Source organism: Rhinolophus sinicus, chromosome 4 (genome assembly GCF_057876585.1).
Source record: "Rhinolophus sinicus isolate RSI-liver-muscle chromosome 4, RSI-T2T, whole genome shotgun sequence".
Taxonomy (NCBI): domain Eukaryota; kingdom Metazoa; phylum Chordata; class Mammalia; order Chiroptera; family Rhinolophidae; genus Rhinolophus; species Rhinolophus sinicus.
Genome location: NC_142504.1, coordinates 2,198,750 through 2,320,645, shown reverse-complemented (window position 1 = coordinate 2,320,645; position 121,896 = coordinate 2,198,750). Strand labels below are relative to the sequence as shown.

Here is a 121,896-nt window from a genome sequence, read left to right as displayed (position 1 = left end):
ACCTTGTTGTTGAGAGGACGCGCTCTAATCAACTGAGCCATCCAGCCGCCCCTTATTTATTTTTCAAGAAGGCTTTTTCCATGCCCCCGCAGAGGAAAAACTCTAGTGAGGGCCCATAAAAATAATTTGAATTTAAGATTTTTACTTACTGCCAGTCCGTATTTCTAGTTATGCAGTTTAATGAGCGTTACATTTACTTTTAGAAATGACAAGGTAAAAATGTGCTATTATCAGCCTATACCAGGGGACACGAGTATATTGTAGATACTTCAGTGTTGTAGGGACAGGTCCCAGAGAGCAGTTTCCAGGCTCTTGGCCTCACATGGAAAGGTGCTGGCTCGGGTAGTAGATGGCCATCGGCTGTGACTGGCTGGCCATCAGCTGTAACCGGTTAGCCATTGGCCACTGATATAGCTGCCGTGGCTGCGTTGGTTGGTTGGTTGGCAGAGAAGCGGATGGCAGATTGTGGATCGTGTGGGTCCTACTTCTTGTGTCTGCCCCGGCTGCCAGCGAGACTAGGGTGCAGGAAGACCCCCTCTTGGGGTACTGGCGGATGTTTGCTTTTGTGTCTCCAACCCAGCTGCCAGCAAGAATATAGTGGTATGAATCCCCTAGCCATGGCTCCGTGGGTGTTCCTTTTTGGCCTCACCATATCCTGCGTTCTTGTGTGGGGAGCGGGAGCTGAGTCCCTGCGTGACAAGTGTGAAGTAGTGTCTGTCCTTCGTTTAAATAACAGAAGTGAAAGTCATAACGTATATTTGGACAAGTCTCAAGGATTGTGTTTAAATAATTCAAAATATTTTAAGCATTTTGAATATTATTTAATGACATGCATTTTATTTTTCTTGTTTAACCGACTTCAAAAGGGGGAAATAGCTTGAAAGTATTCTCTTAAGTGTGATTTTATGTGGATGTGCAAAACCCAATTTAATATAATAAATGGTTTATTTTCTAAATCAGTTCAACACACATGCCCACGTAACAGCATGTACAAATGGGCCTAATTATAGAAATTCAGCTCCACATCAAATTAAGGTATTACAAAAACATTTTCCTGGCAGATACTACTGTGTTTCCCCGAAAATAAGACCTAGCCAGACAATTAGCTCTAATGCGTCTTTTGGAGCAAAGATTAATATAAGACCAGCTCTTATAGTAAAATAATATAGTAAAATAAGAGCAGGTCTTATATTAATTTTTGCTCCAAAAGATGCATTAGAGCTGATTGTCTGGCTAGGTCTTATTTTTCGGGGAAACACAGTATATATAAATGGGATAAAAACAAAGATGTTATATAAATTATGTTTTAAACTTAAACATATGATAAGCATAGAATGGGGGGGAAATGAGTCCTAAATTAAGACATTTGTGGGGCAGACGGGTGGCTCAGTTGGTTAGCGTGCGAGCTCTTGGCAACTGGGCTGCCGGTTCGATTCCCACACAGGCCAGCGAGCTGCACCCTCCGCAACTAGAATGAAGTCAATGAGCTGCCGCTCAGCTCCTGGGTGACCAGATGGCTCAGTAGGTTGGAGCGCATCCTCTCAACCACAAGGTTGTGGGTTCGACTCCTCGACTCCCACAAGGGATGGTGGGCTGCGCCCCCTGCAACTAACAATGGCAAATGGACCTGGAGCTGAGCTGCGCCCTCCACAACTAAGATTGAAAGGACAGCGTGACTTGGAAAAGTCCCAGAAGTACACACTCTTCCCCAATAAAGTCCTGTTCCTCTTCCCCAACAAAATCTTTAGGAAAAAAAAAAAGACATTCGCTTTTACTTAATCAGAATCTTTGAAATGTTTTAATTTCTCTATTCTCATATTTTCAATGAATCAAGTAATAGACAGTTTCATATGGACCTTGTGCTTTGTAAATATTATCTCTTCTAGTCTGTGTTACAAACATTAATTGAATTGCCGTGGTTGGTACCACAACTCCTGTTTTACCTGTGAGGGATCTGAGTCAGAGGCCAACATTCAGTAAGTCCAGGACTGGATTAACCAGACGCCCCCCTTGCCAGCGTCTTCACGGCTCCGTTCCATAAAGCGAAGGGGCCACACCCGTCTGGTACGGTATTTAGGCTCCGTGGGTGTTCCTTTTTGGCCTCACCATGTCCTGCCTTCTTATGTGGGGAGTGGGAGCTGAGACCCTGCATGAGACCCTGCATGAGACCCGTGTTGTTCTAAACTTCACCCATTCCATTTAGTTCCAAATCCAAATCACTCGGTCCCTTTACATTGCCCCGTTATGTAACAGCACGTGTCCTCTTGCATGTGGGCGTGCTGTTTATTATACCAAAAAAGTTTCTTGTAAAGACATTTCATTTGGGGCTCAAATGGAGGGCATGTTTTGTTTCTCACTCAGTGTTGCTATTTGTAGGATCTATATTTTTATGGTATTAATTTTCCAGAATTAATTGACAGCCTACAAGAAGGTAGATAGGAAGTAAAGCTTTTATATGTATGAAACCACTTTATTGCAATGATGCCTCTTTTTAAATGGGAATGCTTTCTTCTAGAGAAACAGTGAGGGGGGTAGGAGCAGTTGGCGTGACCTGGCCTCTGGTCTGCCAGCTGGTTTCTGGAGGGACCTCCCCAGGCCTCCCCCCCACCCCCACCATGGCTGGGGTTGTCGGTTGTCTGGATTGGGGACAGTCTTTGGCTTTGTTTTGAAAAATCACAGATTTAACATTATGTAACATGGACATACTACTTTATAATTACTTTATATTAAATTTAACTGACGTTTGTGAGGATTAAATGAAAAAATGTGTGCAGAGTGTATTGCAGACTATAACTAACCCAGGAAGGCACTTAGTACTTTTTTTAAATCATCAGCTCCATAGGGATATGAATTCTCGTTGAACCAGTAATGACTGCCGATCAGGATGTGGCAAAACTTTGCTTAAAATTATAAATGGTGATACTGATGCAAGGTAATGAATTTAACACAACAGATACATCCTGTGCCGGAAAGAATGAATCTAACTTGAAAATCTGAAATGTCAGATTAATTTCAGAATCACTCTATTGCTTAATATAAGTCGCTTCATATTTTTGGATATAAACATAGGTTGAATAATTTGAAATAAATTCATGCAATACATTTGTAAGAATGCGTTGGATAATCATTTCACAACAATTGGCAGGTAATTATGAAACAGACCTATTTGAATTTGGAGATTTATGGCCCTCGAGAACTTCTGAACTTGAAAAATGAGGCTCCCTTTTTCGCACAATGCCCAAACTATAATATTTTAGAATCAGGTAATTTGGTTCACACTTTCCTCTCTTTATAGTGAAGTTATTGAGGGTATCACACTTGTTGAATAGAACAGTTTCATTGTTAATAATCTCAGCAAAGCATTCTATGGGAAAAGAGGAGAATAAAATATCATCCTGATACAGCTTTACAGATGAGAAAGTCTAAATTAAGGGTGAGAAACAGTAACCTAAGAATAGCTGGTCTCTCACGGACAAAAGTGCACACGGCCTCCTCGTATTTCTGGATGTGCAGGGTCTGTCGAGTGTTTGCTCACGTCCTGCTCTGTGGGAAGAGGGACGAGGTTTACAGCAGACGGGAGGGAGGAGAGTTACTTCAGTGCAGTCACAGCCACCGAGCTCCAGCTGTCAGCGGTGTGCCTGGGACACGGGCGGGTCACGCTACTCCGGACCAGGAACCATCCATTTCCCAAGATGATATTGTGTTCTCGCTCCATATGCAACAAAACGCCAGTGTCCTGAAATTCTCTGGGTGTTCAGGCGCCAATGCCATCATCACATCTGAGCTCACCGCCCACCCCGGTGGCATTACATCGCCAAGGGAGGCAGCGAGGCTGCGGGGAGAGAATCGCTGCCGTGTCGTTACGGGTATCATGACCCACCGCCCATGGAGGCCAGGGCCATTTGGGGGCAAAATCATAATGATACAACCTGGTCTAAAGTATCCCCCTTGGTGATGGTGAGATGGCTGGCGTCTGGTTAACTTTCGGGAGGCTGATCACACCTGAACCACTAGCTGATACTTCTCCTGAGTATTTGCATAAACATCACGCGCCCGGGGCTCCTCTGGCCCAAGACGTCCTTGAGAAAGAAGATGAAGATGCAACAAGCCCATTTCTGGAGGACTCAGTGGTGGTTTTCTGTGTATCAGCGTCCACAGCGGTCCCCCTTGTCAGGGATGACAGTGTGTCAGTATTTCTTCACAGTTACTCAGCCGTTAATGATGGAAGCTTCCTGACAGAGTGCATGCTTTTTTCCTGTACCCTCTGCTCTTCCCAGGAAGCCTTTCTAATCTCCCTTTGCTCAGCTCTAGTCCAGCTCCCAGCACAGCACACTGTTGTTTCTTATGTATTGTTATGTCAGAGGCCAAAAGTCCATGAAAGCAAGAAGCCATGCTTTACTCTCTTTTGTGTTGTGACAATGCTGTGGCCTTAACAGGTGCTAATTTAAAAGTGGGCGATGAGTCAACGTATTTTTACTTCAAGGCTTTGCACACTGACCATCATCCTTTTTCACCCTACACCAGTTAAGACTTGACGGCCGCTTCTGTCAGCGTGCCCCACGTTGGTGTGACTGATAAGGCAGAGATACCCTCTAATATGCATTGTCACACTGGCAGGAGTCATGATGGCTTCTTTTATTCCCTGTCCAAATGGAGAGAAATGGAGTCGGTTTGGAATTATCCGTAAGTACAGGACCATTGTGGGGGCAGGTAGCCTCCTGCTTGCTTGTTAACAACCTGCGTGGAAGAACCGCCTTCTCGCACTGGGCTTGAGGGAAGGCTGAGACAGGCTGTCTCTCACAGGGCGTGGCTGTGCCTGCCACGCTGGACAGCTGGCCGTCCCATAACAGCCTGGGTCCACTGACAGGAGAGCTGGGCTGTCTGTGCCACATTCAGCTTGCGGGTATCGACGTGGTCAGAAGTTTGGCTTTCCTTAAGCCTCCTCCAGAGCGTTCAGGGACTGCCCCACTTTACCGCCTACTTAAGTAACACAAATCGTGCAGCCCACCCCGTTCCTCAGTTTAGGGGATGATTTAAAGTCATGTTCAGAAGAGAAAGTAATGTTAGTAGAAATGAAACACGTATGCATCCATCCAACATGGGAGCTTTGGAGGGACAGAAAAAAGTGTGTGTCAGTTATCTTAGACCTGCATCTCCCAAGTGACAGAGACCCGAGGGGATAAAAGCAGTAAATTGTGTGAAGGAGACATTATATTTGTGTGAATTGGACTGGATCTGCTGAGGACAGACACCAAGCGTATCTTTGTAATGAAATAGAATTGGGGCAGGATTTCCGGAGAAACCAGTCCCATTATCCCACAGTCCATGAATGGGTATAGGTTCCTCGATGTAAGCAGAAGCAGCCATAAGCAGCTAATGTGATGGGATCAGCACTGAAAAAAATTCAGGGCCATAAGGAGGAAGGTGACAACACAGCATGTTTAATTTGTATCTATAGAAAACATTTATAGAAGCTCTCTAATGTGCAGATTATAGAAATACATTTAATATATAATAGTGCACTTTAGTGTACTTACTGTGAAAATAGCACATTTATTTAGAGAGGGATTTTATGTCCAAAGTTCTTGTTGATGATTGGAAATATACCCATTCCCTTCTCTTGCAGTAACTGTTACCAAGAAAAGCCAAAGTGTCTGTAGTGTTCCATTATTCCTCATCAAAAGTCTTCTCCCTTTGCATGGTATTTCCCAGAGTCACCTAGAACGTTCACATCAGTAAAAGATTCTAGAAAAAGTCAGAGTGTCCGCAGGGCTCAGCGCCTACATTTGCCGGCACTCGTGCCTCGTGCACATGGCCTGCCGCTCGATCCTCCACGTGCCCTCCTCGTAGGTGCAGTGGCATATTGTGCACTCGTCCGTCTGTACTTCTCTTCCAGCCGGGATGACAGCAGTTTCTGCAAAGCAGTTGGGACCTAAAATGCAGAAGCAGGTTCTATATTACGTGTGTGCATAAATATATATTGTATTTAATTAGGCAGTTAGCTTTACAATGTATGTTTTATTCATTCTCTTTTCTGAAGGACAGTGGAAAAGTTATAATTTCAGTAACATGCATTTTTATCTGATACATAACCAGGTTTTAATATTTTAATGAGTGACAGCGCTGTGCTTTTCACTAACAGATTCTTCCACTCAGATTCTCTCTTAAACACAGGCCAAATCTGCGATCACTTGATTTAATGAATTCTAAATAAGCATAGAAAAAAAACAACATAATGAATCGTGACTTTCAAAGAACCAGTCTCATTCTTCATGGCACTTTTAGGAGAGAGACCTTAAGCAGGCAAGCTGCTTGAAGTAACCCCACGCCAGTGTGACTTCCACACACACCTGTTGGAGCAGCTTCTCACAGGTCACCTGGACGGCTCCTGAGACAGGGCTGCTGGTCCCGCCCCCAGAGCTTCTGACTCCCAGCTTTGAGATGAGGCCAGAGAACTGGCTTTGGTAACAAGTTCCCAGGGGACGCTGATGCTGCTGGCTGGGGACCACACTTAGAGAAGGCCCGTCTCAGCACGTTCCAGCGTCACACCCGGGACAGTCGTCCCTGAGAACCGAGGGCCCCTGTGATTCTGCCAAGGTGCCACACCCGCATTTTACAGAAGGTCGAGGACACGAAGATGTGAGTGTCAGAAAGGTTTCAGTATGAGTTGGAACAAACGGTTTTCATGTTGTGGCTGACACACCTGATTCAGCCAGAATTGCCTCCTAACTTCCCTCTAACGTCACAGCATCTGCAGCCTAAGGGCCCAACTCTGAGCCTGAGCGATGGGCTCGAAGTCTCCTTCTCCCTTCCCTCGCTTCTAAAGTCTGAGAACATGCTCACTACCGACACACATTTAATTATAATGCGTGAAATCATAAAAGAGATGAAAAACGTTCACCTACAAAATTGTAAAAAGCTGAATGCACCCATCAGAGCCCCAGGATAAAAGCTGGCCTTTGTGTAACTAGTGAAGGTGAGTGTGTGCGGTGCTGCCTACACGTCAGCCAAGTGTCACACCCAGGAAACAGCCGGGGTGTATGTGCCCGGCCCCTCCTGGAACTTTCCCATTGTCCCCCACTCTACAGGGCCCCGGGCTCTTCCCTGGACCTCTGCCGTTCTCCCTCGGACACCTCACAGCGTGACCGATGCTTTCTCTGGGAATAGCCCCGAATCACAGTCTCACTGTACTTTCTCTCCTGACCACTGGTCCTGTGTTTCCAGAGGGCAGCTGTCCACACGGACTGCTGACCCCCAGCCCCAGCCCCAGCCTGGGCCCAGCATGCTTTTGTGTGGCCTGACGGGCTTTGGTGGTGGAAAAGTCACTCTCCTTCATCGCTTTGGTGAATTGTGACACAGTACCACACCAGATAACCACATTTGGGTCACTTGCAGACCGAATATATGACAGTGGTCCCATAAGACCAAAAGGCAGCTGAAAACTTCCTGTCACATAGTGACGCCCTAGCAGGGGCAACACGACACATTGCTCACGTTTGTGGTGACGCCACTGTAAACAAGCCCACTGCCCACTTGTATAAAAGGACAGGACACACAGCATGTACCATACGTGACACTTGGTAATGACAATAAACTTCGTGTCACTGGTATGTGCTTTTATACTATACTTTAGAGTGCACTCTATCTACTTATAAATAAAGGTTTGCTACAAAACACCAGCCATGTTACGCCAGCAGCCGCCTCATACATCTCGTGTTTGCCGCATCTCCTGATGGCATCATTTTCTCTTCTGCTTGATTTCATCTCGTGTCGTTCTATAAACTTAGTGTCACCTAAGTGCACAGTGTTATAAGAAGTCTCCAGTCATGCGCAGTCGTGCCCCAGGCCATCACGTCCACTCACACTCACTCACTTTCACTCACACTCACACTCCCTGACTCACTGGTCCTGCGGGCTCCACTCGTGCTACGTGCCCTGTACAGGTGTGCCGTTTTTTATCTTTTATGCCCTATTTTCACTGTCCCTTTTCTATGCCTAGATACATTTCCACACACATGCACTTCCCACTGGGTGACAACTGCCTGCAGAGTTCAGTACAGTGACATGCTGCCCGGGCTGTCGCCCAGGAAACAGACTGCCCCACCCAGCCCAGAGCGTGGGAGGCTGTACCATCCGGGTGTGTGGACGCCCTCAGGGATGCTTATACCACCTGCTCCCCCTCACTGCTGCCGATGCTCAGTGTCAGACCCAGTGCAGCGAAGTCAGGGTGGAGGACGGGTGTCAGCTGGAGGGAGTGCCTCCCATCCCAGCTGACGCTCCGCCATCAAGATCGTGGAATGCAGGGTCTGTGTCCAGCCCCCATTCTGCCCTGGTCAGCAGCACACACGAGGCCACAACAGGTGTGTTCACTTAGCCGGTGCCGAGCACATGCCACCTGGAGCCTGAACCTGCGGGGACGGCTGTCATTTGCCTACGGCTGCACTCCTGTCTTCCAGAACTGCCATCACAGTGACAGCCCTTGGTGCCCAGTGAGCCTCTCCCTTGCCTGGGGGACCCTGGGGCGGGGGACGTGGCTCCATTGCAATTTCATCCCAGGGTCTAGTCTGCATGGAGCTCAGGATACAGACCAGCGAGTTCCAGGTCTACAATTAAATCGGGAATTGACACGAGCAGAATGCTACACTGATACAGCTGTGCTGATGAGTAAGTGGCCAGCGTGTGTGAGACTCAAGGGATGTGAGCCCCTCAAAGACATGCTGCTGAGGAACAGGGACCCACACAGGTGCCTGGGGCACATGTCCTCCTCTTCCACGGAAGACTGAACACAGGGACAGTGGGGCACACAGGACAACAGGGCGACAGAGAGAAACCCAGGCAGCCTCGGGCCGGCCTGTCTGGGGCACAGAAACTCAGAGCGGGTACCGAGCAGCAGCACGCTTCCCTTGGGAACCTCGAAGCAGGTGAGCGTAATTCCCGGGTGTGCCCAGGTGCCTGTCCTGAAGCAGCAGCCGTTTCTCCACCTCATTGTGGGTCCCGTCCCCGCCCCGAGCCCTGACTCCTGAGCACGAAGCCCCCACGTTGTTTACACTGAGGAAGCAGCCCCTGCTGCACTTCCTCACACACCTGGCTGTGAAATCCACGGGCTCTGGCCGCCAGGGGGCAGCTAACTGGTTTTTCTCACCTGCATTTCGGTTCACTGCCAAGTAAAACTAAACAACTGAAACTGTGTTCGGGGGTGTGTTCTTGAGCACATGCGTGGTTTTCTGTTGAGGTAGAAAGTCATTTTCTTAAGCAAAAAGTTGAAAAGACAATTAAAATAAGGAAAAATGAAAAAGACAGTCAAATATGCACGAAACAGAGTTCTGTTTCCTCTCATCAAAACTCTGTTTCCTCTCATTTCTTTGAAAGGAAACAATGCTGCCATATGAACACCCGACGCCCGGGTGGCTGGGTGTGGGGACAGAGCCAGAAGTGCAGTTTCCAGGCTCTCGGCCTCACATAGAAAGCTGCTGGCTCAGGTAGTAAATGACCATCAACTGTGATTGGATGGCCATCAGCTGTGGCTAGTTGGCCGTCAGCTGTAACCAGTGAGCCATTGGCCACTAATATAACTGCCGTGGCTACACTAGCAGCAAACGGGGGCTAACAAGAAGATGGTGGCTGGGCTGGCAAGCGAGAATTGCTGTTGGGACGGCGGGTTGCAGATTGTGTGGGTTGCAGATTGTGTGGCTCCTGCTTCCTGTGTCTCCGGCCCAGCCACCAGTGAGAATATAGTGGTGTGACTCCCCTACCTATGGCTCTGTGGGTGTTCCTTTTGGGCCTGGCCACATCCTGCGTTCTTATGTGGGGAGCGGGAGCAGAGACCCCGCCTGACTCCCTGCAGGACACTGGGGCAACGCGATGGGTCACCTGGACTGTGCTTCCTCTCCACTCTCTGGGCACACGCCCTGGTTGTAGATTCCTGGGACTAGGAGGTTACTCCCGGTCATCATATTCCAACCCTTTCAAGTCGGTAACATTTACCATATACCACCCAGTCTCCACCAAAAGTTAAAAAATAAAATACACCTTCATGTTTAAGTGCTGAAAGTCCACACGCTCTAAGTTCTCCAGAAGCGTTTTAGCAAATAATCAGGACCACTCAAAGGAAGGAGGCAGGAAAGAAGTATTTTCCAACGTTCTGACATATGGTAAAAGTTTTCCCAATTTACAGAAAAGGTCCCCGCCGTCAAACGGGGTGGGTTCATTAAACCTGTGTGCCGATATGACTGAGAAGCTCGGAGACAGGACTAGTGTTTCAGCATCTTCCAAATTCACTTGACCATGGAGGCCTTTATTCACAAACGGTATTATCTCGTGGACATTTATATCCTACAGCGTTTGAAAAATGAAGCGATACAACGGGAGAAAACAGTGCTGCGACCTCTTCGCACAGCGCATGCAGAGCCCAGCGACGGACGCTAGGGGGCAGTGCAGGCCAGCTCCCCGCAAGTGTCTGGGGTCCCCGCTCCCCATCACCTGCCGCCCCACGTTTCCTCAGGAAAGGGCACTGCTCACCTTGTGACGGTGCCTCAGCCACAGCTGTACATTTGTACTGGCCTCGATTACAGAAGTATCAAATATATTAGTAAGTTACACCTGACCTACAACTATTAGGATGAGAATCTCCTTATATCCGTGTGGTTCTTCTGCCCAGAACTCACGTTCATCCTTTGTTCCCACGGGAGCGGCTGCAAGGTGGGGACGTTGAGGCTAGAATGTTCACACCACAAAGTATTACACCTTGGGCAGATCTTTTGTTCTGACTCCCTCAACATACAGATAGGAAAATTGAAACAGAACTATGTGCAGAGCAGAATTGAGGTTAGATATCAGACTTTTGTGAAATGTATATTTGTCTCTCAAACTCTTTGGACGCAATCCGCCGAGCCAGATGGCCTCCCCAGTTCCACGTCGCAAGTGTGACTGACAACACGTGGGGCCGCTCGTTCCTGTTGCTAGGGACCAACTAAGGCTTCCGGATGCAAACAGGCTATTTTAGAAACATGTGAATCAAGTTTGTCATGTATTTCCAACACACACTTTTCCTTCCAATAAAGTTTTAGCGGTCACTGTCGGAAGCCAAGTGCAGAAGCCTCGAGGAGCTTGTGGAGCGAAGGGCCCACCCAGGGCAGCAAGAAGGGTCGCCCAGGGTTCTGTCCCGGCCACAGCACTGCGGCCACCACCTTGCGTCCTCACATGTCACGGCTCTGGGTCGCAGCTCCGGAACCTCCCCCTTCTGTGGCCATTTTCTGCCCGAATGTCCAGGTTTTGCCACCCTCCTCTGCCTCTGTTCCCACGCACGAGGCACAGACATTTCAAACACCTGGGACAACACTGGCATTGTCACGAGTCTGTCTAAATGGTGTCGTCTTACTATTTCAGTCAGACCCAGCTTTATCCAACACTCTGGCATGTCATCAAGTTTAACAAGTAGCATCCTGAAACACTCCTGAAAACGGGGCAACTCCTACAAATGGCCCTTTGCCAAATTCCACTAATTTTCTAAAAAGTTACAAACACAACATCAGCAATGATGACGAAGTGAACGTGGAGTGAGTCAGACATGAGGGGACAAAGCTCCGTGACGTACCACGCAGGGACAAAAGATTAACTTGCCATCCATGTCTGGTCTCACTGGCAATTCCATCTCCACACCACAACCTGCAGATGTGCGCATGCTCCAAGGGGCCCTGCCACCTGCCTGAGGGCGTCCCCCAGCCCCGCCCCTGGGCCCTGGGATGCGCTTCTGAGCAGGGATGTGGGGGGACGCCCGCCACTGGCTCCGAGAGTTCCCTGAGGGTCCCAGATTCCAGCCCCTGAAGCACCCCTCCTTCTGAAGGGCCCCCTTCACACTGAGCTCCTGCAAAGGCTAAGTGGCCTTCACGAAACCTGACCGGCGAGTGGGGGATGAATGGCAATGTCGTGAATTAGGAAGGAAAAATCACCTGTATTCCTAACAGAGTGAAACGTGTCAGCCTGAAGTTCATGGCCCCCCTCACACCTAACCCCGCACATGAGCAACCACCAAGGAGATTGAGCGAGCGGCTGCACCACAGCTACAGGGCTGACAAAGACAGGCCACCAAGTCGCTGAGTACAGATGACGACAGGTCATCCCAGGAGTGCCTCTGTGTCACGTCACCAAGGATTTCACCCACAGGGTGCGGAAGAGGGAAGTGAATCTCGTGGGCCCCATAAGTGGTTAACAACTGAGTCTGAGAAAGAAAAATAAATAAATACAAATAAAAAGGAAAGAAGCCGCAGACTTGGAAGGATATGTGTGCCCATGAGCCCATCCAAGTGAGAAAGGTAAGTAGAACGTGCCGTGAACAGGAATGGCTACTCGATAATTCTAACTAATATCGCTTTATGGAAAAATAAAACCTACGGCACACAAAAAGGAAAATCATGGGAGAATTAACTATAAAAATCACACATTTCACACCCTTCATAAAAGCAATTAGAAGTGTACTAAGAAGATACTAAAGACACGAAGACGGATCTCGCTTTGTGGGCTTAGCAAGCAGGGGGGACACACAGAGGTGCCTGGGGAGGGCTGCCGCCGCCAAACACTGGAACATTCACTCTCAGAATGCCCCTGAAATCATCAGGGCCGCACCACCACAGAAACCTAAATAAAATACTTTAACAAATGTATTAAAAAGGCAAAACCAACACAAAAACAACAACAATAAAAAAAAAAAAAGTCAAAAGCAAAGTAAAAAAATAACTCAGTAACTGAAAAAAGACCTATGAAATACAAAGCAGGATACTAGAAGTCTTACCGGGTACAACAATTGTAAGATATGTATTTTCCTATGTACTAAAAGTTAAATGTTTTTGATTAAAAGCAAAGAAGCATGAAAATGTGGCTAGCAAGGAACATAAATACAAATAAAAACGCAGAAAATCTAAATAGAAAGATTAATTTTAAATAATGCATCATTTCTTTTAGAAAACAGTTCATCACATTATGCAATTTTATTATCATTTCCATTATAAAATGTTATAATGTATCATTTTATAATGAAAAATCAAATTAAAAATACAATGAAGAAATACCATTTTGAAATATGCGCATACCAAAGGGCAGACCAATGAAATACTGAAGAAAGCCCATTTGAAATAAAAATCAAAACGTGCCATCACACCAATTCTAATCACCTCTATTTAGCATAAGGCATATTGGATGATGGTTTATGGCTCAGGAGACATCATCACACTAGAGGTCAGGCTAATGGTAAAAGAAGTTTGCACCTTCAAATAGGAATGTGTTTGTATCTGAATAACACAGAGCTTTTGCTAAAAGTGACCCAAAGTTACAAAGATGATTTCAATAAACAGAAGAGAAACGCCATTTACCAGGGACCCCTCACGTCCCTCACTGGGCTAGGTGGTACCCAGGCCTCACTTTGTCTGCATTCACCCGGCTGGCGGCCTCAGACACTCCCAGCTCTTGCACGGTGCCTCCAACCCCACTGCTCCCCAGCCTCTGGAGCCCCCTTCCCACTACCTGACTGCCCCACCTGCATGTCCCAGAAGCATTTCAAATGTATGTCAAAGGTTAACTCCCAGCTCCCCCCAAACTCCTCATTCGGCCAGTCTTCCTGTGGCAGGCAGCCTCTTGTGCATGGTCTCTGTGACTCCTCTCTCTCTCATAGGCCACCTCCTGGGCCAGCACGTCCAAAGCATAGAGCTTTTGAGCTAATGGAAAGAGGAATAAACTGTCCTCAGTCATCTGGAAGAAACCAAGAAAGGTGGGAAAAACCCAACCTAAATGACACAGACACTGAACCCTACAATTAGAATACACGTTCTTTAACTGCACCCACAGAAAGCCCAGACTCAAGGGGAGGGAGCCAGATGGGGGAGCGGCAAGTACTGACGAGTGGGGGGGGGGAAATGATGGTGGCACTTTTGGAAACCACTGCTTCTTTCAAAATAATAGTAATAATAACAATAACAATGATGTAAATAAAAGCAGCTGATGCTGAAAACGTGATGATAACTCTCCAGGTGTAAGTGAGGACGAGACAGGGGGCTTGTAACCCCTAGTTCATGGAGCTCTGTGACCTGCACACTAGCAGATAAATCACAACAGTTCCAAGACCAGAATTGGTCCATCCCTGACTCTGAGCTTCGGTCATGAAAAAGGTCCTACAGGAGGACGGCCCAGGATGAGTGGGGGAGCAAGGGACTCAGTGAATATGTCTGCACACCCACTGCGCACCAGGGAAGCCATGAGTCTTCCAGTGTGTTTCGCAACACCACAGTGATAGGCACTGGTGGCAATGTCCTTCCTTCTGGTTACTTCAGGCATCACCCCTCCCTCCAGAGGAGGCTGACATGCAAAGCTCTGCCACCCCAGAGCATCCTAAGGAGTAAATGGTTAACTGTGTTTGAGCCCTGCAAACCTGTCAGAAAGAATTGGGCCAAGACCCTCAAAGGAGCCCATCAGAAGCATCACACGGGTAAATTTAGACTTCGTGTTTTAAGTTGACTTGGCAGGTTGTGTCATATTCCTTAGATGTGAAGACTGAGCAAATAAAGCAACTCTACAACTGTAATTAAGAGAATCGTTTGCAAGCTAATTATGCCATATTTATTCATCCCAAATAAAACTGTGTTGACAGGTAATGATTGAACATAGATACAGGCTGTCAGAAAGAAGTGAGGAGGAAGAGGGTCTTATAATAGGCTGCGATGTCAAGGCTTATAAAAAGGGAGCTTCTTCCCCTAACTCCCGTCCTGGCACTGCTCTGAGCTAACACTCATATCATTCTCCAAAGAGGTGTTTCGTTGAGACACTGAATGAAATATGAATGATCTGAAAGAATATCCTTCCGAATTATTCCCATATGAGTGTGTGGTCTCAAGAGCTTTTACATCCATTTCATTAGTTTTAGAACTCTGGGAGACAGGTGTTATTTTCCCATTTTACAGATGTGGAAACGGAGGCTCATGGATGTAAAGTGACTTGCCCAAACTTGTCAAACACAACATGGCAGACAGAGATGTTAAAGTCTGGTCTTTTAAATAAAAGGCCGGTGTGTTTCCCACTGAGCCAAACACAACAGCTCCCCATGAGAACAATTTCCCTGCATTTTCCAATTTTCTTGGACAATCCATTTCGTGTCCTGTCACGTGGGCATGACCTAGTCAGTGCCTCTGGAGTCCAGATCCTCCCCACGTCTCTTACCTGAGACAGCCTTCCCCGTGAGCCACCACCCACAGAGTGGCCCGTTTCCTTAGGATGAGCTTCTGCAAAGACTATCTTGGTCACAGGTTCTGAATTTTTTCAATACTTGATACACATGGTCAACTGGTTAAAGAACTATTGTGTGAGTCCTTGGTTTTTGAAAATCTTCCCTCTCTCTGGACTTTTCCTTCCCACTTCCCACCTGGATGGTGGACACACACTGTTAGACCCTTCTCGGAATCACTTCCTCTACCGTCCTTCCTGGGGCCCTGGATGGAATGAGTCCTCCATTCACTGTGTCCTTCCCAAATGCTTAATCTACAGCCATTATCACAGAGAATTCTGGTCCATGTCCGCCTCTTCTCCCAAATGGTGGGATGGCACATGTCACTCGTGCTGATGTCCACAGTGTCGCTGAGGGTTTAAGCACTCAGCTCGTGCTCCATGAATAGTTATAGGAAAGTAAGAGGAAGTGTAACTGTTCCCTCACGGGAAGGGTTTTCCAAAATGCCTGACAATTCAGACAGATAAACAATGACTGCTATTTTCTTGAATTGTAGCTTATCCCTCTGGAAATTATATTCTAGAAAATCCTACATGTATTTTAGACAGGAAAACTTCATTCCACATCACCTTCTCAGGTGGTGACCACGTGACTAGCTCTGGCCAGGAGACCATTAGCAAACGTAAGGTGAGCTGGCACGCTGGGATCTCTAACGACACTGGCACCCCTGAGAGCGTCATGGCATGGTGCCGAGCTGGCATGTGGCATGAGCTGTAGGAATGGGCAATGCACAGAGGACACAGAGGGGGTGGAGGACCTGGTAGTCAGGACAGCAAAGGGACAACCAGCGTTAGATTGTGGTGAAGCAACTGACATCTGAACTAACTCGAGAACTTAAAGATGTGCCCCATTTGCCTCTGGGTCTAGTTAAGAGTCAGTCTCCCAGCTGGTGGGAGAGAGATGAGCCTGACATTCTCCAGACATTCAAGGAAAGCTCGACCAAAACACCAGCCAAACACTCGCTAAGGAACAGAGACTGCAGTGACACAAATGGCAAAAAACACTGTCTCTGCAAAAACAGTCGAGAAAAGTCACCAACCAAACCTGTGAGAACAACTTCCAACAGCAAGAAAACCAGCAAGCTGGTGGAAGACGCTGAGACTGATTTCAAAGTTTATCACATTAATAATCAAATGCCAGTTTTTCACACACACACACACACACACACACACACACACACACACACAAACACACATACCAAAATGTATAGGATGCAGTGAAAGCAGTGCTAAGAAGGAAGTTTCCAGCTGCAAATACTTACATTATGAAACAAGAAAAACCTCAAATCAATAACCAAATTTTACAAATAAAAGAACTAGAAAAAAAAAGTACACAAAACCCAAAGTTAGCAGGAAGAAAGAAATAATAAAGATTAGAGCAGAGGTAAACAACAGAATAAAAAAACAATAGTAGAGAATAAACAAAACCGAGAGTTGGTTCTTTGTAAAGACCAACCGTATTGACAAATTGTAGCCAGAATGACAAAGAGAAACTGAGAGAAGACAAATAACTAAAATCAGAAATGAAAGTGGGAACTTACAGACATAAGAACTGTCAGACTTACTATGAACAAGTGTACCCCACAAGTTAGATAACCCAGATGAAGTAGACAAATTCCTAGGTAAACAAATTAAAATTAACTAATCTTGACTCAAAATAAGTAGAAAATCTCAAAATGCCTATAACCAGTAAAGTTATAAAATCCCACGAAAGTAAAGTTCAGGACTGACTGGATGACTTCACCTGTGAGTTCTATCAAACATTTAACGACGAATTAGCACAAATGCTTCTCTAACTCTTCCATATAATATAAAAGGAGGGAACACTTCCAAACTCATTCCAAGAGGCCAGCATTACTCTGATACCAAAGCCAGGGAGACGTCACAAGAAAATAAAATGTAGGCAAATATCCCTAAGGCACATTGTGTCCCACTGTACCCTGGGAACTTGGAGACGCCTGAGGGCCGACAGGGTTCTGGCTCATAGTATTCGTCCAACGCCCCGTAGAGCACGCGACTACAAGCAGACAGGCATCTGCCGATGCCAAGGAGATGTCAAGCATGTCCCTATGTGCCCTAGGGACAGCAAGAAGCCTCCGCTGTGGGCAGATGCTGGCGACAAGCCAGGCGCCCACGCCGTGCAGCCTGCAGTTACCTCAGGAGAGCTTCTCTGCACAGCCTGTGCCCCCTTACCCTGCCCCAGGGCTCCCCCTCTCTGGGCCGCCCTCCCTGCTTCAAATAGGGGTCCACACCACCCAAGTCATTGGCAGGTCATGATTTGCAGGCTTCGGTTTCCGCCTGAGCCTGCAGTTCAAGGATGCTGCCACCAGATGGCGCTTCCGTCTAGGTCACAACCAAACCTGTTCCATTTGGGAATTAGAGCAAAGGGAGGGTGAAGTTCGGACGCTGGGAGGGGAAGCCCAGGTCCCAAGGGCCTGTGCTGGACCAGCTCCGGAGGAAGTTAATTAAACCAGGGGCACTTACCCCCAGACACAGGCGACGGGGCTCCGAGGGAGGCTAGGAGACCAGACAGTTCTCCCTCGAACAGTCCCCATCATTTCCTGGCAAAGGAAAGCGACAAGCCAGGAGCAGCCACGACAGACCATTTCCCCGGGACGCTCGTCAGTCCTTCTGCCCCTGGTCTGAGGCCATTATAAAGGTTGGGTTTAAAGGTGGAATGAGGTCATCTCCCTAAAGCGCTGGGCCAAGCGACGTCCAACACAAGCATCCCTCTTTCAGTCTGTCAGCAAACACGTCGCCCACAGCCAAGGGCTGCGCGGTGGGCGAGGCCTGACGGGTCTGGGAGAGTCACCTGACCTCGCAGAACACAGCACAGGCTGCTGTGACGCTCTGGCCAAGGAGGCAGCACCTGGGTGGGGCCCAGGCCACTCAGCTGCGGACACACAGTCACAGGCTGCTGCATCCATCTTTCTGTTACTCTGTTTCTGAGGTGTTGACACCCAGGGCCCTGCTGTAGGAATGGCTCCTCCCAGGGTCAGAGAGCTCCTAGAGTTGGGGACAACTCCTAGGGGGTGAGGAAGTGCTTGTCTTACGTAAAACGACCACTCCAGGTCCCAGCCCCCAGCTCCTCTGGGGGGCCCTCACACCCAGGGCCACTCTCCCTCTGCCCTGGTCACCCCAGGACCAGACGACGAGGGCAGGCCCTGTGCCCACAGCCCACGGAAAGAATTCAAACTCTCCAATCCTAGGCCCGCTCGGCTGCCGCGCCCGATCCTTCTGGCGGAAACCACAGTAAAGACTCTCACCCCCGTTTCCCCATCCCCCTGCCCCCTGACCGACCCTGGTGCTTCCCCGTGTGGCCTGCGTGGCGTGGGTGCCCCTTGTCCTGGGAACTGGGAGTATAACAGGCTAGCTCTTCAATGGCAGTCGTCTCCTGATCTGTTGGCCTCACCATCCTAAAATCATGAAACCTACACAAAGGCACGTACTCTACAGGAGGGTGGCAGTGATGGCACGTGGCTGACACTCACAGGTCACTGCCAGCTCTGCACTCAGGGCCACACATGCACTCATGATGTGACCCTCACCACAGCCCTACAACAGAAGGGACAATATGATGCCACCGGGGAGAGATGATGCCACAGGGGACAGGATGGTGCCACAGGGGACAAGACGATGCCACGTTAAAGATGAAAGACTGCGGATTACGGACAACGTGTAACTTAAAGGGTCAATAGCTGACATCAGTCACATCCGGAATTTATAGCCTCATCCGTCAGATTATCAAATGCTTTCACCTTTCATTTCTTACTGTTACGTTCCACAGAAAATTCTTATGCTCAGGCAGTGACCCTGCTAACATTTATTATTATCATTTTTATGACAAGGCCACCTCTATGGCTTGTTGCTCTTATACAACACTTTGCAAATAACAAGCCAGCATTTTCATAGGCATCTAGGGCCTGTAACGTAGGCCTCCCGCTCGGTGCAAGCTGGAGTGCCATCGCGCACGCAGGCGCTCCCCAGCCTCTCGCCGAGGGACTCACGTGTGCCATCTGTCAAACCACTAAGGAGTGCTTCAAAAAACACAATCGTGTTTGCATCATAATATTTCACCCTATCCAGGCAAAGCTGCCAAGTGTCAAGTGTCAGAGGGATGAGGAAAGCCCGTTCTGCCTGTCACCTGATGCTGGGGACACATATATGTGTCAGCACACGCGGGGAACTCTGTGCATCTCTGTGCCTGGGAGTCAGATGTGTGGTGGGGACTCACGTGTCAGTAAACTTTTAGGCATCGTGGGTACCGAGATGAAGAGTCTATATCGTGCCACAGTTCAGTGCTGAGAAGACCGCGGAGATAATACCAGTGTCATTAGGATAAAGGGACAGGGTCCGTGGTCTTAGCCACCGAGCTTCCGGGAGACAGTGCCCAAGTACTGCAGGGCCACGGCCAGCCGGGGCTGGGAGGACGTGCCAAGCATGGGGCAGGGCAGAGGCAGAGAGCCAAGCGAGGCAGGACGGGGGTGCTCTGCTGGCATCGAGTGTCCCACAGGCCTGCCGCCCAGTGTGTCCCTTGGGCAGCAGCGAGGCTGAGGTCCCTTAGAGGCCAGACCACAGAAGTGCTTGAGAGGATAGAGAATTGATATGAAAGTCACACTTCTGATGCTACAGGATATTGGCAAGGACTTCAGCTGGCAGCGATGTGATCATGTTTTCATCTTCGTTAATATTTCATCAGTGGGCAAAGGAAAAAGGGGATGGGAGGTCTCAGTATAAGGGCCTGATGGATGGAGGAGAAAGGGGAGGGTCAGGGCCATTAGGATGTGGGAAGGTGCCTCTCAGGAGCAACCTGATGAGGGGTGGCTGTGTGTAAGGGAAGGACAGAGGGAATAGTCAGTGAAGATTCCACGGTCTGGCTGTGAGACTGGATGGACGATGGACCTGAAGGCAGGGCTGGGCGGGCGTCTGCGGTCATTTTGTTGGGGGAGGGGCCAGAGGAGGAAGAGTTGCTGGTGTTTCATCTAAGGTGTGTGCGTGACTGCGGCTTGGAGAGGCCTCCTCAGACAGAGTGGGAGTCACAGTGTGGGCGTGGGGTGTCCCCATCAATCTGGGTGACGACTGAGAGAGAGTGCGTGAAGGCATTAATTCTAACCTCTGCACCTTTAAAGCAATTTAAACACTGACGCCTTGCATTTGGGAACTCTCGTGAGGTTACTAAGCTCCCCATTTTCACCGAGCCGGGTAAGCGACGCCAAGTCTGTCAGGGACGACTGGCCCTGCTCCAGGGACCTGGCGAGCGCCAGACCATTTCCTAAACCTTTTCCTATTAATGCTTTCCTGGGCAATATTTATACTGTGTTATCCAATTAATTGTATGCCCATTAATGACTATATATTTATAATTATCATTAGGCCATGAAAGAACAGCAAAATAGTCGCCACATAGATAGAGACAGAGAGAGAATGGAGGAGCCTGGCCTTGGAATAAGACTGTCCGGTTGGGTCACTGGATCAGACACGCAGCAGCCGTGTCACTTTGGCCTGTCACCCCCTCCATCTCCCAGCCTCAGTTTCCTCTTTTGTAAAGGGAGGTGATTAAAGTTCATGATATCTAGAACTCTATCCACCTGTTGGTCATCTAAATTTCTATGGATGCTTACATTTTCATACACCATCAATAATTTTAACGATGACACTTGTGTTTATAACACAGTTCCCAGGAAGTCCTGGAGACTTGTGTGTTGAAAAATGAATTATAGTCATTATTAGGACTATTGCGACTTTACAAGGATGCTGGTTAATTGTTCCATCAGAACTCGGCTGGCAGGCTGCTGCTGTCTTCTCCAAGAGCACTATGAAACCACCGCAATCCCCAGGACAGAATGCCCTGGAGCCCGCCCCACTGATGTGACCCCTCCTCCTGCAGCCACTGGGAGGCCCCCAGCTGTGATCACCCCATCTCAGCCCCAGGGGACTCCTCTTCCCCGTGACAAGATCCCAAGAGGCAAGAGTCTGCTTAAATTCTGCTCTGGCTTGTCATGGCTCTGCCAACAACCAGACATCCCTCAAAAGTCCAACCTGTTATCCTAGGAAATGAAAGAGGACCGATCTGCTAAAAAAACGTTATTTAAATAAGGGATTATCCTTAAAAAAAAAAAAAAATAAGGGATTATCGATAAATGTCATTCTAAGTCTTTGATGCAACCATGTTCAAGAGTCTCAGACGAGAAATGTCCCTCACTCACATAGCATTTCGCCTTTACTGAGTCTGTCCTCCTGGCACTTACTGGCCAGAGATAACAACCTGACTCTGCCCCCCAGTTTTATCACAAGGCTCCCATGTGAGCAAGAGGATTGGAAGAGCATCTGCAGGAGACGCCCCCATCGTCGTAGCTACTGTAAGTGTCATCCTCGCATGAACTCGGGCCATTTGAGACTTGCGTACCGACTGGAGACTCTGGCCTCACCCTGAATTCCTTCCACTGAGCTGAGCACAGCACTAGCCCATCAATGTACATAGAAGGTTATAAGCAGAGTTTTGAACTTTATGGATGCATTTTCTATAAGGATTTCAAAGATTTTTTTAATGATGTTATACCATAGGATGAAAGGGAGTATTTCACTTAGGTCTCAGAAAAAGAAATAAATATGCTCCCTTAAGGAACATATTTTATTTCTATTATTAGCACCTTGGGTCATGGAAGGGATTAGAGTTATCCCCCTGACTACTAAAAAATGCAAAACAAGATGAATATTCCATCTCTAATAAGTGCATACGACCTTTGGAAAGCATTCGGGGTCATAACCTTGCTATTGGATTTATCTTTTCTTCTTCCTCTCAAATTGCATCACACTTAAATTTTAAATCTCTTCATTCATATCTTGTGTGAGCCTTGTCAAGTCCTTTTTGAAATGAAGTGTGATACAATGGATAAAACTGATTTTCCATGTTCACTTTTCAACACTGACCTACAAAGAACCCCCAGGACACCAGTGATTCCCCCGAGCAAGCGTTCAGTTCTGGTCAGGTGCTCTGGACCCAGAACTCCATCCACCCCCGCACCCAACCTTCGAGATTCTAAGGCAGAACTTCATGTGAAGGACCACTCTTCATTTTTAGCGAATCAATGGGGACCCAAAGTCTTTCACATGCCCTGGGGACATGTGTGCTTTTGCCTGGCTTGGCAAGCATGGAACCATGGTTACTCATTATTGGTTTCTTTGCATTTAACACCGTGTTTCCCTAAAAAGAAGACCTACCTGGGTCATCAGCTCTAATGCATCTTTTGGAGCAAAAATTAATATAAGACCTGGTATTATATTAAATCATATCATATCATATCATATCATATCATATCATATCATATCATATCATATCATATTATTATATAAGACCCAGTCTTATATTATAATAAAATAAGACCGGGTTTTATATTAATTTTTTCTCCAAAAGACCCATTAGATCTGATGGTCTGGCTAGGTATTATTTTCGGGGAAACACTGTACCAGTTTTTGCAAAATATAGTCACAGTTTTCAACAATTAATCGAAGAATGTCCACAATTAAGTAAGTTCAATCACACAACTCAGGATGGGAAACGTTTGCCTGGGCCACTGAGTTTCACAGGGCTCTGCTTATTTAAATATTCCCTCATTGATATCACCATTGCGATTCTTAATTTAAAGTCCTTGCATCTCTATAGAATACATTTAATAAAAATGTTTTTTAAAAATGGGTCATGTCTGTTAAAGTTCTTAACTCACTTCAATAGTTGCCACATGTCATCTGTAAAGCCAGTTCTTAATGTCGGACAAAGCAAATAGTTTCGATTTCAAAGACTAACATTTCAAGTAATTATTGACTATATTCTTCAGCAATAAATTGTGCACATGTTCTCATGACTTTGGAAATCTTCTTCAAGGGCAGAGCGAAGGGAGGGTGACCTGACTTATCTCTAAGAATACACAGTACAGATATATCCAAAACTAAACAGCGGCTTGGTTGCTTCTGCAGACTGCATATATACATCAATCTTTTGCATATCGAAATTCTGAACTATTTTGCCTGACCCCACGAAAGGTTTTTATAAATTCTGTGCATGTCTAAGAATAGTTTTTAATACATGTTGAATAAAAGCCATAGACGAAACATTACTTTAAGTATAACATATTAGTGAAAGCCATCAACCAACACATTTATCTCTTAATTTAATTCAGAAGTGTTTTATCAGTGTTGTTTTATACATATAAATACAATTTTTTGAGTTATCTGGATAAAGTATTCCATCCAGCTTAAATTTGATGGCTTGATGCCATGTTGGATTAATCTGGGAACAGCATCCCAGACTGTGGCTGAACTGAGAAGGAAGACACACGACCTCACAAAGACCTATCTGCCGGCTCCTGCTCACTGTCATCTACAACTTAGCACGTGGCATCCGGGAATGGATGGCCGAGGATTCTTCCAAGGCAACTGAAATGATCTCTGATTGTCGTACACAAGAAATTTAGTCATAATGCCACTTTAGAGGCTTCAATATTTTTGTCACTTATTTAAAAAATAATGGTCATTACAACAAATTGGAAGAAATATGTGAAAAAGGAAAAATATTGATAACTTTCTAAGACAGATAGCCAACACCAATAGTTTGTGTATGTCCTTCCAGTGACAATCAATCGCCACTTTTTAAAAACATTCACTGATTAGTTGTTCCTGGTGTGTGAGAATACTGCTGATATTTTTGTGTGTGGTGAATTCTCTTTTTAGTTCTCATGGCTTATCTATGGAGTCTTTGAATTTTCTGCATCCTGTCTTCTGTGAATAAAACTTCCTTCCTTCCTCTGCAAAGTTTTATTCCTTTTCTGTTTACCACTTGTCTCCCTGTATTTATTCGGATTTCCAAAAAAGTGTTGACTTTTAAAATGGTGAGAAGAGTTATTTTCTTTTTCTTGAGGAGAATACTTACCATGTTTCACCTTTAAATATATTTGCTTTAGGTTTTTGTTCATTTTCATATCACATTCAGATCTTTAAACTTTGCTGTTATTCTTAAGACAATTTTTATTTCTTAGTCATGAATGGGGACTGAATTTTGTCTTATATTTCTTTTGAACTTTAGAAACAATCACACATTTTCTCATTTAATCTGTTTACATGATCGATGACCTTAACTGATTTGTTTGTCTTGCCCGCCTCTGAATTGATGGGTAAATGCTCGTTGATCAAAAGGGGTTTTGTGTTTCATACTGATGGGTTTGCTTAATGTATTTTATGTACTAACAGTTTTATTTATGTTTCTAAGTGAGATTGAGTTAAGGACACTGTCTTTTTTCATGTTTACTTGGCCTTATAAAGAGTTGGGAGAGTTATATCCTGTATTCAAAAAAAATGCTAGAGACACCGGCTTCTTGAAGTTTGAGGAGTCCTACTTGTAAAACAATCTGGACATGTTCTTTTGTGAGCCGATTTTAAAAAACCAAATCTATTTATTTAATGTTTACATAGCTATTTAGATTTTTATTTTTTCCTTGAGCCAATTTTGGAAATTTATATTTCTCAAAAAATTGTTTATTTCACTTAGGTTTCAATATTTTTTTGCATAAAATTATTCATTTTAATCTTTTCCTAATTATGCAGAATTTCAATTATAGTTGCAGCTCTCTGCCCAGACTCATGCTCCATATAATGGATTCCCACAGAGTTCCTCCTGGGAGTGAATTAGCCCCAGGGGATAAAGGATAGAGGACGTAGGAACATAGTAAAGAACTGCACGAATCCACCTTGGAGGTCGCCTCACGGCCCACAGAGCCCAGGAAATGCCACTCACCAAGTCAGAACACCCTGCTCAGGGATCAGAGAGGAGTGTTCTGGAAAATAACAAGCCTACCTCACTCCCAAATCCCACCCACCAACCAAGGCCCCGGGAGAGCCACTGCTTGTTCTGGCCACCCAGGACATTTCCCCAAGACACAAGGTCAGCGTGTGTCTCCTGGGCACGACAATCCAAAGACTGCTTCCACCTTTACCTCTCTGGCCGGACCCCTCCTCTGAACTCCAGACTTTACAAAGCCCTTCGGATCTCTAATAGGCTTATCAAACTTAATACATCCAAACTGAACTCCTAAGTCATCCCTCCCCACCATCCTGCTGCACCCACATTCTTCTCAACAAATGCCAGGCCCATTATCCAGCTGCTCTGGCTGAACTCTCTTTCCCTCAGGCCCAAAGCCGATCCATCAACAAACCTTACTGCCTGACCTTCACAGCGTCCTTTCATCTCCAGTCCTGACCCTGGGCATCTAACTTCCTGGATTTTGCACAATTTCCAACTCCTGGGGGCCGGGCCAATTTTCAGTCTGCACTTTTAACTCTGGGGCCTAATGGAACTGCGGGTGGGGACTTGGTAAACAACTGAGGACAGCTATGTGGCTACTGGCCGCAGCCCATCGTCCAGAAGCTAATGAGACCTTAGAGAGTCGTGACAATGGTGATTTTATCTGAAGGTCAAGGACTCCCACACACACCTGTTTGTGTTCTGGAAAACGGCTAACTGCAAAGAATCACTGTTCCCTGTATGAGGCAGATGAGACACACAGATGCCCCCTTGTTTGTCCGTGATGGGCCACACACAGAACCTTCAAACTCCCATTCTTTTCCTCATAAAGAAATGAGCTGAACTGTTTGTCCTCACTGATCGATCAGAATAAAGTGTGTGTTAACTTCTCCCCAGGCCCCTCAGCATTGGGACGCCATCGGCCTGAGCAGCAGACGGCAGACCCTATCCCCGGGACAGGCTGGCCCCAGGTAAAGTGTTCTCTGATTTGCTGCCTTTCCCGTTTCATCCTGTCCCTGCACCCAATTCTCTCTGCCTTGTCTACACCTCTCTGTCCAAGACAACCTGTTTGGCCTAACCGATGCTCTCAGGCCTTCTGTTCGCAGCATTTCCCCTGTTGCAAAAATCCCTTATCCCCCTGTGACAATCCTTTTGAATAAAAGTCTCTCCTCACTAAGTTTGGACTTTAAAAAATAGTGTATCATCTGGTTGATGGAATAGATGTTAGTCAGGATTTCTTTTCACTGTCACAAAAGCATGGCCACCCCACCCACCTCCAGTAGCTGGAGGTCATTGCCTCTTCAGTGTCCATTTCAGTGGGGAACAGTTCTCATTATTAAGAGTTTCTCCTTAAACTGAGCCCAAATCAGTCACCTGTGTATTCTACCCTGAGGGTCCTATGCAGAATAAATCCTATCCCTTTCCCATGAAATAAGTACCCAATTATTACATTTCTTCCTTGAAACGTCAACATCGCTTCTCCCACTTAAATGATTATGATATAGATACACGTTTTCGTGTCATCCTAAAATCCTGGGATCCAGCCAGCATGGAATGGTCCTCTTTAGGACTGCTGCTGAAAAAATTAAATATTTAAAATATCAACAATCTAAAAGCAAAGGGTAGCATTTCACAAAAAGAAAATCCACACCAGAAATAAATTAGAACAATAAGGATTAAAAAATCAAAACCACCCAAAACAGACAAGTTTGTTGGAGGAACAGGGAAAGGCACCCCCTACTCGGGAGCCAGGAGCAGCTTCTGAAGGAAAAGAAGAAAGCTCAGTCCCGAGGAAGCAGACAAACGTGTGCCATTCCCTCAGGTGTGCTAAAACAGCGAGGTCCTGGGTACATGGATTCATAAATTTCCTGAAGGTGAAAATAACTGAACAGACAGAAGTACTGAAAGAGTAATGTAAGATGAACGACAGCCCAGAAAAACTAGCTTCAGCCAAATGCACAGGAATCACAGAGATATACAAGGTGAATGCACAGAATTTGAAATCACATCCAGTAAATTCCGTAGGTGATGAATTCAACATTCCAGAGGAACCAGAGAATTCTCACAGCACCCAGCACCTCACGGAGGAGCAATTCTTAAGGAAAGGGCTTCCCTTCTGTTCTGGAAATCCTACTTGTTACAGATAGTTTTACCTGTAAAGAAAAAAAGATCCTGCAAGTTGCCAGAACAGAAAAGGAGACTGCCTCAGAGCTCTTCCTGCAGACTCTGAAGAAGGGGAGAGCAGCAGGGACAGCCGAGCTCTGTCACAAGAGAGGGTGTCACCACTGCTAATGCCACATTCCTTATGCTGACTATTCTTTTGAAGTCAAAACAACAACGTTTCAGTAGCTGGAGGACATGATGAAAATCTGTAAACAGCCTCATGGCTGCAAACAATGATTAGAAGCAGCCATAGAGATCTGAGAACAGACTAAGTAGAAAAAACAACCATAATCCAAAAGACAGCTGATGCTATCCCAGTGAATCAGGGTGAAGTTCTGCCTGCAGTTAGCACGGAAAGTCTCAAGAGGTGGTCATCCCTCCAGAAGGAAAAGGGGCCGGATCAGCTAAGAAGCAGAGCTGGGTGCGTGGTTTTGTTCTTTGATGTGCTCAGTGTTAGACAGCTGAGGCTGCAGAGGACCCAGGTGGACTAAATCCAGAAAGTGAGGCACCTTCTGCAAGAAACGAGATGCGTCCACGGCCAGCAGAGTGTCTGGCAAGTGGAGGTGACCACAAAGCTCCCCAACGTCCATGGCTTCAAGTGCACCAGCCTGATGAGTTACACAGCAGAGAGCACCAGGCGGGGGGCCAGTCTGCACCCTGACATCCATCCTTTCTCTTGGGTTCACCAAGTGCACAGGGGGAATTTGGGGCAGGGCAGGTGACAGAGAAACTGCCAGAGAGCAGCAATGCAGGAGCACAGAGGGAGAGCAGGGGGAACCCCCAGAGACCCAAAGAGCCAGCCATCAGGCTGTAAATGGAGAGAGACTCTAATAGTTTAGAAAGCTGGCTGCTGGAATATAACCCTCAAAACTAAGAGCTCTCAGGACAGACTGTTGTTCAGATCCCCAGCACTGCCAGAAGGGAAACCCTGATCAAGCTGTGAGAACATCTGCAGCCACCTGAGCAGAAGCAAGGTGCAGACGCACAGATGCACACCTCACACCCACCAGAATGGCCGTGACGGGGTTCAGGGCAGGCAACCCTCAAACATGCCACTCTGGCATACTGATGATTTTGCATTAAAGTTTCTTGAGAAACAGCTGGTGCAAGCAGGACACTCCTTTGTCCCCACAACAGCAGGAAGCAAATCTCCCATGTGAAGGTGCCCTCCCTATACCAAGAGGGTAGATGCATCCTCATCGCGAGGACCAGGGTCAGGAAGTCCATATAAACAAACCTTGTTACTTGTTCCTTAATTCGCTAACCCAAACAAAAACTCCATCGTTATGCCAAATCTTCACAAATAATTGCTTCTTTGCCTAAAAAGGAATATAAACAGCCTGCCTTGGCCACTTTTTAAATTCCATACCTATGGGTCCTCCTTAGAACAAAATTAAATTTGTTTGTTTTTTCTCCTGTTAATCTGTCCCATGTCAATTTCACTCTTAGACCAGCCAGAAGAACTCAGAAGAGTAGAAGAAATCTGTTTCCTCCCCTTCAGCTGAATTTACAAACACTGACAATACCAAGTGCTGGTGAGGATGATGTAGAACTGGGACTCTCATAAATTGTTGGCAGGATTGTAAAACAGTATAAAATAGGGTTTCCTTTGGCAATTGTCAATTTCTTATGACTTTGAACACTGACCTAACCCATGACCCATTCCCCGTTACTTACCTAAGAGCCATAAAACTATATGTTCACAAAAAGACTGGCACAAAAATATTCCTGGCACTGTATTCATTATAGACTTTATAGCCCATCAGCAGGGGAAGAGATTTACACATTGTGGTATATTTGTACAACAGAGCACTATCTGGCAAAAAAAGAACCAAAATACAAATAAGCACAAAACCAAGGATAAGTCTCAGAAATATTGTGTTGAATAAAAGAAGCCAGACACAAAATATCTCATGCGTGACTCCACTTATATGAAGTTTGGAAACACACAAAAATTATCTAGAGATACAAACCAGAAAGTAGGTTCCTCCAGCTGGTGGGGTGGGGTGGGAATTAATGGTAATGTATCTAAAGGACTTTTCTGGGGTGATGGTTAGGTAAATGGGCATAATTATCAAAATGTAAACTGGAAAATTAAGAGCTGCATATTTTATTGTGTGTAAATCATTCCTCAATAAAGGTCGATCAGAATTCTGCAAACAAAATTCATTCTGAAAACATATTTAGAGAACAGCCTAGGGAAAGTATTACATTTTTATAGTGGAAAACTCAACGACTAATGTGTGATGAGATGTTTCGAGGGGCTGTCCCAATGCTCCATCACACAGTCTCTTAGAAGGAAGGTGAGGCTGGAGGGCAAGGGCCATTACACAGAGAGAGCTTAGAATTGTTCATTGTACCAAGCGGACCTCCTAAGTGGTGATTACTGTTAATAATAGAATGTCACGGTAAGCATGGCAGAAAATGAAATAAACTTTGTTTTGAACATAATAATAAAATCTGAGAAAATAAATTTAATCACATGCAATTACCTCTTGTCTCATACAAAGAAAAAGAGGGTAACTGCTCCACAGAGCAATAAATACAAAAATGAAAAGTGACAACAAATGCTAGCAACAATGTTGAACATATGGGAAAATGGGGGCTCAGCATTAATAAAATACTAAAATGGGCTGGACTCTTCTATAAAAAGAAGATGCTACTACATTGAATATGAACAAAAAAAATTAAAAAACAGGTCAAACAACCTCGCTAACTATTAAAAAACACTTAAAATTGATATGGGAGAGCCCCCCCACTATAAAAGTTTTCAGCCTCCCTCACTACAGAAATTGTTTAAGTCTCCTTTCCCCTAGTTTCTTAGCTCCTTAGCCCCGGGCTTTGATTACTCCTCTAATCAGTTTCTGAATCCTAGACTAAAGATTGCTCCCAGCCTGAGTCACAGAATGTCTCTCAGGTAACTACTTAAAAGCCTGTGACTTCCCAACACCCCCCAAGCCATTCCGACCCCGCAGGCCAGTATACGTGTTGATTGTAATCAGTGAAGCCTAATGTTCTTTCCAACCCATTCTGGGCCCAGCTCCTGGACAATGGACGTCACCTAAGTGACGAGTTGAATGGCCACAGGCTCTGTAGAACTAATGGATTAATTAATTAAGATCTATTTTTCCTCATTCAGGGGCCTTGGGGATACAGAGGAAACCCCAGCAAGACTGCCAGTCCAACACGGTCTTCCAGGCGGATCTTGAGACCCCTTCCTCTCGTCTGAGATCTGATGGGGTGAGAGTTCCGTGAATCCTCCAATAGGGAGCTACAGCTCTACGCCCCTGCCCAGCAGGAAGCAGAAACAGAAGAAAAGACCTCCAACTGTCCCTCAACTTCCCATAGAGAGTTTATGCGGATCACGTCTCTCAAGGGGTCTCTGCATTCCTGCCCAAAGACCTCCCCTCTCTGCCCAAAACTTCCCCTTTCCATTGTAATTACCTACCCCTATGAGGAAACAAATGGGTACAAAATACCCAACCAGAGTGAACCAGCCACTCACACCTGCACGGTAAAGGCCACAACGACCTTCATTGCACCTGGACATTAATATCATAACAGACTGAATTCTGGGAAGGAACATGCACATTCTAAAAAGATGAGGTAATAGCCTCTTGTCAATCATGGGTGTCAATCCAGTGGGCCCACGCCCAGAAAGGAACAGCCCATTCTAGAGAAAAAAGGATAAAAACTCCAAGTCCTTGCCATTCAAGGCCTCTTGAGCCCCTTCTTTTGCTCGGCCTGCTCCAAACTCTTTGGAATGTACTTTTTCTTCTAATAATGCCACCTTAGGCCCTTGAACCAATCTCTACTGCTCAGGTCCGCTTCTATTTCTTTCAAGTGTACTATCTCTCCTAATAAACTGCTCTTTCACCACTTCATTTCTCTGTCTTGTTCACTTCTTTGCTTGAGACGCAAGAACCTGGACACCGCGCCGAGAAGGGCCTGTTCTCTGGTAACAAACTCAATCTACATAGGCTAAAGTTCTAGAACGGACAAAGCTTCACTCTACTTGCATGAGTATAAAAGTGTAAGAATGGACTGTATAAACCCAAGAATTTTGAAAACTACGTAAAATCTAAACATGCAAAAACGCAATCCTTAACTCAAAAACACAATTCAATCTGTAATATCTAATTGTGTTTGTGTTATCAGAATATGAAACACCAAGTTCACCAAGAAATAACAAAGATATTTGAAAATATAATAAATGTTATATCAAAATCTGGGACGGTTACAACGATAAGATGTGTACACTATGTACAGTGTAAATAAGATGAAGAAAAGCAATTGTAGATAAACTATATTTTCCTGACTTGCTAAAGATAGAAAGTTTTACCTAAGAAAATATAGATAATTATTGTAATATTAACTTTACTATAAGGAAAATAACATGTAGCACTTGCTGACAAAAATACGTATTATGCTTATATTGTAAACGTATTAGGTGCTAGGTTCTGTCAAATAACTTAAGTCAGCTTTTGCGATAATGTTTTTCACACTTTCAAATAAGTACTCAGATCAATCTAGATGCATAAGAAATCTAAAAACTTTTTAAATGTAACTGATAAAAATTTCCTACCAGATTTGTAGTTTATAAAAAATTAATAATAAAAATTATTACTCGTTTTCACATGTAATATATACTTCATTCATTTCTAAATAGTATATAATTTCAGTATAATTTCTTCTTTAGTTGAAAATAATTGAGAGGATTTTCCTTTTTTTCACTGGAATTTTCTGAAGCACACGTTTGTTCTCTCAGACACAGACCCTGACTTGTTCATCTGTACATCCTACACTTAGGGTCACACCGGCTACCTCATAGGTGCTTGGCTGAAAAATCACTGAATCACTGATTGTGAGCTTCACCTTTGTGAACCCACCAGGTGGGTTTGGGGCTGGCATGTCCAATTTTTGGGCACAGCCAAGGCATTTCCATGGTTTTTTTTTTTTGTATAAACCGCCTGCCTTAGCTCGTGCTGCAGACTTTTCTAGGGTCTCTCAAAGGTTCTCAGAACCCAAACAAGCAGCATCTGGCTTGAGCATGTCTCTCACCTCTGGCTGAGCAGCCCTAAGTCTGGCACTAGTGGCAGCTGGCCTGGATCATGGCTTGGCCTCTAGAAGCACTTCCAAGCATGGCACTGGTGGTGCCTATCTGTGGCTTGCTCTGTGGCTCCTGCCATGTGGCCCCAGGTGGGACACAGGCTAAGGCTGAACTTGACCTGCAGCGGGTCCCCTTCCAGGTGGGTTTGGGGCTGGCATGTCCAGTGGCCAGCTTCAAAAGGAGCTGGAGTTTCACTCAGCCACCTCCACACCCAGGGCAGACTGGGCAGGCACCAGAGTCCTGCTGAGGCAGATCCTGCTCTGTAGGCTCAGCCCCTGCACCACAGCTCCTCCACTGTAGTCAAGGCCAGTCCTCACAACCAATGGGCACAAGGGCCAATCCCTCCCACTGGTGTACAAACAGCAACCAAGGCTCAGCTACAAGGCGGGCACACACAACCCACACAAGGCTCACATCTGGAGTGCATGGCTCAGGTGAGCAGAAACACGGTGGCCATCCAGGGACACTAAGAGGGTCAAGGCAAATGTTTTCTCCCCTATACCAGGAAAAAATATTTTTGGTACTGTTCATAAACTCTTCAGTTTCTTAACTACATAATCTCATTTTTGAGAGATGTTGTTTTTCAACTCTTCTCATTTTAAATGTTTCCATAAAGTTACCTGGAATTTTTTTCCAAATGACATTTTAGGGCTTATGAATTTGGAATTGTTGGTACATTAAATTGACTCCTTGGAAGAATATATTTTTAATTGAGAAAATTATCTCTCCAGATGCTGAGGTACCTGGTGAACTCAAGTACATCTGTTACAGGGAAGACATTGTTGTTTCGTATCACTGTTTTTGTGGATATGCCGAATATCTCCATAGGTACCCTCTTCATAGCACTGTATAGTAACTTTCCTTAATACATTTTAAGACAAAGTTCACCATTTATGATTTTTTGAGTGTTCACTGAATTCAGATGTTGGAAAAATCACAGGCCTTCTCCACTTTATCATTTCAGTAGAGAATTCCTAGAGATCCAATTTAAACATATAAGCTCAATCAAAACATTCTACACCAAATCTGATGTATTCCAAAACACAATAATAAAATTTGGGAATTAAATCTTAAACATGAGAAGGTCCAGTCACGTAATTTGCTCAGTCTTTCCAAAGACATCTCAGAGCTGTCTGTCTGGTTTGAAGGTTTTCTTTCAATAATAATAACTTTCTAAAACTTCAAAATCTGAAGAGTTGGGGTTTTTCCCCCCTTCTTTGTTGAATACTGTGATTAAAGGTTTCTGATTGATTTTGAAGTAGGCAGCCAAAATACAGAGAATCCATTTACAAAAAATAAGTCAAAAAACCTTGTTAGGAACATAGGTTGACCTCAAAGCACTTCTTCCAAGGGTCAAACATTTCTACAGAAAATCCAGGTGCAGAAAGAGGCACTACTGCCAAGCTGCAATTTTTTTTTTTTTTAAATTCACAAAAAGATGTGTTTAGAGAATATTTTAAAGTTTTTGACAATTATAGCTTTGATATCTATTTCTAGGATACCACAGTTTGTTTGGACAGAGTTATGAATAATAATAGGTGTCACAATCAACTTCAAAGGCATTTCTACTCCTGGTTCCTTAAGTTAGTAAGATTCTGATTTTGTAAGTGTGCTTTGCTCGGCCAAAAATGTATTCACAGTAGCAGTCAAAAAATAATTTTACTTCTAACATTGAACTTTAAAAGAAAAATGCATCTAAAGAAATAATTAGCAATAGCAATAGATGTTCTACCTTTGATGATTAATTTCTAAAACTTTACTTTGATTCCAGGAATTGAATTTAAAACAAACAAACAAACAAACAAACAAACAAACAAAACAACCTGAGTTTGTTGTTCAAACTAACTGAATTGATTTCCTCTCTGAAACATAGGAGAAACTGACATAAAACTGGTGTTATTTAATTTTTTTCACTACATTTTTCTTCTGCTTTTGAAGCCAACATATTAATGACTGTTGTCTTACTTTTTTGTACGAATATAAAAAACCTGCGATTGAAAATGACACAATAGAATATATAGATGATGTATTGTAGAAATGTACACTTGAAACCTACACAATTTTACCAACCAATGTCTCTCCAATAAATGTAATAAATAAATAAAAAATTTAAAAAGAAAGTGAGAGAAGTTCATTAGGAGGAAGTAGCTCTCAATGAGAAAACCTGTCCAGAGAATGACAGGTAAGTGAGTCTTCTACTGCCACATGTGTGAAATCATTGTCTTTAGAAAATCTTCTTAAAATTACTACTAACTTTTGAACTAGAAGCCAATACTTCTTAAGCAGATTAATGTTTTCTAGTTTATTTGTATCTTTCAGCCAGTTCACTGCACCCCTCTCTCCATCAATGACTAGAAAAGTCTGTGCACATTACAAGTTCATCAGCAGTAGCCTTGTGAAACAGAAAATCAATACTAAAGGTTGGCTAAATGTTCACTTTCTTCCTAATTGTATTATTTTTTTTTTTTTTAGTTCACTGCTAATGAAATGATTAGTTGCCAAACAGAAAAGCATTGTTTCGACTCCACTTCTGGAAGGGCCACCGTGGAGCTCAGCTCCAGGCTGCTGCAGGAGGGCTCAGCCCTGTCCACACCCATGACCTTCTCAGGGTTCCTATCCTGCTGACTTCCCAGCCTCGCTGCTTCTTTGGGGTATGCTTGTCAATTTTCATCTTTTCAGTCATTTCCAATGACCCCTTTCTGCTGGTTTAGTTGGGAACAGCAAAGGCACCGTAGGTTTAAACGATGGAAGAGCCAACTCCAGTGAGATGAGCTTTCCTTTGTATCCCCGGTATATGCATTTAAACATATTTACGCTGCTTCAGAACACAAGACAAAAATCAAATTCTTGTCAGTTCCATTTGAATTTGTGAACAAAATGTCACTAGTGGAACATTTCATAAGGAGGTGAAAGACCCATTTGCAGGCATTGGATTTCATTTTAATTATATTTTTCAAAAAATTTACATTCCCTACAAAATTCCTCTAAAGTAAGAATAGACTGGATGAAATTGATTTCTTGAAGACCCATATCCTTTTATTCTCCCCTGCTTATAAAATCTTAATGAATGAGCCCTTCCTTCAGGCTTTTCATTACTCCTGGGGCCTGGCGGGAGAGTCTGAGTGCCTTCATTATTCTCACGCTGGATTTCAGATAATGAACGCCAAGCTGCCCCGGTGACAATCGTTTCCTGGAGCCTGGGGTTGGACGCAGTAGCACGTGAGATGTTTCTGGCACTCAAACGGGTCAGGGCCCATGGAAGCCATGGGGAGAGGGTCAGTAAGGTATTTACAAGAGCTGAAAAGAAACATTTCCTTCCAGGGAGCTTGGTATGGTCTCTCTCTCTCAAAGAAAGGACAGGAAGCTTGGTCTCTCTGCTTCCTTTATTTAAAAGGGATCAGATCTTGGAAATACATAAATGCTTTATTTTACATTTTAGTCTGCACAGTGGTCCCCCCGTGTGGGCATGGCAGGGGAGGATGGGGTATGAAATGAGTAAGTTCCGTCCCCAGCCTTGGGGACTCCGGGGGGAACAGGAACGGGTCCTCAGGGTGGCATGCCTCAGCAGGGGTGTCCTGTGAATAGGAAAGTGGGGAGCATGTGCACAGCAGGAGACGGCTGCTGGCACTGGCTCTGGAACAGGCAGTTTTGTTTGTTACGCAGAGTTGTAACGCGCACCAGGTGAAGTGAGCCACTGAGGAAAAGCAGGTGAAGGGATGTGTCTGCAGCTCGGTAGATCCTACACGGAAGGCTGTCCTGGGGGGGGGGGGGCAGAGGGCACAGGGGGACAGGCAGGGGCTCTGTGACTGTGCCCTGCTTTTCCAGGGGCGGGAGAGAGGGATTCGAGTATCTAATTACTAGGAGATATGTGAATTTCGGGTTTTTAGGGGGAAATGTGAGACGCTTTTGTAAGTATTAATCACAGTTACTCGATTTGCTAAGACCCTCCCCCTCCTTAAATAATATATGATACATGAAGTTTTAAAGGCAAGTTCATATGCGTTCTCTCCTCTTTTACCTATTTCCTATCACAGATGAGGAAAGTGAGCCCCAGCTGTGGCCAGGGACTCCCTTGGTGGCACAGGAGGAGACAGCAGTGGCGCAAGCACAGCCAGCAGCCCTTCCGGAGCTTATATGTCTCCCCGTCCACTAGGGAGGATGATATGGACCATTTTTCTCTCTGTGGGTCTTCACAGAATAAGTGTTTGTCTTGGCTGAAATGCTTATCTTGTTCATTTACAGAATGACTTGCTGATATAACTAAGATAGAGAAAAACAAGAAAATGTGTGAATTAACCTGAGAAGAGAACGTTGTGCTTTCTGCGCACCCAAAATGGGTTGCTGAGTAACGCTGTCGGAGATATTTATGTGCTCCAGTCAAAGTGTAATAGATTGTTATCACTGATGGGCCCCTCATCTGGCCCATTTGGAAAATGTTTGTCTCTGAATCTGGCTCCCCAGCCTCTGAACGCTGAGCAATGGCTCTAAGGGTCAGAAGAAAAGCCAGCTTTGAAGGCATCCTGTGTCCTTTCAGTGTCCTCATGTCAGCCTCACCCTCCTGAGGTGGCCTGATGCAGAGGCGCCAGCATGTACCTTTGTGCCTGCTGTGGGCGGCTCCTCACGTGACTACAGCGTTGTTCAAACAACTGCTAGTATTTTTACCCAATGTTACGAGAATCAGCCTCTAACACAGGTTAAAATAGACATTCTTTCCAGAGGCTTACAAATCTTTCATCTGAAAATCTGCGTGCTCCTAATTAAAGAATCGGGGATTTTTTTCTCCCATGTCACAATGCTTTACTCAGTGACGGTTGATGGGCTTTCAATAGACACTCAGCGAATCCGTGATTAACGGCAGGTTCAATGCACAGCTGTCAGGGTTGCCCAATGGGAACCGCTCCTCGGCGAATGCATTCGTTTTAAAAAAGATGAGATGCAATTTTCAGAACTGGCAGTGTAGAGACGTCTCCTGGGGCAAGGGCTGTTTTATACCTGAAGTTTATCGTCCTGAAAGACAAATACAAGGTGTGGGGTTTGCTGTTCCCATAAGTGCAGAACATCTTCTGATCAGCAGCGAGGAAGTCCACGCTAAGCATATTCACCGGCTTATTCTCCGGGGGAGACAGACTGGGTGAGCTGCGCGGGCACTGTCTTCACACCATCTATGCTGACAGCTCATTTCTCCCGAGTGCATCCCATCTCAGCAGTCTGGATGCAACTCACGTCACCTCGGGTAATGGCACCAAAGCTCACTCTGTGGACGTGGTGGGGATGCCTGCCCGTCTCGGGATGAATCGGTTTATTGCATATTGTGGCAACTGTTTTCCATGCCTGAGGACACCAGCTGGAGAGATTTGAGACCACTGCTTTACTGACCAAGAGTCTCTGAACAGATGGGTGATGGCAAAGGAGGATGGATGGATGGATGGATGGATGGATGGATGGATGGATAATTGTCCAGAGAACAAATACGGCTGGAAGTGGAACCTGGTCTGCTGCCTTGGTCCACCATGGTGTAAATTTAGGGCGTCCTGGAAAGAATCTGGTGGTGGGCCTCACATTGAAGTACAGCTTCTTTGGCCAAAGCAGTCCTGAGTCCCCACCCAGCAGCAGGCGTGACGTGGCTCATCGCGCGGTGAGTGTGCAAGCTCCTACACAACATGGTCCCATCTGCAGGTGAGGAAACTGAAGAGAAAAAACTAAAGGAGGTGACAGGGATCCCACTGGAAAGTCACTGCTGCCGAGCTCCAAAGCCAGGGTGTCTCTCACTACTTCAAGGAATGGAGTCTAACTCGACAGCTCAAAATGTTGAACAAAGGGCATCTAAAAGCCTTGTCTTCCATTCAAGCCCACAGCCTGCTCTCCCAAGGGCTCTGAGCACCACAACCAGAGAGACCACAGAGTTCGAGCAGAACTATGCTGCTTCCATCCCAAAGCCCCTTCTCTGTGCCTCGTTGCCTCAGGATTTCATCTGACCCACACCATGGCGTATAGGTCATCAGTGAGCTCATGCAGGCGCTTCCTCAGCTGTCCTTCCAGCCCCAGGCTTGGGGAACTATTCCAGCCACAGCAGGATGCCTCCACCCCTGCACAGGCCCTGCCCAGAAGCACACCGCCCCTCTCCCTCTCTGTCCACAACCCGGCCTGCACCCCTCCTCCCCTCACAATGCTCCTCGACCTTCCCCTCACCTCCTCCATGTTTCTGGAGATTCTCCTGTTTGCATTTTATCTCCTGTGGCATCAGTGAAGGGCCACTCACTATCTGTGGACTAAGTTAATGTAGCTCTAAACCCATCATGTTACTTAATTGTCACAAAACGTCCACACATGTAGCCATATTCGTGTGTCTATTTTACAGGCACAAAAAGGACATGGAGAAATCAAGTGGCTTGATCGAACTCTTACTTTGAAGACCTCTTACGCACAGCACAGTCCAACAACTGGTTGTCACCCCAGTGACTTTCAGACATCAAGAACCATTTCAGTTCTGCTCAAAGTGACTCTGGGAGGAAGGTAGACAAGTATAACACCTTGTAGAAAAAAATGCCGTTGAAATATTTTGAAGTGTAGGGGCTTAATATTGAAACAATGAGCACCACTTTCCATAAACTATTGAAAGGTTAACAAGTTTATCATAAAACCAGAGGCTTTATAAACGTGGGAAAGCTTTTGTCAAACAACATGGTGATATGTGTCAGAACCATAAAAATGTTCCGAGCCTTTGACCTAACCACCTCACTCCCAGGCATTTATCCTCATGAAATCATTCAAAAACAAATAAAGGCTATACACACCATGACGTGTCCTGCAGTATTACTCAGGGTTTTCAACACCTCCCTCACCACTTTCATCATAGTTCAAGTAAAGCAGCAGACACAAGTCATTTATAGGGCCACGTCCCCTCCAGTCTATGAGCTCATTAAGGGCAGGCACATCTTGGCATCTGCAGTGAAATCAATAATGAGTGCCTCAATGTTTTATAAAAGCAATACAGATGTGCAAATGTGCACACACACACACACACACACACACACACACACACTCCTCTCCAAAAACCTACAGGGAACCCAATGTTCAGGAAGAGAGCATGTTTAATTACGGTGTCTCCACAGGTCTTGCACCAGAGTACAGTGTGATTTGTATGTTACGTCCCCTTTGACTTTCTTAGTGATTATTCTAAGAATTAAAATATGCATCTGAATTGATCACAATCTAATTTCATCAGAACAGGAAACTCATTGCTTTTCCTCTCATGTCTTTGTACCAAGAACAGGCCCAGTCCCAGAACTGCAGTGTTCCAGACACGGTGGTGAGTGGTGGCCACCCAGCACCTAACATGTGTCCCTCTGACAGCAGAACCGGGAGAAGGCCCCTGAGGTTCAGAGAGTCGGGAATCCCCGTCATATTTTTCCTCTCTCTTTTCATCTCTTCATTTTGTTTTGATGTGTTAGAATCGTTTAGCCATTTGCCAGATATTTTTGCAGATATGAGTATTGCATATATTTTTTTTCAAATATGTGGGCGGTTTTACTCCAGCTAAATAGTGTTTGATGAACAGAGGTTCTTAATTTTGTTAAGATTTAATAGTGAGGCCATAGGGGAGTCGACTTTTCCTTGTAAGAAGGATCTTTTTTTTTTTTTTTTTTTTTTTTAAGATTTTATTGGGGAAGGGGAACAGGCCTTTATTGGGGAACAGCGTGTACTTCCATGACTTTTTCCAAGTCAAGTTGTCCCTTCAATCTTAGTTGTGGAGGGCGCTGTTCAGCTTCAAGTTGTTGTCCTTTCAGTCTTAGTTGTGGAGGGCACAGCTCAGCTCCAGGTCCAGTTGCCATTTCTAGTTGCAGGGGCCGCAGCCCACCATCCCTTGCAGGAGTCGGTCGAACCGGCAACCTTGTGGTTGAGAGGACGTGCTCCAACCAACTGAGCCATCCGGGAGCTCAGTGGTCGCTCAGCTCAAGGTGCCGTGTTCAATCTTAGTTGCAGGGGGCACAGCCCACCATCCCTTGTGGGACTCGAGGAGTTGAACCGGCAACCTTGTGGTTGAGAGCCCAATGGCCCATGTGGGAATCGAACCGGCAGCCTTCGGAGTTAGGAGCATGGAGCTCCAACCGCCTGAGCCACCGGGCCGGCCCGTAAGAAGGATCTTGATATGAATCTCTCTCTCTCTCTCTCTCTCTCTCTCTCTCTCTCTCTCTCTCTCTCTCTCTCTCTCTCTCTCTCTCTCTCTCTCTCTCTCACAGCCCATTCAGTTCTGTCCAACTCACTACATGTGATTTAATTACGATCTTATCCTATTCTCTGAAATAAACAGGAAAAAACAACAACAACAAAATATGTCTAATTCTTAGTGCTTTTCACATATTTTCCATGAAATTGTTTCTAATAATTTGAAGTCTCAGTATTTATCTTAGCATTTTCCTAAGTTTTCATCTCCTCCAAAAACAGCCATACTTATTTCCTTGTGGAAATAAAGCTGCGAATTACTGTTAAGCAACACTGATGCTTGAGGGAGATACACAACCCCTGCCCCCAGTGCCTGCGTGCTCTTGGTAACATCGTACCCCGTGGGCGTGGTGTCTCCCCTTAGAGACCAAGAGCTGATCCTAGCGATGCCCTCGTATTTCAGCAGCAATGTCCCACCTCAGCAATTCTCTTTGTCTACATACATCACGTAAGACGTGTGTCACGTAAGATGTGTGTCATATAAGACGTGTGCCACATAAGATGCGTGCATCATGTAGGATGCGTGCACACGTGCAGGATGAAGGGACTGGAATGTAACGGGTGCCATGGACCTCACCCCTGAAGTGCACCTGTCACCACAGAAAACCTGAAATCTTGCAAGTCAATATAACACTCACTGTTCGTATCACTGGGGAAAAACAAAAACAGTGCCACACTGACAGCCATTTTATCAAAAGAGAATCCTCAGGAGATTGAGTTCTACAAGTCAATAAAATGAATAGATTAAGTTATGTTTGATTTGTGATCATTTATTTATAGTCCAGGCATTCTTGGTTTCAAATTTTCACTCCTTTGATGCAAATGACTTTGGCAGCTTGCAACTGAACTGCAATTTTCCTTCTGTCAGGAGAAAGAGCTATTTAATGCTGCAGGTCAAGACATGAGCGTGTGAGGGTAAAGTCCAGTTTACTGAGATCACCGGTTAAGCCTTCATATTCCATCCTAGCTAAGTCTATCCAAGCATTTAATTTCATCGAAGGTACCATTTTCGATGTCCTGCAATCTGTGATCTATCAGAAATGCATTTTTTTTAATAAAAACATTATGTTTTTCTGTGTAAGTGTCATGGATGGACTGCCATAAATTATTCACTAATCTCAGTCATTTATACAGAGCATTCATTTCTGATAGAAACTGTTTTCATCTTTCAAGCAAATACTTTACTAAGAATTCCAAACACCATGTACCCTTTCAAGGTCAGAAAACCCTACAACCAGAGACAGCTGAATGCCAAATTCTACCTGTTGACTATGTTACAACAAAATTTAATAGCACACCTGTGATTAGATGCACTGAAGTTTATTCTAGTTACAGTCCTGAAAGTAAGTCGTTGATGTTTTGATATAATTGGCTCACACCTTTTAATACAAATCCTTCTGTGATCTGTAATCCTCCTTAGCCTAGTTTTTAAAAACCATATTCATCCTCCTAAGACGCTCTAAGACGCCACCCAAAATAATGCTGCTTTACTTCATCCCACGGCGTCTCTCAAAGCACAGAGGCGATGGGAGAGCATCTGGGAGTTTGCCACCATAGCAACAACCACCTCCTCTCTGCAGACACTGTCACTGCCGTATTAAACACCCTGTGAGTTTCAGAGTAGACCTTCTTTATGTGGATTTTACTTTCGAACATTCTTTGCTATTAAAAAATAAAATTATACCTTAATGACAAAAATTGAGTATAAATAGAATGACTTTAAATCCTTATAAAATGTTAACATACCCACACATGATAAAGAATAATTTTTATCAAGAATTCAAATAATTTCTAAATATAACTCTCTGACTCTGTTTCCTAAGTGGGATATATCCAAAGGGCAAAAATAAAAGCAAAGAAATACTGAACTTTACTCAGTAGGTTTCATGCTGGTGGTGGTATAAATAGAAGGTATATCCTATGTGTATTGTGGGAAAGAACAAATAAGTGAAAAGGTGGTGCTGGGTTATGCACTGGGATGGGGAGAGAGCGGGAGAAAGACAGAGATCAAAAGAGATAAAGCAAATATGGCAAAATGTTAATAATACGTAAATACAGTGAAGGGTATGCGACTGTTCAAAACCATTGCAAGTTTTCTGTAGGTTTGAAACTTTCGTATTTTCAGGGATTGAAAAAATCCTCAGGGACTGAAACCTTGATTCCCCATCTTTGATAAACATCCAAACGAAGATGACCGAATGTGTAAAGCCCCACCTTTGTTTCCTGCCCTAAAGGCCGAGACAAGCATGCAGTCTCTGGGACCCTGGAGGTGCCAGATACCTGGCGGCTGTACGTAAGCCATCAGGACATTCCCTGAGATTCAGTGAGAGGTCAGGGCTCTGCATCTGGACATCAGCCACCGTCATCTCCTAAGAGACCACAGGCAACACCTGTTCGCCTCACCAGGCTGAATTCACTCCACGCCCCAGCAAAGCGCCACCAGCCTCTCTACCGGCTTCTCCTTCCAAACCTCAAGACTCTGCCCTCTTGTCAGTCCTAACTAACCCTAGCAAAGTAAACCTTGCTGATTCCCTCCACCCCGCGGCTAGTGTTGGGCTTTATTTTTCAAAGATAGTCCATGCTCAAAGGCCTGATCATTTTCGGGGACTCATAGCTCATGGTCTCCATTTGTCATAATTAATACACGCGGAAGAACGGCCTACTCCATATCAAGTCACACTAGGACATCTTTTGACGCTGTCCACTGACGTTCAGAGGACTGCACAAAGCACTTCTGCGCAATTATTTCACCAGACCTTACACCCCTAACACAGTGACTTTCTTCTTTCAGGGCTCTCCTTCTTCCCTGGATACTTCTTCCTCTATTTATTTGTTTCAAGGGTTTTACAATTTGCTGGTGAATCTGGGTACCTGCGTGTATCTAGTGAAAAGTATCTGTGCTACGTCACGGCCCACACCATCTGGCTGGCATGACCGCAGAATCTCAGAGTTGTCTCCGACACTAATAGCAGCCTGTGTAACCACCTGCCAGTTACACCACCCACATCACGGGGCTGCCAAGCTTGGTCCAGCCACCCTGCCGCTGACGAGCTGACGACCTCACAGGTTCGCCCGTTCTGTCTCAGGCCATGGAATTGCTCTCATCTTTGTGAGCCAACCTGTGGCTTCTGCATGAGTCCTACCACCAGGCCTTGGGGCCACGCAGGGACAGGCCCATCCCTCTAGCGAGGGAAGACGTCCGTACACTTGAAGACTTGGTCATGTCTCCAATGTCAGTTCTCTTTGAAGTTACACTCAACTGTTTTAACAAACTGTCCTCTGCAGCCATAATGTCAAGACCATTCTGCCTGGGAACGCACTCTTGTCAAACATCCTCTTAGAGTGTGAGGCCCAGAGTGGCACTCAGTGCTTCAGGTAAGAGGTAATTCTCACTGTTCGGGAGGAGGAAACACTCTGCCTTTATAAACTATGATCGAGGACGCCATGCCATTTCTAATGCACACAGCAGACAAGGCTTTTGATCCTCCACGGGCTCTCACTGGACACAAGACGAGCGTCTCTTCCTGCCTAATTTGCTTATGAAAAATATTCAATTATGTGTCAAGTTTTAATTCACTTAGTAATGAAAAGTAAATGGGCCGCACCAGCATGTTTGATTTGTCTTGGAAAGGGGAACTGCTTTGCAAGAACAAACAAAGTTAAATTAAAATAAGTGACTCTCCTCGATAGTGGAAATTGAATGTCTCCCAAAGAACCTCACGTCCGTAAACATGGGGCTGACACCAACAAAAGAGCACCCGCCTTACTACAGAGCCGCTTCCAACTGTCCCCTGGGGCCTCGAGGTTGCAGAGACATGCAGGTGCCTTTGTGTGGAGAGACGTGTGCGAGCTCACACGTCTGTGCCTCTTTCATCAGCCAGGAAGTAAGAGACGGGTCGCGTGTGGACCTCTGGCTGGTCACGTACCGTTTTTGCAGATGGGGCAGCACTGGTCGGGTTCGTACACCGGGTCCACACACTCCGTCTGGGGACACGCGGACACTGTGCACAGCACCTCCCCGTTGGCCTCACAGCGGCACCGCTCGCATGGAGACACCTGGAACAGAAGCCCACGGTCAGGTGGTACATGCCGCCGACCTTACCTTTCAAATTCACGTTTTCCTTCCCCAAACATTCTGTGAAGACATCTAAGTATTTTAGGAATGTAAACAAACACACAAAATGATCCCGCCCAGGGGTTTTCAAAGCGTGGACACAGTGGTCCCGGGCGTGGGTAGGTCCTGCGGGGGCGGCAGCAGGGCTGGGCGCAGGGCTTCTCCTCCCGTCAGGGGCTCGCGCAGCAGCTGTGTTACCGCCATCCCCGGGCTGAGCTACTTGAAGGAAGACTACTGTTTAAGTACTAAACAAATAGTATGTCGTATTGAATTCTTGCCCAACCCCTCCTCACGCAGGGGAATCCCCTTTTTCATAGCCCTGCCAAGGGCCACCCGACCTCACCCGGAACACCCATGACCTTTGAGTTAGGAAGCGGTGAGGGAAGGACACACTTTCCAGGTGACAGCCAGGAGCTGTCTGAACGTGACCCCATCTAACCCTCACGGCAACACTAAAACACGCCAACTACAGTTCCTGATGAGGAAACAGACTCAGGTGTCCAGCAACCTGCCCAGAGCAGGCCCTTCAGAGGGGGCTCCAGATGCCACAGTGCATAGGGTCTCCTTCCCAGGCCTCGTGGGTGTCCCCTTGCACCACCCCGTGTGACCGGCTCCTTCCACACAATGTGCTTCACCTGCCTCACTGTGCTTTCCAGCGACGGGCCTCAGTTCTACATGTGGGGTCACTGCAGTCAAGCGTGACGGCAGTTCCTGGGGAGGCCGTGCCCTGCCAGCAGTGTCCTCCCACAGGAACTTGCGTGGGCCATCGTGTGGGTCATTCCTGCCCTGACAACCACCAGGGAAATGACTTTTCATCTGGGCTGACTCAGGACAAAGCAGAAAGAGCATATGGGGACCCAGCAATAAGAAGCAGAAGCTGTGACATGGGAACATAGGCTTTAAGAGACAGTGGACATGGGTGGACAATGTCAAGCTGAGTTTCCTGGGCTGGGAAGCCCCGATGACTTTTGTGTACGACACAATGACACCACCAGCAGTTGTCAGGTAAAGGACACACATGGTATTCTCGATGCTTGCACTGTCTACGCAATGCAGAAAATAAAACCTGAGGTCTCCACCGAATGGCTTGTTATTCCATGAAGCAAACTTGTGTTTGAAGGCATGTTTCTCAGGCACCAGACCACAGCCAATATGGCTGGGAGTCAGGACTCAGGCCGCTTGTTCTAAGTCAGAGCTCCCTACCTGATACTAAGGGGTTCCTGGGACCCAAGTCACATGACCGAGCTCTGAATCCTGCTCTTGACTCTGTCCCGAGTCTCTGCCCCCTTCAGACACTTCCTCCTGCCTTGCCTGCCCACCAGTGACTTGGGAAGGCCAGCCTGTTTTTCTCCACCCAACCTTAAACACACCTTCCTGCCTTCTGCTGCCAGAAAAGGCCACTGGCCTGGGGAAGAAATCCCTTGACTCCTGTTGCGACCGCCATTAAATTTCCAATCTGGAACATTTTAGTGTGACAGCTGGAGTGGGTGCCATGAAACCCCATTGCTGCCAAATGCGTTGCTCCCGGTGGCCACAGAGCAATTCCAGGCTGAGTGCAGATGCTTCCCCAGGAACAGACACGTGGGAGGCAAGACCACCCAGAGCAACCTGCCAAGTAACTGTAATGTTCTCATAGATGAGATTAGTTTAATCACAGAAAAGAAAGAGAAGTATGAGCTAGTGGACCTCAGCATGGACTTTTCTCAATTAAACTATTCAACATCAAATAAACTTTTCTCACCATTTCTCTTTTTCTTCTGTCAGCAGAGATGCTCCACTTACTTTTCTAACCCCTACTGTTGGATTCTACAATGACATAAATAAGATGGACATGAAAACAAAGAGAAACACTGAAATCTGGGCTTTCCCTCTTCCTTCCTCTCTCCCAAGCCTTCTCAACTCTTTAAGTCCCAGGAGCCCTTGAATTCTTCTGGGAGCTCTGGGCTGGAGCACAGGGTCTTTGTCACTGAGTTCCCAGGCCCCGTCTGCAGGTGTGAGGCCAGCCAGACTCACAAGTGCCAAAGCCGTGTGTCCACCACATCTGGGGCTGTTACAGTGACCGAGCCAGTGGGAGATGCTGAATGGGCTGTAAACACTGACCGAGTTGAGAAAGACATGGTTGCAAAGATACAACAGCTAAAATCAACTTACACAGCACATTATGAAAAACATAAAACATAAAATCTGTTTCTGGAAGGGTCACTGAACACCTCATAAAGAGCCATTCAAGGATTCGATGCCACGTGTAAGGGAAAGGAAGAGAGTGAAATCTTTCTAGTGAGAGAGGTCAAGGTTACGGTTACACATGTAGCCCATGAAGGGGAGAGAAGACATAGACACTGGGATGACACCAACACCACGGCGGTGACGTCACAGGAGGGGCCTGGCGGTGTGTGAAGGGATGTGCGGACACTGAGCGGCTAAAGCCACAGCCTGAGACCAGAAAGCCGAACGTCAAGGTTCTGACGCCACCCAGCCCTGACCTCCGGGGACAGGGTCACACCACGCTCTGCTTATTCTGTATTTTCTAACCGTCCGACCCTGTTAGTCAGGATCTGCTTTAAATAGCTAAAGCTTATATTGAGTAGCTGAGGACTCGTGCTCCCTTACTCACTCAGTCAAACTTCTTTCCGAATCCAAATATGGGAGACACGAGGCACGCACACATCCATCTTGCAGCCTGGGGAGGACACACGCGGAGGTCATGGGACTGACACCTGGGACGGCTTCTCTAGGTCCCACCAGCAGCCCCTCCATCCCCCACTGACCAACCCCAGGGGCTCGCCACTTTGCAGAGTCCTGTGTTCTCCAGGAGAGACATGGAGACACGACCAGTGCTCAGTCAGGGTCGGGAGCTGAGATATGAGTACGGAAGAGGAACTAGCAGGATGGTGGGAAATGGCAGGCGCCAGCTGGGCTGGGCACATGTTAACAACTCTGAAGGCACAATGTCACTTGTGTTTGGAGCGACGGGGAAGAGTTTAAACTAGAATGTGGTCACGTTAGTGGGGAGGACTGGGGCGGGTAAGGAGGGGACGGCCGTCGAGACAAGCAGGGGCCTCACGGACAGGTCTCTCCCGGGCAGAGAACCCAGTGGGGATCCCTGGGCCCGTATGGCTCCAGGACCAGTGGTCCTGAGAGGCTGAGCAGGGCAGCTGCAGAGAGCAGGGGCCCTGACACCAGGACTGCCAAGAAGTATACAATGGCAGCCCCCGAAGGCAGCACAATGTCCCCATGGCCACGAGACCTGCCACAGCTTGGTACAGGGGACCTGGCTCTACCACAGGGGACAAGGCAAGAAGCAGGAGATGTCACGGGGACAAGGTGCCTTTCCCAATGCTGTGAGACTGTGTGAGTTCTTCCTGGCAGACGTCTTGGGAGGAGAACCCCCAACCCGCTTAGTAATCACCCCGAAGTGATGAGACTCCTGAGACTTCAAAAGACAGATTTGCCAGAGAGACCTCGAAACTTTAAACTGACAAGAACAAACGCTCTCCACCATCACTGGCTATGGGCAATTCCACAACTGACAGAACTGTTCTAAAGTGAAAGAACGTTGTCTCAGTGTTTGCACATCTGAGTTTTGTTTACACATTTTACCCCATTATGTGATTATTTCCACGACCTCAAATTAAGAAACAACTCACCAGAGGCACAAGCTGCCAACAGCCGTCACTAAAAGCAGTCTGAGTGGCCCTGGATGACAAGCAGCCTCCCAAAATCATTGTCCCAGTTTCGTCACCAGATGGCGAAAGTGGCCTTTCCAGTTGCTGAGTCTGTCTTTCTGAAAGTGCCCAGCGTCACCCTTAGCAGGACTCACCTAGAAGGAAACCACCAAGTCCCCTTGTATTTAAACCACGGGGTCGTAGTAGCTTCTGATAACCCGGAAGGAACTGTGTTATTTTGGAACTGGAGGAAAAAGCAGGAGTGATGTCCTGCAATCCCGCTTTTTCTGGAGTGAAAACCTATCCACAGGTCTGGTGACTGCCGGGAATGTCACAGCAAGTCAGGCCCCAGCCTGAACTCGGAGTCTGGCCAGGCCCCCAGACCACTCACACACTGCCTTCACGAGGACGTCCTGGGTCATCCCTCCTGATTTCGCCAGCCCCTCCTGACTCCTGCACGATGCCACGCAGGTCAAGGCCTCCTTTTCAACAGTCACCTCAAACCAAATTTGTCCCCAATCCTGCTTCAGGCTCCTGACCTGAAACTGTCTCATCAAACTAGCCCAAGGCACCCCGAGCTGTGTCTCCAGGCTGGAAAGCCACAGGTGGCGAGGGTCAGGCCCATCACGGAGGCCCCTGCCCAACAGCCTGCGTCTTCCAGGTTCCAGGTGCTGTGTCACCAGCTGCTGTCCCCAGGGCCAGTGCGGAGAGTCCAGACCCGTGTGCCCTTCCATCCTCTCCTCATGACACAGAGCAGCTCTAAGTGACACGGACGTCATCCACAGCCACCTTCCTGCCTCCAACACGAGCTGCTGGCCAAAGTACCGGACGCTTCTGCTTCCTGTGCCCTTCAGAAAGATTCTTTGGTTGTTGCTGTTCTCTGTCTTTCTATCCTCTGTCAGAGAAGGGATGTGCAGAGAAAGGGACTGAATTGAGAACTGTCCCCAGAAGCTGTCGGCTTTCAGTCTCAGGCAGAAAACGAGTCTGCCGACCGCACGGCAGATGAACAGTGCAGCAGCCCAAGTAGCCAGCCCAGCACGTCTCTCTTCTCGGCACCAAAGAATAAGTTCTCCTTCTTCACAGCTGCGCTTGAGGCAACACCCTCCATGTAAGCAGCCTTCAAATCCGCTGGTGTAATTCCCTCAGATCAGTGTAGATCACACAGGAGCTCCCTCACGAGGGAACAAACGCTGGCAGTGTCTGCAGGGCGAGTTCCCCGGGCGACAAACAGCCGAGTAGCTAAGACGAGAATGAGGAAGACCCTTCTGCCTGCAGATCGGACCTGGTCAGCATTCTGGAAGCAGTCAGGTTGGACCCTGCTACCAATTGGACGTTTGTGTGTCCCCAACATGCATGTGTCCAAGCCCTAACCCCCAGGGTGACAGTATTTGCCGGTGGGGCCCCTGGGAGATCCTGCGTCAGGTGAGGACATGACAGGATCAGTGACCTGAGAAGAAGAGAAGAAGAGGCAGGAGATCACCCTGCTTTCTCTCCACCGTGTAAGGACAAGCGCCCTCAGCAGCTCGATCTTGGACTTCCAGCCTCCAGACTGTGAGAGGTAAATTTCTGTTGTCTGAGCCGCCGGCCTCCGGTCTTACGGCAGCCTGAGCTGACAAAGACACCACCCGCACCCTGAGTTTTGCACTGGAGGCCATGCGAGCCCACAGTGGGCCAACCCTGACCTCCACACCCTGGCGCGCGGCCAACGGAGCAGGATGGAGAGCGGAGGCCAGAGGGGCGGGGAGAACGGGCAGAGCTGGCTTCTCCCTTCATACATAAGTGATTAAGGTTAAACGCCTTCCAAAGAGGAGGCTTTTGAAAGACAGTGTGAGAGCCAGTGTGGGCTCTGGTTCTCCTGGGAATCACACATTCAAACTCTTTCAGGAATCACCAAGGAAACAAGGCCGTGAGCTGGGTGCAGCACCAGGGAGCGGTGGGGACTGTGGCAGACGGGGAGGTCACTGAGGACACTGCAAGTGATGGGCATGCCCTTCCGGACACACACACTCACACACACACACACACACACTCACACCCAGCACACACTCACACACACACACTCACACCCAGCACACACTCACACACACAAATGTGCACACACACTCCGTACACACACCACACACACACACCCCGGAAAGAAACAGAACCCACTGCTTCCATGTGGCGTCCCTCGTGTGACGGCCGTCGTGATGCTCACCAGGAGCAGGTGGAAGGACGACGGCCACAGGTGCATGTCAGTGTCGTTTGCCCAAAGCTGGCCCGGCTCCAGGAAAGGGCTCACTCCCCAGCTGAGAGGGGCCCGTGGACGCCCATCTGGGAGCCCCTGAGGCCGGAGCCTGGCTGCCTGGCTGGCGCGCCCTCAGGGAGCCTGGCTTCTGACCCCTGGGCCAGTGCTGGGCGGGGGGAGGGGGCTGGCTCTGGGCTCGCCCTCCTTCATTCCTGGCCTCTCCCCAGCACCCGGACCCTACGCGGGACACCGCCAGCGGTGGCTGCAATTAATGAAGCCCCTTCCATGGGGTTTAAGCTCGGCTGGAGCAGACATTGCAGGGCTCACTCACAAGAAGGGACCCAGCTTGGCTGGCACTGACACACACAGGCAGCATGGTCCCCGAGAGCTGACCATTGAATTGTGTCGGCTTTCCCTCACTGTCACCACGGAGCAACATGAGCTATTTCCTTGGCTTCTTGGAGGGCACGGGGAGCCAGAGGGGAACTTTGTTACCAGCGGGAGGTGACCTGAGCTGAGACTGGCAGTGGAGCACAGTTTATCCCTCGGGCCACCGAGTCCCCTGCTCCTCACAGGCCCAGGGAAAGGCAGTGGCCTTGTCAGAATTATTTCTTTTCCACTCTTCCCAACCCTGACATTTCTGCACGTGTGACAACATGGCTGAACTGCATGTGGGTCGAGGCAAAGGTGCCCAGGGCAGCTGTGCTCCACGTGACAAGGGCCTGTCAGCACCCCAGCCCCCTGCAGACTCCCTCCCTGCACTGCAGCCGAGGGAACCAAGATCCACCGTGACAGCCTGTCCACTAGCTAAGGGCCGGTGTCCCCAGAACATAACTGTCACCAGTGCAAGCATGTGACCAGCAGCGGAGCTCGAGCTCCTGACACCTTAACAGTCTGAGCCAAGGCTTGCTTGAAACTAATTATGTGTGTTACTTGTTCCAAGCCTCCTAAAACAAAAATACTGAGTTACCTTTTCAAAAAGCATGTGAAATTTGAAAGTAAAATATAAGTAAACAACCGTCTTTAAAGCTGGACGAAGGAAGTATAAATGAGTGTCGCATGTCACCATGTGAGGAAAGTCTGGTTGAGTTGATGTTACTAGTTATTTCTGAGCTGCCTCATGAGCAAAGGCTATGGAGAGCCAAGCAAGAGGGACGCATGTGGGATGTGGTGAGAGTTGCATTACAGGAGGCAGGAGCAGCCACCATGGCAGATCGGGGCTCAGGGCTGTCTGTGACCAGGACAACGGCAGGAGTCCCTGAAGATGGTCACCTGCTTTGTGATTTGGCTTAAACCTGAGCTAGTCCCAGTAATATTATGTTTCCAAAAACTTTTAAAAGTTGTATTTAATGGCATTTCCCATTTGTTTAAAGATAGAATTCTAAACTCAAAATTCAGTGCAAGACACACCAACCCCCACAAGGCACAGAACATTAGGTAAATCTCCAGTTAGTCATCACCACCCTGGAGACCCAATTTCGTCTACAGTCGGGGTCTCAACCCCAGCACCCTGACATTGGTTGTCAGGGGCTGCTCTGGACACTGGAGGATTTCAGCAACATGTCCGGCCTCTACCCACCGATGTCAGTAACACCCCCCACCCCCCCTCCCCGTTATGACCACCAAAGATGTCCGCATACATCGCCCAATGCCCCCTGCTGGGCCAATGTGGCCCCCGTTGAGAACCAGTGGTCTATGGCTTATTGAACAAAGGTTCATTCCTTCCTCACTGGGTGACTTTACTTCTGGGATCATGTTCCTTCTTTGTGAATTTCATCCTTCAAATTGCAGTTTGAAGTTCTTTTAGTAAAGGTTTCTTGGTGATATGCTCTCTATTTTTGTCTGAAAATATGTTTGTTTGAGCTCATTCCTGAAAGATTGTTTTGCTGGTGCATAAAGTGGATTGACACTTATTTTTTTCTTTGTTCTTTAAAGATGTTCTTCTATTTTTGGGGGTTTTCTTCTGTTGACAAGATGTTAGCTGACAGCCCACTTGCTGTTATTTTATAGGTAGTCTTTTCTCTCTGGTTTCCCTTAAAAATCTTTCTTTTGCCTTTGGTGTTCCGCAGTCTCTCTATGATGTGGATGTATTTTTATTTATCTTCCATAACGTTCATTGGGATTCCTGAATCAGAAAATAGTAGTCTTTCAACTAGAAAGTCACGGACGCCCACATTCTCACTAGCTCTTTCAGAATTCTAACCTGGTGGATATTAGACCTTCTCTCTCTACTCTCATGTATCAAGACGTCGCCTTCCTGTGTTCCATCTGTGTCTGTGTTTCATTCTGGATCACTTCTTCAAATTTATCTTCTGGTTCACTAAATTATTTATAATCTGTATCTAATGTACTGTTAGACCCTCCCATTCAATATTAATCCAATTATTATAGCATTCATTTATACAAGTTCCACCTGCTTCTCTTTCAAAGCTGACTAGGGCTTCGGGTACACCTGTGTTATTTACCCATACTTTTTATTCCAGCAGTGGTTTCTTTATGCACATTAAATATTCTCATCTAGCTCCCAATGTCTGTCTGTGTCTGAGCTGACTGCTGTTTTGGCTGACTCTTGTTCACAAAGCCCTTTCTTCTTGTGCATAATGCTATTTTGACATAATGTTCCTTGGAAAACAATTTATGGGATTCTTCACAGCCTGGACAGTGGGTGCATTCCTGCTGAGTGCATTTGCCTCTGTCAGATACAGCCTGGGACCCCTTTGAACAAAAGTCTCCCACTTGGATTATTTGGACCGCTCAGAGAAGCATAAATCTCGACTCCACACCCACAGGAGGGCACACGCACTCAAAATGCAACTGTTCAGAAAAATCCCACACAGGCTGAGGCCCGTCCAGGGGAGTTTGTCCCCATTGCCCCTTTGCAGGAGAGGCTTTTCCAGGGAGACATCTCCTGATCTGATTCTCTCCACTTGGGGCCCTGGGCTTGGCATGTGTCCCAGCCTGGCCCTGAGCACAAGGGTCGGGCCCCAGGCTTCAGTAGCTGCCACTGCAAGGCTGATGTTCTTCTCTGGATTCTGGCCTCCACCTTTAGGGATGAATTTTTCTCTCTTTTGTGCCATTTCAGCTGTGCTTTTAAGATGTGTTGTATGTGATATCCGGGATTTCATGAGTTTTGTACACATGGGTTTTTAGGCTATCAGTCTTCCACATCCCAGCCAAGGGGTGGTCATCATATTTAAAGCAAAATCATTCTTGCCATGAGTGGAAATGTGCAGAGCCACACGGTATCCGGATTTTCCATCCCTCTGCTTTTCCACGGGCCTGGGGCTTCCGAGAGAACCCACAGGGCCACAGGCAGACGTCTGACATCATCCTTCCCCGCAGATTCAAAGGCACTCTGTGTCCTGGCTGCACCCCAGTGCCCGACAGAAATAGAATGGCCAAGTGAAATCCAGCTGGCAGGATGTCAGGCTGGGAACAGATAAGCAGCAAGGGTTTCCAGCTATGTGGCCAGAACTGGACCATGCAGGATTGCTACAGCCCATGGACATTGGCTGGAATGAAAACCACATCCCTTCCTCCAGCTCACAAGCGTTCCATTTGAGCCGAACTCTTGTCTTCACCCTAGAAATCGGCCCCAGGGTTCCTGTCATTTGAAAACAAACCATTGACAACAGCAGAGCCTAGATGAGTGGCTTCCACCTGTGTTCCCCACAGAGCCCCTCTGGATGCGCCTGCACACCTCACACACGGCAGGTCACTGCCCGTTTACTGGTGGGACCCCGTAGTTTGTCACCATACCTCCAGTAGCCAGTCCAGTGCATGACATCTAGATATTCAATTGTTTTTGCATAAATAAATACAAGAATGGGTTTTTATTTGGAACTTATCAGATTTTGAGATATCATCTGAGAAGGAAATATTTATAGGAAAATACTTATAGAGTCACCTGCTAATGATGGCAGCAGCCTCCACAGGCAGTCACCCTAGAGACCAAAAACCATGCTGGGGGCAGTCACGTCCCCTAAGATGCACACGCAACAGACCACACCTGAAAATCCACAGTAACCCAGCAGTGGGCTTCTCTCCTGTTTGTTCAGAGCTTTGTAGGTTCAAACTGCTCCCATATATATCTCTTTTACTTCTGTAATGTGAGAGATAAGCGGATACTCTCCACTTTTTACCACTGGAAAATAAGGAAGCTCTGAGAATTGCCCACACAAGGATGAAATAGAACAGGGCTCACACCCACCGTGTCTTTAGACAGAGGTCCTCTGTCCTTGAAGCTGACTGACTGTCCACCCAACCGGGGGAGGGGGGGGCTGGGCAGCATGGGGCCTGAGTTCCGAGGCCTCCTGACACCAGCTGGTTGTATGATTTTTGAGTCAGGCATCGGTTTCCTAGGGTGAAATTTCTCTATGAACAGAGAGGAATGACAAAGCCATGTGGCTAAGAGCACAGGTATATCGTGCCAAGTGGGGGTGTGGTCAGCTGGAGAGTAAACGCCCTTCTAAAGGGACGCCCACTCTGAACCTGGCAGATGGCTGCTGCCTGGGGATCGTCCCATTCTCCACAACAGATTGGCAATCTGGGTATCTATGTGAGCCTCTCACTTAAATTGCACTAGTCAAACAAATGTCACGTGCTAGGAGCTAAGCAGAACAACTCCTTGGGCCCGAGTCGGCTCTGGAGCCACCAGGCTGCGCTGTGGGCTGCTACTGTCCAAGGTCCTGGCCCCCCTGGAGACCTAGTGCTCTGTTCTCTGTCCCCGGAGACCGTCCCCTCATGCTCAGGGAGCCCCTGCAACTAAATGGTTCTGATCTCATTACAACTCAAGCTTTCAGACTTTGAAGGACACATACTTACTTTGTCCTAGATAGCTTGAGTCAAATGTAACATAAATCCACATAAATAAACACTTAACCAAATTGATCCAGCATTTACTGGGCACACACCTGGGTCAGGTGTCCAAGCCTGGATAAGCTTTCCCTTCCCCAAGTACCGGCTTCTCTTGGCCACACACAGACTGCCACTTGTACCATCATAAAGACGAGGTGGCAGGTGGAGGTATACAATGTTCAGAGCCCAGCAGACGTGGACTCACAACCTGGCTCCTCCACTTACTAACTCAATGGCTTTGCTCCAATTACTTAACTGTTTTGAACCTCAGTTTTCTCTCCTTTAAAATAAAGAAAATACCACCAATTCATCAACTTATGGTGTAAATCACCCCCTCCCAAATGTACAAAACATACGGGCACTGAATAAATATTGATTCCTTCCCATTGTAACAAAATCGGCTTTTTATGGTGTTTCTCCCGCCATATTCACAAATCAAATTGGCATATGGGGCTTGACAGTCCCAGCTATGCCTCCCCAACCTGAGGCAGAAACACATCTGAAAGGTCCAGAGAAACCTCATGGAGCCCCCTTTTTTGGTTAGTTGCTCCTGTTTAAATAGCTTTAGACAAGAGGACACACTGAGAAGTCCGGAGCTTACGAAATCTGACTCGGAACCAAAACAAATGCAGAGGCAGCACCGCCGTCACACACGTTAGGGTGGCTCAGGGAGAACGGAAACTTCTCACGGCGTGGTTCATTTTCCTTTGCGAAGGGAACTAACAATAGCATTGTTTTATGTTAAGTAACATCAGCCAGTAGGATATAGATACCATTAAATTGAAAGTGTGAAGACCTGTGTCTTCCTCTTTACTGGCACTTTCTCATAATTGCAATAGAAATCTATTTAGATGGAGCCTTTGATTCCAAATTTCATGTAAGTTGTTTTTTTCATTAATAAACTTCTAGAAATGAGATTTTGCAACAAGGTTAGTCACAAGTCAGACCCTGAAGCCACAGGGGAGGGTCTGGTTGCCTCAGTGGTCCCAAAGCATCTCACCAGCAACCCCGCTTTCCATTATCTCTAGGTCAACAGTCCTCGAGCTTTGAAAAGACAGTCTGGCAAGCAGCACTTATTAATAATTCATTTTCTCTTTTCCTTCAAAGACTCACACAGTTGCCAATCGGAGCTCCCGATCAGCTATGCTAACCGGTGTGGACTCACCAGACGGATATCCTCCCTACGGAAAGCAAAGCGATGTGAAGTATTCGTTATCCTCACGGCCTTATCTCAGGGAGTCGCATACATTCCACTAGGTTCTCTAAAACACTGAAACAGGCTTGCAGAGCCCAGGGCAGCAGGATATCCACGAGGGGAACAACTCCGGTTGCTCAAAATGGAATCGTTTCTTATTAATGAATTTCAAATTTGATGTGCTGCTGGGCTGCTTGGTAGTCACCAGGGGTCCATGTAAAGCTGCTCACTAGAGCCTGTCGCAGCCAGCTTTGCGATGTGCACGATATGAGGACCCGGTGACATCAGCAGAGCACTCCTGAAGTGTCGCCCAGGCAGGAACCGACAGAACCAGGGCGCGTTACGTGGGCTGTGGAGCTGTGTTTGTCAGGCAGTGGTTTAGCAGCAATCACTTTACGGAGTCTTCCTTCCAGTCATACCTGCTGCAGCTCCCCCCCCACACACACACTTCTGGGCCCACACCTACGAGGCCAGTCACGGCCACTGACATTCTGTGTTACAGGCCGGCCGGTGTCCACCCCTCCCAAGTTCAGATGGGGTTGAATCCCTAACCCCCAGCACCTCAGAATGTGACTGTATAGAGAAAGGGTCTTTACAGAGGTACTTCAGTTAAAATGAGGTCATATGGATGGGCCCCAATACCACATGACAGGTGTCCCTCTAAGAAGAGGAGGTGAGGACACACACATGCACAGAGGGATGGCCACGTGAGGACACGGGGAGCAGACGGCTGTCTACACGCCCAGGAGTGAGGCCTCAGGAGGAAGCAGACCTGCTCACACCTGGATCTCAGACGTCCAGCCTCCAGGATGTGAGAGAACACATTTCTGTTGTTTAAGCCGCCTGGTCTGTGGTACTTTGCTACGATGGCCCCAGCGAAGGAATGCACCCTAGGAAGCAGACAGCACACCAAAACACCTCTCATTTCTAAAACATACAGACCAATAGAGAGGCTTCCTTATTCAAATTTGGATGCCTGCTGGTACCAGTTGAAGGCCAGGACATGGTACAATTTGAGAAGCAGTGGAGAACATTCTATCAGTAAGTACGTTTTTATTTGGACATACGAATTAAATCGCAAACATCCTGGAGGAAGGAGGATATTATCTAATCATTATTAGCAGCTTAATGGTATTCTGTGGAAGCTGAGAGTGAGGTCTGCTGGCATTTGGCTGAGACCAACCGGGCTGCAAGGAAAGGGAGTCCCAGTGGGGTGAGGAGCATGGAGAGACGGGGAAACACAGGCTCGAACGAGGAGAAACCTGGGTGGCGAGGACAGCAGGTGGACATGTGACCCCGGAGAGAGAAACACAGAAGATAGGGAGGACGCGCCCCCTCTCACGGGCCAAACGCACATCCCAGGCACAGGGCAGGGTCTCGGGTTCTATCTGCTTCTCACACCAGACCCACGGTGAGCGCCCAGCCTCCACCAGTAATTTCTCTCCCGGGAAGCAGAGGGCAGACTGTTCAAGTGCCTGCGTGCCTCCCAGCAGAAGCGGCCCCACAGGGACCTCCCTTTCACCTCCTTCCTTGCGATGGAAACAGGGCCCAAATTGACCCGACTGTACCACAGCCTCCGTTTGAGTTACATTTTTTTGAGAGAAGCATAAGGCACTTCAGACAGGAGTGCTTCTCTTTTCCATTGTCCATATACTTTGTGCTACGCAAACCACAGACTACCGTTTGTCTCTCTGAAGCCCAGGATACCCAGGGCAGGCACATGACCAGTGGCTGTGCCCTGGCACTTGGCATGACAACAGTTCACCAACAGTGTAACTTACAGACCCCTTGGACTCACAGCTGACCCCGGACCCTTCTATATTCCTCCTTCTGACACCCTGAACGAAACACCACAAACCAAAATACAGATACTAGATGACTTACGTAAAGCCACACTAAATTAGAGAAATGCCTAGAAATTTTCCTGATAGTAACAAAAATGAACAGGCATATATACACACACAATGAAACTGTAATTTACTTGTACACTGAAGGAGCAGGCACATAATTAAAAATGTATAGCAACTTTGCAACATCTGGGCACGGTGCACGCGCTCAGCTGTTAACGACTGGACAAAAGTTAAGAATGAAGTGTCACCTGGAGATGAAACGTACACCCTAATGCTCCAAAAATGAGCTGATTGGTACTTGAATTCTTCCCAAGATTGCGAGCTTTGCAATCTCCCTTTGGCTGTTATCTCCCATCTCCCGAGTCTGACACACATTCTTTCTATTGACCAATGTTTGACAACAGGAATGAGAGACCCCCCCCCCCCCCCATACAGAAGGCAGCCTCATGGCATCTAGCACTTAGCAGTGAATTACTAAGCACAAGTCTGGAACCTTCCGTCTACCTGTATTTGGGCTTTTCAGCCTACCTCATGGGGCACTTGTAAGATGACTGGAATTCCACACAGGGCAACAATACATGTTCACGACTGAAGACCAGCCACTTATCTTTGCTCTTGTAACACTCAGATTTTCTTACGAACCGAAACCTCAAGAGCGCTGTTTGGTTGGGTCCGTGCCCCAGCCCTGTCCCAGGCCAACAGGAAGGAGCCCGTCCCCTGGGCCTCACCAGCACCCAGGGCCGCCATGGCCGCCATGGCCTCTGCACTTTCCTCTTGCACCTAAATCATCTGGGAGGCATCTGCTGGACTCCCCAGGAGGCGGCTGCATTTGGGGGGGCAGGGCTCCTGACTTCTTATGTTGTGTGGCCCGGGGCCTGGCTCCAGTGAGCTCCTCACCAAAGCTGCCTGTGTTTCTCCAAGGGCTGGTGAGTGGCAAAGCCAGAATGGAAGCGCCTGTTGACTGACTCTACACGCCGATCTTCTTTCCACACTTCGTACATCATCCCTAGATCTGTTCTCCTGGCTCTCTCCTTCTGCAACACTCAGGAATTCAATCCTAAAACTCATCACCTGCAGTTACACCCTGGGCACATCCTGAACCTGCAGATCTCAACGTCTGTGTGCACTAGGGAACCCCGCCTGCCTTTTCTGCTCAGCTTTGGGGGCTGTAGGTCCCAGGATGCCCTCTGCTGCCCAGGAAATCTCAGGCATGCCAAGTCCACAGGTCATGTCCAGGTAGGCCATAGGTTGAGCCTACCTTGGGGCTGAGGTGGGGGTATGGGGGTAGGCAGTTGGAACAGCTAAACAGCCATGCAGGTATTTCCCAGGCCCACTACTGGGGAGGCAGGGCTTTTGGAGTGCACGTGGGGCCGGCGCATGCGTGCTGGGCAGCACTACCACCTAACCCAGCGCCATCAGGGCTGAGCTTCTGGTTCAAGCACTGGGAGGGGGGAAGCGTGCACGGTGTAGAGCTGTTCAGCTTGACACCGGAGTCTGCTTCTGAAGAGTCGCATTGCCTGCAACGTGTTATTTAAATATTCTGTGTCTCAGTTTCCTCTTTTCCAAAAACTGAAGATAATAGACAATAAATCTACTTTATAGCATGGTATGAGATTTAGCTAAGTTAACACATGTGAGAAACACAGCCTGGAGTCTGACACACAGTCGGCGTTCCGGAGATGGTCAGTGCTTTTAATATTATTACTAGTACTCATCTAAGATAAAAGTCTGTACCCATGGACTGGGCTTCCTGTTTTTGCCAGCCACCATGTTTTGGTGCCCAAATGAGCCAGCATTTTCTTTTTCTTTGAATTGTTAGCGCATTTGCATGATACCCCAACGCATATCTCAGGAAATGGCTTATTTATGTGAATAGACTCCCTTAATTGGCTATTAACTGAAGACTCTATCCCAAATGGCAGGGTAAATTACCCTGTGTCTGCAAACAGGTTGAGCATTTCAGCCTCAACACTTTTAAATGAGGAGTGGTAAATTAATATTGCAAGTACAGCTAATTAGTGTTCGGGCCAGTCCCTTCCACGCCGCGGGCTTCACTCTAAGGAAACCCTTTTAAAGCGAAGACCAAAGGGATCACCGTGGAGTGGCCACTCTGCTTTCAACGATTACCTCTGCACTGAAAGCAGAGGCCTTGCGGAGGGGCGCCCGCACAGCGCGCTCCGCCTCTGGGAAGCAGAGAGCGCCTCATCTCCAAAGCGGGGCCACAAGTGCACAGAGCGGTCTCGCCCCGTCCTGGGAGGTGCAAAGTCGCCCGCGGGCGCTCGCCTCTTACCACGAACTCCTGCAGAGTCTGGTAGGTCTTGCCCCGGAACTCGCAGTAGTTCTTCCTCTCCTTGCACTGAGGGCAGCACTGGCTGGTGTCGACGTGGATGCAGCGCGGGTGCAGCCGCGGGCACTCGGGCTGCGCGCACAGCGGCCCCTCCTCGGTGCACAGGCAGGGGCAGGCCGACGGGCCTGGCGCGAACTTCTCTCCGATGGCGTACACGAAGCCGCTCTCGTCCACGCAGCCCTTGCCGCGATAGTCCGGGTACGCGTACTCCTCCGGCGGCTCGGTTGCCGGCGCAAGGTCCGGCCCAGCCGCGTCCTGGGCTGCCGCAGCCAGGGGCGCCCCCTGCGGGGTGTCCCCGCGGGGCAGGAGCTGCCGGTCCCTGGCCTTGGCGCCCTCGCCCTGAGTGGCCCAGGCCTGCTTCTGTTTGCTCCATGCCTCCCGGCCGGCGAGCCCGCGGCCGCCCTTGCTCTTCCAGTCCCGGCCACTGCCGCTCTCGTCCCTCGCGGGGCGCCCGAGCTCGCTCACCCGCCCCGGGCCATCCCGAGACGCATGCTCGCGCTTCTCCTGGCCGGGCTGCTCCGGCGCCTGGGCCAGCTTCTCCAGCGGGATGCTCGGACTGCACAAAGCCACCATCAGGCAGCAGGTGACCAGGAGGGAACTGGACAGCGCGCCAACTGCCATCGCACCGGAGCTGGGCATCCCCTACCACGTCCCGGCGGGCGGGCGGGCGGGGAGCGCGGCGGAGAGACGAGTTGCATTCACAGCCCCGGGGCGCGCCGCCGCCAGCCAGGAGCCACCATCCCTGCGGAGAGAACGGCAGCACAGCTGAGCCCGGCGGCCCGCGCGCGCCCAGGCCCCCACCCGGCCCCGCGCCGCCCGGCTACCGCAGCGCTCTAGATGAACGAGCTGGACCGTGCGGGCGGGGGCCGCAAGCCCAGCGTCGGTGCACAGCCGGGCTGCTTACACATCACGAATTGTGGAAACACACATGGAAGCGAAGTCCCAGAAAACCCCGGCCCCGCAGCGTTTCTAGTCCTGATCAGCCGCCAAGGGCGGGTGGGAGCCGCGGGAAAGCCGCGAGCAAGCCGGACCAGCCCCCACTCCCCGAAAACCTGGGATAGAGCCACGTAATTCAGGAGCCCAGGGTGCCCCTCCCTAGGCTCTGGCCACACTTCCCAAACGGTACTAAATGGAGAATTCCGCAGTGGAGGGGAGACTGACGACCATGCTGGAAGCCAGTGGGACACCCTCTCTCGCTCGCCTTGGGGCTTTTGGGGAAAGGAAAAGGAGAGGGTTAAACAAAGCTCCGAGGACCCCATGATTCATTTCCAACAACTTTTTAAATGTTTCCAGTGCGGGAGCAGGCGCGGCTTCCCGCCCTCCTCCCCAGGCCCCCTGCCCTGAACGACGTCCCCTGACCACCCCTGGCGGCGGGGTCGGGGATTCCGAGGGCTTGGCTCCTCCGCTGGCTACGCGCCCACCCCGACGCTCAGTGATTCCGGACGCTGGGAGAGACCCTCGCTCAGGCACAGCTCGGTCGCGTAATTGCTTTCCCCAGGAGGGGGTCGTGACTGTGAAGCAGAAGAGCCCCGGGCAGCGCTAACTGGGCAGTGGGGGAGGCTGGGGATGGAAGGCGCAGGGCGGGGCGAGTCCCTCTTACTCTCCCGGTCTCGGGAAGCCTTTCTGGATTCCAAAGTTTCTGTCGCCCAAAGGGGCTGAGAGAACCCTCGTCACCGCAGGGTGCGGGTGGCCCAGCCGCTCCACCTCACCTACCACGCCCCCACCCCAATTTGGCGCGCTTCAGGTGTCTCCCTCCCTCCTCACCTGGTCTCCAGTAGTAGGGCTCGGGTCTGCACGCCCTCGGCTCACTCCCAGTCCCTGCCTGGTCCACCTCAGCCCAGGGAGAATCGCCCATATTTACAAACTTGGGGAGGGGGAATCTCCTCCGGAGCAGCAGGGAGGCTGAACGCTGCCTTGGGCATAGACACCCGACAAGTACCCTCACCCCTGAGGGCGGGCGCCCAGCCTACGTACATGAGCGCAGGACGCGGGCCGGACTCTGGCCTCGCGGTGGGCGTGGGGACAGCAGCGGCGGGTGCGGCCCCAGGGCGCTGGCACCCATCCTCCCTGTGGCCGGGGACCCGCGCAGGGCGCACAGCGGAGAGCACAGCTCCACCTGCGCGCTCCGCCCTGCGCGTTCACCGGGCGAGGGCGTCTCCGCCAGCTTGCTCAGCGCGCTGCGGGCGGCGGCTAGTGGCGGCCCCAACTCGCGTCAGTGCCGGTGCCGCCCTCCGCCGCTCATCCCTGGGTCTCGTCGTCTCTGTCTCCACAACGAATCGCGCCCCAGGGGCCGCCCAGGCTTGGCCAAGCTCCTCTCCTCCCGCAGGCGCTGGGAGCTCTCCAGACCGGGCAGCCGGGATGCCAAGCAGCCGTGGCGCCTCAGAGGGACAGGAGGCGCCCGGAGCGCGACAGGCGGGCGAGTGGCACCGAGGCCCGCGTGGGAGCTCGCGCGCCCGCCTCCCCTGCCGCAGCCGCTGCCTGCCCAGCGCGCTCCCTGCTCCCTCTTTCCCCACAGACCGCTCTGCCGGGGTTTGGAGGACCTCCCGCCGACTTGCTCCCCTTGGCCGCACAACCTACCTGTCACTCTCCCGCGCGCGGCCGTGTCCCCACCTCCGTGGCCGGCCACCAGCCTGGCCCTGGCTGCCATTCTTCCCTGTCACTCACCCTCCACTGCCCTGGGCTTTATTTCTCTCCACTTTCATCTGGGCTTTTTTTTTTTCTTTCCTTTATTCTTTTCTTGAATTTCTTCCCTACTAATTGACCCCCTCTGGCTTTTCATCCTGGGGACATCTTTGTTTTGCCACTGTTGAAAAACTTGAACCAAACTGCGTTGGATTTGGAATTCAAAGGCCTGATTAGTTTAGCAGACAGTTGTGAGCAGTTCCATCTGTACATTCAGAAACCCGGAGGGATGCAAGTGCGAGACTAAGAAACTCCTACAGACCCACGGGGAGCTCTTCTACTTCCTGACTCTGCAGTCTCTCTCCCGCATCCCTCTGTCTCCCCTTTCCTACAAGAGGGACTCGGTTTATATTTGCCAAGGAATGGGGGAACACATGATGCACGCATGGCCGAGCGACGGGAATTTGCTGGAAATGAAGAAGCAGGTTCGCCTTGGAGGGAAAAGCAAGGCAGGGCGATGGAGGCAGTCAAAGCATAAAGTCGGAGGGAAGTAGAAGAGACATAGACAGCGCCGGAAACAGATCTGCTCTTAGGAGGCTGAGCTCGGCCGTCTGCTGGAACTGAGGGCGGCGGAGGTGGTGTTTGTGATTTGAGAGTAGAAAAGAGACTGAAATAAAATGCAAATCCGGAATGAGGTCAGGATGACTAAAACATGGCCCAGAGGCAGGGGGTCTGAGGAGACTGGGACGCAGACGCACACGGAGGGAACAAGCACCCTGTGCGTTTTCCCCACATCTAGAGAGCTGCCTGGAGATGTGGAGAGCTGGCTCTCCCAGTGGCATGGAGACAGTGCGCTGCCAGCGCGTCCGGCCTGGCTGGGTGAGAGGTGCAGAGTAGCTTCCAGGAAGAAGAGCCTTCTGGGATCTGCTTTCCAGGTCAAGACGCAGCAGCGTGAGGGAAAGTGCAGAGCTCCCTCACTGTATCCTGGGGACCTCTGGCTGCCAGGGCCCCATCCATGAGGGCTTCTCTCACTTAGCTCTCACCTTTGAGAAAGCCGTTTTTAACTTGAATTCTGAACTTGAGCCAATGAAAAGGAGTAGCTGTAAAACCTTCATCTTTTGGAGTTAGAAGGGGTAAAAGCCACTTCCATCTGAAATCAAGGGTCAGCAGGACTGTGGTTCAGGCAGAAAGGCTGACTGACCACTAACTCAACTTGATGAGCAGGAGAAGCCACCTTTGGTGCTCAGGTGGCTTTTGATGGGTGTACACAGAGCAGGCCTAGCCGCTAAGGAAGCTGCTAATTAGAGTTCCGCTCTGGATTGGGGCACCAGGCCGCAGCGGCTGCAGCTCAGTGCACTCTCCACCTGATGCCAGCCTGACGCCAGCCAGGGTGGAGAGTTACTGCTCCCTGGCCGACCGGCTGTGCAGGCTGCCTGATTACAGTGCATCGCAGGGGCTCGGGCCTTCTGCACTCAGTCAACAGTCAGCAGCATCTGCTCAGATCATCCAGTGGATGACTCAGATATTCTTCTAAAATCTGGGGCAAAAGCATGTTCCTTGATCGGAGGTTTCCAGGGATCCGTTTTTAATCTAAAGCCACTCACTGTATTAACATCACAGGCGACATACGAGCAATAAACACGCTTCAGAAAGAAGGATTATGCAATGGGCCAGCTGCACGTGCAGGCCTCAGAGGACCCTCAGCAGCTGGGACATGTGTGCGGATCTCACTGGCACGCTGCTGTGCCCTGGAGGAACTGGCCTGGGGCTGCAGGCTGTGCTTGCAGTGTTTAAGGTTTCCCTCCTTCTTTTGGACAGTCCCAAGGAGACAGCTGCTGGCAGATGCTGGGTGCCCTGTGGACTCTGGGCAAGATTTTTCTTGGGGCTGATAGAGGCAGTCTGGAAGCCACTCTGGAGCCCTTCTGAGATGGGGTGTGTTTTCTCTTGTCTGCTTCCCTGGCCCACCGTCTTCTGAGGAGTCAGGCCCCAGACCCGGCTGTGGCCCAACCAGGACGCAGCATTATTATACTCTGCTCCCGGTTCCCCCAAAATGGGCTGAGCCCAGCAGAAAGCAGTGGAAGGAGGGGAGGGCATTTGCAGGTAGACTGATGACACGAGTGGGCGGTGCAGGTGTCTTTGGTGGAGAGTCCGGCAACTGTCTTCCTGGGATGTCTTCTCTCCCAGGCCCCAAGCTGGTTGGCTTCTGGAACCTTCCATGGTATGCCAAGGGGACCTGGGAGTCCTCCAGGGCATTTCAGTGCTCTCCCAGCTACCTACCATTGGCTCCTGGAATGACAGACCTGAGGGTGGAAAGCCAGGAGTCTCACCCTGGACACAGCGGTCGGCAATGCCTCTTGGCCTCTGATACCGGCTGGAGGAGTGAGCCAGTGTTTCTCAAGAATCTGGGTCATTTGTTACAAGGAGGTCCCAAACTACTTCTGCACGGAACCCAAACAGGAACATCCAGACATCTGGGACTTAGGGGGCAAAGGCTATGACTGAGCCGTAAATCTGAGGTAAAAGCAAAGCTACAGGAATTCAGGAAACGGTCAGTGGTCGGCGCTTAAAACAGGAGAAATCAAGGCTAAAGGGAAACTGTGGGAAGTAAGGGATGCTCAGGACTGCAAATCCGCCCTCCCAGGCACAGTGCGGCTGTTCCTTCATACAGAACCCTCTGGAATCCACGTCTGCTGGTCTTCCCCTGGGTGGGGGTGGGTGGGGGTTATTTGGGCCTGTGACCCAGAGCAGGGTACGTTTGGGGGTTAGAGGGAGTAAAAAGGACAGCAGGATTTTTGTGGTTCAGGCGCAAGGTTGATCACTAACTCAACGTAATGAGTGGAGAAGCCACCTTTGGTGGTCAGGTGGCTTTTGACGGGTGTACCCAGAGCAGGCAAGGCTGCTAAGATAGAAAGTTCTGCAGGGCTGGCTAGCAGGCAGCACAGGCCACAGAAACTCCCCCCGAATTCCCACCATCAAATTGCCCAGGGAGCCTCCCACAGCCTCCTCCCCCCCCACACCCCACACCCCCAAATCTGCATTCCTCAGCATTTGTAACAGAGCGCCCATGGGTTATCTCTCACCTTCTATGCCCCAACCCCATTACCCTGCGTCACTTCTGTATTACCAGCATCTCTAGCCTGTAACCTGGTCAGGACAAATGTTTATCAGATGAATTACCGAGGAACTGTAAACAACACGACACCAAGTGTCTTTCTGATCTGGCTTTGGCCTTCATTTCCTGTCCCCCCATAGCCAGCCTGGACTCAGTCATGCACAGTAATTCTGCAAAGGCCTGCAGACTTTTCTCTCCCCTGTGCCAGGCACTCAGTCTTCTCCCCTCACTCAAGAACCTGCGAGGTAGGTTTTAGCCCCAGCTACTGAAAAGAACTTTCTTTCAGCACCAGACATAAGAAAGCCGGAAAGTTTTGTGAGGTCCTGGGCCAAGAAGAACTCTTGCTCTAGCGCTTGCCGATACCTTCTGCATCTCAGCCATCCCCTGCTCTTTTGTAATGTTCCAGAAAGGGATTCTCTAAGGATTCAATGGAGGGTTGAGGGATTTAACACCAGGCCCCCACACTGGCCAGAGAAGAGGTGGCTCAGGAGTCCAGAGAATGTGACAGTGGGCAAGACCTGTGCAGTTGGTCTTACGTGCCTAGGAATCAGTCTTTATTTTATTCTTTACATCAGTTTATTCCATTTGGTCCATTCTTCTGGCAATCCTCTTTCTTTCTTCCAGTAAATCAACTGGCCAGCCAACATTTACTTCCTCTAGAGCTTTAACTAGCACCACTTGGAGGTTCTGTCTCCAAGTTAGGGTGCTCAGCTCGCCACTGCTGCTCTGATGCCACGCTGACACCAAGGCTCACTGGGTCTTCAGTGCAGTTTTTCAGGCAACACCAAAGCCCCATTCTAGGCTTGCATCCACATTACATTTCTTAGTTGGGCCCCAAATATATTGTTATTGCTATTCCTTCCTTAGAGGTTTACTTATTTAGGACCACACAGCTGGCCTTACACATCCATGGGTGCACGTCGTGCACCATGGTCGAAAATATCCACCAACCCAGGTCGAAAATATCCCCCCTAAAATTTGATACTGTTGTGACGTGTACTATGCAGTCAGGACTATGGCGGTTGTACGAACACATGGTTTTTCTTGTCGCTTTTCCCTAAACAATATTGTGTTCTAACCGCTTATGTAGCACTTCCGTTGCATTAGGTATTGTAAGGAATGAGAGATGATTTAAAGTACACAGGAGGATGCCCATAAGTTTTATGCAAATACTCCGCCATTTCCCCCCTTTCGTGTCCTCACTGCTTTTTTTTTTTCTCTCTTTTAGTTTCAGGTACACAAAAAAAACACAGTGATTAGACAGTTATATACCTCACAAAGTGATAACCCCAATAAGTCTACTTATTACCCATCTGACACTGTACACAGTTATTACAATATTACTGACTATATTTCCTATGCTGTACTTTATATCCCCGTGACTATTTTTTTAATTACAGTTGACATTCAATATTGTTTTCTATTAGTTTCAGGTGTATAGCACAGTGGTTAGACATTTGTACAATTTATGAAGTGATCGATCCCCTGATAAGTCTAGTACCTGTCTGACACCATACATAGTTTTTATAATATCATTGACTATAATCCCTATGCTGTACTTTACATCCCCACGACTCTGGTAACTACCAATTTGTACTTAATTCCTTCCCCTTTTTCACCCAGCCCCCAAACCCTCCTCCCATCTGGCAACCATCAGTTTGTTCTCTGCATCTATGAGCCTGTTTCTCTTTTGTTTGTTCATTTATTTTGTTCTTTAGATTCCACATATAAGTGAGATCATGTGGCAACACACCATTTTATATAAGAGACTTGAGCAACCTTGGATTTTGGTATCTGTAAGCATGGCGGGGGGGGGGGGTGTCCGGTAATCTACTCCCCACTGATACTGAGGGAGACCGTACTTATTTTATTGGAGATTGCGTGTAGGTAAATAGATAGTGATCTATGGCTATAAATATATAAATGTTTGCTACCCAATATCCACCCTCTTTCTTCTGATACCAAACACTGACCTGCTTTTCCTCTAGAGAACCAAGTCCTGCTACAGTCAGCCACCTGCCCCCCAGACAGAGCTGTTAGATGGGGCCATGGGCCAGGTCCTGCCAGCAACACAGTCCCTTGGCCACACGGTGGTTCAGGGACTCTCACGTGACCTTATTTACACTATGACAGTCAGACCCACAATTTCTGCTTGAACCACCTGAGAACAAAAGTGTTTTTGTTTGTTTTCCCTTTGGACTCGAGTCTTATAAAAAATTAAGGTTGGACCTACCCAGGGGCATCATGAGTTGTAAATTCTGCCTGAAATGATGACAGCACAAAAGAAAGTGGAAGCAGGAAAAGAAGACAAACTAAGTCCTGAAAATGCTACATGAGGTCCTCATAGTATCAGAGAATGCTCTACCTGGTGTCCAGTGACCAAAGCCAATGTATGTCTTTTTATGTCCAAGATGATTTGAACTGGAGTTTTCTGTCACTGGTAAATTCCAAAGCCTTGACAAATAAAATGGTGCATTGATGGAATTCAGCAATACCACAATTCAAATAGTGGCCCCAATATATCTGCAGACACCGAAATCCCACTGTAGTGGTTAGAGTGTAAGTAGTTTTTGTCGTATAGTCAGTATTCCCAAAAGGGCTCTCTCACTTAGAATTTAAGCCACTGCTTTTTCCACACAAGAATTCCTTTCATGCCATCCCAGCCAATCTGCTGTGTGCTCAGAGGCAGAATTGTCTCTGGATTGTGCACAGAGCGGCCCGTGCCAGCTCTGCCCCATTGTTCTGGCAGCCCAGCCTCCAATCAAGACTTCTGGGTCTCTTCCAATTATAACACCATTTAGAAAGGCTCAGCACTTCCCAGGCCTGAATAATGTATGGATTCCTTTAAAAGGGGAAAAGATTCTCACAGACCCCCAATGTTTACCTACTCTTTTACTGTAATTTTACTTAAATATATGCAAACATAACAAAGTACAAATGTTTAGGCTTATAGCTTTCAGGCAACTATAAAAGATAAATTTACAGATCGGATATAAAATCAACGGAATGGAAACTAACCCTATTAGGTTAAGCGGACTGCGCCGCCCTGGAAGCTCCCCAGCTGCTCACAGCGTGGGAAGCCGTGTCTCTACTCCGGTTCTTGTGAGCTCAGCATCCTGAGAAGATTCGTGTCTGTTGGGGTCTGGATCCTCCAGCATCTTTCTCTATTCAGGTTACTTTAGGGCTTCATTAGCATGGCTTCCCGTGATGTCACTGGCTTCAACCTAACACAAGCACTGCATTTATTTATGAAGACTTGCTGTTGCTTCCTGTTGAGTCTGTGAGCACTAAAATTGCACTAAGTGTGGTGTGGGCCTGTGCTAACCAATGTGAACTGTGGGAAAAGCCATCACATCAAGGCCTCCATAAGGGGCTCATCTCAGGGTCTGGGACACTTATATCATTGCTAACCAACTTCATCAAGGAACAATTTATTTATAATAAATTGCACCGATTTGATATACTTTGATGAATTTTGACAAATGTCTATTCATGTGTCAACCAGCACACCAATCAAGGTTACAACCTTAGAAAGTTCCTAATTAACCCTTTCAGTTAAGCCCTTATCTGCCCGCCAACCCTTCACACCCTGGTCCCAGAAAACCTTTCACTTCCCTGCCTAAGGACGTCCTATATGTGGGATCACACCTGCCATAGAGCCTTTGTGCCTGGCCCCTTTCACTCACTGCACTGTTTCTGAGAGGCCCGCAGGCGTTATTCACACCGAAGCCCTTCTTTCCCACTGCGGAGCATGTTCCAGGTGCCGCTCTCCCACAGCTTGTGCTTCCATTCACCAGCTAATGGACACGTGGGTCGTTTGACTTGCAGAATAAAAGCTGATATGAGCATTTTTATACAAATCTTCTTGTGGATATGGTTCCTTTTTTTTTTGAGAAGTAAAATTTCTGAGTCTATGGTAGTAAGCTCGTATATATGAATAACTTTGTAAGACATCACTTTCCAGAACGGCCGTACATGTTTTATGCTCCTACTAGCATCTTTGGCCCTTGTGCTTGTCAGCATCCATGTAATCGGTGGCTTTAATTTTAGCCACTCTAGTGAATGTGAAGTGGAATCTTACTGTGGTTTTAATCTGCTTTTGCCTTTTAACTCAACAATGTGGAACACTTTTCACAAGCTTTTGGCCTTTTGTGTATCTTATGTCATGAAGAATCTGTTCGCAATTACCCTTTTTTAATTGGTTTTTATCTTTTTAAATTGAGTTTCTGGAGTTTATACATTTTTGATAGATTTCCTTACATATAAGAATTGTGGGAATTTCCGGTCAAGACGGTGGATAGGTAAATGCTGTGCTTACCTTCTCTCACGACCACATCAAAATTACAACTAAAGTACAGAACAACAATCATTGAGAATGCCTGAAGTCTAGTCGAACCGAAGCCCTACAACTACAGACATGCAGAAGCCACCTCGAGACTGGCAGGAGGGGCAGAGATGCTGAACGGGAGGGATATCTCGGCTGTGGAGGTCCCTGGGGAGGAGGGAGAGGTCCCAGCGCCGCAGGAGGCTTACCACCCCAGGGTTCCAGTGCCGGGGAGAGAAATCCCCACAATTTCTGGTTGTGAAAACCAGCAGAGACTGTGGCTGAGATGAGGGCAGCTGGAGTCCTAGGCACTCCTCTTAAAAGGATGGAGCACAGACTTACTGAAGGAATCACTGGCTCTGAGCTCCAGTGCCGGGGCAGCAGCTGGCGAGGCGGCAGAGCCATGTGGGCAGGAGCTGAGCTGTCTGGCTTCAGGGAGATGGCTGGAGGGGCAGCCTGACAGAGGAACTGGTGGAGGCCATCGGAGGCCATTGTTTGTTTGTTGAACCCTCCCCCCCCCCGCATGCAGATGAAGGTGGGCATCTCTGAGTTTCCATCAAGCTGGTTAACACCTTTGGCTCCGCCCTGGTGATTAAGGCCACGCCCCACCCAACTTTTGGGCACACCCAAGCTGCTTCCAGTGATTTCTCATACAAACCACTTGCCTTGGCTCAGACTGCAGACTTTCCTAAAATCTCTCAAAGGTTCTCAGAACCCAGACATGCAGCATCTGGCTTTGGTGTGTCCCATTCCTCTGGCTGAGCAGCCCTAAGCCCAGCATTAGTGGCAGCCCTAAGCCCAGCACAAGTTATTTGTTCGCAGCTTGGCCTCTCACGGCACCTCCAAGCACAGAGCAGGTGGTAGACATCTTTGAGTTGCTTTGTGGCTCCTGCCAGGTGGCCCAGGGCAGGGCACAGACTGCGGCTGAACTTGGCCTGCAGCGGGTGACCTCACAGGAGGCCCTGGGGCTGGCAGGCTCACTGGCCAGCTTCGGTGGGCGGGAGCATCACCTGGTCACCTTGAAGAATGACACACCCACAGGGCAGACTGGGCAGGCATCAGAGCCCCGCTTAGGCAAACCCCGCTCTGTCTACAGGAGACTCACTTCAAATTGAAAGACACACACAGATGGGAAGTAAAAGGATAGAAAAAAAAACCACATTTCATGAAAATGGAAACAACAACAGAAGAAGCAGCTTGGGAAACAATACTTATACCAGACAAAATAGACTTTAAAAACAAAGACTATGAAAAGAGACAAAAAAGGACCCAGAAATCCTACTTCTGGGTATTTATCTAAAGAAACCCAAAACACTCTTTCGAGGGGACATGTGCATCCATACATTCATTGCAGCATTGTTTACAGTGGCCAAGATGTGGAGGCAGCCTTGGGGGTGTCCATTAACAGATGAATGGATAAAGAGGGGGTGGTCCATACCAGTATACACAATGGAATATTGCTCGGCCATGGAAGGGAATGGGTCCTTGCCACCTGTGGCAGCATGGAGGGACCTGGAAGGTACTGTGCTGAGTGCAGTATGTCAGACAGAGAAAGACAGATGCAACGTGATTTCACATATATGTGGAATCGAAAAAAAATTAACAAACAAAACAAACAGACTCATAGATACAGGGAACATTTTGATGGTTGCCAGATGGGAAGGGGGTTAGGAATGGGTGTAAAAGGGGAAGGAATTAAGAAGTACAAATTAGTTATTACAAAGAAGTCATGGGGATGTAGGGTAGAGCATGAGGATATAGTCAGTAATATTGTGATAACTATGTATGGTGTCAGACGGGTATCAGATTTTTTGGTGTGATAGTTGGGAGGGGGGTTGGGGGACAGGATGAAAAAGGTGAAGGAATTAAGAAGAACAAATTGGTAGTTACAAAATCGTCATGGGGATGTAAAGTAAAGCACAGGGAATATAGTGTATAATATGGTAATAACTATGTATAGTGCCAGGTGGGTGCTACACTAGTCAGCAGGGTCACTTCTTAAATTATATAAATGTCTAACCACTATGCTGTACACCTGAAATTAATATAATATTGTCAACTGTAACTGAAAAATGTTTAAAGTGGGGGGGGGAGATAAAGGAAAATAAGAGGTTCAAATTTCAGGTATAAAACAAATAAGTCATGGGATGTAACGCACAGCATGGGGAACATAGTCAGTAATATTGTGACAGCTGGTGCGGTGTTAGATGGTGGCTGGACTTATCATGGTGATCCCTTCTTTAGGTATGTAAATGTTGAATAACTGTGGTGTACCCCTGAAACTAATATAATATTGTATGTTAGCTATATTTTAATAAAAATCTTAAAGAATTGTGACTATTTTTCTCCCATTTCCATTGTTTTAAAAGCTTGCATTTTCAATGTTTAACAATGGAATAAAAACTAAGTTTTATAAGTCCATGCTTTCATTTTTAAATAGTCTTTTAAAAAGCAGTAATTTTTAATTTCTGCAAATTCCAACTTATCAAATTTGTGTTTTATTCATTAGGGCTTTTTGTGTGTGTTTATGCTTTCTATGGCATCTTTGCCTACTCTGAGGTTCAGAACAGTTTTTTTCCATGTTTTTTTTTCTTGGGGCTTTATAGTTTTAGCTTGTATGTTCAGGTCTATGAGCTAGTTTAAGGTAATTTTGTGGTTTGTCCAACGGTAGAGGTCAAGGTTTATTTCTTTCCCTATAGATATCTGGCTTTTCCAGTATCATTGTTAAGATGGCTTTCTTTTCAGAATTTGTCCAGGTTACGTCAAACATTGAATGCATCTTATGGATGTCTGTTCTGTTCCATGGATTTATACATACATACATCCTTACGGCCATGCGTTCACACCCCCAGCAAAATCCACCGGTGACAGAATTACTTGTGGACAGGGCTGTCTTTGCTTTGCACGTTCTGCCGACTCAGAGGTGCCGTGCCAGCCCACCGGTTTGTTCCTAGTTCGCATAGTTTCTCCTCACGCCTTCACACTGTCTTCCCCTGGCTGACTACACCTCCTCCACTCCTGCCACCAGTTCAGTGATGACAAAAGGGGCTCCATCCTCTGTCACCAGGACAGGCTTATCCTCTAGAGTTCAGGTCTTTAAATATCTGTGCATCCACAGCACCTCAAGGACATTTTTGAAAAAGTTGTTGGGGACTTTTTTCTTGGTACAATGGGAGTAATTTTTTTTTCACATCATTCTAAATGCTAAATGGACATGGAACTAGCTTATATGATTTTAAAAGTTATTAGAAGATAAAGGTAAACACCTTAAATCAATGAAACAAATATAAACATCTGGAATCCTCAGATCCTGATTTGAGGAAAAAGAAAAAGACAATAACAACTGTCTGGGAGGTGAGCTTCATAAGGAAGAAGGCTTTATGCAGAGTCTCGGGCAGCCAGCAACCAGCACTCCCACTGAAGACGGAAGGCTGAGGCCCAGGCCCTGGGCCAGGGGAAGAGTCTGAGATAAAAAGCAAGGCTTCTTCTGCTGGATTCTTTCCACTTGGGATTGGCAGATAAATGCATAGGAGACTGCAGGAGACATATGTATACTAAAGTATTGTATGATGTTTATCAGAAACTCAAATTTAACTGAGGAGCCTGCATTTTTATTTGTAATACCTGACAGCCCTATTTCCAGTGTATAATACTGACTCTATTTATGTGAAGTTTCTATAAGATGACATTATAATGACAGTTTTCCCTTTTTCCCAAATCAAAAGGCAAAAAATGAGTTTTTAACATTCTACCCTTCCATATAATCAGAGCTTTGCTGACAGAGATTTTTGACTTATAGTGAAATCACTTTATGATCCTGGGTTCCAGGGAAAGGATCCAAGCAATTGTTTCATGGAACTAAAATTTCTGTTATTATATTGTAATTATACTGCATCCCTTGAGGGAAAGGACACACTCTTTTTACTCATATTAAAAGATCATAAGAAGGGCATTGAAAAAAAAAAGTGTTCATTTAAAGACATTTAGAAAATTACATTGTATAAGAAAATAATCAACAATTTGATTACTCAAGAGAAGCTTCTTCACATTTTGATGCATCACTTTCACTCTTTATATAGATATAGAATGGTGTGTGTGTGTGTGTGTGTGTGTGTGTAGACTCACTATGTCTCAGACTCCAGCAGCCAGCCTGTGACATAGCTACAGACATATTTACACACATGGGCTTTTTGTAATAGCTGAAGGTATCACTGAAACGCTGACTCCACACACGTTACACACACCTCTGCAGTCGCGAAGGCCTAGGATGCCCCTCTGTCTCAGTGACCATTACTCTGGACCCCTGACTCCTCTGAAGGATGCACGCCCTGTCACATCTCCCAGGTGGACTCTCCCTCGTTTCCCCTGCAGAAGGCCATCTGTTCCAGTAAAGCAGCTAATTGCTTGCTTTCTGCAGCTTTGGGTTCAGCAAATAGTTGGCTTTTCTGTCCTGCTGTCGTTTGCTGTCCATTGGAAGAGCTGTTTCCACCTCAAGCCAAAGTGGGCAGGGCCATCTTGAGTGGCAGCCATCCATCCCTGGAGAAGCTATCAAACTGATCCAAACAAGGAAGGAATTGGAATTTTTAGAGGTAGGGCTAGGCCATCTCAGTCGTCTAGAAACAGCCTTTATAGGAAGATGAATCTCATCCACAGCACATTTACTGCAATGGCAAATAGGAGTTTTGGGGGCCAATCTGGAGATTTGGGGCCTCTCTCAGTCTGGGGTTCCAACTGGATGCTGATTGAAATGTGACCAACTTACTAAGTAAAGAGGTTCTGCTGACCTTCTGTGGCACTTCCAGGGCCTCTTTCCTGGACAGCATAGTTGGGGAGACGCATCAGTTAGCATCCCACGCCCGTCAGTCAGGCCCCAGTGTTCACGCACATCCTTTCTCCTCCTCTTCTCACCTTTCCCTCCCCTCCCCGCCTGCACAAACTTGAGCCTTCCCTCCAGTTAAAAGTTCATTTCAGGCTTCTGCCTGCATTGAATCACTTGCAGGGTGACAATGATGGGATTGAAAGGGATAGTCTTTGAAAGCTGACATGAATTTACATTGACTTCCAGCACTTATTATCTATATTATTGGAGGCTGGTGTGATGCTCTGAGCCTCAGTTCTTCCATTATTTACAGGACGGACTCAGGAATGTCCAGTCCAAACCGGTGGGTGAAGCTATGTGATCTAATGCACATATTTCCTTGCTCAAGCAGAGCATCCACAAGGTTTTAACTCTCTACTGCCCGTCCATTTTGTGCAGTAAATCAGTCTTAGGCAGTAGGGTTTTTGTTTAGGGAACTTCTGATTAATGTAATTGCCAGTTCTGATTGCCTTCTTCCCCTTCAAATTCCTGACATTGGAGAAGCAAGGACACAAATACAGACCTTCACACGGGGACACCTCCTTGTGATTGCTCCTCCTCATTGGGGCTGAAGCTGATGCTGTCCCAGAACCCCAGGCTCAGGTGTGTCTCTCCCGCAGTGCATGCTGGGAACCCCAGACTCAGGTCCATCTCTCCCGCAGTGCATGCTGGGAACCCCCAGACTCAGGTCCATCTCTCCCGCAGTGCATGCTGGGAACCCCCAGGCTCTGGTCCATCTCTCCCGCAGTGCATGCTGGGAACCCCAGGCTCCGTCCCGTGTCTCCCGCAGTGCATTCTGGGACACCAGGCTCTGGTCCATCTCTCCCGCAGTGCATGCTGGGAACCCCAGACTCAGGTCCATCTCTCCCGCAGTGCATGCTGGGAACCCCCAGACTCAGGTCCATCTCTCCCGCAGTGCATGCTGGGAACCCCCAGGCTCTGGTCCATCTCTCCCGCAGTGCATGCTGGGAACCCCAGGCTCCGGTCCATCTCTCCCGCAGTGCATGCTGGAAGTCCACAGACTGAGTTCCTCGCTCTTGCCTTGCATTCCGGGAACCCTCAGGATCAATTTTCACGCTCTTCTGCGGGGCGTTCTCCGTGGCTGTTCTTTCCTCACGGGGCGCTTTTCTAGTTGATTTTGACCTGAGACGCATCAGTTTCAGGCGCCCAATGAAATGTCGCCTTTCCCGTCACCCAGTGGCGAGTCCCTCTCCGTGTGAGCCCCGTCCGCACCCGCGCTCCGCCACTCACGTTCCTTCTCACCTTACGGAGCGCGTTGAATGTTTGCTGGACGAGCTCGTCTGTTTCCCGTTACACCGCGAACCCCGTGCGGTCAGAATCCGACCTGCTCCGTCCGTGCTGCTGTCACAAATCCTGCAAGATTGCACATATGCAGAGGACTCACTGCAAGTGGTTTTTTAGAAAACTGATTAAGTTATTAAAATATAAAGTACTCGCCCACTCGGTCTCCCAAGATATTTTGCCATTTTATGTCCTTAAAAGTCCATTATTATTGATAGAGCTTCTTCTCTAGCCTCTAGCTAGAAAATGTTAAATAAATTATGGCGTACTCAAAGCAGCAGTTATTTAAAATGATGATGCTATTTTATTTATTACATGGAAAGTTGCACTCTAAGAGAAAAAGTAGATTAGTAAAGACATAGATTTATTATATATGTATATACGCATAAGCCTGGAAGAATAGAAAGCAACATATTAGTAGTGATTCTTTCCAGAAAATGGAATTCTATGTGACTATTTTCATGTTTGTTACTGGTATTTCCTATTCTTCTACCATTTCTATATTACTTTAGTTTTTTTTAAGGGAAAAAGGACACGTCACAGCTAAAGAAAGAAGATGGAAATGCCCTAATTTGGGGCCTTCATCTGTGTTTCCAGGTGTGAGTGGCTGCTGCCATGAGGTGCCGGGTGACCGTGCGTACAGTGCAGTAGCAGCCGGAACTCCCTCCCAGGGGGTGGACCTGAGTTTGCAAAGCTGTGCCATCTCAATGACAGCTTTAAACCTGCAAGACTCTCCTCATTGAAATCAAGTTCTGCAAAGGAAGACTGAAGGGTGCTTAAATGCATCGCTGTATCAAGAAAAAGACCCATCCCAACCCTTCCCACCTTTAATATTGTAAGCAAGGGAAACTGACCTTTGAGAAGCTATAGAAGTAGACAATTTATGAGCCAGACCTGCTTTTCAACACAAAATGAAGTTAGCACTAGGCACAAAGTAGCAGTGTTCCATTTCCCAAGCAGCAAATGTCCACGTAACTACGGAAGCACTGCTTATGTGAATGTCGTTTTCGAGAGTCCTCTCCCATTCTGTGGCCATCTCTGACCCGCCCTGTGATGTCTGGTCTGGGGGCTTTGTGCTCAGTGGGACAACCTCTGCCATTTGTGCTCCACAGATCACAAACCAGAGACATTTCTACACAATTTGTACCCTCTGTAACTTGTTTAACCATGGGAAATATGTACACACCAGCCACATTAAGTAAGTACTGGGTCTTACTAAAAAACTTTCTCTGGCCTGTGCTAGTTCTTACTTCTCAGAATATAATGAGATGCTTGGAATTCTCATGAACAGCACCATTTGGGGAAATGTGCGCTCCTGCGCATTATTGATTTTCCTGGAAAAGAAACACCTAAGAGTCTTCAAATGTGGAACCTGCCTCACTACTTGCTGTGCCATTTTAAATCTGAAGGTAAGTGCTCACCTTTCCCTCTCCTCCTTCCAATTCCTGTAATTACCCTTATTAAGCCTACTGGTAGGTCTCACTGATGTAGCCATGCCACTCTTTGTTCTAACACTGTGTCACAGATCAGGAGATAGCAGAGTGGCTTATCCCCGATCCCACAGGAGCCACCAGCACACAGCTGCTCAGCAGTGAGACGCTGTGGAGGCCTTTCACCTCCCCTCGGGTTTCTCCAGCTTCCATCTTCCTGCAGCAGTAGCAGCAGGCCTACGAGATTCCCCAATGGCCTGAATCTCCTGACTCACTACTCTCAAACAATCAAACAATTTAAATTATTTTATTTTATGGTGGTAAAAACACTTAACCTGAGATCGATCACATATGACGAACTATATGGATTGACTTTCATATGTTGAGCCAGCTTGCATCCTAGGGATAAAACACACTTGGCCACGATATCTGATCATCTGTACATATTGCTGGATTGTATTTGTGAGAATTTATCGAGGATGTATGCATCTATGTGCACAAGTGATATTCTGTGGTTTTCTTTATTTGTACTGTCTTGGTCTGGTTTGGGTATCAGAGTACGACTTGTATCATAAAATGTCTTCTCTTTTGTATTCTGGATGAGTTTGTGTAGCTTTCATATAATTTCTCCCTTAAGTGTTTGTTAGGATGGGACAGTGAAAGCATCTGCTCCTACAGTCTTCTGTGCTGGAAGATTATTAACTGTCAATTTAATAGGTATAGGACAACTCAGATTATCTAGTTTTTCATTAATGAGTTTGGCAGTTGGTGCCTTTCAAAGAATTTTCCATTTCAGCTGAACTCTTGAATTCACAGAGTTAGATTTGTTTATAGTTTTCCCTTTTGATCCCTTTAATGTGTACAGAGTCTGTAGAGTGATGTCACTACTTTTATTCCTGATGTTTATAATTTGTTTCTTCCATGTATTTTATTGGTCATTCTGGTTAGAAGTTTTATAAGTTTATTGATTTTTTCAAAGAACTAGTTTTTTGTTTGTTTCATCGATATTTTTCTATTTCAATGTAATTGATTTTGGTTCTTATTTTTATTATTTTATTACTCCCACTTACTTTGGGTTTAATTTGTTCTTTGTTGCTTTTTTTTTTTATTTCTCAAAGTGACAAGTAAGATCAATGATTTAAGACTCTCCTATCTGTGTAATATAAGCATTTGATGCTATAAATTTTCCCTTGAACACTGATTTAGCTGCATTTCACAAATTTCAATATGTTGTGAGTTTTCTAGAAAGAGTGCAATGTGGCCATGGCTGCCTGCTCTCTGAGAAATTGCCTCCTGTTGGGGGAGATGGGTGGGGCGGGGTCCCAGCGGAGCTCACCAGGCCAATCAGATCCAGATTTGGCCTCTGGGAGCAGGCTCAACACAGGAAAGCTGGAGCCCACCTGCCGGCTGCATGGGGAGAGGCCCCCTCACAGGGAAAATGGTGACTGTTCTCCAGCCCTTGCATGGAGCCCACACACCTCAGTCTGATTCCCCGAGTCACTGTCCCTCCATGGAAGCCCCAGGTGAGTACCTGCCCGTGAGTTAGTCAGTGCGCAGGACATTTAAGAGGGTTTTCCGCAGCCTCTGCCCCGTCCAGTAGGTCAGAATCCCCACGGTTTTCACAGCCAGATGTTGTTGGGGCTCCTCTTCCCGGCACCAGTGCTCTGGACTGGGGAGGCTGGTTTGTGGGGCTGGGGTCCCTCGCTCCTCTGGGGGAACCACCATGGCCCAGATATCCCACCTGACTCTCATTCACCACACGCTGGTGTGGGGTTAGCCAGTTCCATGTCTCCACCCCTCCTACCAGTCTCGTTGTGGCTGCTTCTTTGTATCCTTAGTTATAAAACTTCTGTTTAGCCAGACTTCAGGTGGTTCTCCAGGTTGTTTGTTCTATAATGTAGTTGTAATTTTAATGCGTTCATGGAAGGCAGCAGGCACAGTGTTTACCTGCTCTGCCATCTTGGATCTCTCCCCTGAGCATGTTAATTTTTGTTTTGTTGTAGTTTTCTTCCCCCAATATGGTCCTATTTATTTTAAGTTTTTTCCCTTATCATTTTAGGAAATGTCTCTTTTCTCTGATAGGCATTTTCTTCAGCTATATATCAGATAATACATGGTTGTCTTCTCCTAATTAAGAGTAGGGGGCTGATCCCTGCAACTAAGATTGAACACGGCACCTTGAGCTGAGCTGCCTCCCGGATGGCTCAGTGGGTTGGAGTGCAGGCTCTCAACCACAAGGTTGCCGGTTCCATTCCTCGAGTCCCGCAAGGGATGGTGGGCTGCGCCCCCTGCAACTAACAATGGCAACTGGACCTGGAGCTGAGCTGTGCCCTCCACAACTAAGATTGAAAGGACAACAACTTGAAGCTGAACGGCACCCTCCACAACTAAGATTGAAAGGACGACAACTTGACTGGGCAAAAAGCCCTGGAAGTACACACTGTTCCCCAATAAAGTCCTGTTCCCCTTCCCCAATAAAATCTTAAAAAAAAGAAGAGTAGGGGGCTGAAAAGCTCATTGGAAGTTCTGAAATGGGCAGGGCTCGTTAATGTTGACCTTGACTATCGCTGGAGCTGTTCGTGAGGGAAGCACTGATGCCTCTAGGTCTTCCCTGCGGGGTGAGTTGAATCAGAAAAGAGCCTCCCCATCTTCCGCGTGTGGCTGAGTCTCCTTTCGTTCCGTCATTCCGGGAGCGTCTGGGGAGGTGACTGCTGGGTCCCCTGCGTGTAGCACTCAGCCTGCACAGTCCCTGAACTGGTGACAGCACCTGCAGCCAGCTGACCTTTGAATTCCCTGCTGCATTTCCAGGCTTCTGGCAGTTACCCAGACACACACAGTGGAATAGGGAATCTCTGTGCACTATTGTGTCTCAACTTGCCTTCACACAATCCTCTTTTTCTTCCTTTTTTTAATGTCAATAGGTTACTTTTTATTCTAAATAACACATCTTTTATAAAATTTCCTGGGTTGATTGAAAAAGTGAAGGGGCCCTGGGGGGATTAATGGCCACACCGTGGGAGCACAGTCCTACCCCAGCCCGTTGGACACACACAGTGAAGGGTTCCTGCTTCCCAGCGCAATAGACGGACACACAAACAACAAGGCGGGTGCAACATCGGAGACACACGGGGGAGGATTTTTGGCTGAAGTCCTGTAGTTTCTAGAATTGTTTCACTAGACCACTCTCCCTGTATTTTCTTCTACTTCTCAAGTCATTTGTATACCCTATGAATATCCTGCACTTCATTCACTGCATTCACCTCTAGGTCTGTATGTTTTGCATAGTAAATTGATACAAAACACTAAACTTCTACCTGACACTGCAGGAGGGACAAAGGCCCAAAACATTAAAAAAAACCCATCCATAATGTTCCAGAATACTAGCTGATAACCAATGACTCACTATGTAGCTATAAATGTAAGAAAAAATCTTTAAAATTTGAAATGAAATATTCAGATATGTTTAGTATTAGTAACGGTTATAAATCCTCTGTAACTTTACTTAATTGTATGTTGACAGCACTCTTGGCCAGAATGCCATAAAATATGTGATGTTCACTAGTTTTACACAGATTATAATTTTTATCTACTAGATTTTGGCAAATAGTTTTAAAATGCAGGTTAGCTTGGTTTCTGCTTGGTGTTTCACAAAGAAAAGAAGCTGATGAAGTGGACACATGATTTGCAAATACTAAAAGCACTCCAGGAAATATGCTCATGCTGTTTTTTGCATGAGAAATACTGAAATGCATTCTCAAGATGTAAAAAAGTATACGGTATCCAAAAAATTCCTTTGAACAGTCCTGTCAATTGTCTCTGGTAATTTCTTCAGCACACAGGCGTGTGACTGCAAACTCCAAGGCGGTGCCCCCCCTCCCCCGGGGGAATCCCAGGCACTGAGTCCGATGCTTCTGTCTTCACTTTGTTGTCCCCCAAGCTGGGTGTTGCAGGTAGGTGTCTGCACCTGCCTGAATGGGTGGGAAAGCTGCTGCGGCATGTAGGTGATTTCGGGCCCCTGGGGATCCTGCCAGGTGAGCTCCTGGGGTCCTTCTGAATGCCATCTATGGCGGGGCTTCTCCTGGTGACACCGACAGCCAGCGCTGCCTGTTGCTGTTATGATGTCACTCTTGCCCTCGTGTGGCATTGGCCTGTGGGGATCTGCACAGGCAGCCGTCATGTTCAGAGCGTTTGATTTCTTTGGTGCGTGAGGGCACCTCACCAGCACCTGCTGAGCCTGTGACACACGCTGCCTGCGAGCCTTGGGCTCCACAGGTCCTGGTTTGGGCTGCGGTCCCCTAGGCCGTATGAGGGCCACCCCGCATCTACAGGAGTGGCGTACAAGTTGGGAGACACAGTTGATGATGGGTCTGCCAAGCTGGCTGTGCTGCCAGGTGGAGCCACCGTCCTGTGAATGCCATCCAGTGCCACATGATGGACAGTCCTTTGTGATGGGTCCCAGCTGCAGTGGTACAGTGGTCATCCCCGAGTACCTGGGGACAATGACAGCCCACCCGGCCTTGGGTTGGGGAACCCATCATGTCAGGGACCCCACTTTTTATTTGTACTTACTTATTCTTTTACCTTTAGGTCTTTGATCCATTTTGAGCTCCTGTGTGTCAGGGGTGTGAGATCTGTGCATGTAGGTGACCAGTGGCTCCAGCCCCATTTGTTGAAGAGACGATCTCTGCTCCACAGTGTTGGCTTTGCTCCTTTGTCAAAGGTCAGTTGACCCTATTGATGTGGGTCTATTTCTGGGCTCTCTGTCCTGTTCCAGGGACCTGTCTTCATAGCTCGGTTCCCGTCGCTTTGCAGAAGTCAGTCAGTGTCAGCCCTCCAACTCTGCTCTTCTCCTTAAGTGTCATGTTAGCTCTTCTGGGATTTGGCGTCTCCATATCAATTTTAGAAACCCAGAAAATAACTTGCTGGGATTTTGATTGGGATTACATTGAATTTATACATCAATTGACAAGAGCTGACATCTTGATAATATCGAGCCTGCCTGTCTATGAACATGGAAATAATTATATTTTAATATAAAATAATTATATATTAGAAGTGAACAATTAGCTGATGTTTTTATGAGAAAATCGTTTTTCAGATTAAATGCTACAGATGAAATTATCAAACATATAATTGTGTACATGAACATTGTACATTTATATTTCCAATTCTCAGTATAGGTGATTTACTATTTTTCTTTATACTTTTCTGTTATTTCCAAATATTCTATGTGGCATGAATTACGTTTATTATGGATAATAAATCTGGCTCAACAATTTAGGTAACAACTTGGAGACTTCATTTGCCTGAACTTTTTAGACATGATGTGAATGTAAATGAGGGTTTTGCATTTTGAAACCTTAAGTTTCTTGCTGAGCAGTCTATACAATGATTTTTGTTCCTTATATGGTGTCCTGGTTTCCACAAAATATTATCTGGCAAGCACCCTTTTATAGATGTACTAAAGTGAACTTTAAATTGTTTTCCTTCTAAAGCTAACGTGAGAAATGCCTACACAATTGCCACTTCAACAGCACTATAAAATGTCTCTTCTAATTGTTTTCCTGTCAAGGAAAAGATAAAAGAAAGATATCAAACACAGATCATCCTTAAAATCTTAAGTGCTTGGGGGACTAAAAGCCTTTTTCTCCTTTTTAACCATGAGACTCCCACGTTTATTAGCAGTTCCCCTTCATGCTCAGCACCGCGCGTGGTACTAGGAGTAACGAGAACAATGAGAGATAGTTACTGTCCGGGGGTGGCTTCCCGGAGGAGGTGCGTTGAGCCTACAAAAAACGGCAACTCTGTTACTAATACGGTGAATGCTGCAATAATGTCAGAATCGGAACCTGGTCAAATGCATGGTCTCCTATGGACGAAGCGGGTAGTGCTGAGGGTGGCGGTGTTTCGGTCAAGGTTTGCTTGGTACCTTGTAATTCCACATGGATGCGGGGATCATATTTTCCACTTCTGAAAAAAAAAAAGGAAAAAAAAAGGCTTGGACTTTGATGTGGCCTGCACTGAATCTGGTGGCACTGTCCTAACGATATTAAGTCCTTCAGCCCATGAACGTGGGTCATCATCCCATTTTTTTAGGTCTTCTTTAATGTCTTTCCACAGTATTTTGTAGTTTTCAGTGTACAAGACTTTCACATCTTTAAATTTATTTCTAGATATTTTGTTTGCCAGCAAGTGTAAATAGCAATGCTTTCTTGATTTGCTGGAGAGTTACGGACAGCAGGTTTTCCAGTTAATTCACGTTGCTGGTTTTGTTGAGCTTGTTATGTTGTAAGTAGATTACACTCAGTCTGCAGGAGAAACGAGCCTGTTTGGGGCCCCCTCTCCTGCCAGGCCAGGGAAGGGAATGGGCCTGCGTGTCTTCTTGTGGGTGGGAGTGGGTGGCACAGCGGCTCAGCCCTGGTCTTCCTAAGCAGGTGGCCGTCCCCTTTCTGCCTTTCAGAGCTCTCTTTTCTTTGTCTCATGTTATTTCATACGTAGCTGTGCTTACCTGGGAGGAGCAGAGACACGAGTCCATGCCTGTTGTTTGGATCAGAAGTCCTGAGTGTCTCTTCTTACAAACATGTTTATTGAATATTAACATTCACACCTTACACTGCATGTATCTTTAGTGTGCAGTTCGATTAGATTTTACAACATGAATACCGACATTTAAACATCACCCAGATTAAGGAACATAAGTGATGAGAAACCCCGGAACTCCCTCTGTTTTTACCTCATCCAAAGGTTATCACTATGCTAACTTTGAACTTTATATAAATGGAAACATACAGTATATACTCTTGTGGATATGGCCTCTTTTATTCAACATCACTTTTGTGAGATGCACACATATAGCTGCAGTTTATTTTCATTCCTATATAGTATTCCTTTACTGTAGAAATATACCAGAATTAATTTTTATCATTTCAATTAGTGGTAAATATTTTTTTTTTCCAATTTGGGTTTTTAAAAATAATGCTTCTGTGATCATTTTTGTAATCAGGATTAGGAGTATATATGTAGTATTTCTGCTTGGATATATTCCTAGCCATGGACTTTCTGGATCATACAATATATGTATATTCAGTTTCAGAAGACTTTTGTCTTCTTTAAAATATATTTTCTACCACTTCATTGTTGTGTGGTTCTGAATAGTTAGCATTTGTAGGTTGATTAAGTATGTAGCATCCCTTCTAACATATGGTAATGGAAGGAGAACTGACTCTGGGTGGTGAACACACAATGGGATTTATAGGTGATGTAATACAGAATTGTACACCTGAAATCTATGTAATTTTACTAACAATTGTCACCCCAATAAATTAAAACAAACATAAACAAACAAACAAATAAACAAAGTATGTAGCATCCTTGCTGTACTCTTTCATGCATTGTTTTTTCCATAGGTAAAGACATTATACATAATGACTATTTTACGTTCACTGTTTCCAATTTTAATAATTGTATCTCTTTTCTTGCCTTATTGCACTGAGTAGCAATACAAGTTCAAAACATAAAATCTGAGATCGCACCTTTGCATTTTCTCTTCCTACAGAGAATACTCTGACCACATCATTACTGCGTATGTTTGCTATAGGTTTGGGGTACATAACATTTTTCATTTAAGTACATTCTTTCTAATCATAGTTGGCTTGGAGGTATATTTATCATTAAGGATTATTGAATTATTTGATCACTTTTTCTCTAACTTTATCAAGTATCACAATTTCCATCCCCCTTGAAAATGTAATGAATTTCATTAATATTAGCCAACTTTGAATTCCTGAGATTCCATTGCCATTTATAATATTTTGACATATACATATTATGTATCATTTTATTTTACATATCTTTTTTTGTTTTATGTTTGTTAGATGTTGTTGCTTGTATTTTGTTAAAATTATTGCATTTATGAAAATGCTATTAAGCTTATTCTATCTTCATAGAATGTGTTGGGGAGGGTTGCTTTTTTTCCTGTATCCTATAATTATGTAACATGGGAATTATCTATTTCTTGAACGATTGGTAAAATTTACCATTGATATCATAAAATTTTTGGACTTAGTTAATAATTGTTTCTTTGTTTCTTCTAAAAATAACAGTAAGTTTCATTTTTTCTAGGAATTTATCAATATATTCTTTGTTTAATAACAATATTGTTATTAATTATAATACACATTTTTTATTCTTATTCTCTGTTACATTTTTATAGTTAACTTTTTCATTCTTATAATTGTTTATCTGTGCCGTCTACATTTTTTGGCACTATTTCTGAACTCCTACTGTATCTCGGGCAACATGACAGATTCTTTCTGTTTGTAATCTTGTATTTTGCTGGTATTATTCCGAACTCTGCAATTGTAACCATTTTTAAGTGTACAGTTCTGTGGTATTAGCTATATTCGCTTACTGTTACTTTGACTATATGATTAGTATATTCAAATAAACAGCTTTGGCATTGGCGAGTCTGCTTTGTTTCTGTTTCCCTACTTTCTGCTCTTACCTACTTCCCTTCTTCCCTTAGGCTCTTCTCCTCTCTTTTCTATGTTCGCAGTTAGATGCTTTGTCCTTTTTGTCAGGCTTCCATCACTTGTAAAGCCAGCATTTATGACTATGAGTTTTCCTTTAAAGCTCATTGGGTAGGAATAAATATTATTTTTCAAATATAAATATTTTCAAATTGCTTTTTGTTTTCTCTTTTGACCTGTGACTTGTTTAATACAGTTTTTAAACTTTTCAAACGTATAGATTTTATCTCTTTATCTCTTTATCTTTTTGTGGTTAATTTCTAACTTAAGTGCATTTCTTTGAGATAAATGTTTCTCTGTGACTGGAAGCTTTGACATGTGCTGACGTGGCAGAAAGACCATCAGCATTCCTGTGTGGTTCTATTTGTTCATTAAGTCAAGTTGATTCTTCCTCAGATCTTTGAGAGTCTTGCACATTTTTACATGTTGTTTTGTGTTCTCGAGCTACTAATTACAGAACACAGTTTGCCAAAATCTCCCATTAAAATCTTATTTTTTTCCCCCCATCAAAGTACAGGCTACCTTTTACCCCTTTCTTTTAGTATAAATCTTTTCAAATATACAAAAAAGTTGAAAGCATTTTATAGTAGATTCCTGTAAACCCACCCCCTAAACATTACAGTTAACATTTTGCTGCCCTTTCCTCCATTTGTCAGTCCGACTTACTCTACTGCATTTCAAAGTAAACTGCACTATACTTCCTTACCCGCTTAATATTTCAGCACGCGTAACATTAATAAAAGTTCAATATATGCCGATGCTTTTAAAATGTTTTGGAGTAAAATTGACTTACCATAAACTGTACAAATCTTAAAGGTATCTTTTGGTAATTTCCAACAATGGTACACATATGTGAAACCCAAGTCCCTACCACAATACAGAAGATGAGAATCCCCTAATGTCTGCCCCTAAGAAATCCTTGCCAATCCTGGGCAACAATTTTTCTGATTTTTTTTTTTAACATACCGGAGGTGCCAAAAAATGTATACACATGACTTGTATTTATCTGTTGTTATCGGTATATGTTGAGTATTGCAATGTTAATACACTTTTTTCCTTTCTTAAAATGTGTATACATTTTTGGGGCACCCTCTGTAGATTAGTTTTTCCTATTTTTGAACTTTATATAAATATAATTATACAGCATCTTTTTAGAAAAGCTTCCTCCATACTTAGTGATTTGGAGATTTACCTAAGTGGTGTGTTCCTTTCTTTTTATTGATGAGTAGGATTCTACAGTGTATGTGTGGCTGCACCACCGTTGTTTGGATTTTTGTGAATTGTAGTGTTATGTCAATGTTAGATTTTATTTCATTCAGAACACATTTGGCCTTTTTACCAAGCTTACTGTTAACTGTTTCAGAAGAACCACATGCCTGCCATCAGAAAGAAAATACAAGCAATCCATCCCCATGTGAACGTAGCAGGTGCAGGAAACAAAAGGTAACATTCACAGGTTCTCCTCCTAAAAGAACAGCTTTCAGAGCTCAGTTTGTGACGGTGCCATGTACTGTGTGGATTTGCTTTGACAGGTACGTAGCCTGGGAGCCAATTTGCTTAATTGAGATCATGTGTCTAATTGTCTGAAAATGCCCATCTGGATAAAGTGCTTGTTCTACAGGCAGACAATACAGCTGACCCTTGAACAAAGCAATGGGGGGAGTGTAGGCGAGCCACCCCCTGCAAAGTTGGAAACCTGCATATAACTTTAAAAAAATGTTCCATTAGAGTTGACTTTCAATATTGTATTAGTTTCAGTTGCACAACATAGTAGTTACGCATTTATATAACTTACGAGACGATCACTCCGTAAGTCCTGCCACTCACTGCACACAATTCTTACCACACCACTGACTGTATTCCCTGTGCTGTAGTTTACATCCCCATGACCATTTTGTAACGGCCAGTTTGTACTTCTTAATCCTTTCCCCTTTCCCACCCTCCTCACAACCATCCTCCCAGCTGGCAACCAAGAAAATGTTCTCTGCATCTATGAGTCTGTTCATTTTGTGTATTCACTTTTTTAGATCCCACACATATGTGAGATCATACGGTATTTGCCTTTCTCTGTCTGACTTATTTCACTTAGCATCATACCCTCTAGGTCCATCCACGTTGTTGCCAATATACTTTTAACCCCCCAAAAGCTGCAGTTGTCCCTTGGGATCCACAGGGGCACTGATACCAAAACCCCAGGATGCTTAAGTCCCTTAAACGGCATAGAGCAGTGCACCCAGCCGGCCCTCTGCACCCGCAGGTCGAAACACTGTTCTTTTTAAACTAACATCCTGCTTTTAATCCATGGCTAGTTGAATCATCTGACGCAAAAAGCTGTGTATTTATTGAAGAAAATTTGCGTAGAAGTGGACCCGGGCAGTTCAAAGCTGTGTTCTTTAAGGGTCAACAGTATAATGGATGTGAAAGTAATTTTAAAAACAAATAAGTCATTATACAAATGTAAATTCTTATTACAACTGTTAATCAATTTTTTGTTGTTCCTTAATTCTTTCTGCAGAAGCATTTTCTTAATTTCCAAATTTAAAACTGAACTATTAAGATTTAAGAATTTAACTTTGTTACAGTTTCTGATCAGTGACCACACCACCATGGTTTTGGTTCAAATTTCTATGGTAATAGAATGATCATACATAGCAAAAATCGTTCCTTTTTACTGCATAAAAGATTCTTTATTCTCTGCTTTCTCTAGGAAAAGCCACACTGTAGGGAACACGAAAAAGCAGCACTTCCTTCGGTTTCCCCTGTACCCAAAGTCTACAGCCCGGGTTCTGTGCTCTGTACATTCTTCTTCAAGTAGCAGGTTATGGAGGAATGACACGGCACATGGAGAAAGATTTGTGTATTAAAGATTTACAAGGACACAGATTTGTGGGTAAATAAATTTGTGTATCATGAAACTACATGAACAAAGTATTAGAAACAATCTCTTTATGCAATTTATATGGATTAAATAAAAGTTGATATATCCATGTGGTAAAATACTATGCAGTGATCCAAATATTTATGAGGCATTTTTATGAGATTATGTACATAATTGTCAGTGTAAAAAGCAGTAGTCAGGATCACTCATACATTGGGATTTCAGTTCCATATAAAAGTTTGGCAAAATCACTGGATGGAATATATATAAAAATGATTCACTGCTTTTGTGAGTGGTGATAACATTTGTGATTTAAACTGTGTTTTACACTTTTCTATTTTTTCTAAATTTTAAACAATGATCAGTTTTTTTAAATGTCAGGACATAAGAAAAATTGTATTTAAAGATGCCGAGGCTCTCCGTGCTCTTTCTGAAATCCTGGCCAGCACAGCCCTGCTCACAGCCACTGCTGCGCCCGGGCTCACACCAGCCGCGTGTGCGTGGATGGTGCCTGGAATTCCTGTCATCGCTTCTGCTCTCAGGGAAGCGGACACTGAGCCACTTCCTGCCCTGGGCCACCACCTCCTGCATGGCGGCCACCGCCTTGCCTTCCCTGGGTCCCGATGAGGGGGTGAGCCTCTGTGGTTCACCTGAGACCATTACTCACACGTTTGGAGCCCAGTCTATGCTGAGACAACCACATCAGCGCGTCCTCAGCTGCCCGCGCTGTCCCCGCTGCCCCCGCTGCGGGCTGACCTCTGTCCGGGCATCAGGCCAGTGAAAGACTGGCCTGGTAGTGTATGTGGCACCCTCTGCTCTTTGGCAGTAGGAAAGAAAATTGACTTCCCCACACATAAGAAATGCATAGAGGCGGTAACCACTCTTCAGTTAAAAACAAAAATAAAATCAATAAAGCCACAAACCAAAAAACAAGCTTTGTGTGACCTGCTAGGTTCCCTCACCTGCATGACTCAAGTACGTTTCTGGTACTTTCTCTACATGCTTCCTTATAATCCTCTTCAGGAGTCTAATGACCCTTATGCTATATTACGGATTTCCTGCACTGCTGCTGATAAATCACTTCTCTGGTAATGTCATAAATTCAGGGTTTTCCATGTCTGCTGACACCGAGGTTCATGAATGAGCCCTGGGAGGCAGCCCCCCCAAAGCCCTCTGTGCATGGCCTGCCTGACAGCCAGCCCTTCCAGGCCTCTGCAGTTTTCTGCCTTCCAGTTTTCTCTGTGATTCTAGCTCAGTTAGTAACAACCAGGGATCCTGGCTTCTCATTGGAGTTGTACCAGCTTGTACTCTGTTTCTAGCAGCTCTTGTTTCGTTCTGTACAGACCTTCTTGGGCCTGTTATGGCCAGGAGTCCCGATTGTTCAGTTGTTCCTACATCAGACCTTTATAAACTCCTTCCATTTCCACATTTTGGATATTGACCTATCGATTCATACCTGATGAGTTTGTCACTCTCCTTCAGATTTGATTGTGGACACTGTGTCCCCCCTCTCTCCCCATACACCCCACGGAGACCTATGGTCTTCTTTTCCCTGGTGCGTCCGTTCTCAAGGGTTTCTTCTCTTAGAAAGAGCTTCTCCCGCCCAGTACACAGTCCATCAGAATTCTGCTTCTGTCCTCAAGGTTTGACAAGTCATTGCATCAGCATCATTATTCTACACTGAGAATGAAGCGGAGCACGTATTTTGAGCTGCATCACATTATCAGAAAAAAGTTCAGAGGAAAGTGGAAAATGTTTACAGAAGCCCAACATCACCCCAAGGGACAGCCTTTTCTACAGCCCATGCCCACGTTTGGTCTGTGCCAAGGTATAACTGTTCATCTTGAGGCCTCTTATGGTGGCTGTTCCTTCCACATGGTTCAGAGACCAGCAAAGTTGTCTTTCCAAGGACAGCAGGCTTTTAAGCACTCAGAGCACACTCAACGTTGTCACAGGTCTCCTTGGGGAGGAGAATAGAAACACTGCTCATTTCTTTTTCCAGACTGACTGATTCACTTGCCTACACTCCTAAGCCATTCATCACCTTTCTGTGATTTTGTTTCTGTGCAAGAAGCGGTGTCGTGGCTGCATCCATCATTTAAAGTCAGCCTCCGTAAAACTGAAGATGGATATCGTGTTCAGAAACAGACGCCTCGGCCATCGTGAAGGGTGGAGGCGTCACTTAGCCAGAGTCAGATCCCCTGCCTCTGCAGCTCCTGCAGTGGGTGTGGCTGAAATGTGCTTGCTCGTTGGGACTGCGTTTCAGTCGTGCTTTTGTCACTTCCATCTCTCACTCAGGCTATTTCTGAGGACACTATGTAGGCACTGCCCTCTTCAAGAAGGGTCTCAAAATGGGGCTGGTCGCTTCTGACTATTCCAACAGCCTCTGTGCTCCCCCTTCCGCAGCCATGTGTGGCGCTCTGAGATTCAGGCGGGGGGGGGGGGCAGAGTGCTCTACTTAGCATCAGATGGAAAAGATGGGGGAGCATGGCCCTTGGGAAAAACCAGTAATTCCCCAAGAGGAAGCTCCTTCCCCAGGAGGAACTGGCCTGGGGTCACCTTTTTACTTCTTACTTTGCCTTTTTAAGCTTTTTGGAACAAAATTATTATCAGTGGGATTATTGAAATTTTAAGGAAGGCGGTGAGGCTGGCGCTGGCACTGGCACTGGCAAGGAAGGCGGGTTGCCGTGGGCATATTGTGGACACACCATGATGTGTCACTCAGAGCACTCACTGAGCCTGGGCTTGGCGCTTAAGCTCTGCCCATTGGTCACCCAGTGTTGTCAGACTCTACAACTGGCTTGAAGATGCTGACGAGTACTAACTCACCTAGTTAAATATTGTACACAACAGTGCCAGATATCCATCTGCACGGAGAAATATACCATTCCTGTGGGATTTAATTTTCCTGTGGAATCCATTGTTGCTGTCCTCACTCTCTGAAGACAGGACAGCGTGGGAAAGCTGGGACAACCAGACGCTGCTTCCCGAGCTCAGAGCTCACGGAGCTGATAGGATTTTCTGGGCTAACTTGATGCTCCTACACTCCCAGCAGGTGTGTATTTTCTCCCAGGACCAGACCATGCTCAGCTCCATGCCAGGCACCTCTTCCTCTGGAGAGGGACACAGGCCTTGCACAAAGTCCGCTTTCCTGGCCCTCGTTCTAGTGCTTTCCTTGCTGACCCACCTGTCTTAATATGGGGGGCTTTCCCTCTAAAGCCAACCACATCTCCGCCGAGTGGTGTTGTTTCATTTGGATTGAGTCTTGTTTTACGAATGTGTATATTTCTGTCCTGATTTCTTAAATTTGCATGTACGGTAATTCTCAAACAACAATCTTTGTAGATATTCAAGGTCATAGAGTGGGGGATGCAGGCAGGGAGAGGATTTGTGCCCATTGCAAGCTAGAAAATGTATTTTCATAAAAGGGGAAGAGAAAAATGTAAGCCTGGGTTCCTCATCCATCCAGCCCCCACAAAATGTACTGCGTGTGTACCTTGACCTTGCTGTGATTTCATTTTTCTTTCTATACTGTCTCTCACTTCTAGTTCCCAAGTTCCTCCCATTCAAATCCTCTCTATTATATCTGAATTACTCTGGTGATCCGTTAGATACCTAGAACCCAAAGTTATTTACCCGCTTCCTTGATAGCCATCACTGCCAATGAAATCTTTCATTCCCTTGAGTATGAGAAAACAAAGTCAATTTGATTGTGATGATGTAGGGTGAGTTCAGCATACAGATGGCAAATCAGCATAAGAAGAGATGCTCAGTATCATTTGTCACTAGAGAATTACACATTAAAATAACAATGTGATACCACTACCACTTATTAGAATGGCTGAAATCCAAAACACTGACAACACCAAATGCTATTTAGGAAGTGAATCAACAGGAACTCTCATTCATTTCTGGTGGAAATGCAAATGGTAGCTACTTGCAAGACACTTTAGCAGTTTCTCAGAAAACTAAACATAGCCTTAATATACAATCCAGCAATCACACCCTAGATTTTTATCCAACTGATTTGAACACTTAGGTCCATGCATAAACTTGCATAAGAATGTTTATAGAAACTTTATTTATAATCACCTAAAACTAGAAGCAACCAAGATGTCCTCAATATGCGAATGAATAAAAAACTGGTACATCCAGACAATGAGAGTACTCAGCAAAAAAAGAGAAATGAGCTATCAAGTAATAAAAAAAGGGTAAATCCTAAATGCATATTGCTTATTAAAAGAAGACAATCTGGATCGCTTCATAATACATGATTCCAATTATATGACATTGAGGATCAAAATGATAGCGATGGTAAATAGATCAGTGTTTGCTGGAGGTTTGGAGGAAGTGGGGGAGAAAGGGGTATTGAATAGGTGGTTTTTTAAGGTGTGGAAACTATTTTGTATGATGCTGTACCGGTAGATACATGACATTGTACATTTGTGAACTTATAGATATTTATAGCACAATGAGTGAAACTTGATATATGAAAAATTTTAAAATCATTTAGGATATCAGGGGAACTCAAAATGGAATGCAGAATGTAACAAAGCATTCTAACTGTATTACAGATTCATGAAACCAGCTCACTGAAGGTGGTAGTGGAATAAGGTGCTGACCTAAGTAACTCTGGAAATGAGTGGAATCTGTAAGTCTAAAGGCAAAAGTAATTTCATATGAGCACTGGCCTCTAGCTGATAAGGTTGCTTCCCACAGGGCTGCAGTGTAATAATCCTGACACTCTTACACACATATAATGGAATGGAACAACGAGGTGAATGGATGGGAAATGGGTGGAGCCAGGTTTCTCACTGTTGGAGCTGGAGTGATAGCTAAGCTAGGGAAGGAGGCTAGAGTGATCCTTGTGGTCATGGAATAGAGCTGAAGACCTCAGCAGGGGCTCATTTTCCAATTACAGATTCAATAGTTACATCAAGGAATATTTATAGCTCTGTGCACACAGCTATATGTATACACTGGAGTTTGTATGGACACATTTATTTCCTTGCTCTGTCACCTGAGCGGGCATAGAAGCAACAACAGCCAGCTGCAGCAGGCACACCTAGCCCCTAGAATAGCTTCTAATCCCCAATAAAAGAAACCAAGGCTCCTAGGAGAAGTGGCTAATTCTAGGACAGGGTAAGAGAATCAAAACTGAGCTTGAAGCATCTTGTTGGACCACAAAGTTAGGGACTACTAAAAGCAAAACAAGCAAAGCAAAGCAAGCAAACACAAAAAACAACATGATGGCGATATTGCAAAGGTACACAGAAGACAACTGAAAATCTTCCAATGGTCAAGCTGGAAAATTTGAGCAAATAGAGAAACAAAACAGTATTGGATTATAATCCAAAGTATAAAGACAATATCCACAAGTCCACTCTGATATAAAAGGTTGAATAAATGGAAAACAGGCTGAAGACTCAAACTCCCGCACAGAATCTCTAGTAATTTGTGTTGACACTCTGCCCTCAAGTAGGCGGAACGTAACTCCCAACTCCTGAAACACGGGTTGTGCACAGTGCCTTCCTTCCAAAGAAGACACTAGGAAATGGGGTGAAAAGAAGGAAACTGACAGTGGAGGAACCTGACCAACAGAACTGCCAGCTGCGGTCATAACTCAGGATGATAATATCCGCCCTTGATGTGACGCCCTTGATGCAACGGCACCTTACCTTGTGGGTCATCCCCTCCCAAAACCCAGCGCCCAGTGTAATCACAATGAAAACCTCAAACAAGTCTTAATTGAGGGACATTCTATAAAATCCCTGATGAATGCTCTTTAAAAACTGTCAAGGTCATCAAAAAACATGGAGAGAAACTGCCATATCCAACAAGTGCCTAAGGAGACACGACAACTACACGTTGTATCCAACTGGGATCCTGGAACATAAAAAAAGAAAAAAGATACCATATAGAAATAAAGGAAATCTGATCATCAAATAAATATACCGTATTGTATAAGTGTTAAAAATAGGGAAAACTGGGTACGTACTAGCTATATAATTTTGCAGTTTTTCTGTAAATTATACTAAAATGAAGCATTTATTTTTAAAAAGCAAGTAAAAGAGCTGTTTCACTAATGTTTTGGCTTAGCAATTAGATTTATATGTTTTACATTTTTTTTATTAAATGTATTGGGGTGACATTTGTTCGTAAGGTTACATAGGTTTCAGGTGTACAATTCTGTAATACATCATCTATATGTCACACTGTGTGTTCACGACCCAGAGTCAGTTCTCCTTCCATCACCATGTATTTGACACCCTTTTTTTTTACCCTCTTCTACCACCTCCCTCTTCTCCTCTGGTAACCACTAAACCTTTCTATTAAATGATTTGTGCCATCCACACTCGAAGTGACTTGGGATGAATTGCAGCACCATCATTGGCCTCGCCAACCTGTTCCCTGGTGGGGAGACAGAAAAGAGGCTCTGCCACTGATCCCTCTGGCCTGGGCACTGAGGGCATCGGCGCATTCAATGGGAACATTTGCAGAGGTTCGGACAGTGGCATCATTGGTTTTCTGCAGGTTTCCTCTTTTTTCTTTAGCTTTAATACAAGCATATCTGCAGTGAGCGATGGCTAAAACAGAAGCACAAGCAGATGTCAGAAGCCTTGTGAAAGTCTGGAGAGATATTTCATGAGTCTTACACACTTCCGTCCAGTACTGGTCCCAGCGTCTTTGGAAATGTGCTTCTCCAACCCAGGAATGGAACAACGCACAAGACAGTCCCGTGGTTGTGAGTGGGGCCAGAAGGAAAGCTCCGTGGTAGGTCCCGGCTGTGATATGAATCTCCCTGCCCTGTGGTCCAGTGCATTTAATGGTGCTGGAGGAGAGATCTACAGGAAATGCAACTCCTATTAGGAGCTCTCAGAGGAGAATCACATGCAGGTAGGTCCTGAGGGCTGTAGAGCAAAGCCACACCCTTCTCTGGTGATAACTACCTGCCTGGTAACAATTAGCCCTGGCCAAGGGGCACCAAGTGACAATGAGACATGGATTTCTCCCTATGAACTGGTCGATATCCAATCACCAAAACACAAGGCTGACGTGTTTGGCAGGAATAGATTTCAGGCTGGAAGTGGTGCATGCGAATACTGAGGTACATGTCCAAGGCTTTCCCGGTCTACACGAGGAAGCAGCTGAGACCAGCTTCTTGTTGCTTCTGAATCTTCCCTCAGCCCAAGTCTGTGGCCTTAAGAGGAACCCTTGTGGCCAACCAGTGATGTTGAAATTAAAATTAAAATGGAGATCAGACTGGAGAATTCCCCAAGCCGACCAAACCACTTAAGCTGAGTAAGCAAAAACGAAATCTAGCTCATGTCATGAACATAAGCAAAACTTAACTGAGGTTATTTCTTGTAAAGCCTCTGAAGGTCATCAGAAAACTTAAGTCATCATTCTAAAAATGCTAAGAGATAATCACGTTTAACCAGTCCCCTGCCAGCTGGTAACTCCCGTTGTAATAATCAATCAGTGGAAAGGTTAACGTGCTCACTTTCACCATAGAAGCCACCGTGTAACGTCAGACCCCTGAGCTTCGTTCCTTGCTGGAGCTCCCCTTTTGCAAACTGTCTTTCTGGTGCGCACACAATAAACTTTTACTGATCACTACCTCTGTGATTCAGTGTTTCTACTCCGCTTTTGTTCTGAACGTTTTTGACAGTGAGAAGGAACAAATTCTTGGCCCTGGTTTTCAGAAGGGTCTGTGTAATCTACTGGCATCAGTGAAAAGTGAATTGCTGCCTCAATGAAACCCCACACAGGAGCAGCCCTGAAAATTAGTGGCTCTGGGCAGTCCTTCCAGAGTGAAAACCTCCAGAAGGAGTATCAGGCTGTTCATTTTGAATAGAAGGAGAAACAGCCAGAGATGTAGACATAACTTATTCATGGGAAGTGACTCATGCGTTGGACAGTTAGCTGAGGATTTGGGAGTGATTGATGGGCTTGTTTCCAACACGACGACCAATTCTCTAGACACCAGCTGGGTGTCCAACCATTCACTTCCGTTCTGGCACTAAGTACCTGCAGTGAGCACAGACCCCACAGCTTTCAGGTGTTGGTCCCACAACACGCCCCACACCTCAGAACCCAGTTGCAAGTCCTGGGCCACCACACTTAGGAGGGACTGGCTATAAACCCGGGCTTCCCATGTGCAACTCCAGGTCCACTAACTCTCTAGAATAGTTCACAGGACCCATTCCTTACATTTACGGGCTTATTAGTGAGGATTGTTGACTTAGGATATGTTCAGACCCGTAGAGAATTTGTATGAGTTTACTTGAGTCAAACTGATGACAAGCAGGATGTCAAACTCCCCAGAGAGTGACAGTTTCGCAGTCCTTTCTATACATTGGGAATTAAGGAGAGAAGTAAGAAAGGTTAGAAAAGTGGGAGACAGCGAGGTGGGGAAATCTCTACGATTGGATTCCATTGCAGGTTAGTGACCAAGCTGTGCTCCCTTGAGGGGACCACTATATATATATATATATACAGGTTAAAAGGTCAAGTTCCCAGGTTAGTTAAAGCAAGAATAGGATTATTTTCTCATGCTTCAGACAATTGCTTTTCAGTAATTCAGCAGCTTGGCCATCGTGATTCCGTTCTATTTATTCCTTCTTTCCTCACTGGGCTTCCACAGATTCCCTCCAGGAGGACCAGACAGGTCCCTGGGAAGAGGCTGATGCACTAACATTGTGTCCTTATCATGATGGATCGGAGGACACAGAGATTTCACCTCCCTGGGTGTAAATTTAATTTCTATGCCCAGAATGCTTCTGCCAGTTGCACTGGTCTTGACACATACCCAATAATCTGGGAACAACTAGCGTGACAGATTCACGTTAAATGTCCACTGATGAGTCAGTTGTCACTGGAGATGGCCCTCTTTAAGACTGGATTGCTATTTTATAAGATGGACTATATGATGGACCAGGACCAGCATATGAATAACTTTTGCAGGGTTTTTGCTTCCTGTCCCTTCGATTCTGAAATCCGTTGGTCTAGAGATCCTAGTTTCCAAGAAAGGAACGCTTTCATCTGTGGACGCAGCGTCAGCCCCGTTCAGTGGACGGCGAGACTGCCTCTTGGTTATTTTTGGCTCCTTAACTCTGAAACAGTTGGCATGTGAGACTACTGTACTCTTTGGGATAACTGATCCCAGTTACTAATGAGAAATTGGGGTACTACTCACAATGAGTTTAGGGGTTGTTTATCTGGAAACTAGGAAATTCTCTAGTGTCTCATAGTAACTCCAGGGTCAACGATAACAGTTAATATGTGACTACAAGGGCTGGCTAAGTGGGGACCATTAAGGGTTTGACCAGGTAAAGATGAAGAGCAGTTAAGGAGCGAACTGAAGCCAGAGCGCCAAGCAATGGGTGTGGACGGGGGCAGTCATAAATATAAACGACCACTCTGGGCCAGGGACAGCAAAGGGGACTGAAATAGCTACAGAGCTTTGCTGTGCATACAACCAGGCACCAACGATTTCCTTCCCACTCTTGCATGTGAGGGGTGTTGGTGGCATTTAGGTGGGAGCTGAGCAGACCAAGCAGAGTCACATCCACACCTCAGTGGGCACTGCCGCTCCACGGTATCCTGGCTTGGACATGGCTGTGGTGACCTGGGGGACTCAGCTTGCTGGACAGAAGGTGAGAGTGTCTTCGTTTGCATGGTATTGTTGGCCCGTGGCACGTGGAAGTGTGGTGGTGTTCCTCGAGGGTAAATGAGTGAGGGCTGCTGCTGAGTCCTGACGTGGATGGTTGTACACGTCCTGAGCTTGCCTCCCTCAGATTCACCCCTATTTTCCCTACTCGCTGCTTGTCTCACAGCAGGGCGCATCACTGCAGGCTGAGCGCTCAGGCTTGTGTGTCCGCTGGCCCGCGACTGGGGTTGGTCAGTAGGAGGCAATGGGGAGGCTGGAGGAGGGAAGGGAAGGGGAGAGGTCTTAGGCAGCACCTCAGATGTAGCAGGAGCTTGTCTGGGGGCCCAGCCTCAGGCAAACGGACTCACTCTCGTTCCTGTGTGTGGGGGGTGCCTTTAGCTGCTGGACTTCGGGAAAGTCTCTGCTCTAAAAACTGGTGACGACCACTTCCTGATATTGCCAATTTCTGGCTTGTTTCATCATCTCCCTTCATCTGTTCAGCTCTCCCATAAGCTGAGTAACCCACTCCCTTAATTCAGTTCTCTATTTCAAACATCACTATGGTGGCTCCTGGCGTTTTGGTTGGATGCTGATGAACAAGGCCGGTTTCGTGCATGTGCACCTTACATGGTCCTGTATTGATTTAGGGCTCAGCTGTCACCATATTGAGCAAGAGACCCTGTCATTTCATTTTGCACTGGGCCCCTCAGATTATGTAGCCAGTTCTGCTAACGAACACACTAGAAGCTCAGAATTATCTGCTATGCGAGTCTAGAGGGGTTTTTCCTTCACAGGATTGCCTTCCAAGGGTCCTAGACATGGGGTGGGTTGTTTACTCAAACACAGAGCGCAGGGCAGCCTGCAGCGCCAGCAAGGAGTGAAGCGGTGCTGGCAAAGTGCAGGTGCCAGGAAGTGTAAGGACTGAAAGGCTGACACTGGATTATAAACAAGATCATGTGATGGAGTGAGGAGCTGGGGGAGCTGGCAGTTCCCAGAGCATGAACGGTGCAGGACACTGGAGTCCCGTGTGTGTGGTGCCTGAACACCTTAAATGGCCCATCCAAGTTCACGCATCCTGTTTTGTGCATAGACTGTTTTCCCTTCTATACACTACAGTGTGAAGACCCAATTTCCTTTCATACATATTAATGCTTTCACTGGTCATCTTGGAAACATGGACAATGTCTTCATTTTGTAGCCAGGTTGTCCTAGACACCCTGAAAAATGTTTGTGCCTATGTCAATGAAAATTTAAAAACTCAGCCTCCTGTAACAGAGCCCTGACTCGCCAGCACACGCCCGGCAGGGCTTCCTCTCCGGACAACACATGCTCACCCGGAACTCCCCTCTCCCTCACTGAGTCCACTGGCTCCTTGAAGGTTTCTATCCAGAGAATAGGAGGTTTCTACATCCTCAATGGAGGGAACACATCCAAGCATTTGCATTTAACTTATGAAGAAAACAATTGCAAATATTTGTATAAGGCATGATACGTCTCAGGTAGTACATTAACCACATGTATCTGTGGTTATCATGGAATAAGACTGCTGCTACGCTCATCTTACTGTGGAGAAAGCTGCGGCTTAGAGAGTTTAAATCACATGTCTAGTGTTCCACAGACAGTGACTGTGGGAGCTGAGATCACACCACGGCAGTCTGCCAGCAGACGGCCCCTCAGCTACCTGGCTCAACGTGAACCGTGATTCCGGTCCATCAGCGAACTTCCTTGTGCTGAGTGTGGCTACACAGACTCTTACGGCGTCAATGGCGTGGCTGATGCCAGTTCTTCTGTTTGACCCCTGAGCCTCCACACGAGCTGCTCTGGCTCCCGAGTCCACGTCGCCCAACAGGACACCCCCCTCTCACAGCTCTTAGAACACTGGGGCCCCTCACCCACTAACCAGCCTGCCCTCTCCACCAGTCCTGGGCTTTGGAAAGAAGTGGAGCTAGCTTTCTGATATTGTCATCAAACCCAAGTTCGTACGCTCGATGTGCAGTAAGACCAAACCCTAAAACAATGACTATGCAACAAAGAAAGAATTTACTTCAAAAGGCAGCCAAATCCACCTCCTTAATGCAGGGTTCGTGGTGGGTTTTCAGGGTTTAGGTGGAACAGATATGGGACACGCTGGCCCGCACGTTTTAATTGGAGGACCTTGGAGCTTGGCCATGCATGGTAAGGAGCGTTCAAGTTCAGGCTATGTCCCCGTCCTTGGGTTTCGTGTGTGCGTGTGTGTGTGTTGGGGGTGGGGGGCGAGACTTTGATTATGGTTTTGGTCTGTTGTTTGTGAAAAGCAACTCAGTATCATGTTAAAAACAGGACAGGGTCATTTTGAGCTGCTTCCGCAGTTACAGTACCAGCATTTAGAAGAGTGCCTACCACGTAAAATCAGGTAACAACCACCAGCTGAAGAGGTGAGTGAAGGACCATGGACAGCTCTAGAGCAGCGTTTGGGGCGTCTGAGGGGAGGGGCGAGCTCTGCCCTCTGTCACACTGATCACCCCCTTCTCCTAAAAGTTGGCTATTGTTCATTTTTATATAATACGTTCATATAATACGGTTAAAAGGAGATTCTTGCTTCAGATTTTTTCCCCTTCTGCTTTTTTTTTTTCCTATCCTTGACAACTCTTTCAGAAATGGGAACTCCATAGGGAGGATTTAGGGAACACTGGATTTAGGGCTGCTTTTCCAGCCAGCAGAGCCATGTGGTACTTCTCAAGGAATTTTAATTTCTGTCTTCAGGGAAACCCCAGTATTTGGAGAGCTCAGTAGTAATTCTCTGCTGATTCTGGGGGAACCCAGATTTTTGGTAATTCTTCTGCATTCCCATCCCTGCCAAGTTACCCTTTTCTTGACTGAAGATGAGTCAGCAGCCAGGAAAAGGTACAGTGTTATTTAGGTAGCGTGAGTTTCACTTCTGTCTTCCAAGATGTTTATACAGCTTTGCTTTTCTTGTTCCCCTCCCACTAAGCCACGGGGAGGAGAGGACGCCACAGAAGCTGCTGCCGTATTTGTCTTCTTCTCCGACTCATAGGATAACATGATTAGTCACTAATGAAAAGGCCAAACTAAATCAAATTTACATTCTGATTGTGCGTGATCATTTCTCACGCACCGAGGTTAGACGCTGGCACCGTGAGGTGAAGCAAGTAAACCCCCTCAGAAAACCAAGTAGAAAAGCTTGACTGGCTGTGACCTCCGCTCTGACATTCTCTACATGTAGGATCTTGGGACAGTTCCTTATTCTCTCTGAAGTGTATTTCCCTTTTCTATACAATAGAGGCAGAATTTCAAAAACGCATCTATAACAGTGTCTGACAAATAGTGGGTGGTCAACCCATGTCAACATCCTTTCCGAATTTTTCTATTAGGAACTGGATATGAAATGCATGTAGTGTAAGCACTTCGTCCTTTCCCGGCATCTTAACCAGCCCAGGGTTCTGCCTCTGCCTGAACCTCCAGTGGTCACTGCCTGCCCTCCACGGGTTCTGCTCCAAGCACAAACAGGAGAGAGATTGTTCCTAGGATGAACTGAGGAGACATACCATGGGCAGGGGTGTGCAGTTTTGGGGTTTGGCTATTCCTCTGTGGAGCATTCCCTCCCCGGTCCCCCAGGTAAAGAGGCTGGTGTGGCTGACAGACTCGGTAATGCTCCTGATGACCCGGCCTCCTGGCTCTTCTCCCCTTGAGGTGGGCGGGGTCTGTGGCTTGCTTTTCTCCAACAGAATGTGGCAAAAGTGCTGTCACTGTCACGTTACATCTGGTAAGACTGCAAGTGACTCATTCTAGAAGACTCTGTGCTGTTTCTCAGTGGTGGGACTCACACTGATCGTCTGCTCAGAATCACTGAACAGAACAGAGCACGTTGGGGCCCCTCTCAGCCTGGGACCTTGTGCTCTGAGCTCCCCACCTACAAGCACAGCCTTGAACCAGCCATGCCCCCTGCAGGTGCCTGCATTTCCTTCCTCGGCCCCATGACTACTTCTGTCCCCGTGTCCACGTTGGGCAGCACCATTTACTGGCGCTTGCTTGAGGCCAGGACTTCCTGCTTCACCTGCTGACCCCCGGCAGGCTGCCTGACTGCAGCTCACCACTTCTTGGACAGACCACCTGGAGGTCACACTGCGTGGCTTGTCTTCTTGACGCTCTCTACTGATCTGTTTCATGCGCGGCCTCAGTGGACTTGGCCTGGCACTGCCCACCCCCACACCCTTCTTGGTCCCTGTATTACAGGGATGGATGGAAGAAACATTATACTTTTTTCAACTAGGTACAGGGAAACAAAAACAAAAACACCTGCTTCCCTTCACTTCTTGAACTAGCAGATGGAATTTTATGCTTGTCCCTCTTCATCAGCTTGGCTTTATCACAGCCTAGTGAGGTCACTCGGGATGCCGGCACCCAATAAATTGGCTAATTGTCCTGGCTTTCGTCCACTTCAAAAACTGATGAACGCACCGCCCCTGTGTCATCACATCAATGATACATTTGTAGGACAAGTCTGGATGAAGGTGAGGCTTGCAGTCTCCATGTAATTAGAAAAGCAGGTATTTTCTTCACACAGGGAAAAGCATGTGCTTTAAAGTCTAATGGGGGATCTTGGGAAAATTTAAGACTCTTGTGCTTGTCACCAAAAATAATTCCACACCGACAGAAAGGTTTGAAGAGTTTATTTGAGCCACGTCTGAGGGCCAGACCCAGAAGCAAAATCTCAAAGGAGTAAGAGAACGGTCTGAAGCACAGTGGTCTCGCAGTTCATTTATCCATTAGAATGAAAGAAGGAGACAGACGTGAGGGGGGTACATGGAGCCAGCAGCAGTAGGTGGAGAGTCAGGAGGCAGCAAAGCGGGGAGGTGTCTGGGATGGATCAAAAGCAAAATGGAGAGACGCGCACTTTTACACGGGGGGGCAGGGCCGTTAGCGTGTAACACACACAGGGTACAGAGCTGTGTGGGTAAAGAATAAAGAAGAGGAATGTCGAGGTTGTCTCACCCTGATCCTGATACTGGGGTGCTGCTTTCTGGAGAAGAGACCACTCTGACATTTTAAGTATGTTACTCCAGATGCACACAAACAATGGACAGGCTTCTCAAAGTAAAAATGAATCCATCACACAGGCCTCAGCGGTGCCTCCCCTCCAAACGTGCTCAGCCAGGGATTTTAGTGACCACACCATCCGTTATTTATTAGGCTTGTCAGGCCTGCCGGGTAGCCCCTTTCAATCACATGCTTAAGAGATCAAAGCCAAATACACTGATTCTTTTCTCTTTGTGGTTAATGGATCAGTAGGTGCCTCACACTTTAATTTTGGAAGGAATAGAGAATGTTAATGTACACGTGACTTGTACATGACAAGTGTATACGACAGAAACGTTGTCATACGTGGCCATACTTATTCCCACGGACTCCTCGTCAGCCCCATGTGAACCTAATGCCCAGGGCTCCCCTGAACTGCTGATGTCTGAGAAGTGGAGCTTATGTTGCTCTCATAAAGGGGGGGGAGTGAACAGAAAAGTCGGCATGTGGGCCTCTCCCTGCTGTCGCCTGCTCCACCTCTGAGCCCCCCCAGAAGCTGCTCTGGACCACACATCAACAGGCGAAGTGGGCTCTTCTCCTGTCTCCGGATCTGGGAGCGGACCCGGCAATTATTTCACTGGACCCGACGCACACTTTCTTTATCGCAGCCCATCAGCCACTAATGACCTTCAGTCTTCACAGTGCAGAGCTGGATTCAAACTAACCACGAAGGAGAAAATGCTGTAGTGCTTTCTTCTTTTAAACCCTATTGCTTCAGTCACTGATTCTGAAGGGACAAACCATTTTCCTCCTTGTTGTCTTTTCAGCAGGATTGGCGGGGTCCGTGGTTAGCTGGCCAGGCCTTTGCGTAACTGTGTATCCACTGGTGACTGAGTGGCCCCACACAGTAACAATATCGTGCTTCCCATTTGTCCATGGCACCCTGTCAGCCACGACGCTTGTTGCATATTTCCTTTAAAGGTCACACGTCCCAAAATGTTGGTATTAGCATTTCTTCTGCAACAAGGAAACTGAGGCTCAGGAAAGTTAGGAGCTCAAATATGTGATTTCAAAGTCCAAAAAACTGGAGATAATGGTGCATTTTCCAGCCAGGATGCTCCACCATGTTCCTTAAATGGAGCTCAGATGGTGGAGACAGCTCAGTACAGGCTGTAAAGACACTTCAGTCGATTTAAAGACGTGGGAGGGCAGACTTTTACGGAAGGGCAATGTATACGTTAAATAAAAACTAGGTGGTAACTTCAAAAGTTTTCTATTCAATACAGGTATAAAAAGACACTTATAGGATACAAGTGTGCTCCTTAATTGTGAGAGGGTTTGAAATCTGATCCTAGTTGCTTTGGTGTCTTGTCTTTGGACGCATGTGAATGAAAACTACAGACACGTGGGCGCCGTTTGCAGGGGTCCGAGCTGATCAAGGCACCAGACGGCAAGACTCCTCTGCGGGGGCCGGGCATGAGCACTGCGCCCTTCACCAGAGGCCACGGCTCCCATCCGTACGTGTTTCAGGGAAGGGAGACAGTATTTCCTACCAATGCATCCCTTCCAGAGTTTTCTTCCTGCCAAACGAATCTGACTGCTGCAAACCCTGAGTGGAGCCTTGCCATGATTTCCCCGAAGGTCGCTGCTGAAGGCAGATGTGCTGAGTCACCGCCCGCTCTGCACCCTCCTGGTAGCCACACCCGTTGTCCTTTGTGTTCCCACCACGAAAGCAAGGGGACGTCCTGGGCGTTGGGCTGCACCTCGTGACTGGTTTGGGCCACAGGGCAGCAGCCGACGAGACGGGCTTCTGTTGTGTCTGCACAGCTGGCAGAGCCCTGGAGCTCCGCTGTGGCCCTGGGAAGAACACACCCCATGGCCTGTGACCCTGCGTGGACGATGAAGGGTGTATGGACAGTCACCACCACTGATCCGCTAACACGGGGTGGGGGGGGAGGGGAGAGGCAGGTGCGGGGACTGTGCCATTGAGACCCCGGCTGCAGCGAGCACGTGCTGCCTGCCACGAAGTCCCGATGGTACTTCCGGGACCTGGTCCCTCCTGATCCTTTCACTGCGAGTGCCACCACTGACGGTCCCGGGTCATTTTCCCCGGTGGCTTCAGAGGACAGCAGCTGGCTGAGCAAGTCATCCCGGTCCAGGCTGTATTCTGGGGCTTGCATGCCTGCTGCGGTGCTCAGCCCTGCATCTACTGCCTGCTCCTCCAGGAGAAGACAGTCACAGGGGTTGGGGCAGTGGCTTTGGCGGAGTGCCAGAGGCCTGCACGCTGGACAGCGTGGGTCACAGTATCTCAGTGGTTTATGGACATTACATCATAGAAATCATTGCTTACATGAGTTTAACCTGCTCAGTAAGGTTTGCTAACGTTAATTATCTTTCAATGTAAGACCCATATAAGGGTGGGCTTATCTTGGGAAGTCACTTATTCCCATCTCCCAGTCTTCTCTCTCCCTATTACCCCAGAATGAAACTCACTGTCTGGCACTGGGATGAGGGAGACCTCGAACTCTCCAAGGGGGAAATATTTCTTTGTTGGTGCTGGTGGGTACATCACAGGGGTCACGGCCGCGCACTGAACGGCGCTCTCTTCTGCCTCCATCTAGGAACCCAGCTTCCCAGGGCCAGTCTGCTCTGCCTCTCCCCCTCACCCCCACTGGGCTTCCTGTTTGCTTCTAACCGGGAGCAGCCTCGTGCTGGTGTGTTTTCTTCCGAAGGGACAAGATAGACGTGATTACTCACATGTGCAGTAAACAAATCCAGACGCTTCCTTCTGGGAACCAATAAGCCTAGAAGCTATTAATTTAGACCGAAGCACAGGCATTTAAAAAGCTTTTCCCTTTTTAATGATGCATTCCTTGTAATTCTATTGTGTTACATTTGGGAAATAACACGAGAGTCCTCTTGTGGCTAATTTAACACCTGTGTTCTAAAACGGAAAGGTCTTTTTTTCCCTTTAACCATCAGTGCTTTCATTACATTGCTTTTCTAAAGAAGAAACAAGAATGACCTGCTTACGGCACATGTGCTCCCCTTATTCTTACAGAATAAGATCACAAGAATTAAAGAAAACCACCTTAAATGTCGCTTCTAGGTGGCACTGTACTACTCCAACATTTTCCAGAATACTGGGCTGGGAATGAAATGAACGTCATCATTCAAACGTGTTGGCTGCCTTTTGACAAATTTTGCAATCCTTTGGCACCTATTTCTTTGTAAAAGTTATGAGGAAATAACCACTGTTTTCCATAACTGTTTGCTAGCTTTGAAGCAAATAATTAAGTACTAGGGATTTGAACTTCTAAAGAAGGAAACATAATACGCACAATAGGAATGAGTCGCCATTTTGAAGTCAAAGAAATGTACATCTGGACCACTTATTAACTATGGAAATTAAAAACAAAAACATCTTCTCCACGTCTCAGTTTTCTTAGCCATAAAATGAAAATAATAACAGACAGCAGACACTTATTGTGGGTTAAATGCAAAAATCTCCAAAATAGAGTGAATACGTCGACTGAATGATGTTGGTTTGGTTACGAACATGACTGAGCTCGTGTCTCTGTTGTTGGAGGGACAGATGTGGCCGGGGCTGCTGCCTGCAGCTCCGATGTCAGCTTCTCACTCACAGTGTCACTCCGAGCTAGTCACCACCCTGTGTCACCTCAGGTGGGTCAGCCACAGCGGGGGCGATTACTGAACTACCTTCGTAGTTATGTGAGTAGGAGCGGACATCAGCGGGGACCATTAGGACCCACTAGGCAGCACTGCCTCTCTTTGGACAGCTCCCCTGCCCCCACCCGGGCCACAGCCTCAGGCCACCGCTCCTCTACTCTCTGTCTCTTAGATCCACCTATCACGGCCATGTCTTGTGACAGAATTTTAAACATGTGTTTTCTGTGAGTAGCTTCTTTCACGTGGCATCAAGCTTTGAGGCGCATCCATGCTGCTGCATGTATTTCACGTTTTCATTAGCAAGGTGTGAGAGTTTTAATTTGTCCACATCTTGGCCAACATTTGTTATTTTTTTTGTCTTTTTTTTTTTTTTTTTTTAGCCATTCTAGTTGCTGTGAGGTGGTAACTCATTGTGCTTCTGAATTGAGTTTCCCTAATGCCTAATGATGTTGAATATCTTTCCATGAGCTTACAGCCCTTGGAATGTCGTTACTGGAGAAATGTCTATTCAGACATCTGTCCATTTTAAATGGGGTTATTTGTTTTTATTATCAAGTTGTAATAATTCTTTGTGTATTCAGGACATTACCTATCTTTTATCGGATATATGATTTTTACATATGTTCCTCTTTTCTTTTTTCTTTTCTTTTCTTTCTTTCTGTCTTTCTTTCTTTGTTTCTTTTTATTAGTTCAGGTGTACAACACAATGTAATAGTTAGACATTTACACCCCTCACAAAGTGGTAACCTCCCCCACATATACTACCCCTCTGACATCATATGTAGCTGTTACAGTTCCATTGACTCTATTCCCTATGCTGTACTCCACATCCTGTGACTACATATTTATTAAATTATAGTTGACATTCAATGAAATGACATTAAAAAAGGGCAGAGGACCCAAAGAGACATTTCTCCAAAGAGGACATACAAATGGCCAATACACATATGAAAAGATGCTCAACATGACTGATCATCAGAGAAATGTAAATAAAAACACGATGATATACCACCTCACCACAGTCAAAATGACTGTCATCAATAAATCAACAAACAACAAATGCTGGCGAGGATGTGGAGAAAAGGGAATCCTTGTGCACTGCTGTTGGGATTGCAAATTGGCGCAGCCACTATGGAAAACAGTCTGGAGGTGTCTTACAAAACTGGAAATAGAACTACCTTATGACCCAGCAATTCCACTTTTAGGTATCTATCCAGAGAAATCCAAAATGCTAGTTCAAAAAAAAATTATATGCATCCCCTAGGTTTACTGCAGTGCTATTCACAATAGTCAAGACATGGAAACAACTGAAATGCCCATTGGCAGATGACTGGATTAAGAAACTGTGGTACATTTACACAACAGAGTATTACTTGGACATGAAGAATAATTAAATCATTTGCAATGATATGGATGGACCTAGAGAACATTATGCTAAGTGAAATAAGTCAGATGAAGAAAGACAAATACCATATGATCTCACTTATATGTGGAATGTAAGGAACAGCATTAATATGCAATCTTCTCTTTCTTTTTCAACACAAGAGGTAAAAGCAGAACAGCTTCTGTCTCTGCAGGATTTTAGGGGTTGTTACTAACACAGTAAAGCCTAAAATTAAGCACGTTCTTCCCTAATTCTGTTTGGCTGCACTGCCCCCTTTTGCACAACCTGTTAAACGCCCTTTGTCACAGATAACCACACCTCCTGTCTCAGATCTACCTAGACTGTGGTGAAACAGAAAGCATGTGGGTTGGGAGTTGGGCAGACATGGATTGTTTCTGCATCATTCGCAAATCACCTACCTTTTCTCAGCCCAGTTTCTGTTTCTGTAAAGGGACAATCATGTCCTTCCATGGGTGATAGGAGAGATGAGATGGCACATGGAAGAGGGTGGGGCATGTGAACACATAGGGCATGAACAAATGGTGGCTTGTCCTCGCTCACATGGGTCACGGTGTATGAATATGGACAAAACCATCAGGCTTGTTCCTGGGCAGCTTCCAGGACGCCTGCTCTGCCAAATCTCAGATGCTGCTGGGTGCCCCCCTCGCTAGCCCTGGGCGGAACCTCTGGGCAGCGCTGGACAGGGCAGATGTCCCTGTACCCTACAGGTGTGGGATGGGAGTTGTGCAGTGTAGTCAGCATTCTTGGTTGAAAGTTCAAACAGAAAAGAAACTCCTGCAGTGGATACTGGGAGTTCCCTGAGCTCCAGTAAAGGGCCCTGGCACAGGCTGGAAAAGGGCTGGGGCTGGAATCCAGGGAGGTTATGCAGCCGACGCAGGTGCAGTTGGGTTGCTACCACCGGCACGACCATCAGCACACACGCTCTGCAGCCCCCACTACATCGTCTCGAGCCACGCTGGTCTCTGCTCCCTCCCGCCACGTCCACAGCCCCGACCCACGTGGGCGGCACTTAGGTGGTAGCTGGCCCCGCTCACGGGCCATCCCGGGGCTGCCTCCGAATGGGAAGGGGGCTGTCTGCTCTCGAACAGCTTCCCTAAAAGGAGGAGGCCTCTCTCCCCAAACAGCGAACAGTGAGGATCCTGAGTAGGAAGAGGGTTCAGTCTGCGCTGACGTGTGTCCAGCACAGACTTGCGTGTGTGTGTGTGTGTGTGTGTGTGTGTGTGCGCGTGAAGTGGGTGGGTAAAGAAGTGAGCACAATGATTATCTCCCTTTCAGACGAATGTGGAAGTCACCATCCCTTATGTAAAGGAACTAAGGCGTCTGGCTTCCTGAGATTTGTACATTTAGTCACATGACCTTAACGCTTTCATGCTCTTTGATCATGGCTTTACTTTTGGGGTTCACTGGGAAAGGAAGTTTCGGGGACTGAGGGAAGTGCTCCTTCCGCACATGTGAAATCCTGTCCCTGGTGCCTGCAGGGTCTGGTCCTGGGTAACAATGCCTGAACGAGCTGCCTCAGATCCGCCCTGAGGCCACACCTTCCCCTCCCTCTCACCTACCATCATCACCTCCCACTGGCTCACCAGCCCTGCTCCTGTCCTGTCCGTACTCAACATGGCCGCCAGAACGACCTGCTGACGGCACACGTGCTCCCCACAACCCTCTCCTTCCCCATTTCTGCCTGGTTAATCCCACTTAGTTACCTAGGACCCCATATGACTCCTCAGATGCTGCATATGTCCATCCTGTGGCCGTAGTCCCCTACCCGACACCGAAGGACGGTGATACAGCCCATTCAGGTTCAGGTGTGGGAACCCAATAATCCGTTACGACCAAGGACAGCCCCAGGGCCTGGTGGGCCACCTTTGCTTCCTCTAGGGCCAAGTGTTTGGATTTCTGCTTGCCCTCCCCAGGGTCCTGTCCCAGGCCACTGGATCTATTTAATCTCTGCAAGCAACAGACCAATTTGGCCGTCCAAGGACAATTTCCTATCAAAGACTCTTCTAATTCCTTTCTTCTTTTGTGTAAACATTGGCACTTGCTGACACTCAGCACTATTTCTCATTTTACCAAATTAGGCAAGTTATTACCTCATTTGCATACAAGACGCACCACTTCAGACATGTTCGCAAATCACAGTAATTAATACTTCCTGGCTCTCGAGATCACCTACCTACAAAGCCATTTAAATTTATTAACTGAGTCAGTTAATTGGTAAACAAATATAAAGTACTGCCACTGCTGCAGAGAGTGGGGAACTGAGATGTGGGGGCGCCCGGTGACTTGTGTCAGCCATTCGGCAAGTGGACAGCAGGGACAGAGTTTCCCCAGGCGCGTGCTGGCTCTCAGCCTCCCTCCAGACTGCTGGCACAGTCCACACCAATTAGCGATGCAAATCGGGTAATTACATGCATAAATACGCACCGCTGGGTGCAGGCTTTGGCCGGGGACAGCCCCGTGAAGGCCAGACCCTGAGGACCGTATTAGCCAAGTCAGCGGGACTTGCGCTCAACACTGGCAGGAGAAAAAACTCACCCAGGGAGACTCGTCTGCTACTTGGGTTGTGCAAAGAACAGCCAGGTCCGTAATTCAGTGTTGTCTGAAATGAAGCTCTCTGGCCATGATGATTTGAGATACGCCGTCTCTGAGAGAAAAATCAGTCCATCAGTCACTTAATAGGTAATTTAAACAGAACATTTGTTAATATTTCATGATGGGCATTTGGGAACCAAGGTGAAAATGCCAGTCTCTTCTTCCCTTATGAGAACTGCTGAGGGACTGATGTGTTCCCGGTGCTTTTCTGTGTGTGTATTTTCCCCGGAAAACGTGGGGAGGCGTGACTCTTTTGATTTATAAGTGGAGACCAGGGTGGATGAGGAGACTCGACTGGATCCAAAGGTGGGAGTGAGTCCCTGGAGGCCTCCACTCAGCCTCTGTGAGGTCACATCTCATGGATGTTAGTGAGTGTACCGTGAACTCACAACAGTGCACAAATCAGAAGCCATACATTTCCACAAAGTGAAAACGTCTAGGTAACCAACCCTGGGCTAATTCTCATTAATAATCAGAGCGACCGATTCAGGGCACTTGTTATGAGACGGTTACTGTTCTGCAGGCTGTAACCTTTCAACTGTCACTTGCCACGAGGACACTCACCCAAGGGAAGAGCCGGGCTGGGCTTTGGCAGAGCAGAGATGAGCGGCCCTTCACTCCCCCACCCCCTCGGTGCTTTGGGAGATTCCCAGCTATACTGAGTGTTATTCTTATTGGGGACACCCTGGTTTCCTTGATACCCCAGAAAGCTAGCTGCTTCCTTACCAGTGATGAACTCATCTAGGGAAAACACATGACACTGCACATGGGAGAGCTGGACACTGCGAGAAGGGCCGTGCTGGTGTGTGCTGGCCTGCGGTCCACACGCGAGACTTGGAATAAGACGTGGCTACAAGTACACAGACAGACAACTGGGAGACGTGGAGAGTCGGGGGAAATGGAGAGAGAGAAAGGGAACTTAACAATAGGCAGCGCTACTCAAATGCATCCATTCTGCTGCGTGCAGGCTGGGAAGTGGGGTGAGGCGACCCAGGCAGCATGGAGCCTGGCTGTAGCTAGTTTTACATGAAGGAAGGTGGCGTGACACATGGGGACACAGTCCCCGTGCCTGCCCCTCAGTGGCCCTTCCTGCGCTTCAGTCTCCTCGCTCCAAAACACTAGAGTTGTGGCTAAAATTACCTCTCCCATGACTTCCTGCCCCAAAGATTCTGTCATCTGCTCTTGTTCTGAGAAGATGAACTGCACTGAGTGTGGAGGGTGACAGTGACCCCTGACACCACAAATAACCCATCTGGGGGCCACCCTGCCCACTCACTGATCCTTGCGGGGCAGTCTGCTGGCCGTGTGTGTTGGGGCCAGTTATTTAGACTTTCTGTCCCTATGTCATTTCATCTGTAATTATCAGGACAGTAACAGTGACTTCCACGCAGTATGTTTGTGTGTCAAAAGAAGAAACACCTGGGAAGCATTCACAGCGATGTCTGGCATCTAATGAGTTCTCTGTAAAAGTCTGTGCTACTATTGGGCTCACTGATCATGTCCTCCAAGTGACATGACATGACAGGGTTAACTGCCGCACTCCCCAAGCCTGGGGAGTGGCTGGCGCTGGAGAGCTGATGGAGGTAACGATACAGAGACCAGACTTCATCGCAGGCTCTGTTAGTGTTTCTCTGTGGGGCGTGTCCTCTTCTGCACTGACTCCTTTGAGCAGAATTTTCTAGAAGGAGCCCTGTCTTTCTTCATCTGCTCTTAACCTTGGGGTAACCGTGGACAGCTGTTCTCCAATGCAGCACAGGCCTAGCCCCATGGTACAGAGAAGCCTGAGCCGAATCAGAACCCCATCTAACTCCTTAGGCACATGGGGACTGGACGTGTTGCCTGCTTCCATCGGGCATTTGCAAATGGAGCACGTCTGCCCATCACGCTGTACAGTGGGGAGGAGGAAGGGGGTCAGGTGAGCAGCCAATGGAGGCCAGTCGGAAGGGGTGGTATTGTCCAGGCAGGAAGGACGAGTGTTGCAGAACCCCCAGCCTCCCTCACTGGTGGCTTCTGGTGGATGTTCCATCTGTGGTCCTGAAAAGGGGTCCTGGGGGTTTGGCTAAAAGTGGCAATGAAGCTGCCAGCACACTGCTCTGGTCTCGGTGAGACCTAGAGTGAATCTGATGGGTGTTCTGGGAACAATGTGGGAAACATCAGGTCCAGAAAGCAATCACATTTAGACAGAATAATGTCTCCCCAGAAATAAATATGAGGAGGCAAATGTTACTCTCAGCGAGAACTTCAGAACACTCCATCTCTCACCATGGAGAACAGACTATCTCTTTTGATCTTTCCTTTGCAGATTAATTTTTTTGTTATTAAGAAGATAAATAGCATACAATCAACACTTCAACCTGGATAATGTGGAAAGCGGCTGATTAATTCAAAACGAGAGGCCTGAACTCGGATGAACTTAGCCTGCCAGGAGACGCCCATGTATCATGAAGAGAGAATCAGATTAAAATGGGCAAGTGTTGTAATGAAATGAAAGCATCAGGCGCTGGGAATCTGGCCAGAAGATGCTGGCGGCTCCAGTTTTTCAGGAGGAGAAACCAGAAGTCTAGGGTGTCCTGTAATAGGTGTTTATGTAGATACGCTCTCATTGGTTGAGAAGAATAAGGTTTCTTAAAGATGGAGACATATTTGTATTTGTTTGTGACGTTTTAAAATTCATTATTGTGTGTATACATGTAGCATGTTTGCAAATTTTTCTGCCAGACTGTTTAGAGGATGGAGGATTAATAGAGCTGAGGAGAACGTTCTGAGAGCGTGAGGGGATGATGAATAACAGTGTATTAGCAGCGACAGGCAGGCCCAGTATTACAGGTGCCAGCTCGGACGCGCGTTACTAGGCATTGCTGCTGTCTTTCCTTCGAACTGAACATAACACATACTATTCACATAAAGCTGTCTCTCTGAGAGGCTGTGTGTATTTATTGTAACGTGACAGAGTCTCTATGCAATCTGTTGACAGTGTTGCTGTAATTTAAAAACTAGTGGTTGTTCTCCTTTCCATAGTAAAAAGGTATCTATTATTCCGAAGTTGGCCCCTCCTGATATTTTCATCTTTTCTGTTTTCTTCACCACCCCACATACGTTTTGCTTGTTTGTTTCATGTTAGTATCATACTCTAGACATACTTCTACATCAAAATATATCAATTTAATATAAATTATTTGTAAATGCTATGACATTTGCATTCTGAATGCCTTTGTCATTGTTGCAGTAACATGTGACTAATAAATCAGTTTCATTAACAATTTCTCTGCTATTGGACTGTCCCTCTAATTTTCTCTCCCAAAGCAGTGTCTCTTGAAACGTGCACGTCTGTTTCTGTAGGTGAGTTTTACGTTGGAACCAATCAGAAGACTTTCACACTCATGAGCTGTTAACAAAGAAGTGTCACAATTTTAGAAAATTCTTGAAATATCCCTGGGCGGCCAAGTAGGCGGCTCGCCCTCAGAGATGCGTCCACAACCTGCTGTCCACAGTGGCCTCTGCATTGGGTTTCCTGGTGTGGGCACAGGGGTATCCTGTTGGGTTGGAACGCCATCACATAAGAGCAAAGGTGGCAGAGCTCGGGAACCTTGTGCAAAGCAGAGACTTGGTGATACCGAGGGAATGGAGACTTTTACTTCCCTTCCGCGAATGCACGCCACCACTCTCCCCCTGTGTGGCAGTCAGGTATTGGTCATTGCGGAAAGCCTCTCTAGCGCAGGAGGGGGTCTCGCGGATGGAGCCCATCGGGTGACGCAGTGCCCCCACCTCGGCGACTGGTCAGGAGGCTGTCATGGCCGGAGATGACCCAGGGCACTGAAGCTGAGGACACTTTATAACAGCCATGGGAAGAGACCTGTGGTTCCCCGGTGAAAAGCATGGAGCGCCAGCCACACTGATAAGCATCTTTCTCTGGGTAAAGGCAGCATATGGAAAAGGCGAGAATCCCAGCAAAACCACTGTTCACAGATGGTATGAAGAGACTGGGCACGAAGACCAGACCTTCCGAAGTTTTCAGTCACTGAGCTGATGGAGTCCTTCAGGATCTAGTGCAGGGCGTGTTTCTCTCTCTCTCTCTCTCTCTCTCTCTCTCTCTCTCTCTCTCTCTCTCTCTCTCTCTCTCTCCCCCCCCTCCGTCCCTCCCTCCTTCGCTCTCTTTCTTTCTTTCTTTCCACTGAAAAGATGGTAATGGTACAGGAAGCCCGGGTTATGCTGGGGTGAGGAGAACAAGAGGCTATTTGAAGATAAATAATTTTGAGGAGAAGTAGCTGCCAGGACAGAAAAAGGCCGAGAGCAGAAGTTGCAGGACAGCAGACAGGCTGTGAGCATGACAGGGGACGGAAGGAGAGAACATTCCGTGGGTCTGGTCGTGTCAGCTCTTGTGAGGAACTGAAGCTGGGACGAGTTAGTTTTAGAATCCATTTGAGAGCATTGATTAAGTAAGGAGGCCAGGAGCTATGCCCAGATCCGGCTGATTTGTGCCTTTTTTTTTCCCCTCCTATATTTTCCACCTCATCCCTGTTCATAGAAAGCCCAATGTCCCATATAAGGGAAGATGGAGACGGTATCTCTGGCTGGGCTCACACATTAAATATCATGAAAGGACGGCCCCTTCCATTGGACAGTTTATGATGAGAAACAAGCAGAAGGAGAACTTTATCTGTTCAGAGGTCCGATTGAGCTAAGCATCAGGGATTTGGTACATGTGTGTCCGATGGCTGCTGTGTGCTTACTGACCTGCCTTTGGGGTGATGAGACAATAAACAGCCTCTGAAGGATGAATGTAGTGGAAAAGTGTTGGATCTAATACAATGCCAAGTCGGTAAATACTTTATGGGGAAAAGCCCATGTTTTATATTCTCCTTTCGTTGACACTGGAAACACGGCTGAGCTTCATGTCATGACATCAGTGGGATGGAGTGTTTTGAATGTGGGTTTAATTCTCGCAATAGATGATAACTTGCCATCTGTATCACTAGCATTCTGGCCACAAGTGTCCTGTAAAACGAATGCCGAATGAGGAAACAAGAGAATTCCTGTGAGGAAATTATATACTCTGTGGACATCCACCTGTAGCAGCCTTCACCCAACAGGCAAAAACTCAAATGCATTTTCCTGGAAGAAGAACCCCTCATCACACGTTTCTGTGGTCCTGTTGTCACTGACAGGCAATCATTGATTTGGGTTGACCGTTACGGAGAATTGAGATCCTTCTGCCTGCTTTAACTTCAACTGTTACTTTACACATTAGTCAAGTGTCACAAAGACATATGGATGGTGACTCTTTGGATAGCATGGAGGGTTAGCTACATAAACTTGAAATATTTGTATGTATGATTGATAAGGCAGAAAAGGAACCAAGAGTAATTCAGCATTTATGTGCCAGGCACAGTGCAACAGAATTTATAGGCATTACCTCATCTTGTCCCCACAATAATCTCATAAAAACCACAATCTACTGCCATTTTCCTGGTGAAAAAATAAGCTTCTGAGAAGACAACACAAATACACAAAATACCAATAATACAAAAATATTACAGTAGAAGAGAATGATGCACTGATACAGAATAATGTGAGGAAATGGGAGTTTATATTATTGTTAAAATATTCATGATGCTAAACACATAATACTTTGAAAATTAATTCCTAATTTAGCATGATTTAAAAAAAGACCATATTATTGAGTCTAAAACATAATTCCTAATTAGCTACATTTGAAATACACTGCAATGTGCAGAATCTTATGATCCCCTCTACATGTTCTGAAAAACTACTTGGGAAAACATTTTTAAGTATCTTGATACAACCAAATCATTAAGTACAAATGGATGGGTACTTGTGTAACCTGATTAAATTGACCTGTTTCAGCCCAAATTCAGGACTCTGGTGTCACCCTTCTAAGGACAGGGAACCACATGTGACAACTCTGTCAACTTCTATTGTTTTATGCTGCATAGGAGATACCAGCAGTAACTTTTAGCAAAGAGAAAACAAATCAAGTGACAAAAATTAGAAAGAAATGAAGACAAGTACTATTTGAAAATTATTTGAATGTATGCTGAGGGAGCCCAAGAGAAGGGACTAGAAAACCAAAACAGATAATCAGAGAAGTCTGTAAGATAGCAGGGCACAAATTCATTATAAATAAATCTGGCTTTCATATGTATAAACCACAATCAACTAGGACATCTTCTTAGGAAAAGCATGTCATTTACCACAATAAAATATAGATAAGTACTTAGGAATCAATGCCACAGAAAATGTACAAGAACAATTAAAGTAACAAGCAAACCACTCACTGAAAAGGACACTGGGATATTTACTATGTTTTGGGCGGGAAGATTCAACTTAGTAACTATATCATGTGAATTTATAAATTTAATGCATTATACACAAAAATGTCAGTAAGTTATTTTTCCTTTGTTGTATAGTACACAAGATGTTTAAAGTTATATAGAAAAGTAAACAAAACATGTTATACAGGAACAGAGGATCAATACAGATAGACCAGTCCTAACGGTTATGAAACACTTCGATAGAACTTTAGTAATTAAAATAGCATGGCACTGATCTACTAATATCACATAGACTAACAGTTTGAAAATATACAAACATACATATAAATATAATATTTAGCATAAATTAAAGTTGGTGTCTCAAACCAGTGGGGGGAAATATGGACTATTCAATAAATATTATTGACAAAATGAGGCTAGCCATCTGGAAAGAAATTAATTTAGATCCCCATTTCACATTAAAGAGCTGAAAAAAATTGGGTCAAAAATTGAAATGTAATTAATGAAAATTAGAATTTATTTATAACCTCACACTGCAGAAGGACTTTCTAACCATAATTTGAAATCCGCAAACCATGACAGGACAGTCTGAAACGTCCATTACTTTAAAGGGAGTAATGACAACCTCAGATATATAGATAGATGGTCAGAATAAGCATAAGCTGAGCATAGTCAAAATTTGAATGATTGGAGGAATGTCCCAGTGTACGTGTAAAGGCCTGACCTCCTTAGTGCACGGGGGACACCTCAGAGCACATGAGTAAGTTCCCTCCTGAGCGGCACACTACAAACGCGTTCACATTCTCTGTTAGTAAGGCTCTGGGGAACAGGGAATCACATGCGCTAGAAATGTAAACTCTACGACAGTAACTTATCAGTACTGATCAAAACTATGGACGCATCTACCCTTTGGCCCATCGATTCTGCTTTTAGGAATGTATGCTATGGATATACTCAGACATTTAAAAAATAGTGTGTTGTATTACTCACTGCAACATTGTTTAAAACAGAAAAAAGGTTACTAAACTTCCATCAATATGGGATAATAAAATGAATTCTGGTCCTCTTTCCCCCAATAAACTACTCTGAAACAATAAAAAAATAATAATAATGGATGCTTGTAGATAGTAGAATGGAAATCTCTCTAGGGAACATAATTAAATAAATGAATCAAGATGTAGCCTAGTCTGGATCACATGCGACCCCATTTGTTAAAAAGCTGAAAAATGAGACATTAGAATTTTGCTTATTTTTTTATGAAGAATGTCAGGAGGATATATAAGAAAGTGGTTACACGGTTAGAGGTGAGGTGGATGGTAACTGGGGAGATGGAGAACGCAGGTGCCAGTGAGATTTCTCCCTCTTCTTTTATAATTTTATTTTGAATCACATGAATATTGTCTTTCCCAGAATTCAGTAACTACCATGAATACAAAAGTTACTACACTTTTTTTTTTTTTTAATATCTGGGGGTGGGGAGCAATTCTGGACGGCTCTGACTGAGACTCAGTGACACGTCTGAAACGCACCCTAGAGCTTTTGATTCTTAGTTCTTTGCTATGGAAATTTTCAGTTGATTCCTTCTACATTTTCATGTAACGAAAATGATTACTTTTTCCTACAAGCATTTTGACAATTCTCGCCTCAAGTGTTAACTATTCCTGGCTCCTGAGTAACCCAGAGAAGAACAGAGCAGCTAGAAAGCTACTGAAGATGCCCTTCCGAGAATGTGACAGGAGAGAGGTAATGCTCGTTGTTCTGTAAAGAGCATCCCGAGGAAAGAAAACATGTGGCAACATCCACAGCAGGGACAGAGCTGGCCTTTTCGACACAACAGGCTTCTCTGCTCAGTAATGAGGTCTGTCACCTCCTTCCTCATGTGCTTCTCCCATAATTGTGAAGCTCTATGGTTTCTTTATTTTTACTCGGTCCTATGAAGGTGAGTTTGTAATTCCAATAATACCACCTCGAATCCAGGTAGGACTATCCAGTGGCATTCAGAACCCTGGGAGGATAAACCTCAACAGACACCCTTGGAGCTTAATAATTTCTCTATTAGAACAGGCATCGCTAGTTCAAAATGTAGGTGTCACTATAATAATATTTTATATCAAATTTACTAATTATATATAGTCAATCATCTGAAATAATCAAGTGAATAATGTTTAGGGATGTAGAAAAAATCTTCCCCATGAAAACAGCTTATGACATAAAGTTATAGAGTGATTGTTATCTGTTCTTAATTTACTTACAGAGCACGTCATGTATCAAACAAATAGGCAGAGGCAGAAAGAGAAATATGTTGTAAAGAAGACCTTGATTAACTAATTGGATTTGGAAGCAATTAAAGAGTAGAATTAAGCTTGCAGAAAAGTTATTCAGTGATACTTTAGATAAAATTAAGAACAGTGGATAAAAAAATATTTAGAAAATATAAGGAAATAGAAACTAGCATAATGTAACTTAATCTAAGAAAGGAACTCCTGATTAAAAGAGAGAAGACAAATGAGACTATATTATGAAAGGTAAACTAAAAGATAATACAGAAATAAACAAATAAGCAAACCTCTAGAATTGCCTAATATGTGATCAATTTTTTCAAAAATTCAAAATTTATACATAATTAAAAAGCACATTGCATTCAACAATAAATTGGGTAAAGGAGCTGTAATATGTCCATACAATGTAAAATCATAAAGTGATAAATAACGAAAGACTTATACTCCAAGTGTAACTGAGGGAAAGAAGCCAGACATAAAGAATTAGGTATTTTATAACTTTATTTACATGAAGACATTCTTTTTAGGACCAGAGAACTTCTTTGTTTTTCCATTTCTGTATATGACTAAATGTTCCCATTTTTTAATGCTAGTGGCCTCATTCAATGGCCGGTGCAATGACATCAGTGTTTGTTCAATTCCTGTCTCCTTACAGACCTCTCCAAGTAGATAGAGCATATGAAAGACACCAGAGCTCGAGTCAGGAGGACTGAAGCGCCAGACCTCCCTCCATCACACTAGCCACAGACAGATGACCTTGGGGATCCTGCAGCTCCTCTGGACATCAGATTCCTCACTTGCACGCCAGACAGTGGTTTGCAAGGTAAAAGCAAGGACATCTAGCACTGGACCGACCTTGTTGCAACTATGGCATTTGACTTAGAAGGTGACAACCTGGTTTTCTTTCCTAATTAGAAGGGCAACACTTGTCCCTTCACCACCCGAGCATAACTACTTCAAAACTTTTGAAACGTTGAAACGTGGAAAATATTCTTATACAGTTCTGGGGTAAATTATGATATAAGCATACTCTATCACTAGCAAGCACACGCAAGCATCAAGCAGGTAATTCGGACAGCGCACATTTGTAACTATGACCCAGAGATG

At 46.4% G+C, this 121,896-nt stretch overlaps 1 protein-coding gene across 3 annotated transcripts; it reads right to left on the bottom strand.

Annotated features, from left to right (window-relative positions):
* Positions 1–5,420: 5,420 nt before the first annotated feature.
* Positions 5,421–63,693, bottom strand: VWC2 (von Willebrand factor C domain containing 2). 3 transcript variants are annotated; one of them, XM_019731701.3, is made up of 4 exons: positions 63,386–63,693; positions 60,752–61,550; positions 44,480–44,609; positions 5,421–5,932 (listed from the first exon to the last, which is right to left on the bottom strand). In XM_019731701.3, exons 2-4 carry the CDS (start codon positions 61,445–61,447, stop codon positions 5,781–5,783), a joined length of 978 nt encoding a protein of 325 aa, XP_019587260.1. In that variant the 5' UTR covers positions 61,448–61,550; positions 63,386–63,693; the 3' UTR covers positions 5,421–5,780. The 3 variants fall into 3 exon arrangements, with proteins under 3 accessions (XP_019587260.1, XP_019587258.1, XP_019587259.1); XM_019731699.3 differs by lacking the exon at positions 63,386–63,693 and adding an exon at positions 62,573–63,307; XM_019731700.3 differs by lacking the exon at positions 63,386–63,693 and adding an exon at positions 62,783–63,307.
* Between the last annotated feature and the right edge of the window lie 58,203 nt (positions 63,694–121,896).

What these genes read in the sequence shown, in the direction of transcription:
- VWC2 (XM_019731701.3), bottom strand. Translation starts at nt 61,447, where the DNA reads ATGCCCAGCTCCGGTGCGATGGCAGTTGGCGCGCTGTCCAGTTCCCTC. An exon ending in AGACTCTGCAGGAGTTCGTG is followed by an intron (nt 44,610 to 60,751) that starts GTAAGAGGCGAG and finishes CTTCTGTTCCAG; the next exon opens with GTGTCTCCATGCGAGCGGTG. An exon ending in CTGCCCCATCTGCAAAAACG is followed by an intron (nt 5,933 to 44,479) that starts GTACGTGACCAG and finishes TCTGCATTTTAG; the next exon opens with GTCCCAACTGCTTTGCAGAA.